Genomic DNA, 127,942 nt, shown 5'->3' with positions numbered 1-127,942 from the left:
GGGGAAAAAAAAATCCTAACCCTGATCATCTTTGTTTTAATGTAATGAATCAACTTAGGGTTAGATGAAAACCCTTGATGGCAGGTAAAAATAGGCATGCTAAAGCTATGGGGCTTAGATATTCAACATGTTAATCTATGTTCTTTATATTATTTTGGACATACCACATGCTCCTTCTCTAGTTTGCCTTTTTTTTTTTTGGGGGGAAAATTTCATTCAAGGACCACTGAAGGCAATTAATTTCCAAGAGCTCTCAAAACAATCTGAAATGTCACCACAGGACTATGGGGGCAAATTGAAATTAACTTCAAAATCAAAAAGATAGTGTTGGCCCTCAAACTATGACTCTTAAATTTGAAGTCTTTTCTCTCTCACTCTCAACTCTCGATATTTGAAGCCCCTCTCGCTCATTCTTTAAAAAATCCAGTTCGTGCATTGAAGGAGATCGTTCGCCTCGCCGTCACCATTGTTGTGGTGAGGAGAGATTTTCCGTCGTCATTGTTCTGGTGAGGAGAGCCTTTGTCGTTGCCCTTGCTCTAGCAACGAGAGCCTCTATCGCCACCCCTACAAGTGCTGGACAAGAGCCTTTGCTGTCGCCATGGTCTCTCTCGTTGTGTGTACATAATCTCTTTCATTGCCTTTCAATTCTAGAATTTCTTCTCTGTTTCTTGTATTGTAGATTTTATGGGTCTGGTTTGGATTGTCGTGGAGTTCTGAACCAATAAGGAATTTTTTGGCTACTCATATTTCAGATAAAATTATTCAATGGGTTCAGCTCCAATTGACATCATTGAGTGTTGATAGTCTCCTTCATTTGTGCACTTTTTTAGTTCATATCTTGTGTAGGCTCAGTTTATTTATATTCACAAGTGTATGTCCGAATTTCATAATGTAAGTTTATTTCTTCAAAGAAGCACATATTTGATGTTGATTTTATGATTAGTGTTATTCATTTTCTAGTAAGTTCATGTCTTCTTGATAATATGTTAAATGCATTGAAATACATTGTTCTTTAACAAGTTAGGATATTTACAACAACAATTAGTGTATTTACAAGTAAAGTGGACAAACATCTAAACCAAGTACTCCCACAATAGTTGGGATACAATTTGGGTGAATATGAATATATTTTTGCACCAATTATATTTGTAAGCATTGGTTTTGCTGTGTTTGGACCAAGCACACTAAAATTTTATGTATTGGATTCATTACGTGGTGGGGAGGATGCAACTAAGCATGAGAAAAAGAAGAAAAAGGTTGATTCAGCATACCAAGGGCAGTAAATGATGGCTTAATTTTGGGTTAGTTCAATTTTATTGTTCTTCTACTTTTCTGGACGACCATAATATCTCTTGCGTGATAGTCATTTTCTATTGCGCATGAGTTCATTCATTATTTTGAGTTTTCATTGATGCATCTGTGTCAATCTATTGACGGTATTTATTGTTGTGCCTCAGGAATAATACACTTCACTAAAATCTGAGTTGTAGTAGCTCGTTACTCATAAAAGAAATATGCTTGTGAAACTACTTCAACAGATAAAGACGACAAAAAACAAAGCAATGACATAACAATTGTTATATTTTTATTTTAGATATAATTTAAGCTATTTTAGAACTTGTTAAAATTTGTGTATGGAGAATTTGCACAGTTTCTGTTTTAGGGAATATATTATGAGTAGGTTACATGTCAATTAATTACAATTTGTTGTCTTTCCCCACTAACTTGCAAGTATGTGATGTACTATTGACAACTTGAATTAGAAAATTTGCAATAAGGATGCATTGATTAACAATTTGATGTCATGGGTATTTGGTTGTCATATTGGCAATTAGAATTAAGAAATTTGCAATAAAGATACGTTGATTCACAAAAGAAACTTGTCCATTTACAAATAGAATAATATAACTAAAAAAGTCATACATGATTATTCACAAGTCTAAGGAGCACTAATCACAAGTAGAATTAAGAAATTTGTAATACAAATACACATATTAACAACAATAACTCGTCCATTTGCAAGTGATCTAACTGAATTCTAGAAGTTGGACATGATAATTCATGTTTGGGAGGGACTATTTGCAACTGGAGTTGGGCAATTTGCAAGAAGGTAACGTATATTAATAGCAAGAATTTGTCCATTTACAAGTGAGCCAGCTGAATTCAAGAAGTTGAACATGATTATTCACAAGTCTGGGAGGAATCATTTGCAATTGAAATTAGGAAATTTGCAAAGAGGATATGTATATTAATAACAATAATACATCCATTTGCAAGTGAGCTAGTTCAATTGAAAAGGTTTATCACAAGTCTGGAAGTGAGTGTTCACAAGTGAAATTAGAAAATTTGCAACATGGATACGCTTGTTAACGATAGAAATACATCTTTTTGCAAGTAGATTTATTTCATTCAAAAAGTTGAACACATCAATTCACGAGTCTGGGAGTGACTCTTCACAAGTGGAATTAGAAACTTTACAATAAGGATACATTAACAACAGAAATATGTCCATTTGCAAGTTGATTAATTTGTTCATACATTTATATAGTTGCTGGCTAGTTTCAATTCAGTACTTAGGGCAGTTTACCTCCAAGTACCATCACGAAATTCTCCATCTATTCATAGCACTATACAAAATAGATTTCAACTCACGGGTTGTCATAGCCACTTCACAAACCATTCCAAAAATATATACTGAGGTTCATATATACACAAAAGTAGCTGTATATTAAAACAAAAACAAACTATATTCAGCAATAAAATAGTGTAGAGTTTGAGTTCCTACAAGTTTTTCTAGTTTAACCAGCTTCATATCTATACAAAAGGCTCTCGTCCAACACTTGCAGGGGCGGTGATGGAGGCTCTTGTTGCTAGAGCAAGGGCGACGATGAAGGCTCTCCTCACTAGAACAATGATGACGGCAAATCTTTCCTTACCACAATAGTAGCAATGGCTAGGCGAACAATCTCCTTCAATGCATGAACTGGATTTTTTAGAAAATGAGCAAAAAGGACTTCAAATATCAGGAGTTGAGAGTGAGAGAGAAAAGACTTCAAATTTCAGAGTCATCGTTTGAGGGGCAACACTGTCTTTTTGGTTTTGAAGTTAATTTCAATTTGCCCCCATAGTCCTGTAGTGGCATTTCAGATTGTTTTGGGGTCTCTTGAAAATTAATTGCCTTCAGCGGTCTTTGAATGAAATTTTCCTTTCTTTGTTTTTTTTTTAAGTCTAATGTTTGTTTCAACTTCTTTTAAGTACTTTTATGCAAGTTTAGCTCATATATTTATTCCATACACTATAAAATTACATTTTAAAAACTAATTTAAACACATTCGGAATTAAATAAATGTTACTCACCTTGTTTTAAAAAAAATTATTTACTATAGCGAATAAGATCAGGGGGAAAAACATTCTAAATCATCATCATAAAACTTGAAAACCTGTTCCAATGCATTCCATCAATACAAACAGCAGACTGCTAGTCTCTTCAATCTTCAGCCATAGTAATTACAGCCATACTTTTTCAGGACAAATCACTACTTAAACACATTGAGCATCCGACCATGTTCCAACTACTAGAATGCGAAAAGGGGGAATTAAAAGAGAAAAAGTAGTAAAGAAAAGAAAGCACTCTGAGTATTTACACCACAAGAAGCAGAAAACCAGGCTAGAGACTGTTGGAAGGACGAATGTGAATCCAATGCAATTGGAGCTCCAATTCCCCAGACTCCACATTTTTCAGCCTAAGAACCAAGTCTTGAACTAGTTGGCCATCTTTCCACACAATTTGGCTCTCTTCAGCCAGACAGTTCTCCCTGTTCGGTTTTATTCTTTTAAGGATAGCTCCATTATGCTGGAGGCCACCTGCGGACCGCTGACTCATCACAACAGTTTCAACAAATGGATTAATGTCCAACTCAGCCTCCCCCAGCTTGTCATCAAAACTCACGTCTGTGTCATGCACAAACTGCATTCACAACACAATATATGGAGGATATGTTGAATTTGGTTTTGAGATTTTGTCATATAATAAATCTGACAAACCCGATAAGGAAAGCAAAACATATAAAATCCAACTCAGTCGTCCCTTCAAAACTCTTAAATCAGACTAACCAAGGACTGATTTATTGGTATGACTGATTTAATACTATTTTAATGAAATATTGATGACTCATTTCTCAAAGTGTCCTTGTCTTTTCACTCTTAAATTAATAACTTTTTCATCGTCTTTCTCTCCAATAAACCATATCAATCAAAGTCATGATTTTGGGAAATTGTAAAAAGTTTTGACATTTAAACTAACTTTCTTAATTTTAAGAAATCAGTTCATAAGAGCTCAAACTTTCCAGCTCTTGTTCAACTGTAGTAAACTACAGAGTTGCAGAGGAACAGTTTCTTACAAGTTGGACTGGGAGAGGAGGATCTGAAATGCACAAAGTTAAATCTTCATTCCACTCAGGATTGAGACTCCTCTTCACCACTCGAGTCTTCAATTTCTGCATCAGACATTATAAGCAGACATCACTTTAAGTTAGTATGGCAAGGAAATCTTGGGAGGTTGTTACCTCATCTCATTTATAGTTCAATCTTAAGGCTAACTTAACACTATACAATAATCAAATCCAAGAGCTTAAATGTCCTAACCAGATGGACTTTTTTCCTGCTGAAAAGTTAAAGCAGATGAACATACATGCACAAGAACAATTAGTATCCTTGTCAACTGATAATAGCATAACCAAGATAAAGCCATACCCGGAAGGAGGTAGTCACTAAACTTCCATTAAGAGGATTAAAAAAGCACTAAGATAACAGAATCAAAATTGAATTAACCTGCTGGCCCATTTGGAAAACAACACAAGGATCACTGCTTCTGCTGAAGGTATCTCTGATAGCAAGATTTATGCCTCTTTGGACGCAAATTCTGAGCAGACCCAACATGTTCTCCATTGATAATTGGAGCTCCACTTCCCCAGATTCCACATTCTTCAGTCTAAGAAACATGTTTTGGACAACTTTGCCATCTTTCCACACAATTTGGCTCTCCTGAGCCAGACAGTTTTCGCCGGTTGGGTTCTACTGTTGTGATGATTGTTCCATCCTGGAGGCCTTCTAATTCCAACCGTTTCTTCGCAGCTTCAAGAAAGGGACTAACTTCAAACTCAGCCTTCCCCATTTTGTCATCAAAAAATTTGTCCTTGTCATACACAAACTGCAAGCAATCGCAAGACAATGAATGATGTTATTGCCAAGTTCGTGTCTCAGTGAATCTCATCTTCTGAATCACTAACTTCAGCAAATGTTCATATGTTGACTCGTGTATTATATATGCAGGTAAAGATTTTCATTGTAAATAAGCAATGCAAAGCATTGATTGTGAAAACCCCACATCTGTTTCTGATTGTAATGGCCTAGATTCAATGTACTCATTAATAAAACAAGACAATATTTGTTTGATTTTATTCAAGTTCCGACAAATCAAAAGCAGTGAAGGATCTAACCATTTAAACTAACCTGAGAAGTTTCCTGGTACAGTAGATCTCAAAACCTGAAACACCCCATTGACCTGGGCATTTCTCATCAACATTTTCTTATGCTCATATTGGCCTAATAAATACAACGTGTTGATGTTCGGACATCTGTTCATTCATTAATAGATCCTGGGAATTCATTACTGATTAATTTGATTGAAGTTAATTAGATTCTGAATACAAGTTTCATTTTTGTAAAGAGTTACACAAGATGGCGACTTACAAGGTGGACTGGAAGATGTGGATCTGAAATGGATAAAGCCAGGTCTTCATCCCACTCAGGATTGATATTCTTCTCCACCACACGAGTCTGCAATTTCTGTAGCAGACAAGAAACAAAATTCAACAACGTTCCCAACTAATTATCTTATTTAATTCAATCTTAAGGATTCTTCACTGAACAACAAAGAAAAAAAGTGTACAGATTTCAATTCAATCTTAAACGCCAATATGACGTGACGTGATGCCCATATGGTCATGGTAGTGTACTTATTAGTATGAGGCCAGTGGAGGTGACATGCATCTCTTCATGAGTAATCACTTGAGCGGGAGATGTTACGTTGGTATGTCGTAAATCCCAACTACATTTAATATTATGGGAATTAATTTAAATTATTTATAATGGAAAGGGTTAAATTTTTTTATTGATTTTAAATTTTTTAAATTCAAATCATGCTAGTTCTAGTAATCAATTTTTTTGGGCCGAGAGTAATTTGAAAGATTTGGCTTCTATCCATTTCTTCTCCTCTTCACTTTCTTTTTTACTTCCCATCACAAGTTTGCAACCCTTGGATCAAAATTTGAATGGCTAGGATTTAACATTTTATAAAATATTTTTCACTTTTTTCTTAATCATCATTTTGGACTAATTAAGTTTTCATAATTTAAATTTGATTCAAAAGCATGATACTACCTCCCTCATTTTCTTAATATAAAAACTTAGTTAACTAATTTAAATATGTTGAGTAAATTTGTTAAGTTAGTTATTTATAATAAATAAATATTATCTTCCCAAAAATAGCATTACTAATTATGTGTATTAGTTAAGAATAAAATTACCATTTTATGAAACATTTAATATATATATTTACCATAAAAATTATTTTTAAAAAATAAATAAATATGAAATACAAAATATACTGACATGTCATGATTAGAATCAATAAAATAATGCATGTGAAGATGACGTCGAGTTAAAGCGAGCAATGAGGTCGAAAAAAGAAAAGCAGAGAGAGAGAGAGAGAGAGTTAACGCGAGCAACGTCAGCAATAATAAAATATATCTCATTTGTTGGAATATCTATTTGTCGGATTCTGTGGTCATGTTTCATTTGCTGCCGACTCTTGTGTGATCCCTGTTTTCCAGAGAATTCTTCTTCCTACCTACCCGCTACAAGTGGGTCATGGAAGCATTTTTGCTCAATTTTTCTCCAGTAATTAAAGTTTTTTTTTTTTTCGTCTCTTCCTTTGCTAGTCAAACATGTTAACTCTTGCAAGCAGTTTTAACAGCAAAAGTAGCTGGAACCGCCGATATACTTTGGTCGATCAAAGAAGATAATTAAAGAGACAAGCATGAAGAGATAACTAACGAAGTGGCAGAATAAAGCCGTAAGGATTGAGATGAGAGGCGAAAATTAAGAGGAAAACAGAACTAACAAAGTCAGTAAGCTAAGGAAACCTATGAGATAATAAGCTTGAACCACAGAGGCACAGGAGTAGAATTAGGGCATGAAAACGAAGTAATCAGAAATTAAAGATGAGACAATAAAGAACGGATTGAAGAGTACCTGATTGGCCATTTTGATGAGAACGTAAGGATCGCTGCTTTCGGCATCTCTGATAGCCAGATTCAGCCCTCGCTTGACTCGAACTATGAGCCGATCCATCAGCTTCGCAGCTGGGAACGCAGAGGCGAGCAATAGAGCCCAGAGGAAGGTTTATTCCTGCTGTTGATGAAAGCTAAGTTCCATGACAGCTTTTAAGCTTCAACCCGCTTCTCTTGTTGCCTCTCCTACTGGATGCTGGTCTTTGAGTAGTACACAAAAGTCTGTTTTCTGTTCTTTCACACCAGCTTTTGAAAAGTCATACACTCCTTCATTAGAACGGAGAAATATTAAATATTAATATAAAATATAGAAAATTAGGGTGAGGGAATTGACAGGTAAAGACCTTGTATGCAGGGAATTAATGTCAAATGAAGAAATATGCACAACCAATTGAAGTACACCTTCCCAGTTCAGCGTATACTTTGCTCTGGTTAAGTTACAAATGATTTCATGTGTTAAAAATAAGTTAAAATTAGTTTAACACAATAAATATATTAAAAATATTTTTTTTAATATAGAGATAATGAGTACTGAGTAAAAATGTACGGGCAGGTACTAAAACTTACACGTCATTAAGCTGCCAAGGGATTTGCTAATTGAAGTGTGTCATTTTTTTACGTTTAGAAAAGTTTAAATGAGTTGGATTTCAAAAGCTCATCAAAATTAAGATATATTTGCAGTTTAGCTTGTCCATAAATAATGTTTTTACATTAACAGCGGGATTCAAACTCATGATATTATGAGTTTTGAGTCGATTTCTTACCAACTATTACCTCTGATCCTTAATATAAGAACTATTTTGACATTTAATTTGATTATAAATAAAAGACTCTAATTCACTTTGTCTCACATATTTAATTTCACCATAAATATAAAACCTTGAATCGCTTTATCTCTCATATTTATTTATTTTTTTCAAAGTAGTTTTTGTAAGAGTTGCGTATGGTAAAAGTTCCATTAAATACTCCTCCGGTCCTTAATATAAGACCCATTTAACTAATTTGATTAGATTAAGGAAGTTAGGTAAATTAGTTAATTATAAGAAATGTGACACGTTTTTCCTAAAATACCATAATCATCTTTTTTAATACCTCATTTTCCTCTTCTACTTGATTATGGTTGAAGGAGTATCCATAAGGGTATTTTAGAGAAAATTGATAAATATGAGAAATGGGTCTTATATTTAGGACCAAAACTAACTCACCAATTGGGTCCTATATTAAGGACCGGAGGAGTAGTAGTTTTAGCTAATACATATGATTAGTAAAGGTATTTTAAAAAAGATAAAATATATTTATTACAAATAACTAGCTTAACAAATTTTTTTAATTAACTTAAATTAGTTATCCCTTTTCATATTAAGTGCCGGGGTAGTATATCAACTCTTGTGGGCTGAAGTCATAATTTCAGCCCAATTTTTCAGCCCAACTTGTTGTTTTCAATTAAGCCTTGTTTCTGGTCCAATATCAAGAGAGAAGGAATCCTCGATAAGCCACACGGGGTTCACGTAGCCATGCATATTTTGATATTATTATCTATTTAACTTTATTTTTATTCCTTCCATATTTTTTAACTATTTTAATATTTTTCCTGTAATAGCTAAGATCATAACTTAATTTTTAGTGCATCCTGCATTTAAAAATATTTTTCTATTGACACTCATTAACTTAAAAAGTATCTAGATATCCTAAAATTTAATTAATTTGAGATAGTGAGTATTGCGGGAAAAAAATATTTGAGTGCTAAAATTAACTCAAATAAAAATAAAAATAAATTAAAAATTAAAAGACAAAAAAAAAGAAGGGAAGGAAGCATCTCATCCCCAAACAGCAGCGTTTGAGAAATAAGCATTCCCTGCTCGTTGAATGTGGATTCAGGGTCATGTGCTCATATATATTTTGATATTATTATCTATTTAACTTTATTTTTGCCAATAAGAATTCATCCAATTAGTAAACAATCGGCTTATCACCCGCAAAATTATGAGATCGAATCCCACTGTTAATATAAGAACCTTGTTGATAAGTGATTTATATGCTATCTGAGCCTAAAAATATGTCCTGACCTTTGTACTCAACTCACCAAAAACTTTTATGTATAAAAAAAAATCATATTTTTATTCCTTCAATATTTTTTTAACTATTTTAATAGAAATTAGATACCAGGAAAATAAGTGTAACGTCACACAAAAGAAAAGGATAAGAAGAGAATGCTCTCAATTTTCTTTTTAAATTTTAATTGCCAACAACCCCTCATTCTTCCTAAGGTACGCGTGACTTTTTGAGTTTTGACCGGGGATAAAACACCTTCACAAGATCCGCTCTCAGTCTCTCACCAACCATCAGGTCGCCACACAGTGGAACGCTTCCACCGTACTAATTCCATTGTTCACAAAACTAGTATTTTATGTTGTTGAGCAGCCGTATGCAAAGGCATTATGACTCAACGTCAATACTGTAAAACTTAACAACCGATTAATTTATAGCTATTCTAGTGCATAGGATCAATACAAACAGCACTACAGCAGATAGCAAGTCTCGTCGAACTCCGCCCCAGTCTACATCCATAATTTTTTTATGGCAAATCACTAAGTATTAAAAAAATATATACTATTCCTGTTATTGATATAGAACCTATTTAACTATTTTGATTAAATTAAAAAATTAATTAAGTTGGATAATAATCATAAATATGATATATGCTTACCAGAATATCCTCAGTTAAAATTTTTATAAAACACTGACATTTCAAAAATATTTTAATTATTTTATTAAAAATATAAAATAGTAGAATTGATATATGTGTGGAATTAATGAGTAATAAGTACTCACTTACTTTATAAAATATATAGATGTATTATTAATGAATAATAAGTATTATTGTAGTATTTAACTATTTAATAGGGGTAATTTATGAAAGAATTGGTAAATATAATAAATAGGTCTTATATTTAAAACTAAAATCACCTTTCAAATCATGTCCTATATTAAGAACCGGGAAAATATTGAAAAAACACATGAACACACTGAACTAGTATTAACAATATATTTTCTTAGTGTATTGTAAAAATATAACGCATGAGAGGTCAAAATTTGTAATGCTTTGGGTCCAAAATATTGGCTTGGCCCGCAATTACAGAATTTGGATCACCTCTTATTCCTTATTTGTCCTGTTCGTCTCCTTTCCACCTTATCCTTATGTTTCTACCCCCAAAAAAAAAAAAAACCTTATCCCTATGTGGATTTACTGTTTACACCGGCGTTAGGATCAGATTGAATGGCAAAAGCCTCTTTTTCAAGCAAGTCCCGATCAACTTCTAAGATATAATTTAGTCTGAATTTGAAGGGTTTGGAGCCTCTAATATGCCTTTTTCTGATATTCTTTAATGTTCTTTATAATATATCAACTTCTCAAACCTTTTTTTAATATTCTACACAAAATTAGTGACATGCTGATATCTTATCTTTAAAAAATAGTGCAATTTTAATTTTTTTAAAACTAAAATACTTCAAAATTGTGCAATTTTGATTTTTTAAAAAATCATAAAAAATTAAAATTGCACATTTTTTCCCTCGTAAGATATTAAAATATCATTAATTTTATGTAGAATCTGATAATCAAAAGAAAAATAAAAGACATTTGGAAGGCTGGAGTATTACAAAAGGTGTTAGGGGAAGCAGTTAAGCACAGTAGATGTCCCAAATACCAATTTGAATAAGTCAGTAGTACTAAATAGTGAATTACAAATCATTATGGGAATCTGTCGCTTGAATTTAGGAGGAAACTAAATTAATATTTGTAACACTACAATATGAGTAAAATTTTAAGATAACAAAATTATAGTTATAGTTATCTGTAAGAGGTTTTGCAATTTACACAAACCTAAATACCCTTTTCCATGTATAGCATGGGATTTTGAGAAAATGAGACATGCGGGTTATATTATCCCTCTTGATATGGCATCATACTCTCGGCAAGTGTTTTGAAACAGAAAAAGTAACAATTTACTTATTCAAAATCCAATTAAGTTTTTGTGACTTTTTTTTTCAAAGTCACATCTTAGTATATCGTCAATAAATAAAACTAGTCAATCAATCCATATGTGTTGCAAAATTTTTGGGAAGATCTACTAATAATGCTTCTTTTTATAAACTTAAAAAAACCAATAGAAACCCTAAAGTACCAGACCATATGTGTATTGGAATGATGAATAAAGCTTTTAAAAACAGCTTCTTAATTGTAATTTACAATGTGCAAGATAAATATGTAAGATGAGTTCTGTCCTGATTTACGTGAATATCTTCATGAGAACCGGCTCCAAGCACGCAATCCTAAAACCTCCTTCCCAAGCCTTTTCAATTAAGGCCAAGCATGAAACCTCTCCATCTCCTCTATGCAGTCTCTCTGAGAGACCTTCAATAACTTGGCCTGTACTAAGCAATGCGAACATATATGGCTTGTACTCCACCTCATTAGATAGATAATCTCTAATGATCAAAGTGCAATATCAATCCCTAAGAGTTATTCATCTAAATATACTAAGCTGACATTAACAAATGCACCTGAAGGTCATTTGAGAAATGTGTGGTCTCAATATTTACACAAACACTAGAGGCCACTGGGAGTGGGAAGCTTAATCCATCGCAATTGGAGCTCCACTTCCCCACACTCAACATCTTTCAATCTAAGGGCCATGTTCTGAACAACTTGACCATCTTTCCACACAATTTGGCTCCTTTCAACAAGACGGTTTTGCCGGTTCGGCAGTATTGTTCTTATGGTAGTTCCATCAGGGAGGCCTTCCAAACCCATTTTCACAGCTTCAACAATTGGATTAATGTCGAACTCAGCCTCCCCCATTTTGTCATCAAAGCTAAATATGTCTCTGTCATACACAAACTGCAATCACAAGAGACAATAATGGAGCATGTTGATTCATTTGATTTCTAGTTTTGGCATATAAATACATGACAAGTAACCTGCAGGTAATATATACTTCATTAACATATGCAAGTATCGTTTTGTTTTATATGGGTTGTCAACTTTTGTCGAATGATAGCAAACAAGGGAGTTGCAAAAGAAAAACAGTTACTGACAAGTTGGACCGGGAGAGGAGGATCTGAAATGCATAAAGTTAAATCTTCATTCCACTCAGGATTGAGACTCCTCTTCACTACTCGAGTCTTCAATTTCTGCATCGGACATTATAAGCAGACGTCACTTTAATTTAGCACAGCAGGGAAATCTTACGAGGTTGTTACCTCGTCTCAATTATAATTCAATCTTAAAGCTAACTTAAATCCAGGAGCAATGTTCTAACCAGATGGACTTTTTTCCTGCTGAAAAGTTAAAGCAGATGAACATACATGCACAAGAACAATTAGTATCCTTGTCAACTGATAAAAGCATCGCCAAAATTAAAGCCATAACCAGAAGCATCACCAAGAGAATTAAAAAAGCACTAAGATAACAGAATCAAAATTGAATTAACCTGCTTGCCCATTTGGAAAACAACACAAGGATCACTGCTTCTGCTGAAGGTATCTCTGATGGCAAGATTTATGCCTCTTTGGACGCGAATTCTGAGCAGACCCAACATGTTCTCCATTGATAATTGGAGCTCCACTTCCCCAGATTCCACATTCTTCAGTCTAAGAAACATGTTTTGGACAACTTTGCCATCTTTCCACACAATTTGGCTCTCCTCAGCCAGACAGTTTTGCCGGTTGGGTTCTATTTTTGTGATGATTGTTCCATCCTGGAGGCCTTCTAATTCCAACCGCTTCTTCGCAGCTTCAAGAAAGGGATTAATGTCAAACTCAGCCTCCCCCATTTTGTCATCAAAAAATTTGTCCTTGTCGTACACAAACTGCAAGCAATTGCAAGACAATGAATGATGTTATTGCCAAGTTCGTGTCTCAGTGAATCTCATCTTCTGAATCACTAACTTCAGCAAATCTCATCTTCTGTATTATATACGCAGGTAAAGATTTTCATTGTAAATAAGCAATGCAATGCATTGATTGTGAGAACCCCACATCTGTTTCTCATTGTAATGGCCTAGATTCAATGTGCTCATTAATAAAACAAGAGAATGTTTGTTTGATTTTATTCAAGTTCCGACAAGTCACAAGTTCCTGGGAATTCATTATTGATTAATTTGACTGAAGTTAATTAGATTGTGAATATAAGTTTCATTCTTGTAAAGAGTTAAACAAGATGGCGACTTACAAGTTGGACTGGGAGATGTGGATCTGAAATGGATAAAGCCAGGTCTTCATTCCACTCAGGATTGATATTCCTCTCCACCACACGAGTCTCCAATTTCTGCACCAGACAAGAAACAAAATTTTACAACGTTCTCAACTAATCATCTAATTTTAATTCAATCTTAATACTCCTCCGATCCTTAATATAAGACCCATTTAACTAATTTGATTAGATTAAAGAAGTTAGGTAAGTTAGTTAATTATAAAAAAGTGACACATTTTTCCTAAAACACCATAATCATCTTTCTTAATACCCCCTCTTCTTCTTTTACTTGATTATGGTTGAGGGAGTATTCATAGGGGTAATTTAGAGAAAATTGATAAATATGAGAAAGGGCTCTTATATTTAGGACCAAAACCAACTCAAGAATTGGGTCCTATATGAAGGACCGGAGGAGTATCAAGGATTTTTCACTAAACAACAAAGGAAAAAAGTGTACAGATTTCAATTCAATCTTAAACGCCAACATGACGTGACGTGACGTGACGCCCATATGGTCACGGTAGTCTGCTTATCAGTACGAGGCCAGTGGAGGTGACAGACGGATCTTTTCGTGAGTAATCACTTGAGCGGGAGATGTTACGTTGGTATGTCGTAAATCCCAACTACGTTTAATATTAGTGGAATTAGTTTGAATTATTTATAATGGTTAAATTTTTTTATCGATTTTATTTTTTTTTAAATTCAAATCATACTAGTTCTAGTAATCAATTTTTTGGGCCGAGAGTAATTAGAAAGATTTGGCTTCTATCCATTTCTTCTGCTCTCCACTTTCTTTTTACTTCCCATCACAAGTTCTCAACCCTTGGATCAAAATAAGGATAGTTAGAATTTAACATTTTATAAAATATTTTTCACTTTCTTCTTAATTATCATTTTGAACTAATTAAGTTTTCATAATTTAAATTTGATTAAAAAGCATGATACTATCTTTGGTACTTAATGCTTAATACTCCTCCGGTCCTTAATATAAGACCCATTTAATTAATTTGATTAGATTAAGGAAGTTAGGTAAGTTAGTTAATTATAAAAAATATGACATTTTTCCTAAAACACCACAATCATCTTTCTTAATACATCATCTCCCTCTTTTATTTTATTATGGTTGAGAGAGTATCTATAGGGGTAATTTAGAAAAAATTGATAAATATGACAAATGAGTCTTATATTTAAGATCAAAACCAACTCAAGAATTGAGTCCTATATTAAGGACCGGAGGAGTATTAAACTTAATGGACTAATTTGAGTATAATAATAAGTAAATTCGTTGAATTAGATATTTGTAATAAATAAATATTATCCTTCTAAAAGTATCATTGCAAATTATGTGTATTAGTTAAACATAGAATTATGGTTTTACGAAACATTTAACATTTATATCTAAGATTATTTTTTAAAAAATAAATAAATAAGAAATGTCATATTTAGAATCAATAAAATAATGGCATGGGAAGATGACGTCGAGTTACAGCTAGCAATGAGGTCGAGAAAGAAAAGCGAGAGAGAGAGGAGAGAGAGAGAGGGAGAGAGAGCGAGCAACGTCAGCAATAATAAAATAGAGGGATCTTATTTGTCGGAAACATCATTCATTGCTGATTTTTGTGTTATTCCTGTTTTCCAGAGTATTCTTCTTCCTGGCCACTCATTACTAGTGGGTCATGGAAGGGTTTTTTGCTCAGTTTAAAAAAAGAAAAAATAGAATTCTCAGAAACATGTTGTGCTTCACATTTTTCTCCATTAAATAAAGTTTTTTTTTTTTGTCTCTTCCTTTTCTATTGTCAAACATGGTAACTCTTGCAAGCGGTTTTAACAGCAAAAGTGGCTGGAATTGTTCAATCTATGAATACCGCAGCCTTTATACTTGGGTCGATCAAAGAAGCTGATTAAAGAGACAAGCATGAAGAGATAAGTAACGAAGTGGCAGAATAAAGCCGTAAGGATTGAGATGAGAGGCGAAAATTAAGAGGAAAACAGAACTAACAAAGTCAGTAAGCTAAAGAAACCTATGAGATAATAAGCTTGAACCACAGAAGCACAGGAATAGAATTAGGGCATGAAAACGAAGTAATCAGAAATTAAAGATGAGACAATAAAGAACGGATTGAAGAGTACCTGATTGGCCATTTTGATGAGAACGTAAGGATCGCTGCTTGCGGCATCTCTGATAGCCAGATTCAGGCCTCGCTTGACTCGAACTATGACCCGATCCATCAGCTTCGCAACTGGGAACCCAAAGATGAGCAATAGAGCCCTGAGGAAGGTTTATTCCAGGTGCTCAGGAAAGCTAGGTTCCATGACAGCTTTTAAGCCTCAACCCGCTTCTCTTCCTACCTCCACTACTATATCCTAGTCTTTGAACAGGACACGAAAAGTTTCATTTCTTTTCTTTCACACCAGCTTTTGAAAAGTCAATATCCATATATATATATATATATATATATATTAAATATTAATATAAAACATAGAAAATTGGGGGAGGGAATTGACAATTAAAGACCTTGCATGTAGGGAATTAATGTCAAATGAAGAACTATGCGCAACTAACTGAAGTACTCAGGCCAAAAATGAGTTAAAATTAGTTTAAAAAAATAAATATATTTAAAATATTTTTTAAATATATCTTTAAATATAGAGATAATGAGTACTGAGTAAAAATGCAAGGGCAGGCACTAAAACTTACACGTCATTAAGCTACCAAGCCATTTGCTAATTGAAGTGTGTCATTTTTTTATACAGTACAAAAAAAAAAGTTTAAATGAGTTTGGTTTCAAAGGCTCATTAAAATTAGAATATACTTTCAGATTAGCTTGTCCATAAACAATGTCTTCATATCATTAGCGGGATTTAAACCCATAATATTGTGAGTTCTAAGTTGATTCCTTATCAACTACTATCTCCGATCTTTAATATAAAAATTATTTTGATATTCAATTTGATTATAAATATAAGACCTCAACTCATTTTGTTTTTCATATTTTTTTTTCAAAATAATCCTTGTAATTGTTGAGCATCTTAAAGGTTCCATCAAATGATAACTGTAGCTAATATATATGATTAGTAGGGATATTCAAGGAAAGATAACACATATTTATTACAAATAACTAATTTAACAAACTTCTTTAATCTATTCAAATTAATTAACCAGGTCTTATATTAAAGATCAGAAGTAATATATCAAGAGCTTGTTTGAAGCTCTGTTCAAAACGAACTTTTAAGTAAGTTCATGTAAGATGAGATAAAATTCTTTTCATAGGCTTATCTCTTATTTTGTAAATTACGTTTGAAAAATTACTTATAAGCCAACCTACTAACTCTTGTTGGCCGAAATAATTCTTTCAACCCCATTTTTCCAGCCCAACCCTATTTTTTAATTATTAAGCCTTGTTTCTGGTCTAATATCAAGAGAGAAGGAATTCTCGATGAGCCACACGGGGGGTCACCCACTCGTATATAATTTGATATTATTATCTATTTAACTTTATTTTTATTCCTTCAATATTTTTTTTAACTATTTTAATAGAAATTAGATACTAGCAAATAATTATAACCCCACACAAAGGAAAAGGATAAGGACAGAATCCCCTCAATTTTCTTTTTAAATTTTAATTGCCAACAACCCGTCATTCTTTCCAAGATACTCGTGACTTTTGAGTTTTGACCAGGGATAAAACACCTTCACAAGATCCGCTCTCAACAAACATCAAGGCCCCGCACGGTAGGAAGCTTCCCCACTACACAAATTCCATTGTTCACAAAACTAATATTTTTGGTTGTTGAGCAACCGTATGCAAAAGCATTATGACTCAATACTATAAAACTTAACCGATTAATTTATAGCTATTCCAGTGCATAGGATCAATACAAACAGCAATACAGCAGATAGCTAGTCTCACCAATGTCCGCCCTACTTACATCCATAATTTTTTTTTTTTAATGACAAATCACTACATATTAAAAAAACACATGAACACATAGCGGGTTCTCACTAGGATGTGAAAAGGGGAAAAGAGAATAAAAGTACTGAAGAAATAAAAGAGCAAGGTGGAGGCTTATGAGACTACACTGAATCTCTCAGTATTTACAATGTGCGAAGCAGAGAGAGCATCTGATCATGTGGAGCACAAAGCTACAGACCCCTGGAACCAGGAATGTCAATCCATTGCAATTGGAGCTCCACTTCCCCAGACTCTACATTTTTCAGTCTAAGAACCATGTTTTGAACAACTTTGCCATCTTTCCACACAATTTGGCTCTCTTCAGCAAGACAGTTTTGTCGGTTCGGACAAATTCTTGTGACGATAGTTCCATCAGGGAGGTCTTTCAGCCGCATCCTCACAGCTTCAAGAAAGGGATTAATGTCAAACTCAGCCTCCCCCATTTTGTCATCAAAACTGAATTTGTCTTTGTCATACACATACTGTAATCACAAGAAAACGGAGGATGTTACTGTCAAAGCTCCCTCACCAGCTCATGCAAAGAGCCAATGAACAAAATTCGTGTTTCAGTGAAGGTCATCAGCTGAAACACTAACTTTCGGTAAGTGTTCATTTATTCTGTGCATAGGTAACATGGAAGTTGTATATAGTAAATGGGGAATGCATTGATTGTGAGAATCCAACATCTGTTTATGTTTGTAATGGCTTAAATTCAACGTATTGATGACAAGATACTCATATTTATTAACAGACCAATGGAATGTTTGGTGAAAAATCACAAGACAATAAAGGATGTCGTTCCCCAAAGTTGATTGCAGAATAAAACTAACCAATTAAAGTATTCCTTGTGCAATTGGCTTGCGTAAAAAGCCAATAGAACAACCCAAAATACGCATCTAAATAGATCTCAAAACCTGAAACACTCACTTTGATAATCGACTCCCTACATACCCTGTCACTACATTAAATATGTAATTATGTAGTTAAGAATTTCCTCTGTAACTAAGCAGTGCATTGATTTTGTGAACCCCATCAACCAAGCAGGGAACACATTGATGTTCAGATGTCCATCTCATCAGCCATCTAAGCTAGTCTTCGGTGGTAAAAGAAAGTTGGGGTGTGTATAGTGATTTAAGATTCAAATCCTCCTTTCGTATCTAAGAATAAATAAGAAAAAAGATAGTCATTGATTATTATATCCATGGGGAATTCATTTTTATTGAATTTGATTTAAATTTAGACAATTCATAAACCCAAGACCCATTAAAACTTGAAAAACAAAAGATTAGTTTGATTGATATTAAATAACAGCAGGCAATATGCTTCAGATACATGACAACGATAGAGTTGCAAAAGAAAAATTACTTACCAGATGGACTGGAAGACGAGGATCTGAAATAGACAAGGTCAAATCATCATTCCACTCAGGGTTGACATTCTTATTTATCACTCGAGTCTTCAATTTCTGCACCAGACATCATATGCAAACATCACTTGAATGTACAGAAGGAAAATCTTTAATTCAATGTTAAAGCTAATTTAACACTACACAATCAAATCCCAGCGCTTAAGTAGATGAATATGCATGCACCAGAAAAATCATCCCCACCATCCGGTCAAAGTAGGGTAATTTATGAGTATTATCACATTATGAATGATAAAACAACCATGGAAAATTAAGCAGGGCCGGCAATAGAAAATCCTGCTTTTCGATCGAACTAATTTTTCCCGCAGTGATAAAAAGAGCGTGATAATTTTTTATTTGCAATATGGAAGATAGCCTTTACTCTTCCAAGTATGAAAATAGCTGGAATTGTTCAACGTATGTACAGTGACTTGATTTAGGGGAGAAATCGCTAAATTTCTTGGCAGCTGGTTAAGTCAAAGTCAGTAAAGACGGAGCGGTGAAAAAAAACCAGAAGCTTCAGAGCCGGCACGATCAAAGGAGATAATCAAGTAGCAAACTAAGATGGACGAACGGAAGCAAAACGATTGAGATTAGAGACAGAAATGACCAGAAAAATTAACCCAGAATCAAACTCAATAAGCTAAAGACACCGTCACAGAAAGATAGAAGCTAAAACAGAGAACACGAAGTCCGGATAAAAGCACCAAGACAAAGCCATACAGAGAAAGAGTAATGAAATTCCATCAAAACAAGAGTTACAGAATAGCAATCAAAATTGAATTACCTGCTTGCCCATTTTGATGACAACGTAAGGATCGCTGCTTACAACATCTCTGACAGCGAGATTCACGCCTCTCTGAACGTGAATTCTGAGCAGACCCAACAAGTTCTCCATTGACAGAGGCAGGAGAGAGAGAGAGAGACCCAGGAAGAAATGATGAAATGGCGGCAACGTGAAGGAGAAAGGGGACCTGTGACTCGAAGGGAAGGAGGAAAAACGTGGGAGCAACTAGCGAGTCTTTCATACACTGAGAAGTGGATGAATAGGGGTGAGCATTTATGTAACCATGAAAAAATCCAGAGTCTTGGTATTATCTAGAATTTTAATTTAATTGAGTGTTTAGTTTCAGACTCCGCCTCACGCGCCGGAGCTGCCCGGACTGTTGCCGAATATCGCAATTATTGGCTTATTGCGTGTTTGGTTCAGGGGAATCCTTATTATTATCTACTCATCTAGTCCTATTTATAAAACATATCTAACATATTTCACACAGATTAAAAAAAAAACCTTAAACTGCATTAACTGTTTATTAAAATATAATAACTTTCTAATTTTATCCCTGTTTAATATATACATCTTCAAAAAAAAACTATCTACACTATAATAAATGAAAGACAGTATAGTATATTCATGATAAAAATTTAAGGGAAAATTGCAAAAAAAGACCTTGGAATTGCAAAAACGCAGATAGGGACCCTTGACAACTTCACTTTGGGTTTTGACAACTTCAGGGCATATTATTCTTGTCAAAACCCAAAGTGAAGTTGTCAAGGGTCCCTATCTGTGTTTTTACAATTCCAAGGTCTTTTTTGCAATTTCCCCAAAATTTAATGAAGTGACTTATAAATAAAAAAAAAAAAAAAATTCTCTCTACCCTATAAATAGAATAAGAAGAATATTTTGTAATTTCTGATTTTCTCGATTGAAAATATTATATGTTTTATAAGGTAAATTTAAGTCAGTTTTTCTGTATTAATATTTCTTATTATTCACCAACTATATGCATGACTTATCTTTCAAACTTATGTATAGTGTGTTTGGGTCAACTTAAAAACAATAAATTTTTATATATAACTTAAAGATTATGCAATTACAAAATTATATTATCTCAACTTTGATTTTATGATCTGATACATCATAAGATTTTTTGAAATGTTAATGAAATTATTTAGAACAACTTTTCAAAGTTTCTTCATCAAAAATTCGAATAATATAATTCTAGTATACTCTCCTCAGTTTGATTTCAAAAAAGACTCCTACCTTATCTGAAGATTCAAAATAAATTTCAGTACCCCATTTGGATACTAATCAATGGCTGCCGGTTTGAGTTTGTCATTTTCTGCCAAAAAAAAAAAACGATTACGGTGTGTTTTTAATATTTTAAAAAAATTAGGTTAAGATCATATTGTTTATGCAATCTTTGCTAATTTTTCTTCCAATATTTGTCATTTGTCACATGTCTTCTTCCCACGTATCACATTTGACTCCAAGGAGTATGAACCAAACAGGCACTAAATAGATAAACTTGGATTCCATCAAATTTGTTCACAATTAAAGTGGGATGAGAAGATTTCATATTGATGTCATTGGTTTTTTTAAAATTAATCTTGTTATGTTATTCTATTTGGCGGGTCTATATTTTTAAAAAAAATGGAAACAATATCGAAATATTGGAATGGTTTCCTATTATTTTTTAAATCAAAGTACAACAAAACAAAATTTCATTGGAGGTCCTGTTATCATATGTTTGTTTTAAAATGTTTATTCTTTTTCTATAAAATTGTTGATTCTTTCATCCAGATATAAATACTCTCTTTACTCCATAATATAAAACGTTAGTGAGAACAAAATTGTAATTCAAAATATAAAATATTTTAAAAATAATTAATGTGATTTTTCCGCTTTCACCCCTATTATATATAGGAGAGAAATGAGAGATAATAAAAATATAACATTAAATGTAGTTTTATTTTTTAAAAGGATAAAATAAAAAAAACTCTGTTATTTTAAGATAAATTTAACAACTAAACTTTCATTTTATTAATATGTGATAACTGAGAAAAAGCTATCCAATTTTTTATATTATAGAGCAGAAGGAGTATATAAAAAAATGCCTATTGTTTTTAATATCACACATAATCACGATATTATATCAACATCTTTTTTCTCATTGTCTTTCATATTACATATCTCTATCTGTTTATCTATATACTAACTACGATACTTAATGTAGGACCTCATTTAATTTTTATTTTGGTTTTAAATATAAGACCTCAGTTCATTCTATATCTAATATTTATGTATTTTTTCTAAGATAGTCCTTCTAATAATGATAGTTATAACCAATACACTTGATTAACAAAGATATTTTAAAAAAGATAATATCTATTTATTATAGATAACTAATTTAATTTTTTTTAATCTCTTTAAATTAGTTAACTAATTCTTATAACTAAAAGAGGAGGTAGTAATTAAAGCAAGCCCACCGCCAATAATAATTGGGCAGAATAGGTCAGCTGAGAATTCATTCACGTCTAGCTTTTTCCTAAAAGCGTACTTGTCATTTGTCAATTCTGGTAGAAAGAGTCAAGGAAACAATAAGGGCGTACTCATCAACTTTCTCTTACAAAGAATAGAAGAAATGGCCTAACACGACATTATAAAGAACTCCTGCCCCCCAAAAATAATACCACCTCCGCTGCTTTATATAAAATTAATTTTTATCCTAAATATAATATTTTTATTTATTTTATCTTTTATTATTTTTCAAAATATTTCTATTAATTACAAGGGTTCCCATGATAATTTTAACCATCCATGCATATAATTAAGAAAGATAGTTTAAACAGATCAATATATATTTGTGACAAATAACGAACTTAACTAATTTTTTTAATATTTTAAAATTAGTTATCTAACTATTATATTAACGACGGTAATATAATAAATAATAAAAATGACGCACCAATATTAATGTAAAATAAAAAATAAATATTATAATAAGTCACGTGAATGATTTATTCATTAAATTAATGATAATAAAAACAAAAAGATTGTATAAAATCATAATTTTTTCTATTTTCAAAGAAATATAAATAGATACACTTATATCTGTATAATTTAAAAATATAAGTAAAGCTTATTCATGTCTAGTCAGCGATTTCATTTCTCTTTATAAAAATATGTCCGCTGATAGGGCCTGCACATAATAATAAAATATTATGTTCATAAATCTTCCTGTTGTAGTCGCCCACCACATTTGTTGCTAGAATCGGATGATGAAATCGGTTGACTGACTCAACCTTAGGTTAATCACAATCTGATTGGGGTTCGCTAAATAAATCAGTGTTTCAACTGGTTTAATACGATATTATTTACCCAATTACGAGGCCAGACCGTGTTTTATATTCTACCCACTTTAAAATCTTGTAAAAATTGTTCAAAAATTTTTCATTGCAAAACTTAATTCCTAACAATAAACAGGATTGAGTTTAATAAAAAGGACTAGTTTTCCGTAACATGATGAACTAAAAGTTAAATCCATACTGAGAAAGGTACTTATGTTTAGTGCCCAATAATATTTTGAACAGAATTGCTTCTAATAAAAAAAATAGTTGTACTTAAAAAAAAAAGCTTAATTCCCAAGAACGAACATTTTAAATTTGCTTAACTTATGTTTCACAAGTAAGACTCTTAGGGTCTCAGAATGGAGAGGAAAGGATAAGAAAATTTTTTTTAATGAGCTTATTTTAAAAAATTAAAAAAGTGGGGTTATAAGATTTTGATGAAAAGAAAATACAAGATAAAAGAGTAAGAAAAATTAATTAGAAGATTTTAATCCCATTTTTTTAATTTTTAAAAATAAACTCATTAAATTTTTTCCCACCCTTTCCCTTTCCCTTTCCTCGTACTAAAAAGACGCTTAGTTTTATTACGCGTGCGCTATTTTAAGTTATAATATTTGTACGATGTAACACACCTAATACACAGTGTTAAATTGCCTCTTTTTGGACAATAAATTTTACAACACCATTCTCGTCTTCAATGTACGAATTCCTTAAAAGTTAAATTTGATTTTAAATATAATATTTTAAATAATTTTGTCTCGTAAATTCATAATTTTTTTTAAAAATTCGATATTTATTACAAATAATTAATTTAATTAATTTTTAATATATTAAAATTAATTATTTAATTCTTATATTGAAGATTAAACTTATTAACAAATTTTTAACAATTTTTCCTAAAGTTTACATGGATAGCTCTTCCCATGACTTCCCCTTCTTCTCCCTCTTCTTCTCTCCTCTATTAGCATCGATAAACACCAAAACATTGCATCCACGACCTATCTAATATCTATACAGAACCACAGAATCAGAATCACACATTAATTTATGTGATTATTGATACTAAGTTGTTTTTTTAATAAACAATGATGAGTTATGTCATTCATTTATCATATTTACGCATACGACGACACCGGCTAGCTTAAATAAAGCTAATATGGTTTCCATACACTTGAAAAAGTCGGAACACATTATTCATCAGTATTGCATGGTGTGACTTTTAAAGATAGACTTATTTTATAGTGTATTTTTAAATATAATACTCATTTTGTCGTATATTGAGTGCTACACAGATAGAAATTATTAAAATAATAATCTCTTTTGCCCTAATTATGTCACTATTATAAGGTGCATTATACAACTTCTTCCTATTTAAAATGTAAGTTTAAAGGATTATCGTATGAATATATGACGGTTCGATTTTTAAGGTAAAAGTGCATGTAGTATGCTGGTTTTATACAATATTTTGGTTTCCTCATTTTATTTTTAAAAATTATAGTTTCAGTTTTTTTAAGGGAAAATTTCACTGTAGGACCGCAGAAGACAATTAATATCAAAGAGCCCCCAAAACTTTCTGAAACCTCACTGCAGGACCAAGGGACCAATCTGATATTAATTTTTAGAGTGAGATTACAATATACCCCTCCCTTTTTATTTTATTAAAAAATAAATATTTACCGGAGTTACTGTTCCGGCCACCGGAGGTCGGAGGTCCGGCCACCGGCGCTCAGGGGGCTGCCGTCGGGGTCCGGTCAACGGTGGCCGGAACAAGTAACTCCAGCGGGACCTCCGGTGGCCGGAGTTTTTTTGTTTAAAACAAAGTGGCCAAGGGAGGGTTTGAACCCAGGACCCTTGGCACACCAAAAGACTTGTAACCACCAAGCCAAGCAACCCATTCAATCATAAAATGCAAATAAAAACTATATATAACAAAATAAACGCAACAGTCCAAATGTAAGTGAACAAGTGAAATTAGACGATTTACAAGTGGAATTCAGAAATTTGCAACAAAAATTAGACAATTTACAAATAACATAATAGAAGTCATAACCCAAATGCAAGTGTTTAAGTGCAAATGAGCAAGTGAAATTACAATAAAAGTTTATGGATTTACAACCCAAATTTGGTAAACACAAGAGAATTCACAACCCAAAATGTAAGTGTTTGAGTGTAAGTGAACAAGTGAAATTAGACGATTTACAAGTGGAATTCAGCAATTTACAACAAAATTAGGCAATTTACAAATAACATAATGGAACTCACAATCCCAAATACAAGTGTTTAAGTGTAAATGAGCAAATAAAATTTGAAGATTTACAACAAAAGTTTATAGATTTGCAAGTGAAATTCGACAATTTCACTTGCTCATTTGCACTTAAACACTTGCATTTGGGGTTATGACTTCTATTATGTTATTTGTAAATTGCCTAATTTTTGTTGTAAATTGCTGAATTCCACTTGTAAATCGTCTAATTTCACTTGTTCACTTACACTCAAACACTTACATTTTGGGTTGTGAATCTCTTGTGTTACCAAATTTGGGTTGTAAATCCATAAAATTTTATTGTAAATCTTAAATTTCACTTGCTCATTTGCACTTAAACACTTGCATTTGGGGTTATGACTTCTATTATGTTATTTGTAAATTGCCTAATTTTTGTTGTAAATTGCTGAATCACACTTGTAAATCGTCTAATTTCACTTGTTCACTTACACTCAAACACTTACATTTTGGGTTGTGAATTCTCTTGTGTTAGCCAAATTTGGGTTGTAAATCCATAAAATTATTGTAAATCTTTAAATTTCACTTGCTCATTTGCACTTAAACACTTGCATTTGGGGTTATGACTTCTATTATGTTATTTGTAAATTGTCTAATTTTTGTTGTAAATTGCTGAATTACACTTGTAAATCGTCTAATTTCACTTGTTCACTTACACTCAAACACTTACATTTTGGGTTGTGAATTCTCTTGTGTTTACCAAATTTGGGTTGTAAATCCATAAACTTTTATTGTAAATTTCACTTGCTCATTTGCACTTAAACACTTGCATTTGGGGTTATGACTTCTATTATGTTATTTGTAAATTGTCTAATTTTTGTTGCAAATTTCTGAATTCCACTTGTAAATCGTCTAATTTCACTTGTTCACTTACATTTGGACTGTTGCGTTTATTTTGTTATATATAGTTTTATTTGCATTTTATGATTGAATGGGTTGCTTGGCTTGGTGGTTACAAGTCTTTTGGTGTGCCAAGGGGTCCTGGGTTCAAACCCTCCCTTGGCCACTTTGTTTTAAACAAAAAAACTCCGGCCACCTGAGGTCCCGCCGGAGTTACTGTTCCGGCCAACCGTGACCGGACCCCGACGGCGGCCACCGAGCGCCGTTGCCGGAACAGTATCCGGTAAATATTTATTTTTTAATAAAATAAAAAGGGAGGGGTATTATTGTAATCTCACTCTAAAAATTAATATCAGATTGGTCCTTGGTCCTGCAGTGAGGTTTCAGAAAGTTTTGGGGGCTCTTTGAAATTATTTGTCTTCTGCGGTCCTACAGTGAAATTTCCCCATTTTTTTAACCTTGTCAAAATAAGTCTCAAATGATAACTTTATTACAATAATCATTATTATTTTAAAAATAAAATTTAATATTTCGTACCTTGATAATATCTTGTCAATATTTAAAATTTTAATACCAGTATTTTTGTTAATGGTGTTAGAATTAAATATAGAAGCAACTGCAAAACCCCCATACTCTGGTTTGGTTCGATGAATAAGGTGATAAATTGGACTAGACTAGACCATGCTAGTTGGCTGAGCTGGGTTGGGTTCTAAACTAAGGGGTGTTTGGCAATTCTCAAAAGTGCTTCTGAGAACTTTTCTTTTCCGCAAAACGAGACAAACTTCTCTACACATTACTTTACTTCGTAAACTGTAAAAGTACTTCTGAAACCATATTTGATTTCCATCCAAACACCCCCTAAGTGATTATACTACCTGAACTAATACGGCTTGGGCTAGGTATTTTTTTTTCAAGAAATATTTTTGTAATTTGAAATTTTTTATTGTTGGAGATTCTAAGAATTTATGTTTAAGTTTTAATGTTTTAGGATGATTTTATATGATTAAAGCTTTTCATTGTTCTAATTGCATTCATTGGCTTGAATCTTGGTTCCTTTTTTTTTTTTTTTTTAAGTTAAGGTCTTGGACGGCCTTCGGCCGGACCTCGAGTTAGTATTAAGGTTAGTATTAAATTGGACAAGACTACAAACTGCTAAATTTAGCCTAACTAGTCATCAAACTACTTTGAGTTGGGTTTTGATCTAATATGGTCTGACCATTAGGCAATTCTAATTAAAATATTCCAAAAACATTTTATAAAATTAAATCCCTCATCTTGTGACCAGCTCTGGGTAACTGCCATGAGAATGTACCAATTTAAATAGAGATAATGGCCTGATTTTTCAGATAAAATCGAATTAGTAACGTCTCACTTATTAAAAGAAATTTACGTGTTACTATGGCTATAGAGCAATTATCATGTATCTGTGTAAAAAAAAGCAATTGTCATGTATATATTTCTTAATCAGCAAGGATTGATTATTGAAAGTGTCTTTTAAGTTTTTCTTTTTTATTTTTACAAACTTAAAAAATGACGCAATTAATTTTTTTTTCTGTGTATTACATAAAACGTAATGTTGTTGAAAAGGAGAAACACATTAGATTTTTTTTTTTGGGACCATGAAAAGTGAAAACATTGTATTTGAATTGGTTATTGCTACCCTCCAGTGTTAATTATAAAACTTCAGTTTACAAATGAGATCTTGTAATTAAGTTAAGACCGGATGTAGTACTTTCTTGATAAAATCTAGTTAAAATGAACATTTCTGGGGAAAAAATTAAATTAAAAAATAAACACATTGTACATAGAATTATTCTTTTTATTTATTTATTTATTTTTGTTCAATAATTTTGTTTTTACCAACATCCAGTCATTCTTTGTTTTTTTCCTCTATTAACCTTAACCAACACTCATTATAAATTGTAAATGAAAATAATATGTAGGGGTTAGATTGTTTTCAAAAGCATAAATATATTTTATTAGATATAATTTTATTTGAGACATGTCAGGCATTAAATACGAAGCTTTCTCTTAACGAAATTCAAGCATTCATTGATTCAAACTCAATTTTTAACTAATTTAATTAGATTAAGAAAATAAGAAGTTAGTAAATTATAAGAAATATGACTTTTTTTTTAAACACCATAATCATCTTCCTTAATACTCTCATTCCTTTCTTATTTAATCGTGATTGATAGAGTATTAATAATTTAGAAAAAATTTGATAAATATAAAAGAATAGATCTACATTTAAGACAAATATCAACTCAATAATTAAGTCTTATATTAATGACCAAAGGAGTTACATTGGGAAAATTCCTTTTAAAAAAACTTAAATAACTCAAATTTTTATTTAGATTAATAAATTTGTCAAAACCTTAATAAGGTCATGAGACCTAAGAGGGATTTTAAAATTTTATAAAATAACTATAATACCTTTTTTTATAGGGAAAAAAAAAACTTAGAGAGATAGGATTTTATATCATAAAGATTTCTTTCAACGAAATTCAAGCATTTATTGATTCAACTCAATTTTTAACTATTTAATTAGATTAAGAAAATTAGGTAAGTTAGTAAATTTTAAGAAATATGACATAGTTTTCTTTAAAACACCATAATCATTTTCCTTGATAGCCTCATTCCTCTCTTATTTAATCGTGGCTGATAGAGTATTAATAATTTAGAAAAAATTTGATAAATATGAGAAATAGATCTTATATTTAAGACAAATATCAACTCAATAATTAAGTCTTATATTAATGACCATTGAAATTACATTGGGAAAATTCCTTAAAAAACACTTAAATAACTCAATTTTTTATTTAGATTAATAACTTTGTCAAAACCTTATAAGGTCATGAGACCTAAAGAGGGATTTTAAAAATTTTATAAAATAACTATAATACCCTTTTTATAGGAGGAAAAAAAAACTTAGAGAGATAAGGATTTTATATCATTCCTGCGTTGTGTAAAAACTTTAATGAAAAAAAACTTGGTGTCTATTATTACAAAGTCAGAAAAATAAAAATCAATGAGGTATAACAAGTTAGTTTTCTATATTAAATTTTCCTCCCTTAATCACACAAGTGTGTTATGAAGATAAAAAATTGTGGTTCATTTAAAATTAAAACATGTTAATGGGAAATAGAACATTACTTTTCAAGGTTATATTGTGATAAAATTTTTATTTTAAAGATTTATTACAAATGTCTTATAAAGATAGAAAGTTATTAATTTAGAATTAGAATGTGTTTATTGTAAAGGTTGTATTATAACCAACTTTATTAAAAAAAATGGAGACAAAAAATTATGAATTTAAAATTAAAATATGTTAATTTTTAGGTTTTATTGTGATTAGGTTATATTCAAAGAACTTATTGCAAGCATGTTTCAGAGACATGAAATTATTAAATTAGATTGAAATGTGGTTAGTTGCAAATGAAAGTGTTTAATTATAATTCTCTTTTAATTTCTAGCAAAAAGAGTGTTAGAATCATTTTATAAAAACTTCAAAATCCTTCTTAGATCATGTAACCTAATTAGAAGTTTGACAAATTTAATGACTCAAATAAATATGTGAGTTACTATCTTTCATCTTTAATATAAACTAGTTGACTAATTTTAGTAGAATAAAAAAGTTTGTTAATTTAGTTTCTTGTAATAAATAAATGTTATCTTTCCTAAAATACCCTTGCTAATCATGTATAGTAGTATTAGTTGGAACTACAATTTGATAAAACTTTTAACACGCGTATAAACTATCACAAGAGAATACTTTAAAAAATAAATAAATATAAGAGATAAAAATATTAGGATTTTATATTTAGGATCAAATAAAAATTAAACTAACTTATATATTAAGCAAGGAAGTTAGTATTTAAGTGCCCTTTTTTTTAAAGGAATTTTTCCTATGTATATTATATTCCCTCTCTCTCTCTCTCTCTCTCTCTCTCTCTATAGTATATATATATATATATAATGCAGAATGCAATGAAGAGGGGCTTTTTTACCATGCAATACTATAAATAGTAAAAATTATTTATCAATATGCTACACTTTTAAAAATATTTATCAATATACTGTACTTTTAAAATCGTTCTTCAGGTGAACGATTTTTAAAGTCGTTTTCTGATAAACAACTTCTTCATAATCAGTTCTCAATGTGCGTGAAATGAATGAAAATCGGTTTTTAAGTGAATGACTTCAAAAATCGTTCTTCAAGTGGACGACTTCTTCAAACTTAATCTGCTGTTGAAGACTTCTACCTTATCTCTTGATTAAAATAATTAGTATAATGATTTATCAATCATTTGAATGACAAATCATGACTAAAATAATAGGAGAAGGTTGTTGATAATTACATAATGATATAAAAACAATTGTGAAATGAGTATAAGATGTATGAATTAAAAAAATAAAAAGTAATAAATATTTCATTTAATAAATAATAAATAAACATTAAGTTTATAAAGAAAAAAATTATTCACCCTACTAACAGTGACTTCTAGTCTCACATCTTGGCCTCCTTCTCATATGTTGTGACCGTTGTTGTTGTATGTCAATTTCTTGAGATCCAAATGTCTCGTTTGTTTGTATAGTTGGCGTGTTCAAATTAAGCCAAGGTGACTCATTAAATGTATAGATTGTCAAGAGTGACAAATGCTTCATGTGATAGTCCACCATGTTAAAAGTAGAAGTATTGTATTCAGCTGAAAATAATGCAAAATTATCTAATAAAGTTATGAATGGTTAAAATTGAAAGGATTGGTTGAGTTGAAGGAAGGAGATGACGATGAGAGTGTCATGTAATGAGATTAAGTTGTGTAGGATCAACAAGTAAGAGAGAGATGATGGTCACGATGATATACTAATTATTTTAATTATGAGAGAAGGTGAGAGAAGCATTGAACAGAAGATGGAGCTTTAAAATCGTTTACCTAAAGAATGATTTTTAAAGTCGTTCATCTGAAAAACGATTTTAATTCATTTCACGCATATCAAGAATGTTATGAAAAATCATTCACTAAAAGAATGACTTTTAAAATTATTCACTAAAAAATAATTTTAAATATAGTATATTGATAAATATTTTAAAAATATAACATATTAATAATAATTTGCCTTTTACAGTATTTTGGTTAAAAAACTGATCAGGAGGAGATGGCACGTTGAATATTCAATTCAAGATTGGTGGTGGTGACGTGACAGAACACAGAAGGAAGGGAATAGGGGTAGGAGTTATGAATTATGAGGTCGGTCAGGTCTAGTCACGGGGGTCTCGTGGGTCCACCACCCAACCTTCAATGATTCCAATGATTCGTACCCAGTTTCTCAGCAACTTTACTCCTAAGTCCTAACAGCACGACACCTTTTTTTTGGGTGCTATACGGCTCCATTATTGCACATAAAATTTAACTAAATTATATTTCATATTCTCACCTTTTTATTTTTAATTAGCATTTTATTCAGATAAATAATTTATATAAAATAAATAAATGATTTTATTTATAAAAAATGGATATTTATTTTTTGAGAAATTTAATTTTTAATTATTTATATTTAAAACTACTTTTTATATATTAAAATCTTAAATTTATAACCAAAATAAATTCTTTAACCTTTATATTTATAATAGAATGAAATATTCTTACTTTTTTTATTTTTAATTAGCATTTATTCAGATAACTAATTTATATAAAATAAATAAATTATTTTATTTATGCAAAATGGGTGTTTTTTTTTTTAAGAAATTTCATTTTTAATTATTTATATTTAAAACTACTGTTTATATATTAAAGTCTTAAATTTATAACCAAAATAAAATCTTTAACTTTTATATTTACAATAGAATGAAATATTTTTTTATTTATAAGAACAACTTGATAATAGAGTTTAGAAAGCATGCCATATGATTTATGGCTTATTAATAAGTAGATTGTTATAAATTTTATATATGTAATTATGTATAGATATAGCCAGTCATAGGGGGGAAAAACAGAAGAATAAACCATAACGAGCCCCATGTATAATAGATATTCATAGAGACAGAAGAAAATAGTGATAAGAATAAGATGGTTACGCACAAATAATTAAATAGATGGATAATTAAATAATTTCTTGACCACAAATAATAGTCTGGTTTGACGGCATGAATAGATGGATTTTTTTTTTTTCCAGGTAAGTGGATGGAGACAAATTTAATTTTCCTAATGGATCGGTGACGGCTGACGGTGATGTGGGTCTACGGAGGAGGGCCGCACATTGCTGGCAATTAGCAAAGTCGGAATAGAAAGCAATTGTCACATGTTCACGCTAGCGGTAGGCCTTTCATTAATTAAGAATTTTTGTACTCCCTTCTTTTATTATTTTTTCTATTTTAAAAACATATATTTTAATATTAAAAAATATTTTTTAATTAAAAATTATATCAGAATAAATCATGCTTACTATTTACCCTCATTATATTAAATCTCTCGTTTATCTTTTAACATTAATATTTATTAATGGTCTATTTAATTTTTACTAAAATAAGATGTAAATTTATAATTTAATTGAAAATACATATATATAATTACAAAATTTTTAGCTAACACATGTATTTAAAAGATTACATCACAAGTAAGTTTTAATAAATAAATGAGATTCAACCTTTAAATTTATTGTAAAATAAAATTTTTATTTATAAAATTAATAATTTATAATATGGTAATTGATTTAATAATATAACAAAAAATTAAAATATGTATTAAAATTATTTTTAAATTTCAAATAAAATAATATCACATGTGATTAAATGATAATTATTAAGTCATATTTGTGTTAAGAAGGGGCATTTCGGTTAAGATAATAGTAACACTATGATTTAATAAAACTAATAGATAGGTGTATGAAATTAAATCTCAAAACTAGAAGTGAGATTTGTGCAACATAGGAGGTCTCTATGTTAAATAGAGGGGAGGTTAATGTATTTTACTCAATAGCTAATTTATGTACATTAAAAAATAAGTTAAAATTAGTTATGAACAATAACTAGATAAAAAAATACTTTTGTTTCTAAATATACTCTCATGATAAATGAGAAAAAGGATGGAAGAGGATATATGGAGAAATATCATGATAGAGTATAATAAATGAGAGAAAATGAGTAATCAAGAACAAAATTAAAAAAATACATTAAATACTAAGACATATCCAAATTAAAACTTTTAAAAATTACTAATTTTTTAAATTTACTTTTGTTTAAATAAGAATAATAATTAAAAAAATGTCAGAGTTGCTTGGCTTAATTGAAACCAAACACCTCTTCCTTAACTCGTAGTTTGGACAGGAAATTGTAAGTTATACTCTTATTTGTCGCTTGATAGATGATAATCAATATATTTATTAATATTTATAATTTTCTTGGCAGTAATTATTTTTATAATAAGCAATCAATATTAAATCTTTAATTATGTTTTATACTAAGAACCGCAGGAGTAATATTTATTTTTCAAACTTAATGCACAAAAAATGTGTTTAGTTATAAAAGATTAGGAAATAGCAATAAAACACAATGTCATAACCATCTTGGGATCTTCCATAGCCGCCGCTTCTAAAAGAACATGCTTTCTGTAGATGAAAATTTCGAAGAGATTCTTTCACATATTATACAGCAGTACAAAGAGGCCCTAATTATAATAACTCTTATTTATTAAAATTAAGGTTTGTTGGCTTGGTTATAAATAATTAATTAACAATTAATGTCACATTTTGAAGCATACAAAAGCCACTTCGTGCAGGAAAAAAATGTGAACGTGAACTCGACTGGGATTGAAAAAGGACAAAGGTGTATTCGATATCTCAAATTTTTTAAGATTCCTTTTTATGTTTTATTCAGCATTGTAATATTATTTTTAATACATTCAACATCCTAATCTAGTATGTTAGACATGAAAAAAAAAAACATTGAGGTACTGAATGCGTCAAAAAAATAAGATTAAAGTGTTAAATGTATCATAAAAAATTAGAGATCTTGAATATATTTGTGAGAAAAAAAATTGGGATGCTGGACATGCTTTTATCTATTTGAAAAATAAATATAACAAAGCTCTGCTCCATGTCATGTAATAGAGCCTTTTCTTATGTTTCTCGTCACAGTCAGGAAATAAAGAGAGAGCCGAAGGGACCATAATCTCTCAGCCTCATTGCTTTTCCACGTGCCATCATGCCAACTAAGAATTCTCCATCCAAGATTTTACTTTCACTTGATGCTGGGTCCTTATTTTCATAAAATTTGAGACGAGTCACATGGATAATTATATTTATGAGTATTATTATAACTTTCTACAAATTTTATATTATACATAGATATATAGATATAAACATTATATATAGAATCAGTGGCCTTGTCACCAAACGATGTTACGCGCTTTCCTTAAAGAATACTACCCCGGGTCCGGTCTGAAAGAAGTTAAGTTAGTTATTTGTAATAAATAGATATTGTCTTTCTAAAAATATCCTTACTAATCAAGTGTATTAGTTAGAATTACTATTGTTAGAAGAACTAATTTGAAAAAAAAATATAAATATGATAACCAAAGTGAATTGAAGTCTTATATTTATGACTAAAATTAAAATCAAACAAGATTTTATATTAAGGATCAAAGGTAGTATTATATAAAAAAGAAAGGCAGAAAAAAGAAGTATTGGGCTATCTTGATATAAAGGTAACTTAAGGGGCCTGCAAATAACAAATGGGGCCCATCTCAGAACCGTTTTCCACCAGAGCCCATTTCATAACTAAAAGACTGCCTCCACACTCATCCAACTTGCAGGAAAAATCAACTAAAGTTGACTATAACAGAAAAGACTAGTGCCTCAAAATATATCAAATTAAAGTTTGAATTACTATTAAAAAAATCATTCACATTTAGTACCTGAAAATATTTTAAATAGGATTGTCTGAAACAAAATGATACTTATGTGTAGCAAAAACCTGGAAGAAGAAATTAGAACTCGAGAGATTCTAGGAAGTCACATATCTGTCTCATGGGCAGATTGTGATTCCTAAAGGTTTTAATATAAATTCTTTGACATTTTTTAAATCAAAACCACAACCCTATTGGTTTATAGAAATTTGAGGTCAGCTGCAAATATTATTAATTAGAATATTTTCGGAATTTTCGTAGATATATTGGTATTTGTTTCATCATAACAGTCGCAACTCACAAGATCTAAAAGGATGGACGGCTTAATTAAGGCATGAAACATAAAATTAATCTCACTCTTATGAATGCAAAAATTAGAACAATCCTTATCCATAATACAACATCAAGATCTATCTACATCCGAGTGAAAAACAGAGGAGAACATTAAATTTTTTTTTCCAACAGAGAACATCAAATAATTTATTTGTTTGAATGAAAAAAAAGGAATATAGTACTTACATATTTTGAAAGTATCCACAAAGAGTACCTAAAACTCAAAAATTTTTGGGCTCTTATAAGCTCTAAAAGTTTATTTTCATAATAAAATACCCTAGCCATTATTTGTCGATAAGTTTAATTGTAAAATTACGATATTTGACCAATATTTTTAAGATCTATTTGGTATGAGAGAAATGGAAAGAAAGGGAAGGAAAATTTTTTTTTTAATGAACTCGTTTTGAAAATTAAAGAGGTGGAGTTATAAAATTCTGACGAAAAGAAAATATAAGATAAAAGAATGTGAAAAATTAATTAAAAATTTTAGAAAATATTACCTCCGATCCTAATTATAAGAGTCAGTTGACTAATTTGAAGAGATTAAGAAAGTAAGTTAAGTTAGTTATTTGTAATAAATATGTGTTGTTTTTCCTAAAACATTCTTATTAATCAAGTTTATTGGTTAGACTACTATTATTAGAGGGACTACTTTGAGAAAAATGTATACCAAAATAAAAGTCAAATAATATCTTATATTAAAGCCCGGAAGTAGTATAAGAGAAAAGAATATGACAAATTAATTAGAAAAAGTTAGAAAACCCCACTTTTTCAATTTTTCAAACAGAGTTCATTAAAATTTTTTCTCCCCTCTCCTCTCTTCAATTTTCCTCCTACCAAACTGATCTTTAACGATTAAACTTAACAGCGGATAATAACTGTTTAGAGCATAAATGTTAAGAAATAAAACACTCGAGGCATACAAAAGCAAAAAGAAAAGAAAGATTTAGGTGTTAGACTCCCTTTCATTAATAATTTCGAAATATCTAAGTACTGATCCCAAAAAATAAATAATTTATTTTTCGAAAAATATTTTATTTAATAGTTCTAATTAATTACTCGGGTTTTTTTTGACAAAAAGCCAAGCCACCTCGCGGTCGTGGCCCACTCATTTCAGTTCCCACGGGGTAATCATCAAGGGCCCACGCCACGTGGCGTGATAGCACCAGTACGTGTCACCATCCCCCCTTCTCAAGTCTCAACCACGAAGTTTTCGAGTTTCTGTTTAGCTTCAGAACTCGAAACCAGCGGAGCATGGAGTGACGGAAGCGACTGAAATACACAGCGCCAGAGTGATAATTCTCAACCTCCTCAAACTCCGTAAGTTCCTTAGCTAACCCTATTCCATTTGTTGCATTCGATTGTCACAGTGGCCTCAGTTTGCTATCTGCTTCTATGAAGGTTCGTCCACTGTGCTAGAATAGGTACGCTTTCATAATTTTTTTTTTTGGTGTGACAGCATTTTCGTCCTTGCATAATGGATAATAATACTCTAAGTTTTCCAGGAGCCGGATTAATTTTGTGTCTAGACATAAATTTAAAGTTAGCATTGATTTCTGTTCGGTGCTCATTTTGGTTCTCATTACAGTGATTCCTTTGGGTTCTTTAATTCTCGTTCCAGCCGAAAGGGGAGAAAATCTATGGGTTGTTATCTCATCAAACCTTATTGGCAGTTAAGAAATGCACTTTTGTTTATGTAGTTTTCTAGCATTCCTCAAAACAGGGACTAAGTGATGCAGTTTTTAAAATTTAAACGGATATTGACAGAAATTCTGTCGGTAACGTGCTGGAAAACGATTAATTCTTGTATGATCCCAGCTCATCTGCAGTTCTGCACGGGCTTGTTTCTGAGTGAATGCCTGTGCCTGGGGAGATTTGGATTTGAGGCAATTTGTCCTTTCATTTGGTTTGGAGAAAATATTTGATGAAAGCATACCGCAGACTGTGTGACATGCTGTACTGTCGTTGCTACATTGGACTGCTTTTGTGCTTCTCATTCGCAGCAATGGCTTTTCATTGCGAGGAAAATGTGTTTGCAAAATTTTTTTGCTCATAATTTATTTCTATCCTGTCTTGATTGTATCATCCTTGCAGCATGGCGTCTCAATTACTAGACTGCTACTAATTGCTGATCTTTCCCTTTGTGTTCTTTTCAGCTTGTCGTAAAATAGCTCTTCATGATGGAGATAAGTACAGCCAGGTAAGCATATTTGCAGTCAATCTTAGACTGACCATCTGTCAAAACATCACCATTGTTCTTCCCCGCCCTTTCTGCCCCCTCTCTCCTGCCCACCCACTCTGACCCTCAGAAAGGAAAGTTTGAATTCTTTGTATTGATATTATTGAGTTGTCTTTAGTGCTATTGCTCACATATCCTTCGTTCTGCAGTATCGTTGTATTTTAAACTCTAGCTTAGTATTTTAGTAACTAGTAATTATAAAAATTATGATCTTCTTTATTTTAGTAGGTGTTGTCCAGACCCCCAGCCACAGGCAATATTATTTTCAAGAATTTCAAGAACATCAGGACGGGAAAGCACTCATAGAATTTCTTGCAATATAACTGCCCAGAGCTCAAGGCTGTGTTATCGAGGCTTGGCCGCTTCCTACCGAATCTTTAATGCAGTATATCCAAATAGGCCATTTCTCCGTAGAGCACATTCTATGTCAACTAGTTTGGATGAGTCTACATCATTGCCGTCCGAAGGCGATTCTGATGAAGATGAGACTGAAGACTTGAAGGAGAAGATTTTGGAACAACCACTGAGAAGTGAACAGGTAATTTCCAATTCCGCTACATGGATGTCTAATGAAAGGCCCATGGCTGCTACTTGCCAGTCTACCTTTGGGAAGTGCGGAATTCCTAGTATCTTCCTTAATTATTTTAAGATCAGGAACTATAATATCTCAAAATGTTTAAAATCACTTTCAGCCGCTCGGAATTTTAGATGATAGCCTCTTGCCATTCCATCATGAACGGGGGAAAAAAAATAAATCAATTCCTGTCTTTGCTATTTCTTCTGATTCTTTTAATCATCTTTCTTTTTAGGGCTTGTGGTGTTTATATATGATAAAAGAATGGCCTATAGTTTGTAGTCTTATGCATGAAAGGTGATGCACCTGTAATATGCTCCTACTCACTGGGATTCTGTAAATACTAAAAGTTGAAGCAGAAAGGCTACGCTAATCTAGGAGATGGAGTGCATAACTTGAGATGTAATATCCATAAGTAATCTTTACTTGGCTCTATTGCATTAGCCATTTGTTAGGTCCTCAGTTTATAAAATAAATGAAATCAGTTGAAATGTTGGGTGTGAGGTGCAAAGCTTGGAAAAAAAAAAAAAAATCCTTGTCTTGATCATAACCGACTATGAAATGAGAATGATTATATTTTGTCTTCATCTTTTCTGTTTATTATTACTGGCTGCTGCAAGGAGAGACTATAAGGACCTTTAACTCATGTTACAGGGTTGAGTTCCCGCGCAAACTTGTGCTTACTTAAGTTTAGCTGTTTCTTGCACAATATACCTGATTTATGCTTCTGTTGGGTTTAATTTCCTCTACTTTGATCGTTTTCTTCCCAAAAAGATAGCAGCACTCCTTGCTGATACTGAAAGAGCAAGGCTTACAAAGAAGCTTAGTGAAGCCAACCAACATAATCGGTTCCTCAAAAGACAGGTCTGTGCATAGATTAAATATTTTGGACTGTTCTTAATTTGAAATCTGGGTTTTCCATATGATAAAAAGTTCGGGAATTGACTACTATTTAAGAGTCTGAGTTTCATTTCAATCTTCTAAAATATTGAATATATTGGGTTTGAGTTTTGTTCACAAACCATATAGATATCTTTCATGGTTGATTCTTCTCAATGTTTTGGAAGAATCACAACTCAAAATCGAGCTCATGAGGTTTAGAGCTGGAGGTCAAATGTGAAGTCCGCATTAGAACCAATACTCCTTGATGTGGAACTCAAGTCCCATGCACTGCAATCGGTTTGGACATCACATCAGATATCTATGTTAGAATCAAAAGGAACATCAACACAACTAATTTGGATGTTGCATCTGCCCTTGATTAAATATGATTACACTAAAACAAGATTCTGATTTGTGGCTGTACTATTATTGGTGAAATAAAATGCATTTATAGAAAAACAGGATACAAGTGGAATTGGATTTGTATATTACGTCAAAATGAAAGAAATTATGAATTTGGTAAGTTATTGCTGGGTCTCTGATCTTGTTAATTATCTGTAGTTGGCTAACTGTGATAGTCCATACAGATAATGGAAATTCTTGCAATCACGTTTTGTTACTTACCAGTCATTAGTGGCTGACACATCCACTGGGTTAAAGTTGGAGCATGCATACCAAATGAAATGCTTTGAAGATTCAGTTATCCACTTTTAATATCTAATGCCATATATATGTCTATCTCGTTTGTGTTTTACTAGACTGTGTTCTAATACTTGGTATTTTCTTAACTTTTATTTTGTTATTGGGAGGTGGTGGTCCTTTCTGAACTAAACTAATATTGGTTCCTGATTTCATGCTGCAACCATTTCTGGCGGGGATTCTTTCTTTTAAATTATAAAAATATAAAAAAATGCGTGTAGGGAATAAAATATTGATGAGCGAATTCAGAAGTCTTAAATTAACGAACAAGAAGATTTTGGCAAAAGGTTAACTAGGTGCGATCCCCATGCTCCACGATTCAAATTTTAGAATGACAATCTAATGAGTGAGCCTGTTGTGCGTGATTATGAATTATGGGCTTCGTTTTTACTTTTATATATTTATGGCAAGAAACATCTAAATCACCATCCTGTGTTGATTTCTGTTCTCTACAGTTGCAAATAAAGGAGGAATCATTGGTTAACTTTAAAAGTGAGCTTGCTGTCATGGAGCTTGAGGTTCAGGTTAAAATCGATTGCAACTTCTTTACTTTCCGTGCCTTTTTCATGTTGCCTAGCATTCTATTTAAAAGATATATGTTGACTAATATTATGCCTAGCAGTCAATGATTTTTACTACTCTCTCTAGTCGTGAAGGTAGGAGCCTGTTGAAGGCTTTGGTTTGGTGCTTAATGTAAAACTCCATTCACTTCTGTCTATCACATTAATTATTTTTTTCCTTAGTGTTTTAATACGCTATTTGCTCACTGCAAAGGAAATGATTAAATAGAGTGAATAAAACAGGAGGGGTATTTCAGGAAACTATCACAAATTGTTCACACGTTAATGGCAAACAATTAACTTAAATTTGTTTCTTAATCCTTGTGAATTAGGCAAAAAGAAATTAGGATCAGCGGAGGATCTCATTTTGCATGATTCTTTATCATGATGTCTTTCATTTAATTGCTTTGAGCTTGAGTCATAAAATTCTATGGAAGGACTTTATGAAGCTTTTCTGGTGGCATGCATGTAACTATCCATTAACCTCTTTTTCATTTCATTGCTTGGAGCTTGAGTCATGAAATTCTGTGGAAGGACTTTATGAAGCTTTTTTGGTAGCATGCATGTCACTCTCCATAAACTTCCACTCCTGCCACTATCTTAGCCTGCACTCTTTCGTAGTCTGAACTGACAATTCTGCTCTCTTATACTCCTGTTTTATTGATGGCATAAGACTAATCTTGCTTTGTGTGAACTGTTTTAACTTGAGATTGGCACACAAATTCCGCCGTCATAATGAACTCTGGCTCGTGTTTCCCTTCTACATCTGCGCTGAAGTTGTACATCAACAATGCTTAACTTTGCTTGTTACGTTGTTTCAATCTATATGATCAAATTGATGATTGAAACTGCTATGAGTAGTTATATAATGGTTTGAGTAATTAATCTTAATTTGATTGAGATTTTGTTGATGAAACCTATCAATGTTAATATTATGATAATGAGATATTGCATCTTATAAACTAAGCGTTTTTTAACCTTCTAGTCACTTTAATTTACGATTTCTTATGCCAAGCACCTTTGTGAATTTGAGAAGATGCTACACACCTTTGCCTGTATGATGTTTAAAATTGTCCTCAGCTTTATTTGCACATCTATGACAATATTTACTTTGGGTGCAGGCTTTGGTCAAACTTGCTGAAGAAATAGCTCAGTCTGCTATTCCAGAAGGTTCAAGGAAGATCAATGGAAAATATATTCAATCTCACATTGTTTCTCGTTTAGGAGGTAGAATGGTGTTGCAGTTCTTCTGCGTACTCCATATGAAGTGGTCCATTTATATACTGCTGATGAATAAATTTAAGGAAAATTACATATTCATAGAAATAAATGGGATAACACTTACACAAATCAATCAATATTTTAGTGAAGTAGAACCTCAAGATTGTTACTTCACATGGTGTAACCATTATGTATTCATTTTATAGAATACGTGCATTTCCCAGCTTTGAATTTCCCACACTAGGGGGCGCGGTTCTGTCCAGTTCTGATAAATTGTTGCCTCTTCTGTTTCTCTGTGGATGCATATGCAATCATTTGGCCTCCAAAGCTATGCATGAGAAATTAAAGGAACAGATAAAGGATGTAGTTTCAGTTCAATCCAAAGAGGTTCCTGTATTTTGGGTTGGCATGGCTGAGGTAAATATGCGAAGATAGTTCTTCAATTATTCTATGAAAACTTTGATCTGAATGGTGAAAACAATGGATAGTTTATATTGATGATTTTCTGACAAACACTGCTATATCTGAGCATGTCAATCTGAACAGGGTTGCTTTTGCAGCCGTATCATATGAATCAGCTGATTTGATATATAGGATTGCACATTGGCTTCGTATGACCGCCACTATAATCTGTAATATGATAGTGAAATATCGCATTACTAAGCTTTTACATAATGTTTGGTTTTTAGTTTGTGTCTGGTTAATACGTGAGTCATCTATTTATTCTGTTGTATTTTTGCTTTCAAGAGCGTGCAAGTAATGGGCAGCTTTGATGGCTGGAGCCAAGGAGAATACCTATCACCAGAGTATGATGGTTCTTATACCAAGTTCTCTTCAACGTTGATGCTTAGACCAGGAAGGTACGGTTTTCTCAACTAAATGAAGTTCTGAACCTGATCTTGTAACAGTGAATCTTCTTTTGAGCCTTAAGAGTCTTGTGCAGGTATGAGATCAAATTCTTGGTGGATGGTGAATGGCAGCTTTCGCCGGAGTTTCCCACTGTTGGTGAGGGATTAACCAAAAACAATCTGTTAGTTGTGGAATGATAGTTTTTAGTTTGCAGAGGCATATGTAGTTTTTTTAAGTTTTTGCCATTCTTCCCCTTGGACAATTGAGTATGTTCCCCATGCGAATCAAATTCTTCTGCTAAACTGGGTTGAGGGCTTGAGGCCATGTTTGTTCAAGTTAGACGGGTCATTGCAGCTGAGTCCAGTCGTAGATGCGTGTAAGTAGTTAACTTGCTGATAAAAATTACAGCAGTTTTTTTAGTCCTTGATGCATGAAAGAATTACTTAACTAATTTAGATAAATCAAAGAAGTGAGATATATTAGTTAAATACAATAAATGTGAATTGATCTCTCTAACGTTATATTGTATAGTATTAGATTATATATCAATTTATAAATTAAGTAAATTAGTTTGAGGAAAAAAAGATAAATACAAAGAAAAAATGGATTGGGGTTTTATATTTAAGAATAAATTTAACTTTCTAATCAGCTCTTGTATTAAAAATTAATGGTAGTGCATACAATGAGTGACTGGCCTTTATGTCAAGTGTTATTTACCTAATCTATAAGAAAATATATTGGACTTATTTATCCCAACAAACATTAAATATCTATATCTATAGGAATTCATTAATATTGATTTTGAAAGGATTTTTTCTTTTAATTCAGAATATTTTAAGTTACTTTGGATTTGAATTTGAGACTAATTTTTGTTGCGATTGTAAGATTTTTTTCTACCAGCAAGGTAACTGTAAGAATACTTAATTATAGCCAAAAGACAAATTAATTATAACATATCTTGTTATAATTTAAATGTGATTTTCTCTCTTAATCTATGCATTTATCTTTTATAACCAAGGAATATGGTTCCCAAATATTTGCCGTGCAATTGTGTTATGGATGTGTTTAATTGTGATACTGCAACTTTCATTATATATTTTTTAAAATTTAATCATTTAGCTTTTCAAATTCTGATTTATATATAATTTGATTCGATGCAACTTACTCTTACAAATTTATACTATTACTTAATGTGGCCATACCTCAAGCAACCTAGCTCTCCATAACTCATCCATGTGGCACTAATTTTGATCAACACATAATTATTTGGCATACTAATCAGGTCAATATAAGAATTACTTGACTAATTAGAGTAAATTAACAAAGTTTTTAAGTTAGTTTTGCAATAAATATGTATTATTCTTTCTAGAATATCTTTGTTAATTATGTGCATTATATAAAATTATCATTTAATGAAACTTTAAAAATGTGCAACTACTACAAAGACTATTTTGAAAAAAATACATAATTATAAGAGATAAAATGAATTGAGATGTTATTTTTAATATTAAACTAAATATTAAGCTAACTCTTTTATTAAATACTGAAGATTGCGCGTGTAATGGATGTTGGGAAAACGCAGCTAACGCATCAATCTGCCCCCTTCTCTCTCACCTCTTTGTTTCGCGTCACTTTTTTTTTCCCCTTTAAAATAATACATATCATTATCTTTGTTTATTAAACTGAATTTTCTTCTTTGCCATGGGCCTACCGTTCTTCGGTCAATTTTTGGGTTGGCCCAAGTATCAATCTCACACTTGGGCCCAAATATCAACCTCAAGACGGTACATGCCCTTCAACGATAATCAAGCAAGTGAGGGAGGAATGATATTAAAAAAAAGATAATTATGGTATTTTAGAAAAAATATATCATATTTCTTATAACTAACTAACTTACCTAACTTTTTTAATCTAATCAAATTAGTTAAATAGATGTTATATTAAGGACATGAGGCGTAACATATATAATACGTTGCAACAATACATGGTTAAGTAAAAAAGGGGCCTCTATTGAGGTGAGGCGCCTACTGGACCATGACACAGCATACCTTCTGATAATCTATGTAAGTTTGTTTTGATTTCAGATTGTAATTGTTGGTACCTCTTCAAGATTCACTGATTTCACTGATTCTGATAAGTACTTGTAACATCTTGAATAATTTTTTTCAATTAAATTCGATATGTATTTGCTCAAATAATTTTGGTTCTATTACCGGATTTTCTCATTGAAGGGTATTGAATGATCTATGAATGATTTTGTTGTTGGACTGCACTCGCCAATAAAGGTGAATGATTTCCTATCTCTGGTTTTAATTGTACGTACGAAACATTATAACCTGAGTATGGGGGAAAAAAAGGAGAAAATCTCCTCCAAGGGAGAATAAAGAGATTGAAAATATTAAGTAATATTTACCTTAAATCAACTTTAGCAGTAAGGATTGAATGGGTTGAAAATAGAAATTTAACATTTTTTGGGGGCTAAAATAGAAATTGAAGATTTGAATGGTTTTGATGCAACAAATTCATTTTTTTTCCTGGGCCACCTCTAATTAAATTATACGTAGATTCAGGAGATTCAATTTATTTTCAGAAGAAAAAGGAAGGACTTAACACTTAACATTATCCACTACACACTCTTCTTCTTCATAGAAAAAGGAAGGACTTAACACTTACATTATCCACTACACACTCTTCTTCTTCATCTCCTTCTTTATTACATCATTTGAAGATAGAAACTACCCCATGGGATTGTTATCTAGAGATGACAGTGCCATTTCCTCCTGCAATCAATTGGAGGAGGTATGAATGTTGAAGTAAACTGTATAAGTTTCATCTCTAAACCAGTACAATGGCTCCAAAACATAATTCCTCTTTGCCCCTTTGGCTACAAAACTGATAGGATTATACTGGCTTAGTCCCTTTCTTGCTATAAAGCTAGCAGCTCTTTTGAAACTATTAGTATGAGGTTTAGACTTAGACTTGCATTTAAGCTTCACACTTGCACCAGATCCAGTACTAGACACAAAGCAACCCTTCCTGGTTTTTGATTCCAGGGATATAGTTCCTCTTTGTCCATCCAGTCCTTTTACTACATTGAAAACACTTGAGGCCCCACCATTATTGGAAGAATGACCCACAATAACTTGACTATTTTCTGTTGCTTGGTGCTTCAAGTACATTCCAGGAAGATCAAATGGTTCCAACATCACTGCTTTACCAATAATATCTCCAACTGTTGAAGAGCCTTTTGAGGACGACCCACTTGGGATAATTCTAAAGGTTGCATGAGTAGTCAATGCCGTTCCAGGTTTAGGTAGTTTTGTCATCTTAAGAGATTGATTTGAGTTTGTGAGAACAAAAGTTGAGCCAGAAAGATCTTGAGAAAAAGTTGCCAGTTGACTGTTGTAATTAGTAGGGATTGGAGTAATCCAATCATCAATAGATGCATTTGACCTAATTGTAATGTTCCAATCACTAGTGGTGTGGCCAGCAAGAAGATATGGACCATAAAGAATTGCTTGGACAGAAGCATATTTTGACCTGTCATCTATATTTAATTCAAAACACAGCATCAGAAATAAGAGCAATATTTTTCTGACCTGAAATGGTAGTGATTAACATTCATGAATTCGTACCTTTTATAGGTTCAGTTCTAAGAGTAATGGGAAATTGCAGAGTTAGCTTGTCATTGGCACTCCACTTTCTCGTGACCGAAAGAAAGTTTCCTTCATGTTCACAAAACAAAATGAATAATTTATTGAAACATACACACTTAATTTTATAGGGATAAAAAAATTAAGACGAAACAGGCATCCTTAAAGCTGTGCTTTTTCTCGTAGAGAATTTAGCTTAAGAGTTAAGTACATACCAGGTGATGACATAGATAGGGTCTCAGAATTTAGCATTGCTTTAGCACCATCCAAACGTGCCCATGTTGGTATCCGGAAGTTCAGTGTTGAAGAAGAACTTGATCCCTACAAAAGTGAATATTTCAATGCATACCCCATCCATTGTAATTTAGCTAATTGGCTTAGCGATTAACCAAAATTTAAATAATAAGTTGAGAGATTTTTTGGCATCATATATGTAACTTATCTTTCCATGTAATGTTCAATATAAATCCTTATGTACCGTTGTTTGAAATGTTCTATGTCTTTTATCATGGGGGAAAATTAATTGAAGCTCAAATTTCTAATGGATTGATAATTGATTCATGCAAAAGCAAGTATCATTTGAAATATTGAGTGGCTAATATTAGCATTTCTTGTTATTGACTAAATTTACAGGGCTGAAATGTGATAGTAGCAAACTGTTGTTAGAAATCATACTCCAAATTAAGTAGGAAAATGGGATGCCTGCCCTTATCATATTTATAAATGATGCTTTGAAGCATCATAATTAATAATAATTGGTGTGGCATGTATAACACAATGCAAATGCAATAGGTACCTTTGTAGGAGAAAGTGTAAATGTGACTCGAAGATAAGGATCTCTCGAAGTGGTAGGAACCACTGTCTGATTAAGCATGAGATCCCCTGATTTCCAATTAAAAGAGCTTGATATGTATTGGATAATATAAAGAGTTGGATTCTTCCCATCTTGTTCAAAATAAATAGAGTCCCCCAGCTTTGAGAATGATTCAATACCTAAACGATGACCGGAAAAAATTTATGTATGTTTGAGTTGTGAAATGCTATATTAAAATTTGAATTATTTAATAAAAAAAACATATGAATACCTGTTCCATAGCAACACCAAAAAGAGTTAAACTTTGTTCCCCAACCATGTTCAGATTTAGCCTTGGAAGCACCTGGGCCTAGTGGCAGCATATAAATCATCACTCCAGGTTCTTTGCCTCTTTGAATACTTAGTACACCATTTGTTAAGGCACGCTCATAATAATCTGCATATGCTACTTCTTTGGTCCATCTAAATAGGTGCCTTGAAACCTAAGAAATTAAGTATGTCTAGTCAATTTTTTAGTGCTGGTACAATGAAAACTTGTATTATATATTACCTTCAACATGTTATAAGTTGTGCATGATTCTTCAGTCTCTGGTGTGTTCAAGTTATCTGCCATTCTTTTTGGATCATGCCTGCAAAAAAGTTGAAGCATGTGATCTGAAAGAATCAGCAAATGATTGCTGTAACAAGAAGGAAAGCTGCTACTAGATGTCCCTGTACAACAAATCGATATTAAATGGATAATTTTAACTTTGTTGTATAGTAAGAAATGAAACTAAGTTAATTAGCTCTCATTACCACCACTCTGTAACTGATGTTCCTCCGGTTGCATAGCTGTGAGAAGAGTTAATAAGACCCATAAAGAATGTGCTCATGTCCTATCATCACAAAAAGCAAGAATATAATCAAAATAGATAATTAATTATTTGGATAAGGTGCTTAAATATCCTGAAAATATCTATGAAGGAGTACCCAACACCTAAAAGTTCTTCTTGGCTCTTATATGCCTTAAAAGTTTATTTTTGTAGCAAAAATATGCTAACTATTATTTGCTGTTAAGTTTGACCGTTAACTTATGTAGTTTGATTGATGTCTTGAACAGTTAAACTTAATAATAGATAACGGTTCATAGTAGAAATGTTATGAAATAAAACTTTTAGGACATATAAGAGTAACAAAAAAAATAAAATCCAGGTACTGGATGCTTCTTTGTGCGTACTTCTAGGATATTTAAGTACAATTATTCATTAATTATTTAAGTTTAGGCCAACAAATAGTCAACAATCATAGCTCCCTTTAAATTTTACAATATATACATAATATGTATGAAGCAATTTACCTTATAAAGTGGATCACCAATGACCTCATATCGCATTTGAGATCCAACAACAATTGGAATATGTGTATTAGCATGAAGATCTGCTATATCATTAGCCTGTATTATTGAAGAACCAAAAAAGAAATAGAGAATTTTAAAACCTTGGGTTTTGTAAGAAAATTAAATACAAATTTCTGGACTAGAATGTGATCATAACGCCAAAATTCAGATCCACATTTCTAACCTAATCCGATTTTCAACTTGGAGTGAAATTTAATGAAAGGGAAACAACTTCATTTACATGGAAACGTACTTGTCCACATCATAACCTATATGATGATTCCCTAATTGATAAGATTTATTCCTATTTAATTTAACGTAAAGTAATATAAAAGACCATGATGCTGACATCGCAACATCCTGAAAATTAATGGGCATTACAAGACAATGGGCAATGTAGACTTCGAAGGCAAGACTGTCATATATGGCACATATCAAATTTCATGAGAAATTTCTCAGCATTGGATGATTGGATATTGAAATGGATGAACAAGGCAAGGTCTTAAATTACACTGATATAAATCCAGAGATCTATTTCAATCAAACTCATAGGGAAAACTACAATAATAGGCAAACATTAATCACTACCTGAATAGCAAGCAACCCTAAAAAGCATGGCTTGTCAAAAAGATGGGCCAAGAGTAGATGCTTCGAATCTCCCTGTGTAGGTTAACAAGACAGATAAAAGCAAGGATTAAGAATTATGATTTTATGTATCTCATGGCATCTATGCTCATATCAACCAAGTATAGCAGTAAAAGAAAAAACATCAAACCAACAAATGAAATATCAAGACTAGTTAATTGTTAACCTACCGTTATGCTATATAATTTGTAAAGGACATCATTCATTCCTCCAGTTTCCTCTTCCATTGATTGATAGTGTCTATTTATAGTGTACTTTGTAATCACATTTTGTACGCGATTATAAAAGTACTCAACCATCCATTTTAGCATTTTAAGAGCATGAGCATCTCCAGCAATGATATGTTGATCTAAAAGGCCTGCCATTATCTGTCAAAGTTACTTAGTTTGATTAAATCCCACAATATAAGTCCAAATTTTGCTATACATGCTCAAAAACAAGTTTCAAATATATATGTATATATGAACCTTGTGAATGGTATAATATGGGGCCCACACAGCCTTAAGTTCTTCCAAGCGATCAAATGAATGAGATGGAAAAGCCGATAGATATCCTGTGCCAAGTTTCTTTTGGCAGGCAGAAAGATTGGCAACAAGCGCTGACATTTTCTCCTTTAGACTATCATTATGTGTGCTGGCCCACATCAAAGCCGATGCACTCAAGTAATGTCCTTTAAAATGTGAAAAACAAGAAGCAATTAAATCATGTTATTGTCCCAAAATCCTCTTGAAACGCATGGCATATGCTAAAATTTGAAGTTACTAGCTAGATGGTTTTTGATACCTCTTTTTCTCATTTCCACAAATATCTATGTAGAAATTAACCCGAGTAACAGTGGATGGTGAATAATTAAAGGCAAGAACTAGATATGATGAAACAAAAGTTAAGATGTTGAATCAAACAAATTAAACCAACCAACAAAATGGCCACGAAGCTCATTTTTGGGCTCTTCCCAGCCTCCATAAGGCTTGCCAGGAGTGGGTAAACCAGCTGTCTTTCTAAAGTTCCAGAGCAAGCTATCAACATCTAACATCAACAGATACTCCAAATTTGTAAGCTGTGCACGGGCATGGATCGAGTGGGGATGCAATCTCACATCATGTAATGAAACCTCTCTGAGAAGACCTTGAGGTGGCGAGACAAAACCCCTATTCTTGATTTTTCTGTACATGATTGTCCAATCATGGTGTTCTTGTTCTTCTTTCAGTAACTTTCTGGGCAACAAACTTTCCCAAACTGAGTCATCTGTTGGAGTTAGATGATAATGTGATATCACTTCTTCCTTCCATGTCTGGTTTTTTGATGTTAATAACTCATAACGTAAGGTATGAGATTGAGTAGCCTTGTTGGTGCATGCCTTAAGAGCAGTAGTGATGGCAAAAGGATAAAGCAAGAGGATCACAACAAAGGAATTCACAAGACAAATAATATTCATGCTCAAAAAGCACAAAAATGAACGCGAGGGAGTGTGAGAAAGGAGGAATGGTTCATAGGATGAAAGGCATGTGAAGGGAGTGAGGTGTATATATAGAGAGAAAATGTCACGAGGGGTTAGAGTGTGGAGGGACGCAAAGTAAAATGAAAATACAGATGGTAGGCGAAGAATAAGAGGAAACCCGGAAAGAGAGAGAGAGAGAGGGAGGGAGGGAGAATTAAGTGTGGGGGAAGGGTGAAGAGATAAAGGTTCAAAGGGTTAAAAAGATAAGATTCACATATTATCATCGATACAAATTATGTACTATAAATTCATAATTAAAGAATCAAAATCTCTTGCACTATGATTTTATTAGTCGTGTCTTTTTTTAATCCATTAAAATTTTTATTTTTATATATAATTATATGTTATCTGGTACTATTAAATTAAATTAAGCTTTTTCATTACACAAAATTTGAGGTGATGAATTATACTGATCATGGTTTATAAATAGTACAACTTTTTGTAAGTTTTATACTAAATATAAAGATATCTAGAACAGAACATGCATCAAGATAAGAAGATGAGTTGGCTATTATTCGAACCAACCAATTTAAGTAAAAAAAATGATGTTTGGAATAAAGTAAAAGCAAATAGAAAATATTAGAAATTTAACCATATGCAGTTATGAGGAAGAATAGAAACATGATTACGTATGAAGATAAGATGGGAATGGATTAGTGAACCAATACGTGGCAACACGTCTGGAGATCATAATCATGAATCCTATATTGCAAATGAAGTAATGAATGATGGAGGACTTGTCGAGACCTTATAGCTCAAATGACATCCCATATCAGTTGTGGGTTCTATATCCTAAGTACCCAAAATAAGGGCAGTGTGTGCGGTAGGTGTGCAGATCCCTTTCTCTGTAGGGGGATGGATGGGCATTAAATTGTTCCAAATAAAAGAATGATGGCCTGATGGGAGAGTTTTGGATGGACACGGAAGAAGCTATTTGAAGAAACTATATGAAGGGTGGTGATGAGAAGAAAGAGGAAATTATTGAAGAGGATGATCTTGCACAATAATGAGGAGATTAACATGAAAATGAAGAAACAATGGAGATCATAAAATTGAAACCTGTTGACTCATATGGTGTTTTATAAGGAATGATAGAAACATATCATATACGTAATGAAGACAATATGGGAACGCTGACGAGAGTGAGTGATCCGCTTAGAATTTCTTAATTAAAGGGAATATGGTACTACCTCCGGTCCTAATTATAAGACCCAGTTGACTTATTTGAAGAGATTAAGGAAGTAAGTTAAGTTAGTTATTTGTAATAAATAAGTGTTGTCATTCCTAAAATATTCTTGCTAATTAAGTGTATTGGCTATAACTATCATTATTAGAAAGACTATCTTGGAAAAAAAATACATAAGTATGAGAGACAAAATGGATTGGGGTCTTATAATTAGGACCAAATAAAAAGTCAAACAGGGTCTTATATTAAAGACCGGAGGTAGTATCATTTAGGTCTTAAAAAAAAACTGCTAAAACTAAAACTTAATGTGAATTTTTAAATATGTTCACAAAAATGTGAATTTAAATAAATATATTTTTCCTTAAAATAAATAAATTAACATTAGAGCTTTGACTGCCAGCATTGCATGGGTGAGGGACTTAGGATTTGAACCCTCATTCCGAGGTTCACCTAAAAAGTTTTGTAACCATCCAAGAATAAATTTAAATAATAATCTGATGTTCCCTGATACCAAGTTTGTTTTGATTTGAGCAGTTTTTCTAATGTGATTTTCTTTTTACCCACAATGTTCCAATCTTGAACCCAAATCCTCAACCTAACCACCATTAAATAAAATGATGAATATTTTTAATTACATGTACTTTTTATTTCTTTTTTGGCGCTTTTTGGTTGCATATACGGAACATTATAATTTATGACTTGAGTAGAACCAAGAAAAAAAGAAAAGAAAAGAAAAGAAAATCTCTTCTCAAGGAGAATAAAGAGATTGAAAACGTCTACCTTAGATTTAACTAACTTAGTATTCGTTTGACCAAAAAAACAAGAAAAAAAGAACTAACGTAGTAGTCGTTTGACCAAATGGGAAAAAAAAAAAAAAACTAACGTAGTAAGGTTGGGTTCGGTTTAACGTTGAAAATAGAAATTTAATTTGAATGCATTTTGCCTTGGGCTGTCGTCTCCGTCTCGCTCGTCTCCCACCTCTTCTTCTCAGCTGCTTGCCTTTGCCTCCGCCATATCTCCTCTCACCTCTGCTATTGCAGCCGTGCACGGCACCTCGGCTCTGTCTCTGGCCTTCTCTCTTCCGCCGTCGTTTCTTCTTTCACGGTTAGATTTTTGTTTTTTTATCTGTATTTCCACATGGGCTTGGGTTTTTGGTTTTTCTTCTTCTTTCACTCTTCTACTTCTTTCAGATGTATAAAAAGATGAATCGACATGACTCTATACGAGGAGTTTCTGCTTGCAATGGATACCAACGCGGGAAACCACGGCCCAGGAAATTCCAAGTTAAAGTCGTGAAATACTGTGGGTGGCAAACCGACGCCGAGACTCCAACGCCGGCTGATCGAGTAAAGAAAGATATGGGATCAGAATTCTATGCCGGTTCCTCCGTGTCTCTGCCATCACCGCCGCCAATTTTGGTTCCCTTGCCGGATTTTTTAACTAAGGCGGTCGGTGACGTTAAGAATGACTTGCCAAGAAATTTACCTTGCTCCCGCCAAGAAAGGTAAGTAATTTCCTAACACCGCATTTATTTTTTCCCTTTGTTCTTTTTTTTTTTTTTTTTACCCAATAGGTATTTCTAGGGTGAGTTCTAGTCTTTGTGACTTAGGCGTCTGGTCTGATCAAGTTTTTTTCCCCATATCAAGGTTGAGTGCCTGCAGCTTTCACTTGCACTGGTTTATTGAATTATTAAATAAACGGGCTTAATACACACTCTGACACGCATTAGTGAAATGGTCTTTATCCTGATACAGCAAGAGTTGCAATTACACTTACTGGGAAAATAATGTTAGTGATGTGAAAATAAATGTGTGGCAGTTCATCAATATCAGTCTATACTCATAACTTTTTATAGGCGAAACTTGTTTTCTTATCCCAAGTATTTATTTTTGAACCAATGGATGTGACCCGCTTGACTTCAGTTTGAATATGGTTTTGATATTTGTTGCATATCTTAGGATCCTATATCTGTTATTGAATGTCAACGGAAAATCAAAGGTTATAGGGAGAATGTAATTTGGGGCAGGCGGTGCTTAAATTTCCTGCTTCGCTTGAACTGTTTTGGGCAAAGTCTTTTGGATTCTTAGGAAGGAGACAATGTGGCGAAGCCAGCCGGAATTCGGTGCTGCACCATACATGTGGTGTATGTCACTGCTACGATTCTCAGCTGGCCCTACGTGAGTAAGCCATTTGGAGACTCACTCGGCCAAGCAGCAAAAAAAAAAAAAAAAAAAAAGAAAAAAAAGAAAGAAAAAAAAAAGAGAAAAAAAAAAAGAGGAGACAAAGGAAGAGAATCTTCATCGTAGCTATGGGACAGGACATCCTTGTCACCATTCCGGTACTCATAGGTTGTTGTGAGTGAGCCGTTAGGATTCTCACTTTACCTCATTGAGAAGAAAAAAGAGGCTGCCCTTAACAGTTCTTGTTGCATTCAGGGACACCAATTTGGCCCTGTCGTTACCGTTACGAGTCCCTTTGGATTAGCTGAGTGAGCCTTTCGGATTCTCACCTCATCCATTATCAGTCCTTCTGTTACATTCAAGTATTTTTTGTGTGATCACTAAAATATGTGCGAACTTCAGAGCTATGTTCAAATTGTAATCTGAGTGTGTAGCTCCAAAAGTTCACAATTTCTTCTGGGGTATGAACAAGTCCAGCTGAATATGGTGCCATGAGTTGGAGGCTGAACTTCCTTTTATTGCTATGTATTTATATGTTATGTTATTGCATTGTTGTCCCAATTGTGCTAGCTCTTCTTGTTGCTCTCTTGAACATTGCCTTAAGCTAATGCTTACGTTAATATTTTAGCCCTTTAGTTTCTTTATTATATTAATTGATACCACAAATACAAAACCCTGCACGGCCTCGAATCTTGATAAGTATCATGGGGGTGAAGATCACTTATTGGAGTCCTATGTTAATGTGTTGAATTAGTACTTTTTCTTCGTTTGTCCTGTCTATTATTAGTTAGTTTAGTAGGAGTCCTATGTTTGACATGCAATTGCTCCATGAATGCCTATCTTTAAATTTAGGAATCTTTAAATTTAGGGGCTATAATTTTTTGAAGCTATTCTATTTTTAAGTGGTGAAAATGCCAAGTCAATATTTTATTTCAACTAAGATTATTTTACTAATTACTAATTTTCTGTTTATTCATCACTTGAAAGCACTCCACCTTCTTCCAAATAAAACTCACGGTTTTTTTCCTTCAAATTTTGGAGGTTTTCTGTGAGTTTTCACCTATCAGGTGGAGGTTTTAAAGTGTCATTATGTTTTGAAAATAATTTCACAAAAAAAAAATCAAGCTCTCTTAATTGCAAATATTTTATATTTTATTTCAGCTAAGATTATTTACTAATTACTAATTTTCTGTTTATTCATCACTTAAAAGCACTCCACCTTCTTCCAAATAAAACTCACGGTTTTTTCCTTCAAATTTTGGAGGTTTTCTGTGAGTTTTCACCTATCAGGTGGAGGTTTTAAAGTGTCATTATGTTTTGAAAATAATTTCACAAAAAAAAAAAAATCCAAACTCTCTTAATTTCAAATATTGTATATTTAATTTGAACCCCCTATTTAGATGCAGAGGCTAAAAAATCAATTGTTAACTTGAAACTATCAGGAAAAGGCAGTGAGGAACTAGATATGAAATAAAGCAATATGGTTGGATCATGATTAAATACAAGAGTCTTGAAGGTTTATGTAATATTTTAACGATGAACAGAATGGTAATAGAGGGAAATTAGTCATGTTTATATATTGATAGTCCATGGATGATTAAGAGAAGCCTAGCAGTTGAACAGTAGTGGAGTATATTTAAGAATGGCAGATGTTTAAGGATATGTAGTTGAAGTTTAGTGGCTGAACAGTGGTTAGTTACAGGCATAGTTGATAAAGATTGATAATTCATGGATGATAGAGGATAGCAGAAGCCTAATAGTTGAACAGTGGTGGAGTATATTGACAATTGGCAGATGTTTAAGGATATGTAGTTGAAGTTTGGTGGCTGAACAGTGGTTAATTACGGGCATGGTTGACAAATATTGATAATTCAATGATGATTGAGGATAGCTGAAGCCTAGTAGTTGAACAGTTGTGGAGAATATTTTTGAATGGCAGATGTTCGAGGACATATAGTTGAAGTTTAGCGGCTGAACAGTGGTTAACTACAGGCATAGTTGATAAATTTTGATAATTTATGATTGAGGATAGCTGAAGCCTAATAGTTGAACAGTTGTGGAGAATATTTTTGAATGGCAGATGTTTCAGGATATATAGTTGAAGTTTAGCGGCTGAACAGTGGTTAATTACAGGCATAGTTGATAAATATTGATAGTTCATGGATGATTAAGGATAGTTGAAGCTTAGTGGCTGAACAGTTATTAGTTATGAGCTTAGATAAATGCTGATAGTTTTTGGATAATTAAGAACAGAAGAAGCCTAGATAGTTGTTGAACAGTGGTTGATTACGGGTTTATTTGATAAATAGTTGATTAGTTTAATTATAGTTGTTTATAGCATGGACAGCAAGAGATATTTTCCTCATATTTTCCATGTTTTGAGAATATGGTGATGGAAGTTCTACTCCCTCAGGTCACACTTTGAAAATTTGTGGAATGATAAAGCCCCCCTGATTAATCTCAAGTCTGAAAAACCTCTTAGACAGGGGGGTTTTAATAAACATCTAACCCATGTTTGCCTTAAAGACTGCTGTTACAGGAGGAACAGTTAAGATATTTGGAGGTAAACAAATACAAAATAGACAAAATCAAGCCAGGTACTTGTGAAGTGATTGGTATGTGTTATTGAAATATTTAAAAAATGCCCATATTTAATTTTTCTAATTATAGAGGGTCAGGTTATGTGATTTGCAATTTTTTGGTTAATCTTTCTATGCGAGTGTTGTTTAACAATTGGGGATTCATTGTTTGTGTCCTAGCGACTTAATTCAAACCAGTTTGGACGTGACTTAATTACAAAGTCTTGCTGTTGCCAAACAATGGTTAAACAGACTAATTTTAAGTAAGGTTAACTTTTGAAATAAATAATTATACGATATTGAATTGTGCCTGCATATTCTGTCTTTGTGGGAAAACGTAATATCAAACACCTAAAAACTATAAATAAAACTTCTAATAGCATTGTATCCCTCTGTGATGTAGATGGAGTTTGTTACTTCTAAAGAACTGGAGTAGTTCAGCAAGATGCAGAAGGATACTGATTCAAGCAAAATATCTAGAAGAAAATCGGAACTTGCTTTTGGTAAAACTCTTTCCAAGGTGTTTCATGGTGAGTACAAGTTTGGTATCCATGTTAATCTTTCCCTCCTTATTTTTGCACTGATATTGAGGGTAAGTGATTGTATGTGTTGTTAATTCTGTGCCAACTGCTGATGTCTTTATTTGCTGGTATTGGAATGCTTGCAGATTTGCATGGGGTCTGAATTTAAACAAGCACGTCAACAACATAGGATTGTATTTTGTTGTGGTATATTGATATGTTGATTTTGATAGGATGTTCTAGTGTTGTATAATGGGTACTGTGATCAAATAAAGATAAATTTTTCTAATGGTATTGATCAGTAGAAAAACTAATCAAATCATGATGCTCTCCCCTGTAGGGAATTATGTGCTAAAAGATACATTTGATGTCAGATTGGAGAAAGGATTTTTTTTATGGGAAGTGAAGTGAAAAAAAATCTTTTTATTAACCAGTAAAGGATGGGCTCTGATGTAGACCAAGAAAAGGTGGAATGCGAGGGGGAAAGAGCAGCTCCTCCTCACTCGTGGTGAAGCCCAGGAGAAGGAAGCTTGTGACCTGTTCCAAGATAAAAACAAGTGGGCAAAGAGAGAGAAACATATGGTGAAAATGGTGGTAAGTGAGCATTGATTTCTGTCCCTTGCTCATTCTAATTCTCGTTATAGTGAATCCTGTCAGTACTTAAATTCTCCTTCCAACTGAAAGGGGAGGAGAATCAACGGTTTGTCATATGCTCAAATTTTCTTTTTACGTTAAGAAATCTCGTTTTGTTAATGTAGTTTTCTTGCATTCCTCAAGCTAGGACCAATAACTTGCAGAAAAACGTTAGTTCCATTATGATCCAATATTATCTGCAGTCATGTACTGGCTTGATTCTGACTGAATCCCTGTGCTCTTAAAGTAATTCTGAATATCAGATGATAGCGTCTTGATGTTGCATGAAAACCCAAAAAACGGGTCCTGTCTTTAACATTCCTTTTAACCTTTTAGGGCTTGTGTTGTTTATATATGATTAAAGGTCACCTTATCATTAGGTGTCCTATGTATGAAAGGTGATGCACCTATAATATGCTCCTAGTCCACATAGTTTTAACCCTAATTGTAGAAGTGGAAGGAAACTTTAATCTAAGACCTGAAGCGCATAATTTTGAGATGTATTATCCATCAGTAATCTTTAGATGGCTCTCTTGCATTGGCCATTTTTTAGATCCTCACTTTATAAAATAAGGAAAATCAGTTGGAAAGATTGATGTAATGTGCCAAAATTGAAAATTGAAAAAAAGTTCTTTATCTTGATCATAATTGACTATAACAATGAGAATGATCATATTTACTTTTTCCTCTTTTCTGTTTATTATTACTGTCAACTGCAAGGGCAGACTGTAGGAATCTACAGCCCGTCTTACAGGGTTGAGTTTGCATGCAAATCTGTGCTTAGTCAGGTCTAAATGTTTCTTGCATAAGATACCTGATTTATGCTTTTTCCGTTTTGTTTCCTTTTCTCAATATATGCTTTCCCCACTAAAAAGATAGCCACACTACTTGCGTATTCTGAAAGAGCATAGCTTGCAGAAAAAATAAGTGAAGCCAACCAGCAGAATCGGTTCCCAAAAGACAGGTCAGTGCCTATATCAGATTACTCTAAATCGTTCTTAATTCGAAATCTTTGCTTTTACATATTACAGAAAGTGTGGTAGTTCCCAACTATTTCTCAAGAGTCTCAGTCTTCTGAAATATTGAATGAATTGGTTAAGCTAGATGGACGTTTTCCATGGGTGATTCTTTCAAATGGTTGACTAGAAAAAGAGCAGGAAGTCAGGAACATTGAAATAACCACACTTCAAAAGCTAGCTCATAAGGTTGGAGAGCCTGAGGTCCATGTGAATTATTTTGGAACCCATGCTTCCCTATGCGGGAAGGCATTGCAAAGGTTTGAACATCATATTAGAAATCTACTATACAATCAAAAGCAACAGGGTAGATTTAATCAAGCTATTCGGATGTTGCATCTGCCCTTGGTTAAATATGATGACACTAAAACAAGATTTTGATTTATGGCTGTATTATTAGTAAAATAAAATGCATTAACAGAAATACATAATACAGGAGGTGAATTGGACTTGCATATTGGTAAGCTATCTTTGGGTTTTTTGATCTTGATAATTAATTGTAATAGGCTAACTGTAATAATCCATAGAGATAATGGGAAATGTTGCAATTACATGTCTTATTCATTATTATTCCCAGTCATCAGTCACTGATACACCCACTAGTATAAAGTTGGGGCATGTACACCCAATGAAATGCATTGAAGATTCAGCTATCCAATCTAAATATATAATACTACAAATATTTTCATTTTCTTTGGATCTGTTAATCAATTGTAGTGTGTTTCACTAGACTCGGGTGTTCTAATTCCTGATCCTTTCTCAACTTTTTGTATTTTTCTTAGGAGGAATAGTTCTTTTTGAACTCAACTAATAGTAATTTCTTTCATGATACGAAGGACGAAGCTAAGAATTGAACCTCCAATAACTTAAAGAGTAAGAGCTCCTGCTACTTATGTTAAGCTGCTCCTGCTACTTATATACTCTTCCGGTCCTTAATATAGAACCCAATTGTTGAGTTGGTTTTGGTCCTAAATATAAGACCCATTTCTCATATTTATCAGTTTTCTCTAAATTACCCCTATAGATACTTTCTTAACCATAATCAAGTAGAAGAGGGAGAGGGGTATTAAGAAAGATGATTATGATATTTTAGGAAAAGTATGTCACATTTTTTATAATTAACTAACTTACCTAACTTCCTTAATCTAATCAAATTAATTAAATGGGTCTTATATTAAGGACCGGATGAGTATTACATTATTACTTATATGCATGAAATGATGCGTAGTTGATGTTGATCCCATGCATGCTTATAGATTTATAATTTTAGGATAATATATCTCATATAAACTTGGAATATACTGCTGCTTTGTGTGGGTGTGTGGGTGGGTGTGTGTGTGTGTGTGGGTATATCCGTTGTTTGTTAGAGAAATTAATCAAAGCAGTTTAATTTGTTGGTTGTAATCAGTGCTTTATTAGGCATGACTCATGCTATCCCATGCACCACACCAGCTCATGCTCATCTTGCAATTATTTCTCTGTTTGTTATTCATAGCTTATGACTTAGACATGGAAATATTAATTCCTTTTTTTTTTTTTGCCCCCCAACTCGCAATCTCCTCCTATATATATGTGCGTGCGCGCATGAAATTATATGAAACGAGCATCTTCATCAATCATACATGTCATATGTTGAGATCATCATCAGAATGTTGAGGAAGAACAGTGAGAAGCAGAAGCAGAAAAGGAAGGTTAATAGAAGAAGGATGCCGATAAAAGTCAACATTGTGGGAAGTTCGGGAGCATTGAGGTTAGTGGTGAACGAAGACGATGTCGTTTCTGATGTGATTCACGCTGCTCTCAAGTCTTATGCTCGTTTAGGAAGGCTTCCTCTTTTGGGTTCTGATGCCAACCATTTCCTTCTTTATTCTTCCAGTGTCACATTCGACGGTATTATTTTTGTTATGTTACCATGAATTTGTTCTTAAGTTCTATGCTCTTCTCGTGTTTGTTTTGATAGTTACAGTATTTTTTTTTGGGCAGTTTGGAGTCCAACGGAGACCATAGGAAGTTGCGGGTTTAGAGACTTTGTTCTGAGAAAGAAGGCTGTGAAGGAAACAAGAGGATTTCAAATCAAAGATGAGACTAATAACAAGCAAAATCGTGGCTGGAACTCGAAGAAGTGGAACTCGTGTTTTACCACAAAAGCAAATCCAGATATTGATCTATGTGTTCTCGTACAATATATCGGAAAATTAATAGGGAGCACTCTTTATAACTTATGGGATTATAATGGGGACCCAGTAGAAAATATCAAGTGTTTAAATTTTATGATCTGAATAATTTAGATGAGACGTGCATGGGATGTTTTTTTTTAATTTGTTTGACATAATTAAATTCATATCCGATTATATCATTTTTCTTGAAATATATCTGGATTGAGAAAAATAGATAAAATGATCATAACAAACTTACTTGGGCCGCATTATTAGGAATTAATATTTTATACATATTCATTTATATAGACATATGTCTAGTTAATTTTATTTTATTTCTGGCAAATTATATAGAGACTAATAAATTAAAATTTAATTAGCCCTCTCTAGCCCAAAAAAAAATCTATAATAATTTAGTTTAATCCTAGAAAAAGATTCGTTATCTTAATATATTTATATATATATTATCCTAAGAATTTATCTCCATCATCTCCCCCGTCTATATATACAGATCGAGAGGAGCCTGCGTCATATAAACGTCCTGGTCGTACATATTCTCAGGGTTTCTTCTTTGATGATTTGCTTTAGGGTTTTCTCTCTCAGCCTGGCTTCTTCATTATGTTTCTTCTTCACATCCCACAAAAGGGATTGGTATTACCGTTGCATCGGCCTTGATCCTCAATTCTCAACTGTAAATATATAATTTCAATATCGCAGCTGAGTTTATCTGTGTCGTCGTAAAATGTTGGGAAAAAATAAGATGAACTACTTCACTTTTAAAAGGAAAGACGAGGATGACCAGAAAAAGAAGATCAACAAGAAGAAGCTGACGAGGTTATTGATCACAATTAACGTTAGTGGAAGTGCAGGGCCTTTGAGATTTCTGGTCAACGAGGATGATCTTGTTTCTAATGTCATTCAAATGGCTCTCAAATCTTATGCCCGTCAAGAAAGGCTTCCTCTTCTAGGGTTTGATGCTAAGGATTTTCTTCTCTACTGTCCCACGAAACTTGATGGTATATTTCATGTTTTGTTTATTTGTTTTGCCCTATCAGATTTGCATATTGATATAATCTAGTTTGTTATTAAAAATGACATGTATTTCTAGCATATATGTATATATACTCTAATACTATTATTGTTGATTTTTTTTTGGATATATTTTGAAACAGCTCAAAATAAAATTATAATAAACTTTTACTTATATGCAAACCATATAGCTTTCGTATCTTGGATCTTTGATTCATGTTATTTTTCTTTATCTGATTTGATTCACGATTTATTTTTCTTTCCTATCAGATATTCGTACATTGATCCAATGCACACGTATTATGTATCTGGTTTGTGATTAAAATTGACCTATATTTTAGTACCATATATATTATCATATACAGTATAATATTATTGTCCATATCCTTTTTTTTAAGCCGGGGAGCATCTTATATATATATATATATATCGAAGCAGGTGAAAATAAAATTATAGAAGACTGTTTATATAAAAAAATATATAATGAAAACTGATATCTGGTTTGAATTTAAAATTATAGTTTAAATTTAATTTAATTTTTCACATTTAATTATGCAAACTAGATATCGATCTTTCGTATACTGTATTAGATATTAGTTTACAATGTTTTATTCTTGTATATCCGATTCGAATATTCATTTTAATGCATTTGATTAGCTTGGTAGTATATCTAACATGCGCAATTTTACGGCTTGTTGATTATGAATAATGAGTTTTTAAGTTTCCAGATATGTATATATGCCATGACAGTGGAAGCGTACGTTTTGGCAGGCTTAAGTCCAATGGAGGCCATAGGATGTTGTGGGGGGAGAGAATTCACATTGATAAAGAAGAATACGAACGTTGGCCTCAAAAATGACTCCCAAAAGCAAAACCTTCCCAAGTGGAGATCTTGTTTTGTCATTCGACCAAAATCTGTCCTTGCTTCTTAATTAATTAATACATCAGTACATATATTGTATGCAAAAAGTTCATATACGTAATATGCTCAGACTTAATTAATAGACATGGTTTTTTTATGATAGTGATTTTTGTACTCTTTTATTATGTTTAACCTATGTATAAGCATTCATTGGTTTATCACATTTGAATGTAATACTCCCCCGGTTCTTAATATAAGATTTATTTAATTAATTTGATTAGATTAAGAAAGTTAGGTAAGTTAGTTAATAATAAGAATAAGACATGTTTTTTCCTCAAATACCACAATCATCTTTCTTAATATCCTCCTTTCCTCTTCTACTTAATTATGGTTGAGGAGTATTCATAGGGATAATTTAGAAAAAATTGATAAATATGATAAATAGGTTTTATATTTAAGATCAAAATCAACTTAATAATTGATCCTATATTAAGGACCAGAGGACTACTAATTAACTGATGGTTAGGAGGAGAGTGGTGTATAATTTGTCTTTTCCTCTTAAGTTATACACCTTACATCAATGAGCCCTCCAACTAAAGATTAGTGATAAATAAAGTATCTGTGCGTATCCATGTAGTGCTTGACAATGTCTCAAATAAACCCCTAATAAGAGGATACCTCGTGTGCTTCTTTTTTTTTGGGGGGTGGGGGGACACAGAGATCAGCGGATGGATCATGCATCTCACGCCAATGATTCCCCTTATTTTTTTAAAAAGGAAAAATAGTCTTCATTGGTGTTAAATTCAAAAGTAGCTAGCCGTTGTCTCTTGGTTCTCAAAGTTGATGAAAAATCATACTTTTAGTTTATACAAATTGATTTATTCCCAAATTTAGTCTTCATAAGTTAACAAGTTATAATTTCGCTTCCACCATTAACTTAATCTTGTTTTATTATCTATATTTTTTTTGTTAGTGAAATTAAAAATATTTAAATAAAAGAGTATACACACAATTACTTACCTTAAACACATTTTAATTCACAAAGTCATGGTTACAAACTTTTAAACTACACATATTAAATTAATTAAAAATAAGAATTTGATGGAACTATGAAAATTACAATTACTATTTTTCTTTTTGATAAATCAAATAAGTTATATATTAACATTATTTATTATTTAATACTACTTCCAATACTAAATATAAAATCTAATTTGTCATGCAATTTGTATTGTGCACTAGATCTTATGTTTAGAATAGGAGGTAATATTATTGTTTAACCAATCCGCGGTACATGTACATCTCCCACAAACTTGTCCTTTAATTATAAACTTATCTGTCACCCAGAAGTTATATCTCATACATATCACTAATCTCTCAGTGATCACCAAATCATTTTAATGTATCAGTCCATTAAATACATAAATATATATAAAGAGGACATGTTTCAGTTCCACAATTTAATGCATTCTCCACCAATGCATGCATTAAAATCACAGTGAGTTGATGTAAATTGTCTATGGTTTGTAAATAATGTGATATCTTTATTATATGTGGATATAGTTGTGTTTTGTGTGTATATGTATGCATCCATTAGTTGGAATCCGTCACGTCTTGCTTTCACTTTTCCCCCATCTTAAGAACTTTAATGGCCTTTTTAGTATTAAATTGTTTAAGTGCGTTGCTAGAAAACAAGTCACTTAATGGAAGTGCGCAGACCATCATATGAATATAATTAAGAAAGAGGGATTCGCTTGACAATGCTTATTGTCTCTCTAGTTCTCGCATTCGCATCCTTGTCATGGAATCCGTACAAACAAGTATTAGATTAGTTTAACAAATACTCTTCTGAGACAGAGAGAAAAGATTTTTTCATCCTATTTATAAGTTTCTTTCATTAAAGTTTTAGTATGAATATACTATTTTGTCATTTATTATAATATAGATAATTATTTTTTTCTAAAGGTATATATAATAAATAGGGATAAAATTGGAAAGTTATTCTATTTTAATAGAGAGTTAATGTAGTTTAAGATTTTTCTTAATCTGTGAAAATATGTTAGAAATATCTTATAAATAGGATCAGAGCTGAGCAACAATTTAAACTCATCAAGATTGACAACGACGACAACAAAGACACTAACAAGTAATTTCACCAAGGGTAATTAGGTCATTTTGAAAAAGACCCTTAATTTCAAAAGGGCCTGATCATAATAGTAAGGACTTGTATAGGAATTAAGTCATATGTCAATAGCAAGTTGTTTTAGTGACAGCAATATCCACCATGCTTAGATGTTTGTGTGCGTGGTTATTGTCCCTCTTTCTTTGGAATTTTTTAAATTTTTGGGTAAAATGCTTACGGTAGGTTGTCACTTGGGGAAAAGCAATCAATCACAATCCATATCCCATGTCCTTATAGAGTTAAATATCATAATATTATCCTGCATGACCACTCCCATGCAATCTGCCCTATTTATATATATATGATATGAAATGAAGGTCTTGGCAACATATATGCTCACAGTAAATCTCTTTCTTTGATAATTCTTTTTGTTTTTTTGTTTCTCGCAAGAGCGATCGAGAGTGAATGGTGCCATTGTTGCCTCAGCCTCGATCCTTGGCACGAAAAATGGTGGGCAGGAACAGCCCAGGAGATCAGCAGAAGAAGAAGAAAGAGGAAGAAAAAGACAAGAAGAAGACAGGAAAGCTAACAAGGTTGTTGATCACAGTGAGTGTTGCAGGAAGTGCAGGACCTTTGAGGTTTATAGTGAATGAAAACGACGTCGTTGCTGACGTTATTCACATTACTCTCAAATCTTATGCTCGTCTTGGAAGGCTTCCTCTTCTCCCATCATCTGATCCCAACAGTTTTCTCCTCTACTGTCCTCTCAAATTTGACGGTATTATTACTGCTACTACTTTACTATTATTATTAGTTTCTTTTTTTCCTGTGGGTTTGATTGTGCTTTTTCCTTTTGACAGATATTTTTATCTGAGAAAATTTATCAACATGATCCAGTATGGATCCAATATCTTGAAACTTTTCAAGTTATAGTGGACCCGTACACTCGTACGAGTCTAAAATAAGTGGCGCTTTTTACTGCGCTTCTCCTTCTCCTTCGTCTTCTTCACCGCATATATATTCTTCTGAAATCTTAAGGTTTAAATGGTTGAAAGTTGCAGCTGTGAGTCCAAAGAAAGCCATAGGAAGTTGTGGAGCAAGAAACTTCATATTGTGGAAGAAGGAGGAGGAGAACGAGGACGTCCAAGAACGACGAATGACAATCAAACATGAGACTCAGAAGCAAAATCATCGTCGCTGGAACTTCAAATGGAAATCATGTTTCATCGTCCAACCGGAAGACGTCCTTGCGTCGCTTAGGATATTAATATATTTATGTTTGATGATAAATTCGTGAGTTACTACTATTATGCGTTTAAGTCTTTGATTATGATTTGCCCGTATAATACTCTCCGGTCCTTAATATAAGACTCATTTAACAAATTTGATTAGATTAAGGAAGTTAGGTAAGTTGGTTATTTAAGAAATGACACATTTTTCAAACAATCATCTTATACTCTTTCTCTATAGGGGTAATTTAGAGAAAATTGATAAATATGATAAATGAGTCTTATATTTAAGACCAAAACCAACTCAAGAATTGGGTTCTATATTAAGGACCGGAGGAGTATATATTTTCAGCTTCTCCTTCGTCTGAATAACCGAAACCACTTTACCATTTTATCAACAAAGTTGATCACGATCTTGAAAATATTTATAAGAAAATAGGTTGTCAGCTATAAAAATTTAACTAATAATTATAGTATCATATATATATACATATTTATATAAACATGGGGAATCCTAAAAAAATACTTTTAAATTTTAAAATTTCAAATCAGTATTGTTTACTACATTTCAATAATAATTGACAATATTTGGAAAGCAAATGACAATATGTTTTTATAGCCACTCTTAATTTGGGATTTTGAAATTTTTGAAGGTATTTATTTCTAGATTCTCCCTGAAAACAGTAACATTTCTTAATCCACGTCAGGCCAAGTAGAACTCTATGGAACGGCAAATTTTATTATCAAGTATTTAACTCGACTTTATTTCCATAATTCAAACTCGAAAATGTCTAAGATAAACCGGTACAATTCAGTGGTATGTCTTTACACCCATATTTCTTTTATGCAAGTGAAAGCAGCCTAATCTTAAGGCTATCTTCAAAACCCGATACAAGTCTTCATTGTGCTCTCATTAAATGTGAACACATTTCTCAACAAAAACTCACCTAAATTTATCCAACTCTTTCTGTTATTCTTGTTAGCGGCTCATAATTTTCTTGTCATGGTCCCTTTTTAATTTAGAAAATTATAATAAAATCATATAGAAGAGAAATAATTACTAAAAAGTCTAAATAACAACCTCAACAGCTTATAATAACAAATCCTATAATGAAAATAACAACCTCTGAGACTTGTTTTTTAATTATTTTCCTTGTTTGGGATTTCATTATAATTCGCTCTTTTAATTTTTTTTGAAACCCAAACTTGTCGATGTAAAATATTACACCACTCATTCTAGAACAATTGTTATTATGGAATTGTGTAACAATTGTTACTACCTTCGGTCCTTAATATAAGACCTTATTTTTTATTTTGATCCTAAATATAATATCCCAATCCACTTTGTGTCTCAGATTTATATTTTTTTTCAAAGTAATCCTTCCAACAATGATAGTTTTAGATAACAAATTTAATTAGCAAGGATATTTAAAAAAAATACCTATTCATTACAAATAGCTAACTTAACTAAATTTCTTAATATCTCCAAATTAGTCAACTGAGTTTTATAATTAGGACCAGAAGTAGTATTATGAAATTGTGTAGACAAGCTCACGAAGCTAGGAAAATTTTTGGTGAAGGATTGAGATTAGGAGTTATTTATATAAGCTGAAGGACCACAATCTCTGGAAATAAATTGAAAGACCAAAATCCTTCTTTACCAAAATAATTAAATAAACAAATTGTAATGATTGAATTTTCCTTAGTTTAACTACTAAATTTTGGGATCTGAGCGGCAAATTCATTAGACAACTCCCCACACGTATGCTTCTCTTGTTAACCGCCAGATGCTGTATTATGGTTTTTGATTGGTCATGCTAATTCAAATCGCATCATAATTGTGTGCTGCATTGAATGTGAAAGAATGAAGTTCATATGCAGGTTTCAAATCTTGGCCACAGTAATAATGAGATGATTTTGCTGAATTATGAAGTAGTCATTAGAGAACTAGGAAAAAGAAAATTACATAAAAGCCGACAACAAAATTGCCCACTCATGTCAGATAATGAAGTGGGGAATATTCCGGCCACAAAATGACGCTACAAAATTGGGTTTGGAAAAAAGAATCTTCTTCACTTTGCCAACTACTTAAGCCAAATCACTGTTGTTCATATTCAAAAGGAAGGACCTCCTCTGACACATCCACCACTTCTTCAACTTCAATGTCCTTAGCCTCATATTCCTCCTCTTCATCACTGGCTTCGCCATCTCTAAGCTTTTGCCTCTCTGACTTTTCTCCTTCATGAAGATGCTTCCATTGACTGAGCCACTTGTCCCACTCTTCTTTCAACACTCTACGCTTCTCACGTTCCTGTTCACTAAGAAGCAGGGACACGTCTTGGTCTTCTGCCTCGTACTTCTTACTGTACTTCTTCAGGGTCCTTGCAATCTCTTCCTCTTTTTCTGAACTCAAGAAAGATGGCGGTCTTGGTCGCCATAAGAACTGTTTGGGGAAGAAAAAAAAAGCACAAAAAGAAATGTGATTACTCAACATTTGCAGGAAAGACTAGCACAGGACTACTAATCAATACAAACTTCCAACACAAAATCTTCTATGATCCACGCCCCACTTTTAATCCTTCAAAGATGAGGTATTTTCATCTTCAATTTAATCTATCATAAAACTAACTTCTCAATCCAGCCACAATAGTGTTTATCAGTTTGGTCACTAGATTATCTAATCAGATTAGTTCTTTACCAATGAGCAATTGTCAAATTATTCTTTCACAAATAATATCATTATCAATAAGGCCCTGTATCGAATTATTGTAAATAAAATGAGCAATGAATTAAAAGACAAATTTAAAACTCATCAAATAAGAACTATGTCACATCAATTTGTCATAATGTCAATCGTAATAAATAAAGACTTTATGGATGAAGATTAAATTTATGAGGGGGGCCAATTTGAAAAAGACTAAAAAAGGCAATTCTGAGGGACCAAATTGAGAAATATTTTATCCATGAGGGATCAGATTGAAAAGATTATTATATGATCGAGGAACCAAGTTAATTAGTTAAAGAATACCTCACTTGTGAAAGACCAAAATGGGCTTTTTTTTTTTTTTTTTGGTCAACAAGAGGACAATTAACATTGCAATCCTTAAACCTTCTGCCAGTGACCAGCTAAACAAGATATACGTATATTACTCCTTCGACCATTGTAATGCTTGAGCTAACAAAAGCTTCGAGCAAGGAGTAATGACACACCTGGAAGAAGTGATCCTTCAAGATACGATAGAGAAGCTTGCCATTGAAAGACCATATATTGAAACCATTTTCCATTTCATGGACCGAAGTCACAGAAGTTGCAACATACCTAGAGCGTCAGATAGGTAATTTCAGAATAGCAACAACAATTAGATATTGAAAAGTCGCTTTAAATAAATATGAAATTATAGAATGATTTTAGAAAAAACTAACACAAACATATGCCTTTATTAGAAGTATCAAAATTTATTCTTCAAAGTTTACCTTCCTGTTGGGTCCCATTCAATATCTGTTGCCATAAAATGTTCAGCAGTAGCCATAGTTTCAAGTTCATCAACATTATAAAATTCCAATTGTCCATTGAAGCCTTTCAACCCTGCAAGCACAATGTAGCGACCTGCAGGTGACCAGAAAAGAGCATTTGCCTGCTTGCCTTTCAAAGTAACAAGTTTTGAAACCCGGCCAGTGTTCTGAGCAGTCCGCATGGTGTAAAAGCTAATATCAGGCTTAGGGTTATCACCATGAATAACCGCAAACCTATGACCTTTGGGCTCCCAAGCAAAAGCAATAATCTTATCATTTTTATTCTCAAGCTCCAGAACTTCAATGGGTATATCACGTTCTTTTATACGGAAAAGCTCAAAGCCTGTGTATGTACTTTTTTTGGTCTTCGTATACCGATCTACCTTAACAGCAAGGTAGTCCCCATTGCTTTGCCAGTACATCTTGCAATCACTAACACTGAAAAGGTTCTTCTGCCTGAGTTCCTCTTTACTGGGGATTTGAACAAGACTAACCTACTCATAAACCAAAGCATAATATCAATTTACAACACTTGAGATAAGACCATGAACATTAATCTAATGTAGCGAGCCAAACAACCAGAATGCAGGCAGTTCCACAAAACAGCACTTACCCTAGCAGGCTGGTTCCCGCCACCCATCTCAGGAACGAAAAGTGCAAGAATAGGATCTGTTGGAGACCAGCTGAAATCCATTACATTTTCAACCTTCAAGGACTTCTTGTCAATAAGAGAAAAGGTCTCAGTCTCATATACAGAGATCACATTTTTTCCCATTCTAGCAAAGTACTTGTCGTCTTTACCACCACCCCATCTGCAAAGATAATATCAATGTGTTTGGCCCACCAGAGATTCTAATACAATAGGATTTAAGCTAGAAAAGGGGGGGAAATGGTACCTGAAAACAGGCCATAACACCCCAGCAACACCCCCAGTACCTCCAACTGCAAAATCGTCTGCACTTCCTTTGAAATCCCTCATCACTTTACCAAGCCTCACATCAAATATATTTATCACAACCCTCTGTAAATAAAATTGACATTAGGAATGGCGCAAAAAAGAAACTCAATAAAATGATGAAGACAGGAGATTGAACTCACATTAGCATCACGAGGATTGCTTGGTTCATGGCTGCTATAAGTTACCAAATACTTCTCACCAGGTGAAAAATCAATGAGTTTCACCTGCAGTTAACATATGTATCATATAATTTACAAGTCAAGAGAAACATAATCTTAACTCTAACACAAAGCAAAACCTGTGGATGAGCATATCGCATAAGACGATTGAAGTTTGTAGCACCTCCCCAAACAGCTGCCCCCTGCCTGTGAACTGTTGCCAAATACGTACCAAGTGGAGACCATTGCACAAAACTCTCAGTCCAAAACTGTATTTGCATCAGATATAAGCTTGCAGTGGTCAGCAGTGACCCAAAGGGGCAGTGAAGAATAAATGATGAGAAGGCATTAATAGTCATACAGTAAAAAGGATGTGCACTCACTGTACGCTTGTAAACAGGATCAGGCTTCAAATGCCTTGCATCATTCCACAGAACCTCAGTATCAGAACCAGCACGGATCACAAACTGGTCTCGGGCCTTTGCATCAGTAAGCCAATGCTGAAGATTTTCCTGTTGAAGGTACAATACTAGACTGCATCACAAATATTGAAAGCTGCACATTTTACAGGCTCAAAATGATAGAACAATAAGGCATCAAATGTTGCATGTAAAAGTCTGAAAGAAAGCCACTAAATCATAATCATAAATTAAGAGAAAATATATACACACATGTGGTCACACCGCAGAGTCTCCAACAAGTAACGCACACATTTTGATTTTCAAAAGGATGCATGGTATATGATAATATTGAAATGGCTTCGGTTCAAATACAAATGTAAAAGAAAACTAGATAAATAATCAAATAAAACAAGGTGATGACCAAAAATAAATACATAAATAACAATACGTGGTCCCTAATAAGTTAAAAACACCTTGCGGATGTAAACCAGCAAAAATTGTTAAGCAATCAAATGATCATAATTCCTGGTCTAACAAATGCATATGGTCATCGTAGTAATATGCAATAACAGATATAAGTTGCATGGAAGGGTCAAGTCAATTAAATAGATAGTTTACATAAATAAAACCAAGACCACTGATTCCCTAGATGGACACGTGAAAGAACTTAAGAGTAGCATCAAAGTTCAAAACAAAAGTTTAATTTGCCGTTCTGCAGCTCTTCCTAAAATGTAGATCTAAAGAACAATTTCAAAACAAAAAAAAAAATCAAGCATCAAGCACTGAAAAGAAACAGAAGCGATATAAAATATTACTCCGGGAGCATATGGCTTTGTTTCAGGAGGAGCCCACTGATCTGGAACTTTCATAAACCGATCGAAGTCATCAAACATGGTCACTGAAAAAACATGTTGACGATCCAACTTGTATCCATGTGTCTTTTCTTTGGCAAGCTCAGCTTCCTAAAATGTGCGCCAGATTTGAAAAACAGAAAAATGAATTAACTAAAAAAAAATCTAATGCAGCGAACTAGAGGGAGAAAACTGATACTAAATTACTAATAACAAAGTTTTACATAAAAAAACGGAAAATGTTTCTTTCCTTTTGGGTTTTGACGCTCATACCTGAGGAGTATTGTACTCAATGAAGCAATAACCTAAACTTTTCTCAGTACCAGAATCAACAGGCATAAATAGGCCATCCTCTTTAATCACACCAATCTGACTAAAAATTTTACGTATTACACCTTCAAGCTTCTCAAACTTCTCCCGGGGCACAACTGGGAGGTTATCCACAACTATGATGTTGCCGAATCCAGAATCCAACTCCAGATTCTCCTCATGGTAGATATCTTCATCATCACTATGTTACGAAAAATAAAGCATAATCAGATCATTAGGCCAAGTGATGAATCAAAAGTCTGACAATTGTAAGCACCAATTTACATAAACCAAGACAAAATAAGACATTGTGAAGAAAGGTCGCCTCAAACATAAGTTACTTCAATCCTTAAATAAAGAAGGCATAAATTGTAATTGCATTTATCAGTTTGGACGAGGAGAGAGAGAGAGCTAATATAAGCAACTTAAACACTGAATTAGGTAGAAACAAGGATGAAGCCTTCATCAAGGCGGTTTCCCATCGCCAATTCTCTCATTTCTAAACTCCAAGGTTAAAAGAAACTTCCTACTTAAATAGAAATAACGAAATAACCAGACTAATTAAATTTCACCCCACGAACCATACCTTATGCAATGGATACGTGAATTTTAAAATATAGCGAAACTACTCCCGTAGCTTAAATGTAACACGCACTCCCGCAAAGACCAAACTCCAAATCCCACTTCATTAAGCGCTTGCTTGTATCTAGAAGTTCAAGGGAGCATGTTGTTGACATTACACATAAACTCATGGGTAAAATGTATTTTTCCCACCAAAAACCGTAAAATCATCATTTACTGAGTACAGACGCCAAAACAGTTGCCAAGGAAAGACTTAATTTTTATCTGCATTACCCATTCATCTACCAGTACAAACCAGAGACGTGCAAGAAGCCGGGGGCAAATACCTGACGACACCAAAATCATCGCCTGGCGGAAGCCGAATGGAATCCAGGTCAATGGTGGAAAGATCGACTCCAAGCCGTAATGCTGTTGCCTCAACCTCATTCATAACCATTACGTCCGCCATGACTAGACAAAAGGATATGAATTATCGCTTACAAACTACAAGGTTCTCGTTCGTCGGAGGAGACTGGTACTGTTTCCAGACATAAATAACTAAAAAGTGCATATAGTTTGAAACGGGAGCCTAGTCGTGGCAACAACAGTCTGAGGTTAGCGCGGCGCGGAGTTAGGTTTTGCGAGCAAGGTAGACGAAGCGGGCTCAGATCCTTTTATTATATCCTACCCCTCGTTTTAATTCGTTCTGTAATATTCGTCCGGTGATAAATATAACACTTATTTTTAAAATATAAATTATAATATAAAATGAATTTTATATTTAAAACCGAAGAAGTAATAAAATAAATATTATTATCGAGGGTGAACAAAATGATCTCAAAGTCTGGATGATTTTTTTTTTTTGCGCAAAATTATTATTATGAAATCACGAAAATAACATGATTGTTAAAAGAAATCTTAATAAAAGGTGGACAGCTTATCATTTTCTAGATTAAAATTTGTCATTCTTTTTTTTTGCCATAAAATTTGTCATTCACATATTATAAAACCTTTTAATAATTACACTCTTCTATAGGGATCACACAGTAATTCTTCTTCTTCTTCTTTTTGAGAATAAAAGAAAAGTAAAATCTAAAACATAATATTACATCTGGTTTTTAATATAAGAACTAGTGTTATATTTAATTTTAAGGCAAATATAAAAATCAAGTATACTTTGCCACCAATATTAATCTACCTTCCTCTCAAGTAATTCCTATAGTAGTTGTATATAATTTAAATATAAATAATTAATAAAGATATTTTAATAAAAAAAATATATTTACTATAAAAAAAACTAATTTAATTAACTTCTCTAATCTTTTTGAATTAGCTAATTAGATTTTATATTAAGTATTGTCACGAGATGGTAGAGGGAGTTCAACCCCATTTATATCATCCAGCACAAAGCCAGCATCCATCTAGTCATATCATAAATCACGAATGCATAGAGTCAAAAAAGAAATATGGTACTCTTAAACAAAACTTAAATATTTATCCTCTTATATCACATTCTCAACATGACTTCCACCGTTCAATTGTTAAATATGCAAATTTTCCTCCCTTTTTTTGCGGGGCCAACAAATATGCATATTTTTCTATTTCAGTTATGTAAAATTAACTCTTATAATTGTTTTTAAAAATTTTAAACCCTTTTTTGCCTTGAAATTTCAAACCCCTAACAAGATATATCCCTTATAAATAAATAAAAAAATCAATGTTAGCTTAATTGATGCAAAGTATTTAGCAAAAATGAAATTTAATTGCTTGGTTTTAATTAAAATTTCATTTTCATCCCTTACATTTAATTAGTTTTAACTTGATATCCTAACTCTATTCTCGATTTCATTAGTTTTTCTTTTAAATTTATTTGGTTACATCTTGAACCCTTCTCTTCATTTTTACCCTTATCTCTTAATTCCATTTGGTTTCTGATCTATTACTCTTTTTTCCATTTTTAATCATCAATCAATTAAAAAAAAAAAAAGATGATAAACTTTTCCTTTAGCACATGAAATTAAAACATTTATCGAACAAAAAGGTTTCCGCGATTCATCAGTAATATAGAAGGAAAATCATTAGGTAATGCCAAAAACCTGTACTAGCATTTTGAGTCGTGTACAAAATTTAAATGAATTAATTTTACTTCCATTTTTCTGTAAAATGAATATCAAATTCTCAATCATTCAGATTAAATAGATGACAAATTTTACCAAAAAATTATTTTTCTACCAAACAAAAATAAAAGAATTCAATCATCAAAAGAAAGAATACAGACTCCTCGCTAACAGGTGCAGGATAGGAAACCTGACGAGTTCCTAAAAATTGTGCCGGCAGGACTTTCTTTAATTCATTCCTATAGTTATCAGTACAACTCGTTTAAGTAGCATGCGAACTCATGTTAGATTTGTCGTACAATCAGACAAGAAACTAAATTGATCAGGCAAATGAAGATACAACTTCCCACGTTAGCCAAGCCAAAACAAAAACAAAAAGTGTTGCCGCTAGCTATCAATCAATCTTCTTTGCAGAAAGAAACTTCCCAGCCAAGTCAGATTTTAACTTGCATCCGAAATGTCTTGTTTTCAGAAATAGGGCATCAATTTCTTCTTCCTTCTTCTCATACACGTAGAAAGCTATAAATGCAAAAGTAATTCCTGTAGCCATGAGAATAACGAGTTCAGTAATATGGCGTTTTCATTACTACTACTGAATTAATGGGAAGCAAATAGGTACATGGCAGTTTACAACAGGCTACAAAAACAAGCTCCTTATATTGCGGCAACATTATGTGCCAAGGAAAAAGTGATTCAATGATGTTTCTGAAGTCAAGTCAGGTTAGGATACCTAGGAAAGCCCAACTGATGAGAAAGTGATGAATATCTTAGTGTAAAGAAGTCAAATTCTCAAGTTTATACGAAAAAATAAAAATGAATAGATAAATAAATTCAACACTTTTAACATTCACAATAGCAATTTTCAAGAAGGTTGTTTATAAAAAATTATAAGCTATACCGAAAGAGAAATGTCAGGACATTTATTATTAATATTTGGTGTTACGGCACTGAACAGACCTACAAAATGAGCTTCCTGAAAATGTTCAAAGTTTTACCTAACATTTCAAGCATGATTTATGATTCAAAATTAACCAAATGTTAGAGCTTGCATATATCATCTAAATTGATAGAATTTGGATTCTCTGAAGTGAGAAGTCTATAAAATTCTTCTGAAGAGACATAAAGAGAGGAGGGGAAGAGAGTGTGTTAAAGGAAAAAAAAAAAAAAATCCCAAACACAATCCCTCCCATTGCATCTCTCTCTCTCTCTCTCTCTCTCTCTCACAGCTTGAATACAGGCCTTACACTTCAGAGAATCCAAATTCCATTTAATATAGGACACCTGTCATGATTAAAATGTGGTAGGAATTAATTTAATTGTGTGGAGGCAACTGTGCCAGCTCGGACATGCGATGTAACTCTATGGAAACAAACCCACCTCAATACATGGATGCACGGGAAGATAAACATAGACAGCATACCTATAAAATATGTATTCTGAAATGATAAGGCTCCAAGGAAGCTAAGAATGATGAGAGATACAGTAACCTATTGATCACCAAAGCAAAGGCTGCGTCAGCATATCAAATTTAATGGAGAATGTAAACAGTTTGCGTATGCAAGTTAAATAGCTTGAATTGCCCAGGACAAACTGCACATTCATGTTCATTTCAGCTGATAAGTACTCAGGCTTTACTCAACCAAAAAAAAGGAAAAAAAAACCAATAACATTAAACAATATTATAAAATGTCTATTTCAAATCTTCCAAGGATGTTCTATGAAATTTTCAAACCCATACGTAGAAGTTAACATTTATATCATGATCTATAGAGCAAGGTATTTAGTAGAAAGCAATATAACAAGGAAAAAATTGCAACTTAGCATACATAATTACACACCTTGAAAAACAGCACCCAATTATTCCCTTCTGCAAGGGATTTCAAAACATTGACAGCAAAATTCCATGAAGAAGCAAGGGAGAGAACAACTTGACGTGAATTGTCTTCTGATAAGTGAAACCAAGATGCGGGTACTTTCTCAATTGTATATCCCAATCTGCAGCAACATAAGGCATTACTTATAGTTAGCATTTATCTTCACATTCAAAATCATAACGCCTCTAATTATAACACCATCAATTATGCCATCATTTAAGTCATTGTGCAATGATTTTCTTCGCGGGACAAAAGAAAAGTTTCATTCAAGAGCAGAGCAAAAACTGCACAAAGGGCCAGGGGGAGGATAACATCCTCCAAATCAGAGAAACTAAGAGAAAACAAGAAGACGAAGGATGAATAGTATGTTACACATTATTGGACATTTAGATTCATGTCGACCTTTTAGCATGTTCAAAAAAGCATAAAGAACTTACATTTTCTCAGGTAGAATGCCGTGGACAAATAAAAACACCGATGTGAACAATAGAAGCTTTGAAAGAGCAGTAAGAACAGTAGACCCAGATGCAATGAAGTTGTAGTATATGGCAAACAAAATTAACAAAGCAGTGACAGTTTGCTTTTTATCCTTCCAGAGCAATGTGTCAGCAACTGCAAAAAGCCAATAACAGTAAATTTGCACATAGGTTAAAACCTATAGAAGAACATATGCACAGAATATATTAACTCCCAACACCAACAAGTTATTCCGTTGTGTACAAGAAGTAAATTAGATCTGAGGCTTCCAGCTAATTTAGATTCTTAAATTACTATGAAGACATTACTATGCATGTCTAAACAGATAGATAATAATTATCTTTAAAAGGAAAACTTGTCTCTAGGCAAATGATTGGCCTTTCACTTGATTTATTACCCCAACAAAATTACAAAAACCAAATGCAGAGTGCTGCTTAACCTATAAAGTTAATCCGTATTGGTGTTTCTTACTAGGCTCTTAAAATTTTAATCATGATCCATCATCCAACTTGACAGCTAATACATCAAGAATGTCTCATTAATCTAGGAATTTATAACACAAAAACACAGAAAATGTGCCCCTAAGTTGTAAGTGTAGGTGTAAAAGGCTAGTGCAGTGGAGTTCAAAAGCAAACTCCAAAGGATTAGACCAAAGAGCTCAGTAGTTACTTCAGGCTTCTCATAGGTTATGCTCAAGTACTCCAATACACTTATAACACATCATCCCAAAATATACGCAAATGGAATGAGTTTATTGGATTCAGACATGGTACTGTATATAGTTTGCAAAAGGATGGACAAGTTAACAGTATTATTCATACCTCTTCCCCTTCCAAGATAAACGGAAGCTTTGGAAGGCCCTTTGCTTTTAGTATTAGGCTGATTTTCAGCTCTCAAGTGTGTATATGATTTAATAGTCCTTTGCAGACCTTCCTGCGAAGAAATCTCACGTTATCACCAGTTAAATTCCCCTGAACAGATAAGGCTATACAATCACTGATTGGATTAATGCATTACATAAAGACCACTTTAAAAACCACATCACAAAGCTGAGTTCATAATATGCAAGTTAATTTTAACTCAACACTGCCAATAGATTTATTGGCTCTAAATTATATGATTTTTCATCCTTTTCAAAGTAAGAACAACATAAGAAATGTAGATGACGAAGCCCCAGCAACTCTCACTGAAGCTCCTTAGAAATTCGTCAATAATAGACATGGAAGCATCTGAACAAAGCATAAATGTATTTCTGCATGGAAAGATAGTCATGTATCAAATCACTTTGTGAAAAGTTTTAGAACCTGAAGTGTTACAATGGGTGTGTAGCCAATGCCATCCTTTGCTTTTGAGCAACTGAAAGTTCTGCTGCAGGACAAAAGTCTTACTCTTGAAGGTGTCAACTGTGGAACCTTCATCCCATATGGACCTAGCAGCCTATAAACCCACTCCACCACATGTGCTATTGGCATTATAACAAAGGCAGGGATCTTTATTCTTGGCCTGCAAACTACATCAGTTCAGAGAAGAAAGAAAAGGCATGGATAGTACCAAAAAATATTACTTCTTTTTTACTAAAACCCATAAACAGATTTTGTTTCCAAACTGCTTTAAAATATTGTAAAACACAGGAATTTCTTGATTATTGTATAATACAAGGATGAATAAGGAGCCAATATCCTATTAGCAAAAATAAATTCACAAAACGTAATAACTATAAGGGCTCCTTGACCTCTCATCATAATCATCCACAGCCTAATGTGGGATATCATATTTCCTCTTAAATTTATACTACTTGATTTGTATAACAAAATGAATAAAAGGATGTACAATTTTGTGCAAGATTAAATAGTCATCAAAAATTAATTTTTGAATAAGAAACTACCTTTCATATCCCAGACCTTCCAGAATAAGTGACATAAACTCCCAAAACTTATAGGTTCCATATTTGTAATGAAATATGCCTACACAATGAAGACCCATCAGCCAAAAGAAAAAAATTTACACTTATTTAACCTGCTAAAAAGTCTGGTTACATTTTTTCCTTTGGCAGGACAAATGCAAAGAGCACTAGAGCACTTATTGAGTTAGCCAATAATCCTCTTTCAATTGAACTGTCTGTCTCAACAATCTTCCTTTACAGACTAATAAAACATAATCACCTGCCCAGAGGCTTTTCCTGCAACTGTCCCATCCGAAGCTAGAGCTTGATCAGCACATATATGGGCATGTGCCACATTTTCAACATAAGTGAAATCATAAAGGTTGTTGCCATCACCAATTATGAACTGGTCAAAAGAGAAATATATATAATATATCAGCATATGAAAAATAGGCTTTGCTGAAGAAAGATTCTACTAATAAGCAGTTATAAATGCATGGCTTTCAGTGCCCCATTTCAGTGTACCTCAATATCTCTATATGTGAAATGAAGCGGTCTTCGTTCAAATTTCAGCCAATTTATGGATACTTTCTAAACAGTTTGGACCAATTAAAAATCATTTTTCACAATAAAGCCAAACAGGATAAGGTATGATAAGATAAGGCTTTTTTTTTTTTTTTGGGTGAAAAGATAAGGCTTAATTTTAAAACTCTAGTCTTTCACTCATGTAACATTACATAACGTATTATATTGCATAAAATAACACAGCCATTTATTCAGTCATACATTGCATAACAATAGACAGGATATATATAAAACCCCTCATTGGCAACGTTCAGTCCCCATTGTACTTCACATTAGAAGATAAACGTATCTCTTGGATTGCATTTATTTGAGCTGACATTATTATTATGGTTTGCCTGTGCCAATGATCATAAGTTATCATTTTTTGTAGTGTACTTATGCTTTTATGAGGTAAATCATCCTTTTCTTCTGAATTTTTCCTCATAAGGATCTTTTTTTTTTATACTTCAATAATTATTTCAAAAATTTTGTGAGTTCTAATTATTACAGGTTGCAGTACTAGTAACCAATAAAACTTAGCAAAGAAGCAAAGGAGCCATGGCTGCAACCTCTAATATTCAGAATGTTATTTCTCAACTCTGCTTCAAAATATTCATTACAACCCCTTCTGATCTTTCTGCCAGGCTCCAAAGCATGCTTTTTGAGTTCAACCCATCTCCCAGTTTCAACCATATGACCAAAATTACTGGCACCGTCTCTATGCCACTACCCCCATTGGTTGATGATTCTTCATTCTTGGATCCAGCAGTGCCACTTATTATTGCCTCCATTGAGAAGGTATCAAAAACTCAAAGGGTCTAATCCCACCCTGGCCGCCCCTCAAGGCCTAATTAAGCCATCCATCATGTAATGTATAATAGGGCTTTAATAGACAAAATCACTTTATTTAATTTATGGATATGATACATTCTGGCAATCCTAGATTGGCCCATCTGCAGATTACACAGTCTAGTGATTCAATGATTTACTTAAGCAGTAAAAAGTACTAAAGATTAGCCATGACTATAGGTCCACAAAATATATTAGCCTAAACATCATTTCATCCCCAAGGTAGTGTGATCCAATGCCTAAGAATATCAGCACACACACCTAACAGCAGTCATACGCTCACTGTTGTCATTTTGCTTAACTCATTGGTATGGGATGGGGAATATGGGGCATGAAAAACATCTTAGAGATAGTATCAAGTGTATGCTTTAAAATCCTACAATGAAGACATTTAAGCCTTCCGTGCAGAATATTTTGGTTGCTGAGTAACTTTTATGTGGAAATATGCCTTCAAACTGAGGATTAAATGACAAAAAGCTTCTTCTTCTTTTTTCTGCTGGTGCGTGAAGAGAACCACATACACCTTCAAATCAATAGAAGAAACCACACTAACCTTTGATTTCCCTGCCCTGGCAGCTTCAACTAATGAAGGCACAAGCAGTTTATCTCCAGGCCCAAAAATGCTGCTGGGGCGTATGCAGCATGTTAGAAGCCCCTCGGTCCCATTTGACTTAATGACCAATGCCTCCCCTTCTGCTTTAGTAGCAGAATAATGGTCATTATGCTGAAATCAGATGAATCCAACTTAAAGCCACGTTATTGGACAATTACCCATAAAAAATAAAATGACTTCCAACTGTTCGATTGAACAATAAACATCCACAGATGCACACATCCCAAGTTCAGACTCACAGTGAACCTTGAAAAGAATAAATTGATACTAGCAGTAATTTTATGTAAACTTGCTGAAGCAAGTACCTTAGGTGGATAAGGCAATGATTCATCTCCATTAACAATTCCATGAATACCATCAAAGACCACACTAGGAGAGCTTGTATAGATAAGTCGCTTCACTTTGAGCTCAACACAAGCATTGATGACATTCTTTGTCCCTTCAGAAGCAAACATCGCGTTACATTTAAAGCAAATTACCAAACAGCTTGGTCATGAATTAAATAGGTAGAAAAGCAGTTTACCTTCAACATTGACTGAATGATGAAGCAGGAAGTTGTTAATGGAAGAGTTTGGAGCAGCCATATGGAACACAACCTCAGCTCCTTCACATACTGCAGTGACAAAGAAGCAGTTACACAGAGCTCAAATATCCTCCTCCACATTTTTAGTAGCAAAGGAGTTAAACAACCAAAAGTAGAGGGGGAGCTACCTTTAAGTACTTGGGCTTTGTTGCGAAGATCTAAAGTCATATACTGGGCACGACCAGAGCGTAAAGCTTCACCAAGAATTCCTGATTCTTCAGCTGGTTCAAGTTCAATGTTGGCTCCCAAATCAGTGATCCGGACAGAGTAAGTATTGTATTGGAGTAGCATTTCAACCAAATGGCGAGCAGCAAAACCGCGTCCTCCAGTTACCACGCACCATCTATCCTCAATTCCCATGGTTCTGTTGTGGAAGAACAGCTATTAGAACTCGTTTATAGGGGAATCACTCACACAAATCATGCAGAATATGGTTGGGAAAAGGAAGGGGTAGATATCCACCCATTTTTTTCACTATATTTATTCATATCCGTCAAAAACACCTTTATACAAACTCTACCTAGGTCAGATGCATAATAACATTTCTAAGATCTGTATCCAGAACTACTAAAGTCCAAAATATATGATACACTGGAAATACTCAAATTCCTGAAATATTAGAACATCGTCTAAAATATAAAGACTGTAAAATGTATCTAAAGTAGGAATGCGCGTGACACAAAAAATAGTGTGCATGGTCCAACTCCTCTCTTTTCATTGTCACCCATCATTCTCAGGAGCTAATGTCATCATAGTATTTAGTACATGCAAAAAAAAAGAAAAAAAAAAAGATATAAATAAATCTAAAAAAGTGTGTCAAGTATTGAAAATTTGGTTGATTCCGCACCATGCTTTAAGTCTCCTATCAGAGGAAACCGACACAACCTGTTCTTATTCGGGGTTGGTGGAATGATAAACGGGTCAGCAAGCCCCAAAGTTTGCATTACACAAAATCAATCAATCTAAAAACGGAAAGGAAGTTAAAACAAAGAGGAACCATACGGAAGAGACTATTTAGATCTAAAATGTTGAAAAATTGAATCCCAAAAAAAAAAAAAAGCATACCAATGCAAACGAGAAGGCTGGGAGCGGGTGAGAGGCTTCGTCTCCGATCGGTAGCTTCCGTCGAGATCCAGTTAGAGTACAATACTCCAGCTGACCGTCGACGGGGACTCGGAAGGTTTTAATTTCAGCAATCGACGGCGGACTGGGAGTGAGAGTGGTGAGGGAGAAGTGCTTTGAGAAGAGGTCAAGACTTGGGGAGCATTGTTTATGAATTATGATCATAATTTCCCGAATCAATCAAGTCCTCAATTAAAAATTAAAAAATAAATAAATAAACGGATGCATTGCCCAAAAAAAAAAAAGGGAATTTATTACATCTCTAGATATTTTTATTATACACTTTTGTAAAGAGAATATAACAGATATTTACTCAATGGAGATCTATATGTGTTATTCTTTCTTTAAACTTTATGAGAAATTCTTAAGTTGGCCAAAAAGATGAGATTTTTTTTTTTGTTGAAAAAAACACTTCGAAGATCCGCATTTTATCTCCATGCTCTGTTTTATTTGTCCATTTGAAGCACATTTCATGTTCATGAAAAAATAAATTCTCCTAAACTATTCAAATTAATTTTGAGCGGTACAAATTTAAATTAGATATTTTTTATATTTTAAGTAACCTTTGGTTTCAACTCACCTTTATAAATTGAAGTTGGAATAAAAATAAATTAGCATAGTGTAATTTATATTTAAATAGCATTTTTAAAAAAATCAATTTAACATCAATTTATATGAATGTGATATTAAAACTAAAGGTTGGTTATTTCAAATATATATATATATATATATATCTGTGTGTGTGTGCGCGCTTGTTTCTTGAAATTTATATCGAGTTTCCCTTTAGTCCTTCAAGTATATAGAGTATAAAAATGTACATTAATTTTCTTAAAGTATTTTACGTCAGGTTTTTTATATTTTTATATTTATATATGCTTTAATAGGAGAAGGTAAGTCAGTTTTTTTTTCCTTTTTTTATAATTAATGTGTCAACAATTTATAATAATTTTCCTGAAATACTCCTCTCACCTGTTTAGATGGATTTTTTTTTTTTGGGGACCAAAGATCTATTAGATGGTTGGCTTTTGTATTTCAATTTTAAAAACAGGGCATTAAGTACGGACAGATTTGTAGACATGGAGCGTAACATGGACTGTGAAAAGAATAAAGCATAACAAGTTTAACATCTTCATGGGCCCTCAGCGGCTAACTCAACCCATGTTTTTGGGTTGTTTTTTTTTTTTTTTGTGCTGATATAATCCAAGAAAAGTCCATGTCCACAGGAAATGTGCCAGATAGGATGGAAAGTGTATGTTCTTAGCAGGAGATGGTAAAAGAGTTTAAGAGGTAAGAGGGCACAATAGTTTTTTCTATACACCAATATTATATTCAGTATTACCAAGTTAGATTGAAGCACTAACGGAAGATCTCCTAAAAGAATTTACTCTAATGAACTTAATGAGAATGACGTTTAGCAGAACGGACTAGTCCCTTACAATATGAGGATTCAGGATTTAAATTCTTGTTAGATAAGTGCTCACATTTAGTGCTTGACAATATTCTGAATAGGATTATCTCTGTTATAATGATAGGTACCTAAAAAAAATAAACAGACAATTGATAATTTATCCTTCTCCTTGTGTGTGTGTGTCCATTTCTAGCTCATTAAGGCCCATTCTTTTTTGGGCCTGAAGGCCTAATATAAATCTTTTAAGTCTCAACGTCTCCATCCAAACATTTAACCGTCCTGATCCATCATTTTATCGTGGATCATTAATGGGCCTGCTAATCTGGCTAGTCTAATTATCAGCACCAAACATCAATATAATTTTTTATATAACCAATAATTTGTTCTTTTCAAGTGCATTTTTTAGTAATTCTTACCATAAATTCATAATTGTGTGCCCATGATAGTAATGCATTCAAAAAGAAAGATTATAGCTATTTATCAGTTTTTTTTATCATTTTATATATATTGTTTTTTAAACTTGTTCTTAAATCACCAACTTAAGTTATTTGTGAGTAATAGGGGATTTAATCATTCAAGCGAGCGACCGATTGGGGTTTTGAATGTCAATTTTTGTGCATGTGGCCACCTAGTTTTGAGGGGTTTATTTTTTTTTTGGAAGCGTTTTCAAAACAAATAATTCTAACAAGGTTTTAAATTTTTTCTAAAAAACACCTTTGTAAAAAATATAAAAATAAAAATAGAATAATACAAGCCCATAATTTTTGTCATCTTGCTTTTTTCTTCTTCTCTTGCTTTTTATCTTAATTTTAAACTGTTCAAATCAAATAGCAACAAAAACTAAATTGATTTAGCAACTTTCAACATTTTGATAACTATATATATAATCATTGAAAATTTAAAATTAAAGTAACAGAGGAATAGGATAAGAGGACAATAAGAGGAGCTGAATATGTAATAAAGGTAAAATTAGAAATGGAGCCAATTGTGGTGGTCCTTGGTCACTTGTAAGTGACTGTTCTTTGGACTGGGGAATAGTGCTTTTAGTCAAAAGAACAATCTAGGACAATGAAGCCATTCAAAACCAGATTCCATAACACTTTCAATCAAACATCAAAGAACCTTAAAAAAAAAAAAAAAAAGTTCCCGTTAAAAATTCTATTGACTGCAATAACCTAAATCAAAGTATTGATACTCAGTGTAAATACTGAATAGAATTGCATAATACCGATACTTTCTCTGTGTGTGTGTGTGTGTGTTTGGCCTGAATCAATACTTTCTGTATATAAAAATTTATCTGATCCTATTTATCAATAAAATTTGTATTAGGAGGTTGTTTTTTTTTTTTTGCTACTTGATGTGCTACTTCCATTTTACAGTCTGTATGGATTTGAGGTGTGTAATCACGGAATATATTTTAATTTTCATTTTTAAAAAAGTACCTCGCTTTTTAAATTATTATTGATAATTTCAAATATATCATGACAAAAAAAATATTCCTTTGAAATAAAAAATATATGTTTTAGTTAAATGAAAAATAACATATATTTTTGGGGCCAAGTCATCAATGTATGAATATATTATATAAGTGTGTATATATAATAAAAACACGTCTATATACCACCTTAGTGATTCAATTTATTCCTAAATATAAGACCCTAATTCACTTTGTCTCTCATTTATTTTTTGTCACAATAATTTCATAGCGATTACATATGCTAAATAGTTTTCATTCTGATACACATAATTAATAAAAATATTTTAAAAAAATAATATATATTTATTACAAAAAATTAACTTAAGGAATTTCTTTAATATTTTTAAATTAGATGCCTATTTTCCAAACTTTTAAATTAATTGCCTAACTCTTGTATTATTAACAAGTTGATCAATGATGTAACTATTTTTATACCCCATACAGGAGAAAAAATATATTTTTTATTAAAAATTGAGTGGCACACATAAATTATTACATATGTATAAAATTTACACATTTTTAACTAAAAAGAACTCTAATTTCATGGAAGGAAAGTAACGTAATAATAAAAACTAAACCAACTAATTCAACCAAAAAAAAAAAGGAGGCAAAATATTAGTCAATGGTTCAATTCATTCAGTTAATTTAAAATTTTATTTTTTTGTGAAAAACTGGTTATTTAAATTAATAATTAAAAATAAAATGAAAAATGGATCGATGAAATCAATCAAAACTAATTAGACGTGCCAAAATGAGTTTGAACGATTTAGAATTCTTCCTTTTATCTGTTGAAAATAAAACCTTTTCCATTGACAACAGAAACCTTTGAATCGACGCAAGCCAAAATAACTGGAAAAATAATGCTGGTAATAAAGAAAAAGCCAGGTGAGTAAATTATGACCACCAAAATCCAAATTAAAATTAAAAGTGGTAAAAGGTCAATACGAGACAATATAAAGTGGGAAGGTCAACTTTGAGCTTAAGAGATAATTTATTAATATTATTTGTTGAATTGATAAGGTATGTATGTGTATGCATAAAAGGGATTGATGTTGAGACACTAACACACATAGGAAACAACATCAATTAATTCATTATTATTATTATTATTTATTATTGAACTGACGGATCAGCTCAGCTGTATTGCAGATCAATAAGAAAATCAGAAGGAAAAGAAAAGAAAAGGAAGGTTAACTAATAATAATTGATGATATCTTCCTTTTGATTTGTTGATTCTCTAATATGGTTTCTGAGGTTAACGAAGGGTTTGATTGGATGAAGGCGATTACTCTTTTCAATTAGTGGATCAGTCCTGAGATTGACAATGGACACTCATCATGCTCCAAACCCACCTTTCTTTTTCATTTTTTCTAAAAACATTAATTATTCTTTTGATTTTTAACACATTATTTGCTCTACTTTGCAATAATTTATAGAGAGAATCCCACAAAAAGAAATTTAAAATTACTAAATTTTAAATAAAAATTTTCTACAAAAATATGTTGTTATTTACAAGTTAAATGTTGTCAAAACCTATTAAAGTGTGAGAATTGAACCTAATTTGGAATTGAGTAATTTCAAACTTCTTTTTGTAAAATTCTCCCTTTTATGTTCATATTAAGAAAACATTTTTAGGTGCTTTCGGTTTACATTTTTATATAGTATCCACAAACTCATTACTTTTTTCCATTTATAAACAATATTCATTTACATATTCGCACTAGTGGAGGATACACTTTAGATAAAAGAATAATTAAACTTCAGTTGAGCTCAGCTTACAAAAGAATTTAGTATAATTATAATTAGTTATGATTATTCGTATATATATAAGTATTTTTATCCCATATCTATAATTAGCTCAACTTTACTATCAATTAATGTATAAATATATAATAATTTCTAAAAGCCGCACTATTTATAAATTTTAGACAATGCAGCATATTTCTTAAGATGTAGATTTTATTCATTTTTCATAGGAAGAAAATGCTCAATATTCATATATTGCATTAAAAAGAGGAACTACTAAGAAACACCATTGTTAATAGCATTATAACCTAATAGTATGAAATTTTTTTATAAATAGAAGGTTGGGAATATAATTTAGCCCTCCTTATAATCTCAAGCTAGCTGTTAGTATATGTACTTTTAATTAAAAAAAACCACACAATCACTTGTTATCAGAGTAATTTAATAACTAACTTAGAAATTTTGATTAAAAAAAAAATTGTTTGGCAAAGAACATTCATTATATGTAAGAAAGAAGGGAAAAAAAGTATAGTTAGAAAGCGTTGCAAATACTGCTTTATGCATGTCAAAATATTAATACTTGATAACAGATTTGATCATTAGGGAGGAAACCCAATGCCATAGATATATTAAAGTAATAAGGAAACATAATTTAATTGATAATGAAATGAATGAATGAATAAATAAAGATAGATCAGATCATAGGAAGGGAAGGGCTCAAATGAAAAAGGAGGTGGTTGGATGAAAAGGGAGAAGAGCACTTGAAAAGTGGTGGGGGTAATGGAAAGAATCTTTTAATGAAGGATAGACTAATAGAGGGCCCTTTATGTTTTTTCCATGGAAGAAAAAAGAAAGGAAAGGTAAAGAATTTCAATTCATAGTGCTTGATGATGGTGTGATTTGTCAATGGAAGGCCAAGCCCCTGTCAATTTCATGCCCCCAATACCATGAAATATGTTTGCTCTCTCTTCATTTCAATGACAATGACCCTCACCCATATCCCCTTTCTGATTTCCTTTAATTAATAACATTAGAGTTTATTTAATTATTTTACTTCATTCAAAAAAAACTTTATCTATTTATTTGAATTCAATATAGTTTTTCGAACTTCTAGTCTAATCTCATCAGAAGGAAAAAAAAAGTTTTTTATTGTTTGTTTACATTCTTGTTATAGTTGCACTAATAAAGCATATAAAGATGTTCAACTAATCATATAGGCTTAATCCTACTTAGCATATTAGGCTTGCTAACGCTAAATATTAGATGAAGTGTTATCCATCCGATCTAAGTGCTCGTTTGATCAAGTGCCAAGTTAAAGTTGAAGTAGTTAAACCTATAATCTGTAATTATAACTTTACTTAGTATAAAAAAGAAAGGATTATAAATAAACATAAATTGATGATTTGAGCATGAACTTATCAAGAAATAATAATAGATGAAAACAAGCAGTGAAATTTTAAAAGAAAACAGACAAAAATTGATGATTCATAAATGAACTTATTGATCGAAACAAGTGAGTTATGTTAGGGTTGCGTTGGAAGGGACTGGGTTGTGACTTTTGGGTTGGGTTGATGATACCAAAGGATCATCATTCCTTGTTGGTGCAATGCTTATCAGCACCACCAGAATTGTGTTGACTTCCATATCGCATTGTCTCTTAAGGACTTGCATGGCATTATATTCACATAACGACTAGTAATATCCCACCACTTTGCCTATCATATACATATATTGCATCACTCCCCATTACCCATCCTTCTTTTTCTTTCACCTTCATTATTATTCTTACTTTACCCTCTTACTCTCTCTAGCTTATCTCACTCATAATCACATTACAGATCTTCAATAATAATTGTCATTAAAAAAAGTCTTTAATGAAAGTGAGATATATATATTTTCTCTCTTTTTTTTTTTTGTAAATTTAGGTGGAGCCAAGGTATCCCCAAGCTATATTGGACTTGATACTAATCATTTTTATGATGAGAGTGGTTAAGAAATAGTCCTCCTAACAAGTATACTTTTCAGGATTTAAATTTGTGTTTTCCTTCTTACGAGAAGTGAAACTGCTACCACTTTAACCAACAACTTGTTGGTTCTTTTAAATATTTTTTTAATTACTATTCAATGTTTGGTTCTATTGATCAATTTAAATTAAAATACTAACATCTTGATCAATCCGTCATGAGAAGGATAATCATGATAAAAATTAGGTCAAATTAATTAGAATCATTACTTCCATCGTTCCAATCAGATTCTATCACTTGTTTTAATATTTCTGTCAGCATTTATCTCCAAATGTTGGCGTAGGAAAAGAAAAAAAATAGAAAACATGGTAGAATCTGATTGAAATAATGGGTGTAATGGTTTTAAGGAAGTTGAGCTAAGCTTTATCTAATAATTATAGTTTTATTAATATTGTGATTCACTTGTTTATGATTAGGATTAAATCCTATAAATTTGCATAGAGTATGTTGCATTGACCACACTGATCACAGGGCAATAGGTAGTGAATAATACGATAACACTATTTTTTGGGACCAAAATATGATAACAATATTTACTATCTGACAAAAAAGCATCAACAATATAATTATCATTCTTTGTTTTATTTTTTATACATTCATCTAAAGTAACTCCATATTATCAAATTGAATTCCCCGACGATCACCAAATTAACAAAAGCTTTTTGGTTTACAAACTTAAACTTTTTGAAATTACTTTAAAGAAATCAAGTCATTTCAGCCATCATTGATATTATCTTGCATATTATATCAAACCGTAATTATTCTATGCAATTCACATACTCAATGGGTGCTAGGCTTTGCGTTGAAAAAATGCTAATATGAAAGCAAATATGTCTATAATTAATTTTTGAAAAGAATTATATACTATCATAAACAAAGTGTAATTTATTTGATGCTGGGCCAACCATAGTTATCTTGTCAACCACTTCGAATATTAAGGTTCAATTATTGATATTATCACAGCCAACTTGCACTAATGTTAGTCCACCCAAAAATAACGTAAGCCGTAAATTGGCAAAACACTTGAAACACTAAAGCAAATGGAAATGGTAAATTAAACAAACAACGTGGCCAACATTAATTATTAAATTCCTCATGGATCACAAAAAGTGAATAATGAGCAAGGAAAAAAGTAAGTCGTCACAGATTTCGATCATCCACGATCATCACTATATATAGAATCATAAAGAAGAGAAGAAAGAATAATAAGAATAAGAATAGTAATAGTGCAGCCACGAGTTATCTTTTTCCCTTTGAAGTCTCAACAAACACTCACGTCTGAGTTCGCTGCTGGGTCCATCAATTACACTATCCAGCACTTCACCTAACAATGAAAACTCACCCTGAAACCAAACACATACACCAGAGAGAAATGATAATCATTGTAGATGAAATATACACAATAGCTTCTCTATGAAGGGTCAATGGGTTGAATAATAACAAGATGTGGTAACTGATACATATATAGCAGATAAATGCAGGTTAAATTTTTTTTTTTAAGCGATTCTACACTGTGTGAAATATGTGAGAAAAATTTTATCTTATAAAACACAAAAGAACCTTATTTTCTAAATGATTTTAAGAATTGTCAAACTAGCGTTTGCTTTCATGCCATCCATTGAGATGATATAGGGCCTTTGCTTTCATGAAGGGTCAATAGGTTGAATAATAAGGAGGTGGTAACTCATAGATAAAGTGTAGATAAATGTAGGTCATCAATTTTTTTTTTAATTAAATGAGCATGAACTAACAACTTGAGATTATCAGCGGGGCTAAACTCGTGACCTACCACTTAATGGAAAGCTTTGATACCACTAAACTACAAAAGTTATAATGGAGGTAAAGTTTGGAATAGGCAAGATCAAGCACGATGCTAATGATTTTGAAGCCACGAGGGTGTTTCAAAAAGACAGAATGGCTAATAAGTAAAGTCATTGAATGGTGATGACGAAATGAGACAAAGCTAATAAGGAGAAGCGAGAGGCATCCAAACAAAGTGTTATGGCTGTGTCAGGCCGGCCATGGATCTATAACTCTTTGCTCAATTATATTTCAGTAGTACAGCTCAGTATGGCTCTGTATGTGTCTGCTTCAGAACCTGAAGCGCCATACCCAGATGCTCCATTTAGATGGGGCTTAACTTGCATTATATAGAACACAAACCTGTCTCTTTCATTATTATTCATACCCTGAGAAAGAATATATCAGATGTGTGCAATATATCTCCTTGGATCCACCACACAGGAGACAAACTTGCAGGCAAATGAACACCTCACCACACAACACAGCCCATATCTCTGTTTCCTGGATTTTTCAAGTGAATGGGAAATATTCCTCAGCATATCACCGACCGTGTTAGTTTTTAATTAAGTGTTACAATTGATATTAACTATCTGCTTCATGCAATTGTAATTAGTACTACAGACCAATATTCAGCGTACGCGTACTTGAAGGGAACTGTTCCATGTTTATCCGGTTAATTACACCCAGCACTTTGATTATCTCATTAGAGTACAACACCAACAATAACCTGGGATCACATAATAATTGGTCATGCGGAAATTTAGAAAAAGGACCATTATTATTTAACAGAGTACCTTATAATAATTAAAATATAACAAATTATCTGTTTTTTTTTTTTTCAGTCAAAGAGGCTAATACCCGAGAAGAAAGGGAAAAGAAAGAGGTACAATTTTTTCTTATTTGTCTCGCTCACTCGGACTGACTCAGTCAACTCAAAAGGTTAAAAATTGATGTACAGAGAGCAGTGTCGCCGGCCATTGACAGCTCGATCGATATTCCAACTCGGACCCACTGAGTCAACTCACTAAAGTTCGCCGGCCGGAATTTTCCAAGCCGAAGTGGCTATGAGGGGCCGAGTGTGCCACCCTAGCAGAAGGCACCCGTTGTTCTCTTCCACTCTGTACCCATCTCCTCCGGCGAACACTGCCAATAACATGCTGGCTTGCTTGAACGCGTTGGAACCCAGGTGAACCGGTTCGAACCCGGCCGATCCCATCCGACCCCTCCACTGACTCAGTGTCTCGTGCCTCTCCACTCGCTCGGACCCTTTACACGCCAGCACGTTGCATATCTGCCTACCGAGATACAGCTCCGACATCAGCACGTCCTGACTGGCCGCCGGCGTTAACCCCGACGAGTTTGACGAGCCCTCCAGTGAGTCGAACATGGTTGAGTAGTAGTGTAGTGCCTCCGTGAAACGGTCCAAGAAAGCCGTCTCGTTGTGGTTTGCTTCTTGCTCCACCACAGTCACGATCTTCGGATTCATGGCCTTGATCGTGTTCAAGACCTTGTCGATGGCGCTGGGTCGGGCCAGGAGCTCGTGGAGTTCGAAAACGGAGTTAACCGCAACCGCTTCTCCGGGTCGGATCTCGATGAGCGACGGCTCGAGATCCACTAAGCTCTTGCAGACGAACCCGCGGAATTCGAATTGGACTCCGATTGTTTTGGCCAATTGCGCCAATTTCCATCCCACTTGTTGAAGAGCATCGGTGCTGTCCGAATGCGGAGGTCCGATTCCGGTGAGGCGGAAAGTCGGAGGACCACCGGGTCGTAATGCAAGGGCTTGCATTAATGCAGGCCATTGCATCCCCTGCTTGAGCCCGAAATCGATGACGTGAACTCTATCAGCGGTGGCGAACGCTTCAAGGATGGCTTGGTTCGCCGTGAAATGGGCGAATTTCAGGTAAGGGCAGGACTCATAGAAATGCATATAGAGCATATCAGAGAAGGCGGAATCGATGGACGGTTGAGAAATTCCGTAAATCCGATGAGCAAAAGCTTGAGCGAAGCAGGAAGCCACCTTCCTCATTGCCCCGGCTTGTGACGCCGCCAGCCTCTCCACGTGCTCCACAAGTGCTTCCGCCAGCTTCAAATTGTTCTGCTGAACCGCCTCCGCACATGCCATCAGCGCGTGCACGAGACGCACCCCGTTTTCTTGTGAGTCAACCAGAACCACCGGACGAGGGTGCTCTGGTACAGCCGCCGTCGACGGCAACGGAGCGGACGGCGACGGAGCGGATTCGGTTGAAGGTGAAGTTTTCAATCGCTTACGGCTATTCTCACTATCTGTCGTTTCGCTTTGTGGGAACGCCGCCTTGCCAGGAATAACTCGGAGGTCATACTCGGAATCATCGTGGTAACCGGTCGACAGATTCTCAATCTGGTGCTGAGAATTAGAGAAATTTCCGGTGGATATGACGGAGGAGCAGGCCGGAGGTAGAATAGGGCCATCAATTTGTTGGTTCGCCAACAGTACCGACGGATCGAGACAATTGGGAGAACCGTGGAGCTCGGTGAGCATGCTTTGAACCCAGCCATGGAGATCGGTTGGGTCTTTGTGGACAGTGTCAGAAGCAAGATGAGATATCCCGTCTTCCTGAGAAATGGCCATAACCATCTCAAGCCGCTCAAGCTTCTGGGCCACATCCGCCATGTCCGACGCCCGGACCTTGTAGCCCAAAGCCGCCAGTAACTCATCCATCCCACCAGAACCATCGAGCTCATCCTCCCATATCTTCATCTTCCCACTTGACATTGACGAACATTCAGGTTTAAAACCACCACCACAACCATCCATACTACTGTTATCTGGGTATTCTCTCTTCATCTTTTTCCTCTCCAAATCCAACAAGAAAACATAACAAAGCTACAGATCAGGTTTAGAATTCGTTCATGGCAGTGGAACGGGGTTCTGCTTTGCAATTTCTGAAGTGAAACAACAGAGAAAAGGATCGAATGGGTGAGGGGAGGAGAGTTGAAAAGGGCGAACCTTGGACGCTCAGAGTGGTATAGATAAAGGAGCAATGGAAGCCATAATAATAGAGGTTTTTTTTTTTTTTTGCCCCCTGCGTAAAGCTTTTTCGTCTGGACAGATCTTTTGGTTTTGGAAATTACGAAATTAGTATCTGTCTTTCCAATATTGTATTTTCCCATTGGGAAGGTAGGCAATTTATTTATTTTTATTTTAAAATTAAATTTTTGTTTTTACAAAATAAAAATATAGTAACACGAACATAAGACTTGTCCATCTAAATTTATTTATAATATTATAATTTTTAAAATATTTTTACAGAAATTCAAACAGTAAAAATATGTGGTAAACATGAAAGCGTGTACTGTTTGTTATGATTAAATAATCCAAAGTCTAAAAATAAACACCATAAGCCTATGTTTATCTATATTGAGTATTTTCTTGGTCATAACTGAGTTGCTTGGAGTGATTATATGCTTCTACTAAAAATGGAGGTGGGGCCCAAAGAGCCCCACACAAAATAAATAAATAAATAAAGGAGCCATAGGAGCACCGCAAAGCTGAAGGGCTGAAAGAGACACCGATGATCGTATGCAGGTGGTGCACTCCCAAAGTCCATACGCCGTCATTTCTTAGTCTGGTCGCCGTGTGATACTGATAGAATCCGCTTGAGAAAATTTATATTTACATATACAATATAAAATTTATAAATTGTCACCATATTTTATATGTTATCCGTGTAAAATATGACCCTATAATGTCGCTTCTAGTAACTGTTGTCATTGTTAGTTTGAAATTACCGTCTACTAAAAGTCTGTAATTAGAGACTGAATAGTAAATACTACCTCTCTTTTTTAATATAAAACCTCATTTGACTTTCGTTTTTATTTTAAATATAAGATTCCCACTCCACTTTATAACTCATATTTATGTATTTTTTTTCAAGATAGTTCTTTTAATAATGGTAATTCTAGCTAATACACTTGATTAGTAAAGGTATTTTAGGAAAGACAGTTCCTGTTTATTACAAATAACTAACTTATCTTATTTTCTTAATCTCTTCAAATTAGTCAACTAATTCTTATAATTAAGACTAGAGGTACTAATAAGCATAGTATCCTGAGTTTCTCTCTCTCCCCCCTCTCTTGTTAATCAGGTTTTCCGTTTATTAGATTTGAGTGGCTTTTTCTTTTTGCAACAAAATCATATTATTTACTAGAAAAATTATTATTTCACAATAAATGAGCAATATTACCAAGATTCAGTGTATAATTATTGACCGACAACTCGAAGAATTAATTTTTTAAGTTATTAAATAGCTTCCATGGGATTATATAATTATTTTATTTTATTTATTTGATGTGAAATTATTAATAAAAAACATTTTAAAAATCAAAACCATTCTTCTGCCTTCACCCGGTGAATTTGTGCTTCGCGTAATGTATCATCACATCACATTATTGCAGTCGCTCTCGCGCCTTGCTTTTAGCGCGTTTCTTTGTTTTTTTTTTCCCGATTAATTTTTCCACTGGGAGTCATTCAGTAGAAGTGCCGTACTACCTCCGATTCTGGTTAATTTAAAAAATTAGTTAAGTTAATTATTTATTATAAATAGGTGTTGTCTTTTTTTAAAATACTCTTGTTAATCATATATGTTAGCTATAAATACCATTTGATGAAACATTTAAAATATATAACTACTATAAGGACTATTTTGGACAAAATAAATAAATATGAAAAAAATTGAGATCTTAAATTTGGAATCAAATTAAACGTCAAATAAATTCTTATAATAAAGAATGGAGATAATATTAATTTCTTCCTCTAAAAAATTAAAATGAAAGAAAAGCTGCTGAAATTAAATTTTTTGGGAAAACCTGAATCCTAAGGAGAAATTATTAGCAAGACTTTCCTTCCTTCTTTCTTTCTTTTTCCCAAAACTATTTGGCAGATATTTAATCGGGCCCATCATGTGTATTTGACTTTAAAGGGTGATATTGGTGTCGTCATGAGAAGTTGTATAGCGGAAAAATTGTATTTAAATCAAAATATTTTGTTACTGCTTCTGGTCCTAATTATAAGACTCAATTAATTAATTTAAAGAGATTAAAGAAGGAAGTTAAGTTAGTTATTTGTAATAAATATATGTTGTCTTTCCTGAAATATCTTTACTAATGAACTATATTGGCTAGAACTACAATTATTAGAAGGAGTACCTGAAAAAAAATGTATAAATATAAGAGATAAAATAGATTTGGGTTTTATATTTAGGACCAAAATAAAAGTCAAATAGAGTCTTATATTAAAGACCGAAGGTAATACTTTCTTAGATGTTTGGCACGTTCATAAACTGCTTTTGAACATGGACACAAGTAATCTATTTTTCAGATTAACAAGAGATCGAAACCCTACATTAATTGCATTTGGTTTTATAGACCGAAAAAACGTAACTCCAGTATTTTTCTTACCATTTAATTAGAATTTATGAATAATATAATTTATCATAAGTGTATATGATGCGAGTATGAGACCTCATGGTTTTGCATATATTTTCTTTAATACTCCTCCGATCTTTAATATAGGACTTAATTGTTAAGTTGGTTTTGGTCATAAATATAAAACTCATTTCTCATATTTATCAGTTTTCTCTAAATTACCCCTATACATATTCCTTCAACCATAATCAAGTAGAAGAAGAAAATGGGGTATTAAGAAAGGTGATTATGATGTTTTAGGAAAAATATGTCACTTTCTTATAATTAACTAACTTATCTAATTTTCTTCATTTATCAAATACTACTTCCTATCTTTAATATAAGAGTTTATTTGATTTTTATCTTCCTCTTAAACACAAAACTCTAATATATTTTATTTCTTATATTTATCTATTTTTCTCAAAATAGTCCTTATAATAATGATAGTTTTAATTATAGAAAATGACACCTATTTATTATAAATAAACAACTTAACTAATTTTTTTAATTTATTTAAATTAGTTAACTAATTTTTATATTAAGAATAAAAATAATAATAATTATACATGGCATGCAATAAAAAAAAAAGAAAAAAGAGAAAACGTGCCAAAATGTTAATTCATTAGTGCAAGTGTTATGTGGGCCCACGTTGGTTCCGAGTGGAGAATAACATTTCGCGATGCATGAGGGACAGATCAGGAGTGGGGATAGAAACAATGGTGGCCACGCGTCACACTCCCGGGTGGGAGCCAGCGCCAAAGTGGTCACAGGCTTCACTGGGCCGAACAAGTGGGGCTTGGTCGGAGCGAGTGGATGAGCACGCGCCGAGTGCGCGAAGATGAAGGGCATAGCCAGCTGAGCCGCACGAGGGTCCTACACGAGGTAGAGAGGGACAGAGGAAAGAGAGGACCGGGGGATTTAGACGTGACGTCAACGTCAGTTTAAGAAGTATCGCACGTGCGACCCATGTGAAGGACGTTAACGCGAGTTCCCCTTGTGTATAGGTTAACTGTGTACTACTTTCTGTTCTTAATATAAAATCTTGTTTGATTTTTATTTTGATTCTAAATATAAAACTTCAATCTATTTTATCTTTCATATTTATATATATTTTTTAAGATAATCCTTCTAATAATAATAGTTCTAATTAATATACTTAATTAGTAAGAATATTTTAAAACAAAAGACCGGAGGTAGTAGAACGCTGCATTAGAGAGGGACCTGCTGTTTGGAACAGGGGGCGTTCATTTCAGCTTGTGTAAATAAATTTCTTCACCCTTTTTTTAATGAAAAATTGGACCAAAAAACGAGACAATAAAAAAAAGACCATAAAAAGTATAAAATTTTAAATCAATGTTTTCAGAAAAATGTGTAAATGTCAACAGTTTATAGCTGAATTGGCACCTCATAACTCATCTGGCCTCTTATAGAAGAGGTCGCGTGTTCTACATCACATGTTACCAATTAGGGATGGGTGTGTGTGGGTTGGATTTTAAATTGTCCATATAAAAAATTTTAAAAAATAAAAGTATGCAAACTATTATCAAAATGTGTAAAATGTAACGAATCTTAATTTCAGATTTTATAACTTTTACTTCTTTACTTTGTCATTCTCCCAAGAGACAGTAAAAATGTTGGGAACAAAAATATCAATTCTTAAAAAATAATAAAAATTAATTAACAATTTTAACTATATTATTTTAATTTTTTAAATCGAACTCGTTAAAATTCACTCATTCCACGTTAGGCTTTAAGGACACTTGGTACTTCTTAACAAATACTGCAATTTTTTATCTTTGTGCAAATCTTAATATTTTTTTAATCTGAACATTTATTGTTAAGACTCTTAACTTAAAAGATTATGGGTATGTTTGGATTGGCGTTGGGCAAAACTGACTTCTAACCCAATTGACTTTTGTAATTGAAGTTAGAGTAAAAGTCAGTTAGGATATGTTTGGATAGGTGCTTTTAAAAAGTCAGTTAAAAAAGTTAAAAGTTGTTTGGATGATTAATGAAAAAATGAGTTTAGTTATAAAATGAATGAAAAGGACATAGACTTTATTGAATAGTAATGTTTGATATTTTATGTTTTTAATATGATAATTATTAAAAAAATATCTAAAATTATTATGATAAAATAAAAATAGTTTATTTGTGAAATTATAAAATATTGATTTATTTTGTTCTCAAGTAACCCTTGTAATGATTATACATATTAAAGAATTTTTATTAATGGGTAGTTTTAATACACATAATTAACAAAAATATTTTAGACAAGATAACATCCATTTATTATAAATAAATAACTTAATTAATTTTATTAATATCTTTAAATTAGTTATCTGATTCTTATATTAAAAATATGTAGTATCAAATTATTGGGTTTGTTATGGTAATTTTGTCTTTTTTCATTACCATCTTTTCTCTCTCCACGTTTGTGACGGCAAAAGCTCAAAAAATTAGCTTCAGCGTTAGGTGACTTTTTACCCAGAAGTTCATTTGCAAAAACGCTCACCCAAACATTTGGTTGAGCATTTCTCTGCTAATAACGTTAGTTTGCGCCATTCCAATGCACGTTTTCCGTTGAAAACGTTGATCCAAACATGCTGTATATTTAGCTAAAATTGAAATTTACTCTTTTTGCTTGGAATTCTAAAAAAGTGTTAATTACCACAGCCCCTAGTTAACAACATAAATGGCTTCTATACAATTTTTAAAAAAAATACATTTTTATACTTTTTGTATCACATATAAAATATAAAATAACCCTAATGTTAAAAAAAAATACTACTCGTACAACATTTCAGTTGCCTTGAGCAGCGAATTTTGACTAGCGGCTCTCATGAAATGACAATTTACTGATAAGGATAGTGCCTATTAAAAAAAATTACTGAAAAAATGCAATTAGTAAGTGGGGCATCCTTTTCCTGAAAAATCAACTAGCACTATTATTTTTACCAATTGATAATAATTGTGTTTAAAAAAAAAGTAAGTTTGTGTTTTCACTTGGGGTAGGGATTAAACTGGGAACATAATCATATAGGGTTTTGTAAATGCCAATCCGCAACACCTTCCAATTAAGTGGTTACAAGTCGTGTCCTTAATTATGTCTTACACATTACCCTTCACTAATCCCCCCCCCCGGGAGAAAAAAAGTGGCTTTAAGTTTTTTATAAAAAAAAAAAAAAAAACTTGCGTGCAATATTATCATACTCTATACTTTTCTTTTAAAATACCTTTTATGTATTTATATTTGTGTTTTTTTAATTCCCTTAGAAAGAACTAAATTTGATCTTTAGAATAAGAGAGAAAAATGAGCAATGATTGAACATATGTAAGGGGGGGAAAATCAAGAAACTTAATATTTTTTATAATATTTTTCTGCTTAAAAAACAACTTATTGCTTCTAAATTTATCAAGATAGAATTATACTTTGAAAGCTATCTGTAATTTCATACATGGATAAACATATAATATGATTAAATTATTAGTCTAATAATTAGCAACATCATCTGGCTATTAATTAATTGATTATTCTCAATTTCTTTTCTTTCACCATCTGATCTTATCTATTAAAAAACACAAGTGATCAACGTCAAACAAAGTTTGTAATTTGACTCTTTCAAGCCAACATCAATGTATTAATTATTTTATTATTAATGATGCTGCCATCCAATATTCTGGTTTCTGGCTGCTACATATAGCCTATACACGAATGGAGCCAATTACAAATTAAATAAAGCAATTACAATATTAATATATCATAAGAGCCTAATTAAATAAGCTCATGATGGGGTAGAATCAAACGATATGGTTTTCCTAGTCACTGTCAAAGAGATAATTATGAAAAATATATATAAAGAGAGAGATTTTTTCAAAAGCACCTTTTGTCATAATTAAGGATACGGCAATTAATTGCCTGTGAAATTAAAAGTTGACATGAGGAGAATTTGGAGCAAATGGGATTCCACTTAGTGCTTGTTGTTTTCCTCCCTTACAGAAAATCTAAAGTATGTCACTGTAATTTAATGAAGTCACTAGGAGTAAATTCAAGTGTGACATCAATTGATTAATCCCAAACTGATCAAGAGGCTTAAAAAATATTTATAAAATAAATCAAACATGGAGGCTGCTTTATTAATTTGTTTTTCCCCTTTAACCCTTCTCTAGCTAGCTAAGCCTATGAGCTATATGTGCTACAAATAATTTGCTACACAGAACCTGGACTCATCACTCTTATTAGGACTTCTTTTTATTATTTGTTATTTAATGTGAAGATTACGTTTTTGTTTAAAACATTTTGTCGACAGAAATACGGAGAAAATATAAAAAATTATGAAAAGTCCAGTCAATTATGTGAAGAACATATTGATTTTCTTTTTTTAAAAAAAAACTGAAATATGGGAACCAGGTTCTATATTTGATTTGATCTTATCTTAAACCAATTGGCCGGTTTTTGGGGTCAAATTAAATCGGACTCCGTGTCTGATGAGTTCCAATATTTGATCACTAATCATTTCAATTTTTTTTACAGAGAAAATTAATCAAATTATGTTATTTAAAATGTTAATTAAAATTAGTTAGAAATTTGAGACAAATTGTAAATGCCTCCTGTAAAAAAGTATATATCACATTTCAATGTCTTATAAAAAGAAGCAAGAAAGTATATGATTATAATACATACTACTTGCATTATAAAAAATAAAAAATAAATATTTTGAATTTTAGAAAAACTACAATAGTATAATAATATATAGGTTATAGGGTGGTCAGATCATCGTGGTCTAATTATTATTGTAAAGTTAACTAATTAGTTCAATGAGCATCGTTTACCCTCGTTGCACCATATATAATTATGTCTTATTTTCCTGTTTAATTATTCATAAATTTAATTCACTTGAATATCCTAATTAACCCAACCTGGATTCAGATCTGTCATAAAGAAAACTTAAAAATTGGCTTCTCGAAACACACACACGCACACACCTTTTAAGATGGTATTAGCTTGCATGTTCAAGGGCATATGTTCTTATATTTGTGGTTTCTTCTTAATTAAATAACAGCAGTTTGTGTCTTTTTATTGGTTTTGACTAACTTGAGAACTTTATTTCTCTACATCATCAATTACTTGAGATTTCATCCACCTAGTAATTAACCATGGATCTCATCATATTTGTTTTCCCTAAACCAAAGTTTTTTTTTTGAAATTTTCTTAATTAAAAGACAAGTGCAGTTTATTAGCAATTTGGATTCTCTCATAATCTTTTTTCTTTTTAGAATCCTTTCTTTACTCTCAGATTAAAATAATTGATGGTCTATATATAATATTTTAAATAACTGCTGAAAATTTCTTTCCCGTATGTAATTATTTCTGGTTTCTTTTTATTTGAACAAAACCTTTTTTTAAAAAAAAAGAGCTATATTTTAAATATTGGAAGTCATAAAACTTCCAACTTTAGACTGAGAAACTCCAACAGTGCAAGGTTTTCTTTTTGAATCTATATATGCAGAACTCCTTCATATTAAATATTCCTTTAATTAAAATATTAATTTAAGATCCAGTCATTCTTTTGTTTGGTCCAGAAGAGAAACCATATTAAGAAACAACTAATTCCTAGCATCTTTGAGAATTGAGATCCGTTCTTGGCTAATACTATATGTTGTGCCTTTACGCTAAATCCACAATTAATATACTTAAACCATTTGTAATTTTATAATTAAACCATTTGCAATTTTATAATAAATCACCAATTCCTGCGCGTGTACGTATAACTCCCACATACTCCCACATACTATATCATAATACCCAAATGCTTAATCACTTTGGGATTAACTAACTTATTAATTATTAAACATATTCTTTTGGTTAACAGTGATGTGTGCGCCGGCAGCAAAGGATACAAAATCCACACTTTGATCGAAGCGAGATTAAGAGATGAATATTTTAAGGTGCATTAATAATGATGACTTGTTCCATAATTGAGGCGATTAATTATTGAATGCATATTGACGCAGCACATTATATATCAATTTCAAACTAAATAAAAAATATATATTATATATATAATGACTAAATAAATACATATATATATATATAATGAAAAGAAAATCGTAGGGTTAGTTTAATTGAAGTTGAAGGCGCACGTATATGGGTAGCCAATGGACATGGAAACTTTCTGCGGCAACAAATCTGGAAGCATATTGAAATTTGTCCCAGCCTATATAAGAACCTTCAGTTTTATTTTATTTTTAAAAAAAAAACAATTTTCCAACTATTTCTAGCCTTCGGTATTATTAAGCTATATTTAAGCATTGTTAGTTAACTTTCATCTAGAGTAATTTTTTTGGTATAATTACTTTTCTACGGTTGATTTGAACCTAACTTAAGTCTCTTCTACTCGAATTAATTACAAACGGCAACATTTAATTTTTTTTATACATAGCTTCTAGTATTATGTATTAGTTCATATTTAAGCATTAGTTAGATCTAAATGGGAGTACTTTTTCGATTAGAATATTTTTATCCATAGTTTAATCATCATTTTTCTCAAACAATATCAGATATCTTCTACTTAAATCAGTTACTCTTAGTGACTTTGAATTTTATTTTATCGGCAATTTTTTATTTTATTCATATCAAGAGGAGTTAAATTTTGTTAGTTCATTTCTGTACCAGCATTACCCATCATATTTGAATAAAATCCTAAATTTAAACTCAGTATACATGTTTTTTTGTATGCATGAATTACCAAAAAAGAAAGAGTGATCGAATTGAATCTTACACCTCTATCTATGTCTTACGGGTTCAAATAATCACTTAAAAAGTTCTTTTTAATATTTTATGAGATCAAATTTTTCTCACATTTATTTTGTACGAAATAAAAATTACTTAAGACAAACTAATCCAAATATTTTCCTCATTTTATCATTACCAATATCCTAGTTGTAATTGGCTTCACTAAAGCGGTTTTAATTAAACCTAAATTAAAGGAAATATGGGAACAAACAAGGAAAAAAAAATAAAGTGTTTCGACATATAGGGTGGACAGAGAGATCAGTGAGGGCCTTTTTTTTTTTGTCTTTTAATTATTCTAGACCGAAGAGAATCTCAGAGTCATTCAAACCCCTATCATCAGGACCACCCTCATGAGTAAATTAATCAGTATTTACCCTAAGAAAAATTATTATTATCGTTATTATTAATATTAATAACTAAAATTGAGCCCAACAACTTTATTAGCTAGGGGGGCAGTGTAATTTGGATCTAAGCTATGGATATGTCAATTCTGATTGGTGGAGGGACCCCATTTCTGGGGTGGCTTGTCCACAACCCCACTCTTATTACTGTTCATGTCATCCCTCCATAAGCTTCTTTCATCATCTTCTTCAGATTTGAGAGAATAATTAAAGCACTTCAATTTTGATTCCTAAATTGATGGCTTCATGTGGGTCTACACTTTTCTTTTAGAATCCGTTTGGTACGAGAGAAAATAGGAGGAGGGGAGTAAAAGAATAATAAAAATTAATTACAAACTTTTAATCTTATTTCTCCAATTTTTTAAATCAAGCTTATCAAAATTTTTCTTTCCTCCTCTCCGATCCCTCTATTTCTCTCATACCAAACAGTACTTTAAAGTTCATCTCTTTGTGATACCACCCTATGAGTTTATATATGACTTATTATTGCCCATTTGAGTTAGTCTTGGTAAATTGATTTTGCACCGTAAAAGATAAATATGTAAAAAAAATTTTCTATAAAACATAAAGCGGATTTTTTAAACTCTCCCAAACAAGCTTTTAAGTGAAGCTTCTTACTATTCCCTCTTATCCTTATTAAACTGATAAAAATATTTAAAAACATCAAATTTGTCATAAAATTTAAATGATTTTCAATATTACCTTTTTTTAACTACTCTAAACTTCAACATCATACTAATTTATATTTTTTTTACTACCTTTATTAAATATCGGCATATTAGATACAAATTTATTACCACAAAAATGATGATGATGAGCCTGCAAATTTTAGGGAGAGAATTTATAAGTTCCACTTTATTGATGACAAGAAGTGTATGGAATCCTATGCTTTTCTTCTCCTTTATTTGTTTTCCTACTTTATTTCTGGTTCTTGCACATGCACTCTATGGAGATCAAATGTCAATGTCTCGTCAATAATGTGAATCATATATCAAACCACATGATTTTACATATAAATGGCAGCACCTTCTGCTTATTTTTATGTAAGTTCAGGGAATCTCATGCAATTTCAACAAAGCCATGTGTCAGGCAATATCACTGAAACAAAACCCCACCATTAATGGCCATATGTTTTTGCTGATCCAGGATAAATAACAGAAAATAATAAACCATTAATTAATATTTTAAAACAATTAGAATAATCGATGTAGTACTACCCTATGGCATATTGAGATTAACAAGCATATACATGGTTGTGAACTCAAGACAAGATTCTTCCTCTTCTTCCATCAACAATCAACAAAGACAATAATATCTAAATACAAAATTTTCCATGTATTATAGGAAAACTGCTGAAAAATACTTCCTCACAAAATGTATTGCCCATAGATATCTCAAGACTCATGTTACAGCGGGTATCAGTTGTGTGTAACAAATATTTCGTTTTGTGCAAACATTTTTTATTTTACATATAACTAAAGATAAGTTATATATATATATATATAGAATTGAAAATCAAGTACTTTCCACAGTAAATTTCACAATAAATAAATTTTCAGCAATCTTCCTTCACATTATGTTATACCATGTTAAAAATATTATTTATAGTAACAATTCAACGCCTATATATATATATATATATATATATGTATGTACGTACGAGTATGTCATGATCAGAAAAGGGGGAGTAGAGTAGTGGCTGGATCGGGAGAACTGACGTACTACTATTATTTAAAAAGAGAAGGATGACGAACACGTAAATCTGATTAATAATTAACTCAAATTAATTATCAAGTTGCTACTAAAAAAATAAGTGATCTTCCTAGGGAGCTTGATTTGATAGATCAATTATAGAGTATATATATAATTATATATAGCTCAGGATATTCGAAACTTTCTTCACGGATGCTCTAGACCCTAATGGCTGGCCGATGTTTAGCTAAATCCTGCAACGCCATGTTATCTAACGTGCAATTACGGTGTCTCATATATAGATGAATATATATATATATTTATATACATACATCTGTGTGTGTGTGTGTATAAATATGACGTAGCAATTATTGTTTAATTTATGTTTTCGTTAACGTAACAGGTTCTTTGTAAAACTTGCTTTAAAATTTATTTTTTGTTTACAGATAATATATTTTTCGTTTTAAGTCTTTGACACAATTTTTTTGGGGACCAAAGTAGACATATATTATGATTCTCACTTAAACTGAGCGTATTATCTTTCCTATCAACTTGTTTGAATTTTTTTTTTTTTTTGCAAAAATAACTTTTATTTCAATCAATTAAGTTTTACACACTGAGAGTAGGACAAACAAACTGGTTTGACAAAAACTTGTTTAAATAATATATTAAAAAGTTAATTTCATTTCAATATAATGAGAAGTCAAAGGTCGAAAATAAAAAAACTCGCTTTAACTTTAAAATCACTTTTAAATAATACTCATTTGTTTTTGCCGCTATCTTAAATATTATTCTTTTCATTCAACTAGCTTTTTTTTGCAAAAAAAAAATCTAAATATTACTCTTTTCATTCAACCATCTCAAACATGCGAGTCACATTTAGAAAGCATAAATATAAATTGGAATTCATTTGATAGAAACTGCTAACAAATTGTTGTTTGATGCATTTAAAAATTATCATATTAAGGGCAGACATTGGAGAATGATTGTATCACCCACTTTCTCCACAAACCAAGTATAGTGGAGGACTTTTACACATGCAAAATATATAATTCTTATAAATAAATATACTTTCTTCTATCACCAAAAAAAATACACTTCCTTCGATTCTAATTATAAAATTATTTTAACTAATTTAAATTTAAGTAAATTAGCTATTTGTAACTAATGCGAACAAAATTGTAACGCAACACATTTTCAAAAACATTCCTATCAATTAGTAACTAAAATTTAACATGCAGAAATAAAGATGTATGTTCCAATAAAAAGGGGTTTTATGGATAAAAAATTTAATATAGGAGAAAAATTTATATTTTAGATCAAATCAAAATTGTTAAAAAAAAATCTTATATTTAGCATAGGAATGAATGCATATGCATATATACATTTACACATACACACGCTTGTCATAAAAATAAAGTGGTAGATTAAGAGCCTAGTGGGAATGGTGATTGGAGCCTTCAAAAGTATCTTTTCAATTATATTTTACAGAATATAAGGTAGGAAGAGAGTTTTGTTTCGACTTATATAAAAGTACTTATCAATACTTATATTAAGCATCTTTAAACAATCATTAAATAATATAATTTGTGGTCCCTAGAATTTGGACCCATTTTGGTTTAGATTCTCAAATTTTAAACCTGTAATTTTAGTCATTGAAATTTAATTTGTTTTAAAATGTTCGTCTCTGGAAGCATAATAGTGTTAAAATCAATTGATGTGTTGTTGCCGATGTTAAAATGATGATATGAACTCACCAAATGGCACATAATTGAATCTTGTATGGATAATAGGGGGGAAAAAAGTTTTCAAAGCACAGCGTAGAAAATGAAAGGAGATGAGTTTGCAAAACACAGGATTGTAAACAACTTCTCAAATGAACAATGAAAAAAAAAGGGACTTTACAACTGCGTTTTGAGAACTTGTTTTTCCCCCGTTATCTACACAAGATCAAACTAAATGTCATCAAATGAGTTGATATTACCATTTCATAGCTGTTTATAAAACTCTAACAGATTTTAATACCGTTATATATCTAGAGACTAACGTTTTAAAATGAACTAAATTCTAAGAACTAAAATTGTAAATTTAAATTTTGAGGGACGCAGATTAAAATAGACTTGTACTTCAGGAACTAAAAATCATATTAATCAGGAAATATTATAAAGGAGCGGAATTTTTCGGCAGTGCCACTTGTGCCATCACACCTTCTTACACCTCTGGGACAAGCATGCTGATTGCTGAGCAAATCCCTCATAATTGGATTCTATAAAACGTAGAAACGACAATTTTTTGCCTCCTGCAAAACGTGTGATAGAATGAATATGGACAATGCGGTTCAGTGTGAAAATACAGTATTTACCCAAAGAGAGCAGAGCAAGTTTTATTAATTTTCCATCTCCCCGACACATGTCCAAATTTAATTGTTCAGGATTTTTATTAATCACAAACTATAATGACATTTTATTTTAAATCATCCAAGTGAAACATGAGATAACCGAAAATTAAAATTAGTGGTACTATCTACTTCATGGTCTTATTTATAATACACTCCGAACATATTTAATGAAACCAAAAAAAAAAAAACTTGAAGCTCATTAACTCTCTCTGAAAATTCAATAACTTTTTCACCTTATCTATAATTAATATACACTCCATCTTAATAGTACAAAGCCTGCACAATAACAAAAAATAAAGAGTAAAATTTTTATATTTATATTTTATTTTTTCACTTGATAAATATCAATAAATTAATAGGCATATACTTCAGAAAGCACAATACTTAGGTCAACCTCTTTATATCCATTATATTAAACTCTTCACATATAGTCATGTATTATATTTTTAAAATATTATTATTAATTCAACTATAAATGTACTTGAAAAAAAAAAAAGGAGACACGAGAATACTAATTGAAAAACTTGATACAATGAACGTGAAAAATTTGATGTAAATATTTTTTTCCCAGAAAATAGGTACACAAAGCAGTACACAAATGTATCTGGGAGATGATGAAGCAGCAAATCTTTGAGACAGCACAAAGCAGATATGTGTTAGGGGTTGGATTGGGACCAACAAGAGCGGAACAATATCTCTTGCCCCATGTGCACCATATCACTCATTCACATGCCTTACCTTCTCTCTTCTATTTAATATTTCATTCCCTCTCATCAAAACGTGGCCCTCTAATTAATTTCTATATATTGCATTTATTGTTATTCATATTATATCATTACATTAGGCCCTCACCATTTATAATATGCTCTTTCTCTTTTCTTTTTTGCCACAATTGTTGAGGCAACTTTGTCCTTACACTAAAGTTAAACTCACTTTGGTTGATGTTTAAATAGCATGAAAATTGTCCTTTAATTCTTTTCTCATTTTTCTTGAACCAATACCTTTAATTAAAAAAATGGAACAAGAATTTTTCAAATTCAATTATCGATATCAAGTTAAGATATATAATATTAGTTTGTTGGCATATACAGTATTCTGGCTCTCAAAAGCTATGCTGAAAACTGCAAAAAGTCCATTAGAGAAAACATGCTTGGAATCATGTCAAGGCTAATGACTTTCTAGCCAAAAGTCAAGTTATAGAAGAAAAACTATTAGGAAGAAAAATTTTCAAAAATAGAAATTTTTATTATTTTTAAAAGTTTTCCTTCTTAATATTTCCTCCGTTCTATTTTCTCTCTCGAGTTCTCCATTTTTCTCTGATATCATATTGATGTTATACATTTTTTCACTCCTAAAATTTATGCAAATATCATTATACTCTTCCGGTCCTTAATATAGGATGACTAATTATTAAGTTAATTTTGGTTCTAAATATAAGACCTATTTATTATATTTATCAATTTTTTCCCTAAATTATCCCAATAAATACTCTCTCAATCATAATCAAGTAAATGAGGGAGGGAAGACATTAAGGCAAATGATTTTGGTGTTTTAGGAAAAACATGTCATATTTCTTATAATTAACTAACTTACCTGACTTTCTTAATCTAATCAAATTAGTTAAATATGTATTATATTAAGAACCGGAGGAGTACTATCCATGCTTCTTAATCTTGGTCGACCCCCAACTTAAATCATGATTTTTTTCTCTGATTGCGCTATTTATAACCTGTAAATAATGTAAAATTCAATATTGTTTTTTCAATGCAAACATGCAGAATATACACGGAGAACACACTCTTAATTTTAACTAGTTGAGCGCTTGTTTGTGTTTGCTATTGAAAAATGTTCATAAATGTTTTCACATAAGTTGAGATAATTTTTTTTAATATTTATTTTGAAAAGTTAATTTCAAAACAATCCAAACAAGACGAGGCTATAAAGAAAAAAGAATCAAATTCAATTCAAATAGCATAAAGAAGAGGCACATGAATGGGCAGACCGTGCATGTGAATTGAGACACAGTCGGGTCCGTAGTACTATTAATGTCCTTAAGGCATGGGTCACAAAAAGCTTACGTATTTACTATTTACCCTTCATGCCAGGTCCTCTCTTTTTCATGCTCTCAAATTCAAGGCATCAATTTCACTTTGTCCCTTAACGACATCAATTTCCAAACCCAAGACAAATTGTCATAATTTTTCTCGATTACTTAAATTTATTAATCCAAGAAATATTATACTCCTCTCGTCCTATTTATAAGGCACTTTTAATATATTTCATACAGACAAAAAAAACCTTAAATTGCATTAACTCTTTATTAAAATATAACAACTTTTCAATTTTACACTCATTTAGTATATACACCTTTCAAAAAAATAACTATCTATATTATAATGGAAAAACTAATCTATGAGTCCTCATAGTTTAACCTAATTTTTAATCAAGTTCTTAGAGTTTTTTTCTTTTTAATCAACTCCTTCAAATTATCTCCGTCATACACGTTACTCCTTTGGCTTCAGAAACGTTAACCAGGGACAAACAGATTCTGGATTGCCGTTAAGAAGAATTGAGGTAGTTGACAGCTGGATCAATTTTGACAAGGTTCCTCCACGCATTGCTCTTTACTGGTTCATGGATAGTAAAGGGTCCACTTTTCCCCTTCATGGCTAACATCTCTGACTTCGAGCCCTTCGCGATTCCATTTTGAATTCGAGCTCATGATAGCATTAATTGGGACATACGAAGACAGACACGGTGAGCAAGGGATCAGATTTTGCACGACGATCTTCTCCCTTCTCCTAATCACAAGAAAAACCTAAAAGTTCTTTCATTCTTCGATGTCATTAATGTTATATTTCTCTAATGTTTTGATAACTGAAGTCCAACTTGTCAAAATTCATCCACCTCTCAGCCACCTCACTTCTTTTTAACGGCAATCATGAATCTGTTTGTCCCGGTTAATGTTTCTAAAACAGAAGGAGTAATGCATATCACGGAGATAATTTGAAGGAGTTGATTAAAAGGAAAAAAACTCCAAGGATCTGATTTAAAATTCGGTGTAACTACAAGGACTCACAAATTAGTTTTCCTATTATAATAAAGGAAAGATAAAATAGTACATTCATGTTAGAAATTTAATGAAGTGACTTATAAATAAGATCAAGAAAAACCTTTTCTCTTTGTCTTATAAATAGAACCAGAAGAGTATCTGAATAATTGAATGGAATTGAAATTGAAAATTTCAGTGATGATGATAATATAAAGGTGATAAGATTATATATAAGGAAAATCTCAACAAAAAAAAACTCTAAAATTTCCAAATCTCACCTCCAGAATGACTATAAAAATGTGTTGGCATTTATTTTTTAAACATTATTAATTGTTATTAAAATATAACAGATAAGATTGATCTAAAATTTTGAAATTCAAGACTAATTTTTTTGGATTCTCCCATGTGTATGTATAGAGTGGTCAGTAATGCTTGAGTCATCTGTTACTGCAATAATCATAATCCTCCACTTGGCAGAATGAATAGTGATGAAACTGACAGAGTTGACCAATTTGTAACATTGACGTGTTATATCCTCATGTGAAACACGTGAAATGCATAGTTTTAGTTGTATATATAAAGAATAATTCATCTATATAGATATAATAAAATATTGTTTTTCATGTAATGATTTCGCAACGTTCCAATCTAGAACCCGAGATACTACCATACTCCTACGTATTATTTAAAATATTTTCTTACACAGAAAATAGCGATGTTTTGTATAGAAAATATTGATATTAGAATTTATGTTCTCTTGACTAATAAAATTTCTGAGATTTTATACTAATTTTCCCTATATAATACACGGTTCACGCTGGGAACGTAGAAAGCAAAAGGCACTTTTTCTCCATCTGTTATTGCAATAATCATGATCGTCCATCTGGCAGAATGAAATGTGATGATATTGACAGTGTTGACCGATTAGTATAACATTGACTTGTTATCTCCTCGTGTGAAACACTTGAAATGCATAGCTTTAATTATAGTATATATAAGTAACTGGTCTATATAAATATAATACAATATTGTTTTTTATGCAATGATCGTGCAACGTTCCAACCTAGAACTTCGAACCTGAACAAACTAGTATGCATATAACCTAGATTGTTTGCTAAAAACATCTCTCTTAATATAGAATACGAAGAGAGTTATAATAAAGTCTCAAAAAAATATAATAATTACAAGTCTTAATAACAAGTGAGTCGTTGTCATTTACTATCCTAAAACTTGTCATATTACAGGCTGTTTATTGTTTTGAGATTTTTTAGTAATTATTTTTCTTATTTGAAACTTCATATCCGTTCTCCCAATATAAAAAGTATAAGCGATTATCCCAATATAAAAAGTATAAAGAGTCACCCATACAGATTAATTATCATCTGGGAAACAGTGCTACTCATTTTAAACATTATTATACCAGTATGCAGGTTCACTCCAGTTTATGTGAACTGACTTTTAAGAAAAATCAAAGAAAAGTATCTGTTAAAATACTTCCTTACATAGAAAATATCAATATTTTGTAGGGAAAGTATTGATATTCAAATTTTTGACTAATAAACTTCCTAAGTGGAAGCTTTTTACTAATTTTTCCTACATAATACATGGTTCAAGCTGTGATGTTTTCGCGGGTATTGAGATTTAAGATTGAAAAGTATACATTTAATAAGCCGCTTAAAAATCCCTCTTAAATTGGTTTTAGAATCAATTTAGATAATAATGGTTTAAAAAGTCTGACTTTTTGAGATCGATTCGAAAGATGAGGTCTAAAAGCAGAGCCTTTTAGACGTTGTGTGGCTCATGGGAGGCCTAACAATTACGTACTGGCTTGTAAGAATAATACGGCACATATATTCACTTTGGCATAGTAAGACGAAGATGCTGATTTTTGTGGTATATATGACACTGACATGGCCCTTGAGAACTTTGATTCCTATTATGGGATTTTTGTGGATGCTTTCTTGCGATTTTTGGCATTTTTTTAATTAACATTTTTCATATTGGCGTGAATTGTACATGCAAGAATTATTTTTGAAAAAAATATACCTGAAACCTTGGATTTGATCTGTTGTCCGTAAATAGATTTGAGATTCCAAAAGATAATCCACTCATTAATGGCAAAATTAACTGGACCCCAGTTCTGGATCCATCCATTTCGTTTCTGAATAAGTAGGCCCCGTTTGATACTGCTGTAGAAAAATAAATAAATTATTTATATTAAAAAACCAATAACCGTACAAATAACCCGTAAACTAACAGCAAACCCGGTTCATTCATGTTAAATGTTAAATGTTAAATTTTCAATATAATACAATATATTGATATTTCTCTGGTCTTATTTATAGGGCCAAGAGAACACATATTTGGTTCTATGCATAAGGCACTGAGAGAAATTTTTTATATGGATGTACAATTTTACTCTCCATTTATTATTGTGTTGATTTTGTTTATATAAGGTATAATGCATATTAAACAGGAATAAAGTTAAAAAGTTGTTGAATTTTAAATGAGAGTTAATGAAATTTAAAGTTTTATTCGGTCTGTGTAAAACATATTAGAAGTAACTTATAAATAGAACTAGAGCAGTATTGATTAACACTCGCTTAAATCTTTTCATTATTTTTTATTTTCTTTGTTCTCTATTGTTCTGCATGGCAGCATGGGGAACAGGTTAGGATTTATTCAAGAGTGACTTGAAAATAAAACAAAAAAAAAGGGCCATTGGAACCGTCGCTTTTAAAAGTTAAAAGGGTATTAGAGGTTTGGAACAATTGATATTGGGCCAAATTAATTTAAAGTGGTCCAGGAAAAACAATATGGGTCCATAGGATTTTTTTTCAAATTAGATGATGTTGGGCTTCACAAGGTATCCAAAAAATGCCCATAATCCTTAACGTGTGGATGTTGAGTTTGGGATGCCCAAAGAAATTTAAGGAATCAAATAAATTGACAATATTATTTGGAAAATTTCATCACAGAGCTCACACGGCTGGGAATAAAGTTTCAAGTTTCAGCAAAGCATTGCTTTGTGAGATGAAGGGTGTATTTGGATTAGTAATAACAAAACTGATTTTTATTTCGTATGGCTTTTATAAAAATGAGTTAAAGTAAAAGTTAGTTAATGTAATATAATTTATGTTTGGATTGACTTTTATAATAAAGTCAATTTAATAAGTTAAAATTTATTTAGATGATTAATAAAAAAATAAGTTAGATGTAAAATAACTAAAAAGAACATAAATTTTATTAAATAATATATATAAACACATGATAATTTTCAGAGCAATATGAGAATTACAAATTGTTTTGTGTTAAAAATGATGTACTATCTTCGATCCTTAATATACAACCCATATAGAACCGGTAATATGGCTAACCCACCAGTTATGGGTTGGCCCGTGGTTGGTTCAAGGATCGACGGGTCGATCATAAAAGGACCAACTTTTGACGGGCTAATATTTTTTCAACCCAACCCGTCAGGGTGAGTTTGCAGGTTAGGCCCGCCAACCCGCCACTTTTTTTTTTATAAAATTTTTTTTCATGCCTTTTGTTTTCTTTTAATAAAATTTATTCTAATTCTTAAACACCTAAAATAAAATATGCATATAGAAGTTATTACAAATAAAATATGAAATCTAAAGTTCCAAACATTTCAAAATATTACTATAAGTATACATAATACATCATCCTAAATGATTAAATATACATCTCAAATTAAAACATAACATATCTAAATTAATAATGATACAAACATAATGTTACAGATCACTATCAAGTGCTCAACCATGAGCCATCATTTAATGTTGATATAGTTCGAAGAATGATATGAAGATGCGAAATTATTTAGTTAAGCTTCACAAGTGGAATCACTTTTTTTTTGCTCAACTAACTTTGCCACAGGTAAAATTCATAATACAAAGTAAAAAACATATTACATTATAGTAATTTTAAATAATAAGAATGAGATAAAGGACCAAAGGAGTAAATACAATTATATTTGAGGGAGAAAAAAATTTAAAAAAATAAAAATAAAATAAAAACGGGTCGACCCGCCAACCATGCGGGTTAACCCACCATAGGTTTAGTTTTGACTGTTATAGGCTCAAAAAATCCATTTTAAAACGAGCTTGATTTTTATCAACCCACCCTCCACTTTTTGACAGGTTGGCGGGTTGAGCCTGCGGGTTCAAGTCATATTACTGGTTCTAAACCCATATGACTAATTTGAAGAAATTAAGAAAGTTACTAAATTATTTAATTGTAACATATATTATATGATCTATCTAAAATATTTATGTGTATTATTATATCATATACCAATTTATAAGTGAGGCAAATTATTTTGAAAAAAAACTATAAATATAAATATTTTAAAATAATAAGTAGTTTTCTTCACTATCACATCTTCATCGCTTGGTTTGGGGCGCACTGTTCTTCATCGTTTTCTTCAGCTAGAGGACCACGGTTGAAGCCGAAAAAAAGACTGGAGAGGGTGAGAGCTTCTAGTCTTCTTCTCTAGAAGGTGAGCAAGGATACCAGTGATGGGGGCTGGTTCATGCTATGGAACCTTCTTCAAGTACGATTCAGAGAGAGAGGGGAAAGAGAGGCCGCCATATTACTTTGATTCTTCTTCAAGTTCAACAAGCTGGGAAGAGTAGAGAAAGAAGGGGCAAATCTGAGTAAATAAATACACCTAACGGTATATTGGCTCTTGCAACCACCTACTGCTGTTATCATAACCTTTCCCCGCGTCTCAACGTGCCGCTCGTTTCCTTCAAAAACTAGATAGAGAAGAAGCCAATCCAAACAAGTCTTCAACTTAAAACAGGCTTTTAGCGCAGGTTTTGCACTTTTCAAGACACTTTGTCCTGCCCAAACAGTAATCCAAACATAGCCGAAATATCTTGGAGCTTCAATGTAACTAAAGCCAGCGCAACAAAGCAACTCAATGTAGGAGGCAAAATGCGATGGGATTGGACTTTAATGGACATGGCACTTGCACAAAATCTTCAAAGTGGAAAATGCTAAGCCACTTTCTTTTTTTGTGAGTAAGAAGATGGTTGGAAATAGAGGTTGTGAACGCAGAAAGCAAAAGGCACTTAAGGTAGCTAACTTCTGATGACATCTATACTTAAAAAGAATGTTTGTCTCTTCCGCAAATTGGATTTTTAACTTAAGTGCCACACAAACCCATGTCTCTGGGGAATATATGGGAATGGGAAGGAAGAGGAGGGGAACAAGTATTCTTAATGAGCTAAATTTATAGTAAAATAACTTAAGTTTTGGTCGTGTTATTTTTTTTTATGCGAACTTTATATCATTAGGTTTTAATTTACGTTTTGAAGTGGCAAACTGAGTCATTGTCTATATAAGAAAACTTCATTGGTGTAAAGGGGACAAAATGCAATTGTATTATACTTTCATAGGCGAAATATCAGTGCCGGCATGTGATTTCTAGTTAGAACTCTCAACTCTTCTAGAAGCTTGAACTAACAATATTTTACTTTTATCACCCAAAAATTCAAATATGCTTTACACCTGCTTCAATTAGAGGATTTTGTGCGTCAAAAAGAATTTGACAACGATACCATCGAGTGATTCTCTCTGATAGTCATCAGAAATTTAGCTATGGTGCTTATGGACTGAGGTTCCTTGATTTGAATTGTTAACGAGGCCTTACAAGGTATAAGATTTCAATCTATCATAAATTAGATTTCTCATTTCTATTGGAAGCAGACTCCATGTGATAAATTTTAAATTCTTTTTTTGCAAGTGATTCTCACATTTTATTTTTATTAAAATTTTATAAACTTATTTATCCATCTTTTTTAAAAAAAGTGAACCCATTAAAAGTTTCCCAGTTTTTCTTTTATTTTTTTTTTCAACGGGAACAGAGAATTAATGCCTATTTGTCCATTAAAACCACAAGTTAATTCTAAGCAGTTCGAATTTCTACGAATTTCATGTTTTAATCAACATTGACTGATATTTTTAAAATAACGAAAAGTTACAAATATTTTTTATAAACATTATTATATTGTAATTATGAATATAAAAAAAAAGATTAATTTAAGGGACAATAATAAAAAAAAAGTTGAAATTTTGTAAATGCTAAATAAGGAATATTAACAAAAATTTATTGTTATTTGTAAATTCAGACTTGTTAATATTAAATAAAATTATATTACTAAACCTGATCTGTGATTTATAATTTTTAAGTTCTTTTTTTTTTTGTCATTCTCCCTTAATTTAACCAACTTACTCCCTCCGTTCCTTATTATAAGAGACATTTGATGCTTATGGCATGTTCCCATATATAAGAGACACTTAAAAGTTGTCTCTAGTTTTTTGTATTGATTTCCTATTTTACCCCTATTTATTTTGTCTCCTACTCATACTTTCTCTCCCTCCCACTTCTCTTTCTTTTAATAATTTAATTGTTCTCTCTCATACTCTCTCTCCTTATTAATAGGGGTATTGTTGGAAAAAATATTATACTTTTTACACATTAATTGTCCTCAACTAATTTTAACTGTTTTTTTGATCAACGTAATTTAGTTATTTGTCTCTTATAATAAGGAACGGAGGGAGTATTTCGTAAACAAAAACCCAACAACAAAAAACAAATGGCCACGTTTTAGCATGAGGATGTGACACGTAAACCCTGTCGCAAAATCTGAGTCCAACAACAACCCCAGCGTAAAGTGATTACTGATAGCGTTCCCCTTTTGATACGAACCTTGTTCTTTCCCTCTGGTTCCTATCAAATATCATCATCGCTCCCTCCCTCGAGCTTCTCAGCCTCACCTTCTTCTTCCCTCTTCTCTTCATTCTTCCATCCAATCTGCCAATGTCTACCGCCAGAATTCAACCCACGGCATGTGCTCTCTCCTCCACCATCAAACAACACCTCCGCCCCCACCCTTCTCTCTGTTTCAACAGTTGCGCAATTCGTGGACGCGGCACGCTTCGGAGAACCCTTAGGGTTTCTATGTCTTCCGCTCCTTCGTCCAGCCCTCTTGAGATTTGCGTCAAAGCTTCTGTTACTACTCCCAGCAAGCTTGGCGACTGTAATGAATTTTTACCTCTCTTTGCTGTTGTTAATGCTCTCGTCGTTAAAATTCTGTTTGGCTTTCTTAGCTATATTCAATTTATCAGTCTTTTATTCTTTGGTAATTGGGGGAGCGTTGGAGGGAATTGATTGATTACTTTTGGGGGATTCGGGATGCAAATTGAAATTCAAGCTTTTGCTGTAATATTGCGTAGTCCGTAGAATGAATACACGCCACACAAGGTGAAAATATTAAAACAGATGGTTTTGCAAGTAGGATTTAGTGTCTCTTCTTCAGAATGATAGATTTATCTAGTGAAAGGAAATCCGGAATTAGAAATTCATAAAGTCTTTGAGGTGAAATCTGACGTTTGACATCGGCATGTCTCTTCCGCTTTACCTTGAGCTTTTGTAGACTCGAAAGAAGGTGAAAGAAAATATTGGAAGGAAAATTAGAAAGACAAAAGTAAATAGCTTCTCGTAATTTAAACTATTCAACCCCCCTTCCTTCCTTCCTCAGTACCTTGTGCTTTTCTTGGCCATTGTTGTGCTAAATGCTTTAATTGGTACACAAACACACACACACACAAAATTTTTGCAGAAGAAAGTAAATTATTATGTTACGCATCTAAATAGATTTATTCAATAAGACATGCACTATTATTCGGTATAGGACTTTTGTACCCTGCTGAGATTTATCATTACGCAAGAGATAGATTTCTGTTGCGGAACATAACCGTCAATCAGAGGATGGATGAGATAACACACCTGCCTATATTCCCTAATTATGTAGTTAATTGTTTACATATGCTCTGCTTTAAGATACATCTCTGTGTGTGTGTTTTCTCCTCTGTGCTTTAAACAAAGAGTTAACTATAATCACTGATTGGTTGCCCTTAGAATTGCCTCTTCAGGCCCCTTTTGCCAAAGAGTATTGCTGACATTGGAAGAAAAGCATCTACCTTATGACATGAAGTTGGTGGATCTGAGACACAAGCCTGAATGGTGATCTTCTGGTCCATATCTTTTGTCATACAGGACTTTATATTAGCTGATTTCATAAATCTGAATCGCTTACAGAGAACAAAGTGTATCACTTTGATTGTTGCTTTATGTTCCTTGCACTGGTACAGGTTCTTAAAAATCAACCCAGAGGGCAGAGTTCCTGTGATAAACCTCGATGAGAAGTGGGTTACTGATTCAGATGTTATCACACAAGCATTGGAAGAGAAGTTTCCTAGCCCACCATTGGGAACCCCACCTGAAAAGGCATCAGTGTATGTTGATCATTTTGGTGGTTTAGGCATCTTTCTTCTAGATTTAGTACTTGTTAAAGAAAAGTACATTGCTTCGATGTGATATAACACTTTTGTACATTATGGAAAATGGCTTGGAATTCTTGGACAGTCACTTGGTTACACAATCTGGAATCGGTTCACGTAGTTTCCTTCATATCACTGAGCTCTTATTTCATTCATTTCCTTGTTTTCATACATGTTAATCGCCCGGATACCACTGCTCATCTGGGTATGGGCTTTATGTTTATAGTTATGCGTAGTTATATGAGATACTGAATATTCAAGACATTTTCATCCTGGTTTTTGTTGTCCACTAAATTTGAGATTGACAAACAGGTGAACCTTTGGGAGTATAATTTTCCCTTTGATAAGTTTAATTCATCATGCATTCTCTATTTAATATTTAAGCTGTTAATTTTCTTTGTTTTCTATATTGCTTAAGCATACTTTATCATCCCCTTTTGTTCCCCGCCTGAACTTCCATTTTCATTTCTACATCAAGTCATCTACTTTTTGGAGGTTGGATTATGATGTATGTAGAAAAATGGGCTATGCCATTTATTTTAATGCATCTAACTTATGTTGCTTAGAGATGCATTTTCAGAATTGAAGTTTGTTGCATAACCTGGATAATGCATCTGTAGCATGCATGCTTGGCATAGTTTCTAAGTTTGTATTCCAATCTTGTGACTTGCTATGTTAGGTTACCTTGAATTATATGCTTGCATAAGTTATCTTAAATTTTGTCTGTAGTGGCTCGAAGATCTTTTCTACATTCATTGGGTTTCTCAAGAGCAAAGATCCAAATGACGGGACAGAGCAAGCCTTATTAAGTGAGCTAGGCTCTTTGAATGATTACCTCAAAGAAAATGTATGACTTCTTTCTTCTGTCGTCTCATTGCATTATGCTTGCAATTTATATTAGTGTTTTGTTTTGGAGATAAACCTGTTTTATGGCGTAAAGGAGGCATAATGTTTAGTAAGTGGTTTGCAGTAATGTTGTTACCTGCATTTTAGAGTCTGGATTGTCTAGAGGTCTTCATTGTAAAGTTTGAAGATGAGAGAAAACAGGAAGTAAGAGAAGAAAGAAATGGACTAAACAGTTTTATATTATGCCATTCTCTCTTCGAACTCAACAAGAACTTTACAATGAAGAATTCTAGAAGATCCTTGTACCTGTACTTCAATTCCTGTTTTTGAGCTCAAATTTGTGCTTTGACCTTGGTCAGATTTAAGTCAAACAAGGCGCAGAATCCCCTATTCTAATATACCGTGCTGTTTTCTTCCCTTTTTCCCTAGTTCTTGTGAGTGGTAAATTTTTCCAGCGATACTCCTTTTTACTCCTCTGGTCCTTAATGTAGTGGTCTTACATGTAAGATCTATTTTACACATTTATCAATGTTTTTCCAAATTAATCCTATTGATATTCCCCCAATAATAATCAAGTAGGAGAGAGAGGGAGGGAATTAAAAAAGATGCTTAGGGTGTTTTAGAAAGAACATATCATATAATTAATTTAACTAATATCTTTAATTTACTTAAATTAGTTAATTAGATCCTGCATTACGAACTAGAGGAGTATTTTCTTTCTAAGAGATCGGCAAAAGTTGGCCTCATTTGTTATAATCTAAATTCAGCGTCATACTAATGTTTAATTGCTTCTCTCTATGATATTTTACATTTATTTATTTAAAATCAACAACATACAGGTATATTTCTTCCTTCTTTTTGTTTTTTGTTTTAATAAATAATAGACTAATTGACTAATGCTTTTCCCTTTAAAGGGTCCTTTCATCAATGGGAAAGACATATCTGCGGTAGACTTATCCCTTGGACCAAAGCTATACCACATGGAGATTGCTTTGGGACATTATAAGAAATGGACGGTTCCTGATTCCCTTACCTCTGTGAAGTCTTACATGAAGGTGTGTTCAAGATGAGCCTACTATCTCACCATGCTTCATAGATTTAAGCAGGTTCCTGATCCCGTTTATGATCATTTGTCAATTCTGTGGATGACCTTCGGTTATCTTCTCTTGAAAATACAATACTACACTGGCACCCCCAGAACTTCACTGTCAGAGAGACTGAAACATTATTCATCTAATTCTCTTTTACCACAAAACTCCGTTTTCAAACCTTGAACGATATGACTGGCTACTTCAATATCCATATTTTCTCTGATGGATGCCAGGACCAGATTAATTCCATGGCTATCATGTCCATAAGAATGCTTTGTGGTTGAGAAAGCTTTTTAACAAGGACAAATATCTGAAATTGGAATTTTTTCGCTGCTCTAACCTCTTCTCCACTTAAGACGCTCCAATCTGATACTTGCTGTAATCCAAATTTGAGTATCATACTCGTGAAATATTTCTGCTTAAATTGAATGATGTCTACTAATTTCCAGCTGTTAATTTTCACCGACAGTTGAAAGACTTGAATTGTTATGCTGGGCTTTGATACTTTAGCCTACCTCTAACAATGCTGAACATGCATGCAGGCTATTTTCTCAAGGGATTCGTTCATCAAAACACGTGCACAACCGCAGGATGTCATTGAAGGTTGGCGTCCAAAAGTTGAGGGCTGAAATCTGCTGATGCTGTTCCATCATCTTTATGAGGGTCTCTGGTCTTTACCTGATTCTACCGGACCACGCACACTATCAATCCTCACAGAGCTCAATATTCATTTCATTTTGTCGTATGATTTTGATCCTCCACGTTAGGCTATTGTTAAATATGTATACAATTTTAAAAATATTAGGCTAGAAAGTGAGGTGTGTTTTGGGAAAAATGGATAACATATCCCCAGAGCGGAATCTGAGTTGCATCCTTGATTTCCCCTAACCAGAAGCAGCAGGCGAACTGCATAAGAAATCAGATTTATGTAGTCGTTAAAAATGTAAGAAATGCCTATGTACTTTGTTGGTAGGAATTGTTAACATTTCAGCAAATTTGATGTTTTATGCCAACCACCTCCATTCAGTACAACATCAATGTCCTATCAAAGAATCAAAATCATAGAACAACTGACTCTGTTTGTGCAGCTAACAGGTGCGCATGCCGTGATAGACTAAGCAAATTCACACCTCAACCAGAAGGAACATGCTATTTCTGTCTATTGAGAAAGTATTTAGCTAAGTGATACAAAGGAGCAGCCTTTCCAGCATCAAAATAAGAGAGTTCAACTAAAGCCTTATCCAATAGCTCATTAGCAAACTTAGCCCCATTCAAACCCATCAGTTTTGGATACGTAGCCTTATCACTAATCAGATCCTTCCCTGCAGTTTTTCCTAACTCCTCAGAAGATTTGGTCACTCCCAAATCCCAATATATCATCCACCACCTGATACGTTAACCCTACACACCTCCCATAATTCCTCAATCTCTCCACCTCAGTCTCATTCCCTCCTCCCATTATTGACCCACACACAGCCGTAGCTTCGACTAACTTGGCTGTCTTGTGGGTATGAATGTACTCCAATTCACTCAAAGTAACCATTTTCCCCTCACTATTTAAGTCAAGAAACTGCCCTCCAGATAGCCCTTTTGATCCCGCTGCCGAACCAAGCTCAGAAATAGCTTGTAGGACTCGCCTGGGTGGAACTTCTGCGGTGGTCTTATCTGCTATGTGTTGGAAAGCAAGACAGATCAGGGAGTCGCCGCATAGGATCGAGGTGTCTTCGCCAAAAACCTTATGGTTCGCCGGCATGCCTCGCCGGATTTCATCGTTGTCCATACAGGGAAGGTCATCTTGGATCATTGAAACAGTCTTGATCATTTCAATGGCACAAGCCATGGGCATGACGAAGGATTCGTCTCCTCCCACAAGCTCACATGAAGCAATACATAAAATGGGACAAACTCTCTTGCCTTCTGAGAGAAGAGAGTACCTCATAGCCTCAGTGAGTTTTGTTGGATGGTGCAGAGGCACTGCCTCATCTAGTGCTTTGTTTACCATTTTGATCTTGGTCGCCACGTACTCCTGGAACTTGAAGTTAGAGACATGGCTAGCTGTGACCTTCATGTTTGTTGAAAATGGTTTGCAGAATCCGGATTTGATGTGCATTTTGCTTGTTTTGAAACCATTAAGGAGGTGGTAAAGAGAAGATGGCCTCGTGGACGCAATACATTGGAATCCTGAAGCACCACCACGAACGCTACCGTGCACTCGTCTGCGGTGCGGTACGGCACCACCCAGTTGTGCCAGCAGCCAACTCCGGCGTGTCAGCTTAGTTATCCTCATCAACCCACCGCCAATTAAGACAAGGCAGATCTTTCTGTGTCGGCCGCCAAGCACGCAGAAAACCCTCGTTTTTAGCTTCCCAAGCGGGAAGCTGTGATTGGACAAAAATGCACGTGACTGCACGTCGGTAAGGGTGCACGTCGGTGCCAGCTTAAGGATGTTTAATTATTTATTCAGCACTAATTAATCAGTAGCTTCATCAGTATTTTTTATAATTAAAAAACAATAGAATCATATATGATGAGGCCTATATCTTTTATAGTTTTATTGAAGGACACGAGAAAAGTTCAAAAGATGTTTTATTCATAAAATAAAATATTAACATCTCTTATCACCGGAAAAAAATTACTATCTCCAATGCTAAATATAAAATTTATTTTGTAATGTAAATTATATTATGAAGTAAATCTAAAAAGGATTAGATGTAGTATTATTGTATGCATTATTATTATCTTTTGTGGAGTTCTATTTAGATTTAAAAACTGTTTTGTTGGATGGGAGTTAAGCCATGAGTGGGTTAAAAGTTAAAAACCAAAATTGGACTGAAAAATAAAGTGGTTTTTAGACGTGATGAATGCTAAAAATTATAAAGAAACGTATAAAAATAAAAAAGTCCCAAATATTTTTGCCGGCCGTAAAAAAACGCCCAATATATTTTCCAATTATTTGTAGACATATGATGATATTCATTGAAAACTTTAAATACAATTAAACTTAGCATAGATTTATTTCTTATATGGTATTACGTCTGATCTTAATTATAAGATTTTGTTTATAGTATAGATTTATTTCTTATATGTTATTAACTCAAGTTTTAATTATAAAACCTCGTTTATAGTCTATAAATTGAGGTCTTATAACTAAGATAGGAGGTAGTATTATGTATGTATTCCTCTGATTCCATTTATAGGGCAAAGAGAGAAGATTTTTTTATCCTATTTATAAGTCATTTCATTAAAATTTTATTGTAAATGTACTATTTTGTCCTTTATTTATTATGGTGTAGGTAATTATCTTTTTTGAAAGGTGTATATATTAAATATGGGTAAAGTTGAAAATTTGTAATATTTTAATGAAGAGTTAATGCATTTTAAGATTTTTCTTGGTCTGTGTGAAATATACTGAAAGCACCTTATAAATAGAACCAGAGAAGTACATACTTATTGTTTAATTAAAAAAAAACTATTTAATTACTATGCTATTGGCACGCCGGTCAACCCGATTGGGCCATGAAAACTGTAAATCATTACTCTTTTTGATAGAACAACCATCCTGATATGAATATAATAATATTTTCGTAAATGTTCACACACAAACACACACACATATATATCTCATTGTCTCAGGTATATCTCATTATCACTATATCCTATAATTGTTTCTTATTGTTATGCAATATGTAAATTTTATCAAAAATGTAAAATTGTGCCTATAAATAGAAACTATGCATAATGTATTCAGCACTTAAATGAAATGAAAAATACTCCTGTCTTCTATTTTATTCTCCCTTATTCTCCACTCTTTCGTTAGTTTTATAACACATTCGACTTTTAATATTATATATATAAATACATATAAATACACATAATTCTTAGAAAAGTAGTAAAACCTCTCAACATCTCAACCTATTGTTGGAATAACATTTTTTTTTTTGGGTATAATTCAAAGTATCCTGAAACTACTTTAGACTTGAGAGTTAAGACTAACCTTTGTCAGGCCATGAGTGTTAAGGTTAACTGTTAAAGTTCTTTCAACAAGTACATCTTTTAAGATTCGAACTTGTGTTCTCCTCCTTACAGAAATGAAACTGCTTACCATCTTAACCAATAGTTTGCTAGGGGAATAATATAATTCTTTACTTGACAAATATAAGCACCTCGAGTTTGTTCTAAGGGGTGTTTGGTTTAATTTCTTAAGAGTAATTTTATGGTATTCGAGATAAATGTGTGAGAAAAATTTTATTTCAATTTGTGTAAAAATGTTTTTTTAAAAAAAGAAAACACCCTAAATAAGAAAATTATCATGTTTGATAAGAATTAAAGTACGGAGCATAGATTGAGACTATCAGTGGGAAAGACACTTATGGCCCAACCAACTCCGCCAATGTTGCATGATTTAGCGGGCTAACAAGTGTTTCACAAATTGCAGTGTGTGTATCTACTAAGAGCATCATATGGACTATCGGGAGTTGGATTTAATGAAAAGAATTAATTTCTCGCAACGTGATAAATTAAGACTTAAATTCTTATCAGAAAAGGTATCTATATTTAATGTCCGATAGTGTTTTAAATAAGATTGGCTCTAATAGGAAGATATTTATATGTAGCTCAAAAAAAAAAAAAAAAGAGCATCAGATAGTATTAACATGTTCAACAACCAAAAGCAGTAATTTTGGCAGATTCAACCTCTAAACATAAAGATGGTTTGATGAATTGCTTAAATTATCCTTCTACCCATGTTAAGCACTTCTCTCCTACAAATCCTCCATTCAAATTAATACAATTACTTGTATAGTGCCAACCCAGAATAAATTGAATCGCAATAAGCTCCATCCAGCAAAGGTAACCTTAGAAGTCTGACATTGTGCTGATTGAACTCTCCGGCTAACTCGCTCTCTAGGTGGATCAAATGGGTTTATACATAAAACACACTAGGCAAATGTGTTCTACGAAAAACCCACTCTTTAGTTCACGACAAAAAGAGAACACTCTTTAGATATATCATCTATCAAAAGGTCCACTAATAACTTGAGTTTTTTTAGTCTTCCTCTACTTTTCTTCACAAGACTCAACATTGTTTGTTCAAGCCTTCTAATTGGTGCCTTCTTCAGCCTTCTTTGTATAAGTTCAAATCATCTTAAATGATTTTCTACCAACTCCTCGATTAAATTGACAGCCAGAAACAGTTTCAATTTCAAAGGAATTCTAAGTTAAAAATGATAATTTCCTAGGGAAGTCCGGAACATCAGTGATCAGTCCAAAACAGTAAGAAGTAATTGGCTCTGAAAAAGTTTAACTGCACTACTTGTTCGCATTAGCACAATTTCTACGCTTACAATCCAAAAGAAGCCATTTCATTTTGAAAGTGAAGAGCTCTTTTTCTATCACCATTCTGCCGGTAGCTACCAATTAGTGTCTGATATGCAGCTGCACTGGGGGCTAGCGAGCGGCTTTTCATAATCCTCAGATACTTCTCTGCAGCTTCCAAATTTCCATTACGACAGAAGCTCAGTATCAATGACGTGAAAACAGATGATCCAGGAGACAGAGATTTGTACTCCATTTCATAATATAGCTTCAGAGCTTCCTGAATCTCATCCTTTTTAGCATAACCGTCTATCAAAAGAGAGTATGTTAAATCACTGGGAACGAACCCTTTATCTAACAAGGTTGTCAACATGGCATTCGCCTGTGCCACATCCCCTCTTTCACAGAGCTTTTCTACCATCTTATTGAATGCCAAACAACTGGGAATAAGCCCAGCTCTCAACATTTGCTTATAGTTACTCAAGCACTTATCCAACCACCCTGTTCCAGCGCATCCCTTGATAAGATGATCAAAAGTCTCACCATATGGCTTCAAGCCTACTTTTTCCATAACTTGGACTAAAATTTCTGCTTCTTCAATTCTGCCCTCTTCACAGTACGCGCCTATGAATGATGTGTAAAGGAAACTATTTGCTTGGAAACCTCTGGTGATCATCTCTTCATATGCCTGCCATGCTGAATCCAAATCTCCCATCTTAACTTTGGTGTAAACAGTTAAAGAGTAAGCAACTGAATCAGCAATCATGTTCTTTTGCAACAGTCTCTTCAACATTACCATGCTTTCTTCAATTCTTCCCTCTTCTAAAACCCTGAAAATTAAGTACGCATTGACAATCACTGAAGGATAGCTTCTCTTCCCCATTATGTGATCCAATGTCCTTGCAATTTTCTCCAATTGTCCTTCCTTGCACAAAGCATTAATCATGATACGGAAAGTAACATCATTTGGGTAAGTTCTTTTTTGAATCATATGCTCATAAATATCCCAAAGAAGACTACAATGATCAGATTTCTGAACAACATGAAGTAAAGTATTGAAACTTATGAGACTGACAGAGAACCCATGTTCTTCTACATAGAGGCATATGTCAAAAGCTATGACAGACATTCTCAATTTTGCATAAGCCTGTATTAGCAAATCAAACACCAAAGGATGAGAAGCACAAACCTTATAGCTGTCAAGCAGTGAATCCACAATTAAAAACCCCCAAGAACTTTCCTTGTTTTGCTTCAGAAGTGATTCAAGTA

The 127,942-nt window shown here is 32.7% G+C and overlaps 12 protein-coding genes, 1 long non-coding RNA gene and 1 pseudogene across 19 annotated transcripts in view; 5 read left to right on the top strand and 9 right to left on the bottom strand.

Annotated features, from left to right (window-relative positions):
* Positions 1 to 3,390: 3,390 nt before the first annotated feature.
* LOC114727330 (protein C2-DOMAIN ABA-RELATED 1-like) lies at positions 3,391 to 7,580 on the bottom strand (annotated as a pseudogene).
* A 3,953-nt stretch (positions 7,581 to 11,533) lies between these two features.
* On the bottom strand, positions 11,534 to 16,025 carry LOC114727331 (GTPase activating protein 1-like). The gene is made up of 5 exons (XM_028914031.1): positions 15,736 to 16,025; positions 13,585 to 13,680; positions 12,845 to 13,222; positions 12,450 to 12,545; positions 11,534 to 12,252 (listed from the first exon to the last, which is right to left on the bottom strand). The coding sequence occupies exons 1-5, from the start codon at positions 15,832 to 15,834 to the stop codon at positions 11,962 to 11,964; spliced, it is 960 nt and encodes a 319-aa protein (XP_028769864.1). The 5' UTR covers positions 15,835 to 16,025; the 3' UTR covers positions 11,534 to 11,961.
* A 1,397-nt stretch (positions 16,026 to 17,422) lies between these two features.
* Positions 17,423 to 19,998, bottom strand: LOC114727332 (protein C2-DOMAIN ABA-RELATED 4-like). The gene is made up of 3 exons (XM_028914032.1): positions 19,751 to 19,998; positions 18,928 to 19,023; positions 17,423 to 18,040 (listed from the first exon to the last, which is right to left on the bottom strand). Exons 1-3 carry the CDS (start codon positions 19,859 to 19,861, stop codon positions 17,750 to 17,752), a joined length of 498 nt encoding a protein of 165 aa, XP_028769865.1. The 5' UTR covers positions 19,862 to 19,998; the 3' UTR covers positions 17,423 to 17,749.
* Positions 19,999 to 36,673: 16,675 nt separating this feature from the next.
* Positions 36,674 to 42,900, top strand: LOC114727317 (protein PTST, chloroplastic). 6 transcript variants are annotated; one of them, XM_028914014.1, is made up of 10 exons: positions 36,674 to 36,774; positions 36,856 to 36,878; positions 37,611 to 37,654; positions 37,922 to 38,231; positions 39,042 to 39,131; positions 40,304 to 40,372; positions 41,530 to 41,635; positions 41,958 to 42,046; positions 42,377 to 42,489; positions 42,573 to 42,900. In XM_028914014.1, the coding sequence occupies exons 3-10, from the start codon at positions 37,632 to 37,634 to the stop codon at positions 42,673 to 42,675; spliced, it is 903 nt and encodes a 300-aa protein (XP_028769847.1). In that variant the 5' UTR covers positions 36,674 to 36,774; positions 36,856 to 36,878; positions 37,611 to 37,631; the 3' UTR covers positions 42,676 to 42,900. The 6 variants fall into 6 exon arrangements, with proteins under 6 accessions (XP_028769847.1, XP_028769845.1, XP_028769846.1 ...); XM_028914012.1 differs by having other exon boundaries at positions 37,919 to 38,231; XM_028914013.1 differs by lacking the exon at positions 36,856 to 36,878.
* Positions 42,901 to 45,131: 2,231 nt separating this feature from the next.
* LOC114727328 (uncharacterized) lies at positions 45,132 to 50,417 on the bottom strand. The gene is made up of 12 exons (XM_028914029.1): positions 49,881 to 50,417; positions 49,433 to 49,635; positions 49,136 to 49,333; positions 48,909 to 48,980; positions 48,282 to 48,377; positions 47,741 to 47,820; positions 47,496 to 47,574; positions 47,217 to 47,427; positions 46,928 to 47,124; positions 46,347 to 46,452; positions 46,114 to 46,203; positions 45,132 to 46,025 (listed from the first exon to the last, which is right to left on the bottom strand). Exons 1-12 carry the CDS (start codon positions 50,398 to 50,400, stop codon positions 45,265 to 45,267), a joined length of 2,613 nt encoding a protein of 870 aa, XP_028769862.1. The 5' UTR covers positions 50,401 to 50,417; the 3' UTR covers positions 45,132 to 45,264.
* Positions 50,418 to 52,640: 2,223 nt separating this feature from the next.
* LOC114727346 (uncharacterized) lies at positions 52,641 to 59,451 on the top strand. Its single transcript, XM_028914045.1, has 7 exons — positions 52,641 to 52,753; positions 52,840 to 53,153; positions 56,812 to 56,938; positions 57,386 to 57,523; positions 58,438 to 58,526; positions 58,667 to 58,838; positions 59,361 to 59,451. The coding sequence occupies exons 2-5, from the start codon at positions 52,840 to 52,842 to the stop codon at positions 58,471 to 58,473; spliced, it is 615 nt and encodes a 204-aa protein (XP_028769878.1). The 5' UTR covers positions 52,641 to 52,753; the 3' UTR covers positions 58,474 to 58,526; positions 58,667 to 58,838; positions 59,361 to 59,451.
* A 267-nt stretch (positions 59,452 to 59,718) lies between these two features.
* LOC114727347 (uncharacterized) lies at positions 59,719 to 60,870 on the top strand. Its single transcript, XM_028914046.1, has 2 exons — positions 59,719 to 60,468; positions 60,562 to 60,870. Exons 1-2 carry the CDS (start codon positions 60,201 to 60,203, stop codon positions 60,855 to 60,857), a joined length of 564 nt encoding a protein of 187 aa, XP_028769879.1. The 5' UTR covers positions 59,719 to 60,200; the 3' UTR covers positions 60,858 to 60,870.
* A 6,959-nt stretch (positions 60,871 to 67,829) lies between these two features.
* Positions 67,830 to 73,327, bottom strand: LOC114727343 (eukaryotic translation initiation factor 3 subunit B). The gene is made up of 12 exons (XM_028914043.1): positions 73,310 to 73,327; positions 73,075 to 73,281; positions 72,131 to 72,368; positions 71,822 to 71,968; positions 70,989 to 71,117; positions 70,746 to 70,874; positions 70,588 to 70,671; positions 70,386 to 70,510; positions 70,103 to 70,301; positions 69,451 to 69,983; positions 69,187 to 69,295; positions 67,830 to 68,419 (listed from the first exon to the last, which is right to left on the bottom strand). Exons 2-12 carry the CDS (start codon positions 73,194 to 73,196, stop codon positions 68,075 to 68,077), a joined length of 2,160 nt encoding a protein of 719 aa, XP_028769876.1. The 5' UTR covers positions 73,197 to 73,281; positions 73,310 to 73,327; the 3' UTR covers positions 67,830 to 68,074.
* Positions 73,328 to 74,934: 1,607 nt separating this feature from the next.
* LOC114727337 (3beta-hydroxysteroid-dehydrogenase/decarboxylase-like) lies at positions 74,935 to 82,949 on the bottom strand. Its single transcript, XM_028914038.1, is given in 14 exon segments — positions 74,935 to 75,384; positions 76,265 to 76,331; positions 76,683 to 76,839; positions 77,156 to 77,330; positions 78,017 to 78,128; positions 78,500 to 78,698; positions 79,081 to 79,132; positions 79,135 to 79,159; positions 79,358 to 79,483; positions 81,044 to 81,214; positions 81,409 to 81,542; positions 81,627 to 81,716; positions 81,815 to 82,050; positions 82,752 to 82,949. Coding segments are annotated over 13 exon segments (1,686 nt in total). The 5' UTR covers positions 82,047 to 82,050; positions 82,752 to 82,949; the 3' UTR covers positions 74,935 to 75,238.
* On the top strand, positions 81,647 to 101,382 carry LOC114727338 (uncharacterized). The gene is made up of 3 exons (XR_003738578.1): positions 81,647 to 81,735; positions 97,965 to 97,967; positions 101,372 to 101,382. It is a non-coding gene; the product is annotated as an uncharacterized LOC114727338 (long non-coding RNA).
* LOC114727336 (DELLA protein GAI-like) lies at positions 92,106 to 94,268 on the bottom strand. The gene has a single exon (XM_028914036.1). The coding sequence runs from the start codon at positions 94,091 to 94,093 to the stop codon at positions 92,291 to 92,293; it is 1,803 nt and encodes a 600-aa protein (XP_028769869.1). The 5' UTR covers positions 94,094 to 94,268; the 3' UTR covers positions 92,106 to 92,290.
* A 16,411-nt stretch (positions 101,383 to 117,793) lies between the features above and the next one.
* On the top strand, positions 117,794 to 122,392 carry LOC114727335 (glutathione S-transferase DHAR3, chloroplastic). The gene is made up of 6 exons (XM_028914035.1): positions 117,794 to 118,120; positions 119,016 to 119,106; positions 119,235 to 119,378; positions 120,153 to 120,270; positions 121,184 to 121,324; positions 121,903 to 122,392. Exons 1-6 carry the CDS (start codon positions 117,901 to 117,903, stop codon positions 121,987 to 121,989), a joined length of 801 nt encoding a protein of 266 aa, XP_028769868.1. The 5' UTR covers positions 117,794 to 117,900; the 3' UTR covers positions 121,990 to 122,392.
* Positions 122,393 to 122,702: 310 nt separating this feature from the next.
* LOC114727339 (geranylgeranyl pyrophosphate synthase, chloroplastic/chromoplastic-like) lies at positions 122,703 to 123,164 on the bottom strand. Its single transcript, XM_028914039.1, has one exon. The coding sequence runs from the start codon at positions 123,162 to 123,164 to the stop codon at positions 122,703 to 122,705; it is 462 nt and encodes a 153-aa protein (XP_028769872.1).
* Positions 123,165 to 126,552: 3,388 nt separating this feature from the next.
* LOC114727334 (pentatricopeptide repeat-containing protein At1g66345, mitochondrial) overlaps positions 126,553 to 127,942 on the bottom strand; it is a 1,954-nt gene continuing 564 nt past the window's right edge. The window contains exons 1-2 of one of the 2 annotated variants that reach the window (XM_028914034.1): positions 127,863 to 127,942; positions 126,553 to 127,598 (exon numbers count right to left, since the gene is read on the bottom strand). The exon at positions 127,863 to 127,942 is cut by the window's right edge and continues 564 nt beyond it. In XM_028914034.1, coding sequence (XP_028769867.1) covers positions 126,699 to 127,598; positions 127,863 to 127,942 — 980 coding nt within the window. In that variant the 3' untranslated portion in view covers positions 126,553 to 126,698. The other variant, XM_028914033.1, reaches the window with a different exon arrangement.

Source organism: Neltuma alba, unplaced genomic scaffold (genome assembly GCF_004799145.2).
Source record: "Neltuma alba isolate B1F8T4 unplaced genomic scaffold, ASM479914v2 tig00012465_pilon, whole genome shotgun sequence".
NCBI classification, from domain to species: Eukaryota; Viridiplantae; Streptophyta; class Magnoliopsida; order Fabales; family Fabaceae; genus Neltuma; species Neltuma alba.
This window is presented reverse-complemented; position numbering and strand designations above follow the sequence as displayed.

Coding starts and splice junctions, on each gene's coding strand:
- LOC114727331 (XM_028914031.1), bottom strand. CDS start 15,834: ATGGATCGGGTCATAGTTCGAGTCAAGCGAGGCCTGAATCTGGCTATC. Junction 13,681..15,735: donor TCATCAAAATGGCCAATCAG/GTACTCTTCAAT, acceptor TGTCTGGTGCAG/AAATTGGAGACTCGTGTGGT. Junction 12,546..12,844: donor TTTTCCAAATGGGCAAGCAG/GTTAATTCAATT, acceptor TGTCCGATGCAG/AAATTGAAGACTCGAGTAGT.
- LOC114727332 (XM_028914032.1), bottom strand. CDS start 19,861: ATGGAGAACTTGTTGGGTCTGCTCAGAATTCACGTTCAGAGAGGCGTG. Junction 19,024..19,750: donor TCATCAAAATGGGCAAGCAG/GTAATTCAATTT, acceptor TGTCTGGTGCAG/AAATTGAAGACTCGAGTGAT. Junction 18,041..18,927: donor CTCGTCTTCCAGTCCATCTG/GTAAGTAATTTT, acceptor TTGTGATTACAG/TATGTGTATGACAAAGACAA.
- LOC114727317 (XM_028914010.1), top strand. CDS start 37,632: ATGATGGAGATAAGTACAGCCAG. Junction 40,373..41,529: donor TCATGGAGCTTGAGGTTCAG/GTTAAAATCGAT, acceptor CTTTGGGTGCAG/GCTTTGGTCAAACTTGCTGA. Junction 42,490..42,572: donor TTGATGCTTAGACCAGGAAG/GTACGGTTTTCT, acceptor AGTCTTGTGCAG/GTATGAGATCAAATTCTTGG.
- LOC114727328 (XM_028914029.1), bottom strand. CDS start 50,400: ATGAATATTATTTGTCTTGTGAATTCCTTTGTTGTGATCCTCTTGCTT. Junction 49,334..49,432: donor CATATTATACCATTCACAAG/GTTCATATATAC, acceptor TAACTTTGACAG/ATAATGGCAGGCCTTTTAGA. Junction 46,026..46,113: donor TAGAACTGAACCTATAAAAG/GTACGAATTCAT, acceptor AATTAAATATAG/ATGACAGGTCAAAATATGCT.
- LOC114727346 (XM_028914045.1), top strand. CDS start 52,840: ATGTATAAAAAGATGAATCGACATGACTCTATACGAGGAGTTTCTGCT. Junction 53,154..56,811: donor CCTTGCTCCCGCCAAGAAAG/GTAAGTAATTTC, acceptor TCTGTGATGTAG/ATGGAGTTTGTTACTTCTAA. Junction 57,524..58,437: donor AACATATGGTGAAAATGGTG/GTAAGTGAGCAT, acceptor CCCACTAAAAAG/ATAGCCACACTACTTGCGTA.
- LOC114727347 (XM_028914046.1), top strand. CDS start 60,201: ATGTCATATGTTGAGATCATCATCAGAATGTTGAGGAAGAACAGTGAG. Junction 60,469..60,561: donor TTCCAGTGTCACATTCGACG/GTATTATTTTTG, acceptor TTTTTTGGGCAG/TTTGGAGTCCAACGGAGACC.
- LOC114727343 (XM_028914043.1), bottom strand. CDS start 73,196: ATGGCGGACGTAATGGTTATGAATGAGGTTGAGGCAACAGCATTACGG. Junction 71,969..72,130: donor TTGAGTACAATACTCCTCAG/GTATGAGCGTCA, acceptor CGCACATTTTAG/GAAGCTGAGCTTGCCAAAGA. Junction 70,302..70,385: donor GTGTTATGGCCTGTTTTCAG/GTACCATTTCCC, acceptor TTATCTTTGCAG/ATGGGGTGGTGGTAAAGACG.
- LOC114727336 (XM_028914036.1), bottom strand. CDS start 94,093: ATGAAGAGAGAATACCCAGATAACAGTAGTATGGATGGTTGTGGTGGT.
- LOC114727335 (XM_028914035.1), top strand. CDS start 117,901: ATGTCTACCGCCAGAATTCAACCCACGGCATGTGCTCTCTCCTCCACC. Junction 119,107..119,234: donor CTGAGACACAAGCCTGAATG/GTGATCTTCTGG, acceptor GCACTGGTACAG/GTTCTTAAAAATCAACCCAG. Junction 119,379..120,152: donor CCACCTGAAAAGGCATCAGT/GTATGTTGATCA, acceptor TTTTGTCTGTAG/TGGCTCGAAGATCTTTTCTA.
- LOC114727339 (XM_028914039.1), bottom strand. CDS start 123,164: ATGATCCAAGATGACCTTCCCTGTATGGACAACGATGAAATCCGGCGA.